General features: G+C 43.5%; 3 protein-coding genes and 1 non-coding gene across 4 annotated transcripts; 3 read left to right on the top strand and 1 right to left on the bottom strand.

The window, feature by feature from the left end:
• The first annotated feature begins 9,965 nt into the window (after positions 1 to 9,965).
• LOC121270065 lies at positions 9,966 to 10,101 on the top strand. Its single transcript, XR_005941465.1, has one exon. It is a non-coding gene; the product is annotated as a U4 spliceosomal RNA (small nuclear RNA).
• Positions 10,102 to 27,241: 17,140 nt separating this feature from the next.
• Positions 27,242 to 29,986, top strand: LOC121269951 (bcl-2-related protein A1-like). Its single transcript, XM_041175122.1, has 2 exons — positions 27,242 to 27,798; positions 29,637 to 29,986. Exons 1-2 carry the CDS (start codon positions 27,373 to 27,375, stop codon positions 29,781 to 29,783), a joined length of 573 nt encoding a protein of 190 aa, XP_041031056.1. The 5' UTR covers positions 27,242 to 27,372; the 3' UTR covers positions 29,784 to 29,986.
• Positions 29,987 to 44,261: 14,275 nt separating this feature from the next.
• mthfs (5,10-methenyltetrahydrofolate synthetase (5-formyltetrahydrofolate cyclo-ligase)) lies at positions 44,262 to 95,809 on the top strand. Its single transcript, XM_041174720.1, has 3 exons — positions 44,262 to 44,471; positions 46,339 to 46,600; positions 95,245 to 95,809. Exons 1-3 carry the CDS (start codon positions 44,319 to 44,321, stop codon positions 95,466 to 95,468), a joined length of 639 nt encoding a protein of 212 aa, XP_041030654.1. The 5' UTR covers positions 44,262 to 44,318; the 3' UTR covers positions 95,469 to 95,809.
• On the bottom strand, positions 63,404 to 70,667 carry LOC121269792 (complement C1q tumor necrosis factor-related protein 1-like). Its single transcript, XM_041174721.1, has 4 exons — positions 70,456 to 70,667; positions 70,295 to 70,372; positions 65,484 to 65,577; positions 63,404 to 64,106 (listed from the first exon to the last, which is right to left on the bottom strand). Exons 1-4 carry the CDS (start codon positions 70,471 to 70,473, stop codon positions 63,706 to 63,708), a joined length of 591 nt encoding a protein of 196 aa, XP_041030655.1. The 5' UTR covers positions 70,474 to 70,667; the 3' UTR covers positions 63,404 to 63,705.
• Positions 95,810 to 144,179: the final 48,370 nt, after the last annotated feature.

Raw genomic sequence — 144,179 nt, 5'->3', positions numbered from 1 at the left:
CCTGTAAGGATCCATGAATGTCAGATAGAAACCTAAGGATCATGTGTTCATCCATGTTGGAGGCAGCTCAAGAAGTCACTCGCTCTCTCCTCTCTCACTTACAGGCCCCAGCAGAGAGAAGGGAAGGGAAGAAGAGGAAGCCCTGTCCAGTAGTTCATCCAGCCCACAGAGGACCGAGGACATTGAGGAGGAGGAAGAAAATGCACCTGTAGAGGCGTCAAGCAGTTACTTGCACCCTCCACCAGCCCATAGACACACACTTCGATGGGTACAAAATATAGTTCAGGCTGTGTCTCATATTTTGGTGGTCACCGCACAGACACGTGTAAGCAGCAGGAAGAGGCAGGGTCAACCAAGCTCACCGGCACTCTGAGGACTGCTGGAAAGAGGCACCTGCAACATTCAAGTCAGATGACGAGCCTCTGGGATGGACCCTGCATGAAATGCTGACGAAGATGCAAGAGGCATGGGAACATCAGGCAGACGTGTCAGAGGCCCTCAACAGAATGGCACGTGAGGTGGAGGAGTCCACACGCCTGCTGACTGATGAAGTGATGCTGACATATGCATGCATTGAGACCTCCATGGGGAGAGTGGCAGATGCCATGGAGAACCTGGTCCAGCAGAATGCCCAGTTTTTGCCGGAGATGTGCACAGACCTGCACCCCATCAGTGTAGCCATGGGTGAGCTTTTACAGTGGCTACTACACGGGAGGGGGAACAGTGCACCTCGACCTCCCTCCAGATGCATCTTCTCCTCAAGGAGTCAAGCAGCGGCGCTCTGGCACTCAAAGAAAGAAGGAGGAAGCGGCTGTTGGACACCCTGGGACCTCCACTCAGGAAACTTTGAGAAGTTAAGTTTTGATTTTGCATGTGTTTGCACTATGATTGTTAATTTAATGACACTTTTATAAATAGAGTACACTTGCACTTTAATGAGGTCTGATGTGGTTTATTTGTGATTCATAGTCCTGAAACCTGTGCATGCCCCACGCCCCCACCCCACGCACTACCTTCAGAGGGACACTCTAGGCTGGGGCTATGTCCCCCGCAATCATGCATGTGCAAAAAGTCTCTTGCGCATATTGAGCCTTTGTCCCCTACATGCTCATCTGTTCCAGCGCCCTAGCATTGTAAATATTACATGCTGGGGTTTCCTTTCAGTTGTCAGTTGAGATGACGTGCTGCTCCGTCCACCCCCTGATGACCCAACTTCCATGCAGCATCTTGGGACTTCGACCACGAGGCTCTTCATAGTTGTGAACAGCCATGACTCGGGTAACATTCAATGTCCAGTCCAATACCTTTACCTGTCCCCCGAGACCCACACCCTTTCTCTCATAACTATTGACACCCAGGTGTAACATTTGACCTTCCCACATTTACCTTTCAACCTGCCCCCATCACCCTCCATCCTGTGCAGGTGAATATCCACACCTGCCATCCTCCCCAGGAGCCCACCCCTGTTACAAAAGACCTGCACCCACCTCCCCCATCATGCCTACCCCCAGAATCCGCTTCTACTTCCGTGTTTCCTCCAACAATCCTCAGCACTCCTTCACCCATCAATGCTGAACCCTCACCCTCCCACTCTACCGGCTCCCACTGCCCCCTTTAACCCTTATTAACCCTTCCTATCACCAGTTCCATCAGTATGCCCCCCAGGACTCATCAACTGACACCACAGACCCATCCCTCTGAACCCCTTTCCCCTCTTCCCCCTTGCCCATTCACACCTGCACAACACCCCTGCCGTCTGCACTCCAGCAGGGCCCGTCCCACCCTCCCACTCCATACTAGCTCACCCATTCCACAGCATCTCTCTCTTTCAACTACCACCCCCAACCTCCCACATCCCCATCCAGGCCTCCACACCCGCCCTAACTCTCCATTCCTCTCCTTCCTGTCTAATACCCCCCGCCAACACAGACTAACGCGGCCCAACAGTACCTCATGTTGCCGCCCACCTGCAGCTAGAAGATCCACCCCAAGGAAGCTCCTGAGACGAGAAGATCCACATGGTTGATGCTCCACCCGCCCACTGCTGCACGTGGTGTTCCAGGATCCACGGTTGCTGGAGGCCTCCATCTTCCTATCTCCATAGGCTGCCCCAGTCTGATGTGTTCCAGACCGGCATGATATCCTGCTGGCAGTGTGGATAATTGGATGGGGGTGGGGGATTTCTGGTCGGGCCTTCACCTGCATCCCATTAACGGCATGCAAAACAGTTTCACGCTGGCCTCTGACCCAACACTGTTTTTACATGGCTTTTTGGCATGTCAGAAAGGCCTTGGGTGCAAAATTCACACGCACCTCTTCCCAGGTCAGGGTCCTCATTCTGAGGGTCGCAGGAAAATTATATTTCCTCCCACATTCTATTTTCATGTGCTGGTGTGGGATTTGTCAACCTGAAAAAACGCACCTGCTTGGAGAGTTTGTGACCACTCGGGGAAACTTGCCGAAGAGTCGGGAACATAGGAAATACGAACAGGAGTAGGCAATTTGGCCTATTGAGCTTGCTCCACCATTCAAACAGATCATAGCTGATCATCTATCTCAAAGTCATTTTCCCCCACTATCCCCATATCCCTTGATGTCATTAGTATCCAGAAATCTGTCAAATTTCTGTCTTGAACATGCTTAATGATTGAGCTTCCACATTCCTCTGGGATGGGGAATTACAGAGATTCACCACCCTCTGGGTGAAGAAAATCCCCCTCATCATAGTCTTAAATGGCTACCCCTTAGGAAACTGTGTCCCCTGGTTCTAGACTCACCAGCCAGGGAAAACATTCTATCTGCATCTACCGTGTCACATTGCAACAAGATCACCTCTCATTCTTCGAAAATCTAGAGAATACAGGCCCAGTTCCCTCAATCTCTCCTCATAAGACAATCCCGCTGTCCTAGGGATTAGTTTGATGAACGTCTTTTACACTCCCTCTATGGCAAGTATATCTATTCTTAGATAAAGAAACTGTACACAATACTCCAGGCGCGTCATTCTGATAGGTAAGTGTTAAATGTTTTGATACCTTCAAACTATTAGATGATGTATTGTAATGTAGATGTGTTTTTAATGCAGTGATTCATCAGAAGGATCTGTCCTGCAAAGGTAAATTGACCCTTACTTTGACTGGCATTGTATATATGTTGTCATGTATTACAATACTTTTCCAATTGTCATAACTGCCATAATGTATCAAAAATGTAAATAAAATGACCTGTCAGTCGCTGTTATATTTTGTGCTGGGATTTCAATCAACTGACAGCTTTGACTGTTAAAGAAAACTGCTTTTGAAAGTTGAAAAAATCTTTCACCTGTTCCTCTCCATTGATTGACAGGCACTCTGCTTTGAAATGGAAATAAACCACTATTCTGTTCTGTCCATTTCAGGCAATGTAGCTGGAAGCTTTTGTTATGACAGCTATGGTAATTATGAATGCTTGGCTGTGTTTCAAAATAACAATATGCTTTTGATGTGGTTTCTCGTTTGTTTACGAATCTAATAAGCACTTAATGAGTTACAATGTTTTTGTGCTGGAATATTTTTCCCAGTGATAGTTTTTCCCCAGTAATAATGATAGTGCGCTTGAATTCAGGGTTTTATTAAACTGCTAGAGGTTTTTTTTCAAATGATTTCAAAATAATTCCCATTGCTAGTGCATGGCTGCTGAGGACATAGTGCACACTGGGTGAGTGGCTATGGAGGATACATGGGAAGCAAGGAGCTGGCATGGGTGACCTGAGATGGCATGGGGTGGCATGAGCGATCTCAGGGGGTATGGGGTGGCAACGGGGTGGGTGGAGAGTGAGGTTTTGGGGTCGTTTAAATGATGTTGAGAGCTGGGCTGCTGTGTTAGATAACCGAGGTGGGCCTTTTAACTAGCCTGCCTTTACACTCACATTTCTCACGCACTCCATTGTGGCTCCCAGAATGCACTGTCAACATGACCTTATGTGGAAAGACAAAAGTCCTGGGTAAAGTCAAACTGGATCAGGTATGCGTTTCAGAAGATGCAAGAGTGCAGAGGTTGGGTTTTCTGAGCACACACAGAAATCAGGCCAAAATATTTCTCTGTATTTGCTCATTCCCATAATAATTTCTCCTGTTTCTGCCTCTAAGGAACCAAAGTTTACTTTAGCTACCCTCATTTTTATATACTTGCAAAAGCTCTTAAAATCTGTTTTTATATTTCTGTCTAGTTTATTCTCATATTTTATTTCTTTCCAGTTTTATCAACTTTTTGGTCGCCCTTTGCTGGTTTCTAAAACTCTCCCAATCTTTAAACCTACTACTATTCTTTGCAACATTATAAGCCTCGTCTTTAAATCTAATGCTATCCTTAACACCCTTAGTAAACTACAAGTGAATAATTCTCACTGGGCTTTTGTTCTTTAATGGAATGTATTTTTGTTGAACATTTTGAAGTTCTTTTTAAATGTTTCCCACTATTTATTTATTGCCATAGCTTTTAGTTTATTTACCAATCAACCTTAGCCAGCTCCTCCCTCATACCTATGTAATTGACTTTGTTTAAGATTAAGATTCTTTTTTGGGACTCGAATAAGTCACTCTCAAACTTAATATGGAATTCTGTTGCATTATGATCAATTTTTCAAATGTCAAGGAACTATCATATTTTTCCTAATATTATTGTGGGATACTTTAAAGCTGGCTTATGTGTGTACGTGTATGGTTCTGTGTGTGTGTGTGGCTACTTTAATTAAACTAGAGAGGATTAGACCGCAAGGTTTAACTTATCAAAGAAGTGAGATGTAAAACAGGCATTTGAAATGGAGATAAGTAGAGCTAGGGTGAGGTCAGCTGATAAGGTGTGAGTGAAGTTTGCATTTTTAGATAAGTGGAGAAGTGTTTGATTTTCATAGGGACATGGATGATGTTTACAACTGGCAAGATAAATAAGGCAAGGTTATTACATTGATTTTTCACAAAAGTGCTAGCCGTAATGAGAACATGAAAGTTTTTCATATTCTGGGAAAAGTAACTTCTAAATACAAGTGGAAACAATGAGATTTACAAATCAAAATGGATAAAATATATTTAAAGAAGGATGGAAGGCTGTGTGAGGTTTGGCCGTGTGAGATCTTGAAAGATGACTGTGTGAAACAGACTTGGGGAAAAAGCCTCTAGCCACCCTGAAGAAATTTGCTGTTCCAGTAACCAAAATTATGTTAAAAGCCTTTGGAAGGCCATTTTCCAGTGAGTGCTTCTGGTAATATTGCTGGATGACTTTATCAATTTGGAATTTATTTGAACTTTTGCCTTAAAGGGGGTGTATAGTTGGGAGTCTGGTTAAGTAGAAATTTTGGGAACTGTTATAACTGTGTAACTGTAACTTTGTGTGTGTTTAAGTTTTTTTTCTTCTTTTGTTAATAAATGTTTTAATTTAATCTTTAAGATCTCTAAAAGTGGTAATGGACTCATTACTTCAGATCTCAGTGCACAAGCCTTCTTGTAATAAATACAAATTGCAAAATCATTGTGATAGTGTGGCCAAGTTTCCCTTGTGGATTTGGTCAGCTGGGAAAATACCACCTGCCACATCATAACACAAATCTCAACTAGGCACCTGCAGACCTTTCAATGTAACATCATAATATCCAATAAGCTAATGGAATTGGTCACCAGTGTTACTTGTATATTAATTTTATTTAATTGTACGCAGAGGTTGGGCATGAACTGGGGATTCATTTGCACCTATGTAAAGAGGAAGAGACTGCAACTGGTTGTTGGGTGAGAAGGTACGTGTGCAATCTGTATCTTTGTAAATAAGTGCTTATAAAAGTAAAAGTTGGCTCCAGTGCTATCCTTTGCCACTTGCTTTTCTGGAAAATAACAGCCCAGGGTGAACCTACTGAGGCCTTCACGAAGATAATCTAATAAATAACAATCAGTGTAGCTGTAAAAATCTGTCTGAGTGACTTCACTGTCTTGAGAAAGCTGTCAGTGGTGGATTTTATAAGGCTGTTATTAGAACTGAAAGCAGTGGGAGAAACTAGTATGTGGATAAGGAAGTGGTTGAAGAAAAGATAGCTTGGTCAGGGAATCGTGCTACCAAGTGAGTGTCCCAGGGAATGGTGACGAAACCTCTTCTGTTTTCGATCTGTGCTCATGAAACCAATGCAAACTGGTTAAGTCTACAGATGATACTAAACCAGGAAGAGCAGTGGAGGTGGAGGAAGCACACAGAGATTGACAACAAGAGTTTGGTAAAATCTTCACTTGAGTATTACACTAACAGATTAAATTCAATCTAGACATATACAAGGTACTACACAACAGGGTGGGGCGAAGGTGTGGAGGTTGGGGGGGGGTGGGGTGGGAAGGGACAGCTAAAAACAAATTCCAGAAGAATGCCATAGGTGAGCTAGACAGATACCTTATGGTGAAGAGGAAAGGGATCTGATTTTCGTAGTAGTTTGGTTCTGTAACCCATTAAAACACTATAGGGCAGATATTTCGTTTGGAAAAGGCTGATCTCAGTGCCATTTTTTTTCACTGGTGGTAACACCAAAGGCTAAATTTTTAGTCCCCATTGGGTATGGGCATGGAATTTTGCACAATCGGCTGATGTGCCAGTTTCCCAGCTCCATCCTGTTCCCAGGCCATTAACTCAAGGGGCGGGCGGGGTGGGGGTGCATAAGGGCTACCTGCCTGCAAGTGGCAGGTAACCAATTCATTGTCACAACAAATGCATCAGGAAATGCAATTGGAGCTTGGAGCTGTACTCTCACAGTACATTGAAGGATGAGAACAATCAATCACTTGTGCATTACGCCCTTTGTTGGAAACTGAGCACAAATGCTCTACTAGAGAGTGGGAAGCACCTCCTGCACCTACACTTGTGAAGATTGTGAACATTGACACATCTATCTCTGCGGTTGAAAGTTCACTGTTAGAGGCCCACTGGTATTTTCCAGTTGACCTCCAGGTCCCTGCAGGCGGCTGGGGGACAGTGCAGCTGCCTGAGGCAGCCTCTCGGTTGCAGAATAGGGGACCAGCGCTCCAAAGCAGGCTTAGTGCCCCTCCCTGCCTTCCTGATTTAGCGTTCAATTGTTCTGTGTTTGGTTATGTGAGTCTGTTTACTATTTATGCTCACTGTGTCTGATGAAGCCTGGGTTTGGACTGAGAGAAAAAGTAAATAAAGTTTAGAAAGAGCTGGAAGCCAAAGCTAGAAGCATGGAGTAGACATTTTAAAGCACTGTGAATAAAGCCCGTTACATACATAGAAACTATTGCCAATTCTGCATTGCTCTAGGAGATATAAAATATACAACAAATTGATACTGAGAATGGTTGAGAAAAATAACATTTTACTAGCCCCAGTGATTTTTTTTTTCACCAGGTGATGCACCCATGCCATGGGATCAACAGATTTTGAGGTTCAAGACCTAGCTGCTTGCTACAGAGATGATCGTCCGGATGTGGCAGTGATCCACAACAAGGTGATACTCATACATGGTCTCTGAGCATAAGGCCAGCAAATATTTGAGCAGCTTACAGAATATAAATCTACATTTGATAACAGCGGTAAGTGCACTCCAAAAATACTCAGGCCAAAGAAGAGGGTAATAATTTAATGGCATACATTCCACCAGAGATGTCAGGGAAATGGTGAGCCTATTAAACAATACATGTGTTCAACAATTGGCTTCTACATGTAAATTTGGCACACTAACCAACAAACTAATTTATGACTAATTAATTGAAAAGACTTCAAATCCACAAATTAGGGAATGTCTATTCATGGAGAACGATGATTTAACCTTGGAAAAAGCTATGACCTTGGCAGTCCAAATCTAATTTACAATGTTAGATTCAAAGAGATTACACAGCAACGCACCTTCAGACTTGGAGTTGTAGACACAGCTTTCCCACCCAGCTCAAGTGCAAGAATTGTGGACTAAGAGACCTCAGCAATCTCATCAGCACGTGCCCTATCAAGGCCAGATACCCTCAAAATCGTGCATAAACTATGCAGTGCTCACTGATTCACAAGCCATGCCCAGCTTGAGGAGTAACTCATGCTTAAAGTGTGTAGGTCAAAGAAGAGGACTCCATTGGTTTAACAAGTGGAGGAGTGTCTTCCTGAGAGTGAGGTACATCGTGTGTAAATTATCCGTGTTACTTCTTATTGATGCTGGTGTAAAAGTTTCTAATTTGAGCTACAAACTTTACCATCGGTACTTTTTGCATCTTTCACTCCTAGACAGACAGTCTAAAAACTTATGACGACTCTAGTATTCTGGTTTGGGGATGATCACAGTTCCAGTACTCTAAAAAAACATTAGCCTAGAAATGTCCATGTTATATGTAGCTAAAGGCCAAAGCCTTATGGCAGTAAACTTTTTTGATGGGCTGGCATCAAACTTGAAGATCCCACTGAGCACACAATAATATGATGCAGACTATACTTGGTGGTAAAAACAAAAAACTGCGGATGCTGGAAATCCAAAACAAAAACAGAATTACCTGGAAAAACTCAGCAGGTCTGGCAGCATTGGCGGAGAAGAAAAGAGTTGACGTTTCGAGTCCTCATGACCCTTTAACAGAACTGATTTTTCTTTACAATGAGAGGGGTGAAATATAAGCTGGTTTAAGGTGGGGGGGTGTGGTGGAGAGAAGTGGAGGGGGGGTTGTTGTAGGGACAAGCAAGCAGTGATAGGAGCAGATCATCAAAAGATGTCACAGACAAAGGAACAAAAGAACACAGAGATGTTGAAGTTGGTGATATTATCTAAACGAATGTGCTAATTAAGAATGGATGGTAGGGCACTCAAGGTATAGCTCTAGTGGGGGTGGGGGGGGCATAAAAGATTTAAAAATAATGGAAATAGTTGGGAAAAGAAAAAACTATATAAATTATTGGAAAAAAAACAAAAGGAAGGGGGAAGGAACAGAAAGGGGGTGGGGATGGAGGAGGGAGCTCAAAATTTAAAGTTGTTGAATTCAATATTCAGTCCGGAAGGCTGTAAAGTGCCTAGTCGGAAGATGAGGTGCTGTTCCTCCAGTTTGCGTTGGGCTTCACTGGAACAATGTAGCAGGCCAAGGACAGACATGTGGGCAAGAGAGCAGGGTGGAGTGTTAAAATGGCAAGCGACAGGGAGGTTTGGGTCATTCTTGCGGACAGACCGCAGGTGTTCTGCAGAGCGGTCGTCCAGTTTACGTTTGGTCTCTCCAATGTAGAGGAGACCGCATTGGGAGCAACGAATGCTGTAGACTAAGTTGGTGGAAATGCAAGTGAAATGCTGCTTCACTTGAAAGGAGTGTTTAGGCCCTTGGACGGTGAGGAGAGAGGAAGTGAAGGGGCAGGTGTTACATCTTTTGCGTGGGCATGGGGAGGTGCTATAGGTGGGGGTTGAGGAGTAGGGGGGTGATGGAGGAGTGGACCAGGGTGTCCCGGAGGGAATGATCCCTACGGAATGCCGACACGGGGGCTGAAGGGAAGATGTGTTTGGTGGTGGCATCTTGCTGGAGTTGGCGGAAATGGCGGAGGATGATCCTTTGAATGCGGAGGCCGGTGGGGTGATAAATGAGGACAAGGGGGACCCTATCATGTTTCTGGGAGGGAGGAGAAGGCGTGAGGGCGGATGCGCGGGAGATGGGCCGGACACGGTTGAGGGCCCTGTCAACGACCGTGGGTGGAAAACCTCGGTTAAGGAAGAAGGAGGACACGTCAGAGGATCTGTTTTTGAAGGTAGCATCATCGGAATAGATGCGACGGAGGCGAAGGAACTGAGAGAATGGGATGGAGTCCTTACAGGAAGCGGGGTGTGAGGAGCTGTAGTCGAGGTAGCTGTGGGAGTCAGTAGGCTTGTAATATTGGTGGACAGTCTATCACCAGAGATTGAGACAGAGAGGTCAAGGAAGGGAAGGGAAGTGTCAGAGATGGACCACGTGAAAATGATGGAGGGGTGGAGATTGGAAGCAAAAGGGAAAAATTTAGTGGCAGTATTATAGCCGATGAGGTTTAACCGAGGCGTGATTATTGCTTATTGAAAACTTTTCCCAATACCCCGCTTTGACAACTTGAAATATAGTCGGCAATGGCAATTTTTGAACATCTCTGTGGAAAAAAAAGCTGCACACAGAATTTGAGATGTGGTCTCACCAATGCCCTATTTAACTGAAGAATTACATTATTTTTATGTTCAATAGCGTTCTATTAGCTTTCTTAATTTCCTGCTGTACCTACACACTAACTTTTTGTGATTCATGCATTAGAACACCTAGATCACTCTGCATTCAAATTCTGCAGTCATTCTCCATTTAAGTAACACTCTGCTTTTTTAATCGTCCTGCCAAAGTGAACAGCTTCACATTTTCCCACATTATACTCCATCTGCCAGATTTTTGCCCACTCACTCAACCTATCTATATAACATCTCAAAAAGTCTTCTGTATCATTAACTCAAGAACCGGACTCCATACCCCATTTGGAGAGAGTACTGGGAAGGCTGACTATGCTTAGGGTCATTATGTCACCTGCTTTGGTTGCTAAGGAAAGTGGGAGTGAAGATAGTGGAAGGAGTTGCCAGACTCTTCCAATCTTCCCTAGATACAGGGGAAGTAACCAGAGGATTGGAGAGTGGCAAATGTGACATTCTGGCAACTACAGGCCAGTCAGTTTAGCACATTGGTGTATAGGGTTTTAGAAACAATAATCAGGGAAAAAATGAATAAGCACTTGGTGAGCTTTGGGCTAATTAAGGAAAGCCAGCATAGATTGGTAATAGGTAGTCCATGATGGATTTATCTAATTGAATTTTTTGATGAAGTAACAGAGAAGGGGATGCAGGTGTGTTGTCTATATAGATTTTAAGAAAGTGGTTGACAAAATACCACATAAATGCTGGTTAACAAAATTGAGGGTCATAGAATAGGAGGGTCTGTGCCAGCTTGGGTAAAGTTTGGTTTAAGCACAGAAAACAGCGAGTTGTGGTAAATGTATTTTTCAGACTGTAGGATAGTAGACAATGGTGTTTCCCAAGTATAAGTGCTAGTACCAGTATTTTTTAAAATATGTATAAATGACTTGGATATTGGAGTATTGAGTAAACTTTCAAAATATTGCGATGATACCAAACTTGGAGATGTGGCAAACAGTGAGGATGATACCAATTGACTGTAGACTGAAGATTAATTCTAATCTGCCACGTCTACATTCAGTAATTCTAATATTTCATTAATCCCAGGTTTCCCACATATTTTCCTGCAGTTTATGTTGCAAGAGAGTCCATTGGGAAAGACAATCTTAATTTAGCTCCAAGTACTGCTCTTAATTTGAGAGCCTAGAATCTTGTAAGCAAGCATGTCATTCTGTGTTGGAGAATTGTGAGTTTGTTGGATCAGATCCCAGAGTGAAACCTGACTTGATAGATCCAAACCTTTTCTCGAAACCATGGAGAAAAGTCAGAAAACTGAACAAATTCACAGGCATTTACGAACGAACTTTTAACATAAAGAATAAAACATTTATTAAACAAGGGAAAAAAAGAGCAATATTACCCGAGTCAAAAAAGTTGGTAAAATCTCAATACAGACACCTGAAATTGATTCAAACTCACACTATTCCTTTTATCCCAGCAATACTCTTACAGGCACAAAACTCCAGTGAAGATTTATCACTACCTTAACACCAAGGCTTCTTGCTTGGACTGGCCCAGTTGCAAATGGTTTTCTTCCAGTGGATTTCTGAGTCTTCACTAGATGCTTTTTTCCCAGCTGGTATCTCTCCCTAAGGCACTGAAAACTGCACTCTACCCTCACTATTACTTCAACTGCAGAGCAAACACGAGTTCCCTGAACTCAAACCCCAGCAGCCTTGCAGTATTTCTTATGAGAGCTTAGAACTCTTGCCTTCCCTCTCTGACATACACACTCAGAACTTCTTTTCTGCCTTTCCCTATCTCTCTCTGTGTCATTGGACCCCTGTCACTAGGCAACAGCACAGTTTTTTCTGCTTTGTGTCTTTCCTCAAAATCACTAAACTACTAACCCCTTGGTAACCTGTCTCTTCACTTTAAGGCTCGTAAAATCTCATTAAAAATCTATGTATACAAACAAACCCAAAATACAAGTCTTTTTGCCAGGAGGCCCTTCAGACTTCCCAGCACCAAGCTCACAAAAAACTAAATGAAACTGAAACCATGTTCCACCTTTCTTAATACACTTTTGATCCTGGGGAAGGCCTGTTGCCTGGATTAAATGTCGCCTCATGACTCTATGAAACTAGTATTGAATTAGAGACAGGGACACACTATAATTAATATAAGCAACAGTACTGAAGAAAATAATGGCCCAGATCTTCCAATCAGTGGCAATGCCATGATTAAAACCGCAACCTTACGTTTTTCTGATGGAACTGCCCAGACTTGCTATCCTGTGAGCCATCAGGGCAAGGAGCCTTGAGGGATTGTCAATGCCATGTTCCCTTTTGATGTCAGCAGTTGAAGGAACACCCCTTGAAGTCAATCAGGTTTGCAGTGATGTAGTGAGTTTTTAAAAGCATTTTTTACACTTTTTAAAACTATTTTTATTCATTCAGTGATTTTAAATTGTTTTATGGGTTCTGAGTGCATTGATATTATTACTGTTTACACAATGTATTAAAAGTGGCTCTAAAGTTATTAGACCTCTGAATGCTTGGATTTTTTTTATTACTGGTTGCACAATAAATTCATTAGAATCGGACACAGCTGCTCTAAAGATATTAGAATTCTGAATGTGATGCCAAATTTTATGATTGTTTATACAGCTGCTCCAAAGTATTAGACCCCTGACTGTATTGACATTAGGGCCAACAGGAGGCTTGGTCTAAAGCATCTGCAAAGTAGCCTGGGCAGTGTAATTCTGTCCATTGGAAGGTTGAAATTCAAGGGTAAGCACTGTGCATGTGCATATGTCAAGACTGTCTCAGAGTTCCAGCATGCAACAGCAGCAAACGCCTGATCATTCGTTGCTGTTGCCATCGGAAGATCTGGGCCAATGGTGTGTTGGGAACTAGAGACAATTTAAGTAAGTTATATTGTATTTATGGGTGTTAGGAATGAATTTTAGCTTTAAAGTTTAAGTTTGATCTGTATTTCTGTATTTGTGTGTTAGGAAAAGGTCAAGTTGGGTTTTAGTTTCACTTTAAAAGGTGTCTGCATTTCTAATAAGTTTTACGACTCTAAGAGAAGTTAAGCAAACACAAGGGTAGAAGAAATTGTGCTATTGCCTAGCAACAGGGGTCCTGAGAGGCAGGCCCCCACCCACACACACAGAAAGAAACAGCAGTTTTGAGTTCATTTCGTTTGAAGACAGCTGCCAAGCAGAAGCAACCTAGAAGAGACAGATAGCCAGTTCCAAGCTAAAATTGGTCAAAAGTAGCTATTAGAGAGAGACTGGAGCAAAAGGGACACATAGCATGTCTCAAGCTAAAGAAGAAAGTCCCCAAATCTAGGGGAGTGGAATGGGAGAAAGTTCAAGTCAAAGGAAAGATAAGAACCTGGAAAAGGTCTTGTTAAGTGCAGTTAAGAGCGAGGAGCAGAGAAAGATTTCAAGCTTAAAGAGTTAAAGGTTTGGGAAAAGTGAGAATGTCAGAAGAGACAACTGAAGGTCTGTAACTCTTTGCTGTGGGCTTGTGAAGCAGTGGTGTACAGTTGACAGCTGAGTCAGTGAGAGAGAGTGTGTGGAAGAAAGCTTGAATGTGCGTTGTGACCCAGGGGAGAGGAACATCGGAAGGAGAATTTGAAACCCTGGAGATGAATCCTTGTGGAAGGCATCAAGAGAAAGTCAGTTTGGAAGAAGACTCCAAAGCGAGGTTTTGGAGAGTGGAGCTTGGAAACCCTCGTGTAAAAGACAGAGTTCACTGAGATTGGTTGGTTCATGGTGTAACAAGCATCTAGGGGGAGTTGGGGAGCGATCATTAGTATCTGGTTGAGGTGGCATCTGTCACTTGGTTTCAGAGTGTGGTGTGCCTGACCACAAGTGACCACAAGTACATGGACTGTGTACTTACTGTGAACATTGGAGTATAAGAATTTTTGTATCTTACATTATCCTTACAAATCTGTATATATCTGTCAAGGTGTAGTTGTGGGTGAAAGAGTATTGTAATATAGTTCATCTCTTCTTAATAAATGTTTCATTCTTTTGTTAAAAGTTCATCAGCTGACTCTGGTGAATCTGTTCAGTAGCCACTCTCCACGTATCTAAACAAACAAATAAAAGTTAGGATCTATCAACTTGGGTTCCACCCTGGGACCAGGCTTGACCAGTGGTAACCTCAGCTGGGATCATAACAGGTGACAACGTTAGAAATGCAGGTCCCTTTTAGAGTAGATCAGGACAAGCTTTAGAGTGAATTGAGAGCAGGTGATGCTCATTGAAGCCTGTACTTAAGAGCTGGGTTTTCCCCAGCAAGAGAGTTTTTGCTTCTAGACAAGGAGAGGATAAAGAAGGAAAGAGTGGAGGCTGATATTGTTAGTGAGCTATAGTTTAACAATAAAACAGTTGTGATTCACAGGATGTCTTCTGTTGCCTGATTCAGTAAATGGATATTCACCTATTAAACAAATGGCACTAAATTTTATATATACCCAGGACCAGACAGTTTCCATCCCAGGGTTTTAAAGGAAGTAATTGAATACATTGCAGATGCCCTAAATATAATCCTCAAGACCTGTCAATTCAGAAACCATACCTTTAGATTGGAAAGTTGTACCCATCACTCTGTAGTGAAGTAAACTGAGAGAGACAAACAAGGGAATTATAGGTCAGGCATCTGTTGTTGGGATTTACCAGTGTTTATAATTAAGGACATGGTGGCAGAACACCTTGAAAATTTGCAGCTGATCAGAAAGAGCCAACATAGATTGAAAAAAGTTAGGTCATGCCTAACGAATCTGACAACTTTTTGAATTGGTAACTAAAGTAGTGGACAGGGGAATATATCTATGGATATTATTTGCATTGATTTTTGGAAGACATTTGATAATGTCCCTCATAAGAGACAGTTAGCTAAAGTTGAAGCACCTAGATTGAAGCTAAATTACTGACCTGTTTAGGAAATGGTGGAGCAGTAGGTGATTGAGTAGAGCTAATCAGCAAGTGCTCTGATTAGCAGGATGTGACTAGTGATGCCTTGCAAGGGTCTGTATTGGGGCCTCACTGATTCACAATATTTATTAATACTTAGTTGATGGAATAGAAAGCCACAGATCCAAATTTGCCAATAGCAAAGACAGGTGGTGGTGTAAGAAGGTAAATAGAAGCATAAGATTACAATGGGATATTGATAAATTAAGTGAATGGGCAAAACTGTGACAAACATGTAGGCAAATTCAGATCATCCACTTTGGACCTAAAAAGGAATGAGCAGTGCACTTTCTAAATGGTGAGAAGCTAAAAAGTGTGCTGGTCCAAAGAGATTTGGGGGTCCAGGTACATAGATCATTAAAATATTGTGAACAGGTACAGAAAATAATCAAAAAGCTTAATGGAATACTAGAATACAAGGGGGTAGAAGTCATGCTTCAGCTACACAAAACCTTAGTTAGATCACACCTGTGAGTTACTGTGAGCAGTTCTGGACACCACACCTTAGGAAGGATATAATTGACCATGAAGGGAGCACAGTGTAGATTGAGTAAAGTGATAATGGGAGCCCAAAGGTTAAATTACAGGGGGAGGTTATACAAACTCACATGTGTTCCCTGGAATTTGGAACATTAGGGGGTGATTTGAACAAATGTTTCAAGATATTAGGGGAAACATATGGCAGATAGAACTATTTCTGATGTTTGGGAAGTCTTAGACTGGGGCGCCAGACCTAACAAATGCCACAAAATGGCTGTTGATTCTAGATCAGTTGTTAAGTTTTTAAATCTAAATTTTTTGTTAACCAATGGTATTAAGGGAGTTAGATTGCAGATCAGCCATGATCTTGTTGAATGGTGGAATAGGCTTGAGGGGAGAAATGGCCTTCCTCTGTTCTTACATTCTTAATGACAGCAAAAACTAACAGTTCACTATCAAAAACCCTGACCTTTCCAGGCTATGATAATCGAGGCCATATTACTGATAATGATACAGATTTATGGTATCCTTGGAAAGTTGGACAGAATTGTGGAATTCAACCCAAATACACTGGTAAAACTGCCCGAGATTAGCATTTGCCTGATATTAAACAATCTGTTATTGTGTATGGGGAAATGTAGAAAACTAGCTGATTTGCATTGAAATTACCTAAGATACAGTGCTTTACATTTCTAACATATCTGAATACACAATACTTTAAAACAAAACATTGAAAAATAACTCTTTTAAAAAAGAAACCTTTCTGTGGAAAACTAATCAAATGCAAACTATGACATCAGTATTTTTCTAGCTAGATCGCAGGAGTCTTAAAGGGACAGATCAGTTTAGCAATTAAACATTGCAAATGTGATCCTGAACCCAAAGTACGGAGCCAGTAGTGGTGGTCCAGATAGGAGCTTAGTAACAAAGGGAGGAATCATAATGTGGTGAACAGATACATACATCCAAAACACCCCAAAACTTTACAGCAGGGGCTGTAAGGGGTTGTGAAGGGTAGAACTGTTGATTAGGAAGGAAATTATTCATTCAGTATAATATGTAATCAAATTCTGGCCAACTGGTGTAATAATGATTATAATAATGGAAATGCTATTTTCTGAGGTAACGGGCATTATAAATCAACTGGTTTAGAAAAGTCACCTTGTGCCTTAACAGGGCAGGAAGGCAGGGACGAGTGAGGAACATAGAGGTAGCCATTGAAAAATAATTATACCAGACGGTGGTAGAATGTAACACCACAAAAAGCTAAGTGGATCTTAAATGAGATGAATATAGTATTGGAGGATAGCCAGCAGGAATTCATTGGATTAGAGAGAAGAAGAAAAAAACATGCATTTACATAGCACCTTGTATAACCTCAGAACATTCATATGGCCAATGAGCTCTTTTGAAGTGTAGTCACTTTTGTACTATTTGGAAAAGTAGCAGTCAATTTGAGCAAAGCTAAGATAATAGGGTTTGCCCCAACATGGCTTCTCCCAGTGGTTAGGGATACAACATGGTGGCAAGGGTGGGGTGAAAGAGAAGGTGCAGAATGCTCAGGAAAGATAGAATAGATAGAGAAATGGGAGGAATGGTGTCGTTTCATACGTCATCATTGCAAGGTGGTAAAGGAAGTAGATCCTATTAGGAGGGGGAAATGCCAAGTTTGGTTTTCTAATGCAAAGAGAAAAAAATAACCCTTAGGGTTTGTTACTGACCATCAGCTTCCACTTCAAGAAAGGACAGAGTACTGTCTCAAGTGATAAAAGAGGATATATGAAAGCAAGAAGACAGTATTAATTGGGCATTACAATCAACCAAGTGTAAACCAGGAAGTGGTTTAGAGTCAGAATTAGCAAAGCATGAAATCTCATGATCCATCTGTCAACAACAACAGGGAAAGTACAGGGAAAATTACAGAAAAGGACATCTCACATACATTGCTGAAGCTAAACTTTAAATCAAAATAGCAGAGTGCAAATGATTCATTGAGCAAATCAGAAGTGAAATGAGGAAGAAAAATTGGTGCCAAAAACCCTGCAGGAAGAAGGAAGTGGGGGAGCGGGCTCTTGGTTGATGGAAATTTCAGAAGCACTTCAAAAGTTTCATTAAAGAGAACTGGAAATGAATAAAGCTGTAGATGCTAAACATAACAGCAAGAAATTCCTCCTCTAATATAAGATTATGAAGGTAGGCATGGAAGGGATGAAAACCTTAAAGGATGCCGATAAAAAGCAAATATTTGTACACTCTGTAGAAACCATAGAAAAGTTACAGCACAGAAGGAGGCCATTTGGCCCATCTTGTCAATGCCAGCCTGAGGACACCCAGGTGCCCTTTCTAATCCCACCTTCCCGCACTTGGCCCATAGCCCTGGAGCTTACAGCACTTAAGCTGCAGATCCAGGTACTTTTTAAAAGAGTTTAGAGTTTCTGCCTCTACCACCAACTTGGGCAGCGAATTCCAGACACCCACTACCCTCTGCATAAAAAAGTTCTTCCTCATGTCCCCCCTACATCTTCTGCCATTTATCTTGAATCTATGTCCCCTGGTTCTAGGATTCTCCACCAAGGGAGACAATTTTATCCTGCCCATTCCATCTATTCCCCTCATAATTTTGTACACCTCAATCAAGTCACCTCTCAGCCTTCTTGGTTCTAAGGAAAATAACCCCAACCTATCCAATCTCTGCTCATAGCTACACTTTTCTAACCCTGGAAACATTCTTGTAAACGTCCTCTGCACTCTCTCCAGAGCTATTACATCCTTCCTGTAATGTGGTGACCAGAACTGCACCCAATACTCCAGTTGTGGCCTCACCAGTGTTTTATACAATTCCAACATTATATCCTTACTTTTATATTCTATACCTCTGCCAATGAAGGAGAGCATTCCATATGCCTTCTTTACAACCTTGTCTACTTGAACTGCTGCCTTCAGGGACCTGTGTACTTGTACGCCAAGATCTCTCATTTCATCTATCCCTCTTAGTATATTCCCATTTATTGTGTAATCCCTGTAACTGTTTGACCTCCCTAAATGTATGACCTCACACTTCCGTATGTTAAAATCCATCTGCCACTTTACCGCCCACTCCACCAACCCATCTATATCGTTTTGGAGATTATGGCTATCCTCTACACTATCCACTACTTGGCCAATCTTTGTGTCATCTGCAAATTTCCCTATCGTGCCCCCCACATTCACGTCCAAATCGTTAATATATAACACAAACAAGCAAGGGTCCCAACATGGAGCCCTGTAGAACATCACTTGAGACAACTTTCCATTTGCAAGGGCATCCATCGACCATTACCCGGTGTTTCTTGTTATAAACCTAACCTTTTATCCAGTTTGCCACATTACCCTGAATCCCATGGGCTTTTACTTTGACCAATTTGCCATGTGGGACCTTGTCAACATCCACTGCTAAAATCCATGTACACAACATCCACTGCACTACCTTCATCAACCCTTCTTGTCACTTCCTCAAAGAATTCAATCAAATTTGTGAGGCAAGACCTTCCTTTAACAAATCCATGCTGACCATCCCTGGCCATGCCTTTCCACATGACAGTTAATCCTATCTCTCAGGATTGATTCTACTAATTTGCTCACCACTGATGTAAGACTAACTGGCCTATAATTGGTTGGCATTTTCTTTGATCCCTTTTTAAACAATGGAACTACGTTTGCATTTCTCCAGTCCTCCGGTACCTCCCCTGTATCTAGTGAAGATTGGAAAATCATCCTCAGAGCATCTGCTATCTCCTCCCTGACTTCCTTCAGCAGCCTCGGAAACAATTCATCTGGCCCTGGTGACTTATCAACTTTCAAGGATTTCAACCCTTCGAATACTTCCTCTCTCTTTATGACTATCCCGTCCAATATCTCGCAGTGTTCCTCCTGGACTACTATATCTACATCCTCCCTTTCCTTTGTAAACACGGAGACAAAATATTCATTCAAAACCCTTCTCACAGCCTCCGCATCTACACACAAGTTTCCGTCATCATCTCTGATAGGTCCCACATTTTCCTTAACTAACTTTTTAGCATTAATGTATTGGTAAAATATCTTTGGGTTATCCTTAACTTTACTTACTAATCTTTTTTCATGCCCTCTCTTTGATTTCCTTATTTCCTTTTTTATTTCGTCCCTACACTTCCTATATTCATCTAGGCTATCTGCAGTGCTTAGTTCTATTTGTGCCTATCGTATGCTTTCTTTTTCTGTTTGATCTTCCCCTGTATTCCTCTAGACAACAAGGGGGGTCTAGATTTGGCAGTACCACTCTTACTTTTGTAGAGGACATGTCTACTTTGTACAATTAGGATCTTGCTTTTTAGTGCTTCCCACTGGTTTTCCACTGTTTTATCCTCCAGCAGTGCTGTCCAGTCCACCTCAGCCAAAATTCTGCAAAATTTGCCTTCACCCAGTTCAAGACTTTTACTCCTACCTCATCTCTATCCTTTTCCATGGTCATGCTAAATCTAACTGAATTGTGATCACTGTCCCTGATATGGTCGCCAACTGTCACTTCACCCACTTGCCCTTCTTCGTTCCCCAAGACTAGGTCTGGAATTGCATCTCCTCTCGTTGGGTTTGTCACTAACCCTTGGTTGAAAAAATTTCCCTGGACACACTGCATGAATTTTTCTCCCTCAGTGCCCTATATTGTTTGAATTCCAGTTGATATTAGGATAGTTGAAGTCTCCTACTATTATTGCTGTCTTGTTCTTACAAGCAGAAATTTGCCTACATATTTGTTCTTCTATCTCCCTTTCACTATTTGGGGGTCTGTAGTATTTTCCCAGTAGTGTGACTGCCCCTTTTTTATTTCTAAGCTGAATCCATAAAGCCTCGTTTGTTGACCCATTTAGTATATCATCCCTTCTCACAACTGGAATTGAATCTTTAACCATTAGTGCTACCCCCCACACCCCCCTCCTTTTTTATCTCCTACTCCATCATGTCTGAAGACTATAACCAGGGATATTAAGCTGCCAGTTTTGTCCCTCCTTTAGCCAGGTCTCCGTTATAGCAATGAAATCCTGTTGCCATGTGTCTACCTGTGCCCTTAACTCATCTACCTTATTTGTAATACTCCTTGCATTGAAGTATAAAGTTTAACCCCATCAATTTCCCTTGCTGGACACTTTGTAAACTTTGCTTCTCCTGTAACTCCATGTCTATCACAATGTCCCTAGCTAATGTTCGACCTCCATTTTTCTGATCTGAATCTGACCTCTCTGATCGTACTCCTGGGATCCCATCCCCCTGCCACACTAGTTTAAATACTCCCCAACAGAACTAGCAAAAGCCCCTGCAAGGAGACTGGTCCTGGCTCTGCCTGGGTGCAGCCTGTATGATTTGTACAGGTCCCACCTTCCCCAGAACCGGTCCCAGTGCCTCAAGAATCTGAATCCCTCCCGGCTACACCATCTCTCCGGTCACATGTTCATTTGGTCTATCCTTTTATTCCTGCTCTCACTAGCATGTGGAACTGGGAGTAATCCTGAGATTACTACATTTGAGGTCCTGCATTTTAATTTATCTCCTAACTTCCTGTACTGAGCTTGCAGGTCCTCATCCTTTAGTTTTCCTACATCATTGATACCAATGTGTACCACGACCACTGGCTATTTACCGTCCCTCCTCAGAATGTCCTGCAGCCGCTCCGTGACATCCTGGACCCTGGCACCAGGGAGACAACATACTATCCTTGATTCACGTTTGCGGCTACAGAAGCGTCTGTCTGTGCCCCTAACTATTGAATCCCCTATCACTATAGCCCTGCCGCTTGTTTTCCTCCCGCCCCTCAGAGCAGCAGAGCCACCCATGGTGCCATGAACTTGGCTGTTAGCTGAGAGGCCATCCCCCCAACAGTATCCAAAGTGGTATATCTATTAAAGAGGAGGATGACCACAGGGGACTCCTGCACTACCTTCCTGAGTCTTTTACTGTACCTGATGGTCACCCATTCTCTTTCTGCCTGTGTAATCTTCACCTGCGTTGTGACCACCTCGCTAAACGTGCTATCCACGACTTGCTCGGCATCGCGGATGCTCCACAATGAGTCCACCCGCAGCTCCAGCTCTGAAATCCGGTTAGCTAGAAGCTGCATTTGGACACACCTTCCGCACACATGGTCACCAGGGACACTGGAAGCATGCCTCATTTCCCACATCCAGCAGGAGGAGCATATCATGGGTCTGAGTTCTCCTGCCATGACATCCCTCTTGATTAAGCTAATTACTCCCTTAAAAAATACGCTAGCTCGGGACCTTATTTATGTTAGCTAGGAACCTTGTTTCTTGATTAATTATACTTGTACAGTACTATTCTATACATTTTTTTAGCTCCTACCTCAGTATTAAGCAATGAAAAACATTAACATATTGAAAAAAAAACTCACCAGGATTTATTCACCAATCAGCTGCTTTTTAAAAAATTCCACTTTCAGAATAGTGTCCGTCGCAGGTACTCCTGAAGGTACTGCCTCTCTCTCTCTCTCTTGGTTTGAGGAGGGAGGGAGGGATGGATGGAAACACTACAGCAATGTAATGTTTGGGGCTATTCTGTTCTTTGACAGTGGGTCCTCCTCGATCCCCTTCTGAGTTGCGGTGACTGCGCTGACTTCTCCCAGAATGCTGCTCAGTCACTTCTCACTACCACCCTCTATTGGATGCTCTTCCTCCTGTGGAGTGCAAGAGTCCTTCTCCTTGATCGCCTTCTGAGTTGTGGTGACTGCGCTGACTTCTCCCAGAATGCTTTTCAGTTACTTCTCCATCTCCATTTCTGACCTTATGATGGAAGGTCATTAATGAAACAGCTGAAGATGGTTGGGCCTAGGGAACTACCTTGAGGAACTCCTGCACTACCCTGTGGAACTCCTGCAGTGATGTCCTGGAGCTGAAATGACTGACTTCCAACAACCACAACCATCTTCCTTTGTGCTAGGTATTATTCCATTCAGTGGAGAGCTTTCCCTGTGATTACCATTGACTCTAATTTTGCTAAGGCTCCTTGATGCCACACTTGGTCAATGCTGCCTTGATGTCAAGGGCAGTCCCTCTCGCCTCACCTCCTGTGATGAGAGTGATCAACACAGGCCTCATTAAAAGACCTCATTATCAACCATACGAATGTTCTAGCCAGACTTACAGGGCTCAGAACAACTAAATCCCCAACCCCAAGAGATTAAGGGAGACATGTGATAACATTTGTGAAGAGCTAAAGTCAGTCAAGTGGAGGAAATTCCACTTGTATGAAAGCAAGCTAACATAGTCTGAACATGAAAATGAACAAATCTCAACCAGGGAACTACAGACACATCAGTGTAACTTCACAATGCTAAACTAGTGGAATCAATCACCAGGAGTGAATCAAATAAATAATAGTTAGCATGGCTGTAAAAGGGGAAAATTCTGTCTGACTGAACTGGACTTCCTCGAGAAAGTTGTCAGTGTGGATGGGGTTTATCAGGCTGTTACTGAAACTGCAAGCAGAGGCGAAAACTGGTGTATGGATAAGCAAGTAGCTGTAGGAATGGTGCTAGAACTCTGCTGTTTTCAATCTGTGCTCATGAAACCAATGCAAGCTGATCAAGGCCACATATGATACTAAACTAGGAAGAGCTGTGGAGATAGTTGAAGGGACTGATAATGTGAGTTAGATAAGATTTGTAATTGGGAATGTTATTAACAGATGAAATTCAATCAAGACAACTACAAGGTATTACACAGAGGCAGGAAGGGGAACAAATGTAACAAGAATACCATGGATGGGATAGAGATATGGATCGTAGTGAATGGAAAGGGATTTGGGTGTTATGGTAGTTCTGTCATGTAGCCCATCAAAGGACGGTGGGGCAGCTATAAATAACACAAGCAGAATGTTGACTTATGATGCTACATCAGTTGAGTGTAACCTAAAAGATGTCATGCTTAAAAATGATAACTTACACAGAGAGGGAAAAGGTATTCCTGCAAAGAGCAAAACTGAACTTCTAATCCCATAATTTCTCCATTACAAAGAGTAAAAGTACCTTTCCCTCGATAGCATCACCTTTCTGTACCCCGGCCTCTGTCTATATTTTGCTGAAACCTCCAGGATAGATTCTTTCAATGCTCTGCTCCCATCCCCCAGCCTCCATAAACTTCAATTCATCCAAAACTCTGCTGCTTGTATCCTATCCTGCTCCAAGTTCCACTCGCCCATCTCCCATCCTCAGTGGCTAGATTGGCACCTCAGCGTTAAAATTCTCCTCCTTGTGTTTAATTCACAGCATTGGTTTTATTTCAGTAAACTTTTTAAACCTTTCAACTCTCTCTGAGAACTCAGCGTGTTTTGAACTCTGGCCTCTTCTTCACCACTCGCTCCCATCGCCCCACTTTGGAAATTTGTGGTGATTCGTACCTGTAACCATGCTGCTTCTTTGCCAAAGATTTCTGGGTTTTTTCTACTTTAATTACAGCATGGGCATTAAACTCACCATTATTTTCCCAGCAGCAAATTTTGGTTGATAGAACATTAAAGTACAAAAAGCTATTTGCTGTTTTTTTTTTCTGCTTGAATTTCATAATATGGAAAGGGCTGATCTTAGTGCTGTTCTCTCTTAGGTGGGAAAATCCCATACCAGATCACCAAGATCAGTTAGGAATGCCTGAATTTGTGCAAATTATGGGGAATATTGTTATTATGGCACATCAGGCTTGGTGGTCTGTGCACTTAAATAATGGAGACTAGAAACTTTTTATATAGACAGAAAATGTTCACCACAAAATTCTCTACTGTGTTGGTAAAAATGTTAAATGTTAAAATTAAGGATGTCTCACACTCATGTCGCTGACCTATAAAGGATCAGATTGCTGACACCTTGGTAGCATAGGGTACAGGTGTGTCCTGACCTGAAGAGCACAGGTTTAACTCTACAATTTACCGGATAGTCTTAGCTTCATCTACCGAAAGCAATAACGTGCTTTCCCAAAGTACAAGAGGCCAAGTCATCTCACGGGCTTATTTATTTTTAAATTTATTTTGAGCTTATTTTAATTCCAGATACAGTAAGTGGGTTATGGAAATGATTCTGTGTGAGAATGTACTAAGTGCGTGGGCTGAGCAGTTCTAATGCTGTCGGTTCTGACCTTTTCAATTATCGTAATTGATGTGTTTAAAATCTGAACCATGATGAAATTCTTGTACATAAATAACCTGTTTTTGGCACAGAAGATTATTTTTATTGAAATATTATGCCCAGTGTATACTTGCGCCAATTTTCAAAGCTACTACATGATGGACAGTGAAAAAGTAGAAATGGTCATTCATGTTGATGGTTAAAAGAGAAAGTTTGCATTTAAATAATGCCTGTGACAGCCTCAGAATATATCAAAGCACTCACTGTACGTTCATGAATTATTTTAATTGCAGCCACTGTTGGAAAATATAGCAATCAATTTGTGCACAGCAAGCTCCCACAAGCAGCACTCAGATAATTGAGCAGATAACCTGTTTTGGTGATATTGGTTGTGGGATAAATATTGTTTAGAACACCAAGACAATTCCCTGTCTGATTTTCAAAAGGTGACCTCTGAACTGGTAGATTAAGCAATAATCCTGCACCAAGGGGTATCAGCTTAGATTTGGCGTTGACCAAGATTTTGGATGGGAAATTAAACCAGACCTCATTTGCCCTCTCAAGTGGAGGTCAAAGGTCCCATGTTATTGTTCAAAGAATGGGAGAAGTCATCCCTTATAGCCTCGTCAATAATAATCCCTTGACAAACATCACTAAATAGATTATCTGGTCATTATCACGTCGCTGTTTGTGGGATCTTCCTGTGCTCAAATTAGCAGACCCCTTTCCTACATTGCAACAGTGACTGCACTTCAAGGGTCCTTAACTGGCTAAGCCTTTGGGATGTCGTGTGATTGTGAAAGTTGCTTCCAATTGCTTCTAATTTCCACCCCTCCATCATTTTTACATGGTCCATCTCTGACACTTCTCTTCCCTTCCATGACCTCTCTGTCTCAATTTCTGGTGACAGACTGTCCACCAATGTTCATTACAAGCCTACCGACTCCCACAGCTACCTTGACTACAGATCCTCACACCCCGCTCCCTGTAAGGACTCCATCCCATTCTCTCAGTTCCTTCGCCTCTGTCGCATCTGTTCTGATGATGCCACTTTCAAAAACAGTTCCTCTGACCTGTCTTCCTTATTCCTTAACCGAGGTTTTCCACCCACCGTGGTTGACAGGACCCTCAACTGTGTCCGGCCCATCTCCCGCGCATCCACCCTCACACCTTCCTCTCCCTCCGAGAACAATGGTAGGGTCCCCCTTCTCCTCACTCATCACCCCATCAGCCTCTGCATTCAAAGGATCATCCTCCGCCATTTCTGCCAACTCCAGCATGATGCCACCACCAAACACATTTTCCCTTCACCCAACCCCGGCAGCATTCTGCAGGGATCGTTCCCTCCGGGATACCCAGGTCCACTCCTCCATAACCCCGTACGCCTCAACCCCCTCCCACGGCATCTTCCTATGCAACCGCAGAAGGTGTAACACCTGTCCCTTTACTTCCCCTCTCCTCACCGTCCAAGGGCCCAAACACTCCTTTCAAGTGAAGCAGCATTTCACTTGCACTTCCCTCAATTTAGTCTACTGCATTCGCTGCTCCCAATGCAGTTTCCTCTACATTGGAGAGACCAAACGCAGACTGGGTGACCGCTTTGCGGAACACCTTTGGTCTGTCCGCAAGCATGACCCAGACTTCCCTGTCGCTTGCCATTTCAACACCCCACCCTGCTTTCATGCCCACATGTCCATCCTTGGCCTGCTGCAATGTTCCAATGAAGCTCAATGCAAACTCATCTTCCGACTAGGCACTTTACAGCCTTCCGGACTGAATATTGAATTCAACAACTTTAGATCATGAACTCTCTGCTGCAACCCCACCCCCTTTACGACCCCCCTTTTTCCAATAATTTATATAGATTTTTCTTTTCCCATCTATTTCCATTATTTTTAAATGTATTTCCATCAATTGTTTTATCTCTGCCTTTTAGCCTATTTCGATCCGTTCCCCCCCCACCCCAGCCCCACTAGGGCTATCTGTACCTTGCTCGTCCTGCTTTCTACCTTTAATGTCACCTATTAGCACATTAATTAGCTAATATCACCACCGTCAATACCTCTTTGTCCTTTTGTCTGTGACATCTTTTGGCAATCTCCACCTATCACTGGCCCTCTATCCAGCTCATCCTGTCCCACCGCCCCCTCTTAAACCAGCTTATATTTCACCTCTTTTCTATTTTTCCTTAGTTCTGTTGAAGAGTCATACGGACTCGAAACGTTAACTGTGTCCCTCTCCGCAGATGCTGTCAGACCTGCTGAGTGTTTCCTGGTATTTTTATTTTTGTTTTGGATTTCCAGCATGGGCAGTTTTTTTGCTTTTATGCTGTGACGATTCCATGATTGAATGGCGGAGCAGACTCGATGGGCCGAAAGGCCTAATTTCTGCTCCTATGTCTTATGGTCTCTTAGGATTCCACGGGTTAAAGTTTCCATCTGGTGGACTGAGAATGGAGGGTAGAAGTGGGCGGTCCTGAATGACATGGGCAGAATTGTCAAAATGGAAAATCCGAGGTTATTCAAAACCATTGGTTCCTCCTTTCGGTTTTGATGCGTAATTGGGTTTTTGAAAAACACGTCGCTGGTTTATAAATTGAAGCAGTCCTGAGTCGGCGGAAGCAGTACGAGACCAGGACTCACTATGGGCCATGAAGGTCCAGACTCCAAGGGGTTCGTCTACTTTTTAATAAAGGATTATTTAACGTTTGCGCTGGAAGGATCCCAGTCGGCTCCTGCAACGAACAGCGTGGCGAAAACTCTGCGCAAGGCTGCCACCTTCTTACAGGGAATTAAGAAGCAGGAATTCGAACTCTGCATCAACAAACTCAACGTCGGCTCAATAGAGGCGGCGAAGCGAGCGCTCCCCGTTCTGCTGAGGGAGGTTTACTCAGATGGGACTGATAACTGGGGCAGGCTTGTGGCTTTGTACGTTTTTTGTGGAGTGTTAGTCAGGCACTTGAGAAGGAACGACATTCCAGAGGAAGAACTGGTTGAGGAAATAGCTGAGTGCGTGGCCCAATACACCTGGACTCACAAAGCTGCCTGGATCAAGGAGAACGGTGGCTGGGTAGGAAAAATTTAAACTTCATCAACAACTAACCTGTCAGGTTTACTTTCTTATTCCCATTCTTTGCAGGGCATGAAAGTTTGTCGATGAACCAATCGGCGGGTGATCCTTGATGAGTTATTTGCTCACATGTTATTATACAGTTAGTATATTTTGTTGAGGATATTCACTCAACAACGAAGGCACTACTTTCACCCCAGGCATTAACTTCTGTGCCAAGTGAGCAAGCAGCTCGACAGCGTTCGCAAGAAATGTCCAAATAGCGAGGCAATTTGCTCTCCCTTGGTTCACTCTTCCAGAAACAAATCCTGTTCTCCCATCACCTCAGCTAATCACACCTTGAATGAATGTAAAGTTTTTACTACCCATCATTGAAAATGGTCACTTTTTGTGTGACAAAGTCCTTTCTGATATCTGCTTCTTACCAGTTTCAGCTTATGCTCCCTTGTCCTCAAGTCTTGTCTTAGCTTGAAGTAGCGCCCAGCTCCGAACACATCTATTGTACACCTCCACAAGATTCCCTCTTTACTTTCCTTTCAAGGTGTAAGAATTAGTTTTTCTAGTATTTCTTCACACTGTAATCCTATGTCTCCAATGATTTCCCTAGTGGCTCTTCTCTGCACCACTGCAGGGCTTCAATCTTTTATTGATGCCATAGTGGCCAAAAGGAAGTACAGCTGAGATCTGATCTCTGACATGGCATCATCTGACTTGTACTCATCTAATCTGGCACCATATTCAGTGTGCTTTTAGTTTTGTTTATTCATTACTTTCATATGTTAAGTAACACATCTTCTAGATCCTTGTGTCATCCATAATATTTTTACAATACTCACTTTCTGTTCCAGTGGATAGTGCTTTGCACTTGACTGTGTAATAAATTTCATCTACCACTCTGTTGCCCATCTATAGATTCGTTTTACACTCCCTAGTTTTGTCAGTTCCTCATTGGCCTGATGCTGGAAGCCATGACAGCACACCATTTAAATGTACTTCCTTCCTGTAGAGAAATGCCAATGTCTATTATGTCCAACTCAGGTTAGTAGTTGAACAGAAGCTGTGTTTCTCCCCTTCTTGGTTGTGTGTGCCTCAAATGGCAGACCCGTGCCCCTTCTCCTTTCTCAGTTCCTCTCCTTGGAACAAACTACTTCATGGAGTAATCTCTTAGAAACAAAACTGAGAAAAGATAATGGAGATATTTATTAGAAGTTGGGAGAAATTCTCTAGCTAAAAAAACTCCTTGCAATGATACAGTAAAAGTCTCAATATAAACCTTTTTTAAACCAAACTCAAGATTTGTCACATCTCTTACTGATTTATTTTTTTCTTTATGCATCAGTAGCAAAGTAGAATTATGAAGAAATTAAGACTAAACTAAGAAATATGGCCTTGTAATTTCTTTCTGTCTGCATTGCTCTGTTCACATTAATCACTGCATACAGAAAAGCAAACCGAAAATTATATACATAACATGTTTAGTGGAAAAAAAGTAATTTAATTTTTAATTGAAAATCAATTTAGTGCATCCAACATAGAGTTACACTCAACAGGCTCACATGTCAGAAATGTGGCTGCATTGATCTCTCACACGCAAATTATTCACGGCTGCGTGACTTTCCACCCAATAAAGTAATGGCAGGGAATTCATGGCCTGCAAATCATTTGTGTGTTTAGCCTCCATGCTCAAATTCTCAACATATGCGTCCATCATGTTAAACTGACCAGGAGAACTCAATTACAAAACTGACCTGACTGTGCACATATAATAACATCTTGAAAACAGGTGCAAACATCAATGATGCCTCATTCACTAATGAATTTTACTTTTTTTTAAATAGGAGAAAGGGTTTGTGGAATACTTCCAGCACGACAACCCCGGGTTTGTGAAATACTTCCAGCAAAAAAGCCCCCTATTGTCTTATGCAAAGCTAGCTGCTATCACAGGGATCGTTGCTGCATTTTCCTTTGTGATCTACCAGCACTGAAAACAGTGAGAAACACCAAAAACTCTACATGTGGGAAGCCAGAACAGCACACGAACATTGAGCCTTGAAGTGAGAACCTTGTACTGGACTTGGTCTAATTGATCTTTTGTTGAGCTTTTTGAATCAAAGCAAATACAAAAAGTTGAGATATAGAAAACCCTGAATTATATTATAATAAATAGAATGCACATTATTAATTTAAATAAATGTTTCAGTAAGAATGACTTTCATTTATATAGAGTATTTTACAATCTTAGGATGTCTCAAAACACATACGGTGAATGCTGTACTTTTGATGTGTACTCACTTTTTAATGTAGGAAATTTCCACAAACAGTGTGATAATAGCCAGATAATCTGTTTTAGTAATATTGGTTGAGGAATAATTCTTGGCTTGGACACCCAGGTCAAAATAGAGCTGTGGGATCTTTTATATCTGCACGAGAGGACAGCCAAGGCCTCAATTTAAACTCATCCAAAATACTGGGAGAGACGAATAACACAAGGGTAGAAAATAGGAAGTTCTTCTTTATTCTTTCATGGGATACTAGTGTTGTTTGCAATAACACCACCCTTTGTTGCACATCCTGAATTGTCCTTGAGAAGGTGGTGGTGAACTACTGCTTTGAAGTGCTTCAGTTCATCTGGTGCAGATATATCCATGGTGCTGTTAGGCAAGGAGTTCCAGGAATTTGAATAAATAGTGATAGAGTTTCAAGTCAGGATGATGAGTGGCTTGGAGGGGAACTTGCAGGTGGTGGCATATACATCTATCTGCTGCCCTTGTCCTTCTAGGTGGTAGAGGTCATGAATTTCGAAGGTGTCTTGGTGAGTTTCTGCAGTGCATCTTGCAGATGGTACACACTGCTGCTACTGAGTGTCAGTGGTGGAGGGAGTGAATGTTTAAGGTGGTAGATGGGGTGCTGATCAAGTGGATTGCTTTGTCCTGGATTGTGCTTGAGAGTGTTTGGAGTCACACTCACCCAGGCAAGTGGAGAGTATTCTATCATACTCCTGACCTGCGCCTTGTAGATGGTGGTCAGGAGATGAGTTACGTGCCACAGAATTCCCAGCCTCCGATTTGCCCTTGTAGCCACAATATTTATGTGGCCACTCCAGTTCAGTTTCTGGTCTATGGTAGTAGGGAATTCAGTGATGCTAATGCCATCAGTAAAGTGATGGAAAGGGTCATTAACAATACTGTCAAGCGGCACTGCTTAGCAATAACTGCTCACTGATGCTCAGTTTGGTTTCTGCCAGGACTACTCAGCTCCTGACCTCCATTACAGCCTTGGTTGAAACATGGACAAAAGAGCTGAACTCCACAGGTGAGATGAGAGTGACTGCCCTTGACATCAAGGCAGCATTTGACTGAGTGTGGCATCAAGGAGCCCTAGCAAAACTGGAGTCAGTGGGAATTGGAGGGTTGGGGGGGTGTGGGGGAGCGGGGTGTGGGGGGTGGTGGATGGAATCTCTCCGCTGGTTCAAGTCATACCAAGCAAAAAGGAAGATGGTTGTGGTTGTTGGAGGTCAATCATCTCAGTTCCAGGACATCACTGCAGGAGTTCACCAAGATAGTGTCCTCGGCCCAACCATCTTCAGCTGCTTCATCAATAATCTTCCTTCAATCATAAGGTCAGAAGTTGGGATGTCTATTGATGATTGCACAATATTAGGCACCATTCGTGACTCCTCAGATTCTGAAGCAGTCCATGTCCAAATGCAGCAAGACCTGGACAATATCCAGGCTTGGGCTGACAAGTGGCAAGTACCATTTGTACCACACAAGTGCCAGGCAATGATCATCTCCAACAAGAGAGAAACTAACCATCGCCCCTTGACATTCAATGGCATTACCATTGCAGAATCCCCTGCTATTAACATCCTGGGGGTTACCATTGACCAGAAACTGAACTGGACTAGCCATATTAATACTGTGGCTACAAGAGCAGGACAGAGGCTAGGAATCCTGCAGCGAGTAACCCACCTCCTGACTCCCCAAGCCTGTCTACTGTCTACAAGGCACAAGTCAGGAGTGTGATGGAATGCTCTCTACTTGCCTGGATGAGTGCAGTCCAACAACACTCGAGAAGCTTGACACCATCCAGCACAAAGCAGCCCACTTAATTGGCACCCCACCTGCAAACATTCACTCCCTCCACCACCGACACACAGTAGCAGCAGTGTGTACCATCTACAAGATGCACTGCAGAAACTCACCAAGACTCCTTAGACAGCACCTTGCAAATCCATGACCACTACCATCTAGAAGGACAAAGGCAGCAGACTCATGGGAACACCACCACCTGGAAGTTCCTCTCCAAGCCACTCACCATCCTGAATTGGAAATATATCGCTGTTCCTTCACTGTCGCTGGGTCAAAATCTTGGAACTCCCTCCCTAACAGCACTGTGGGTGTACCTACACCACATGGACTGCAGCGGTTCAAGAAGGTAGCTCACCACCTTCTCAAGGACAATTAAGGATGGGTAATAAATGCTGGTCCAGCCAGCAGTGCCCAAATCACATGAAAATAGTTTTGAAAAAAATTGAATGTCAATGGATAATGGTTAGCTTCTCCCTTGTTGAAGATGGCCATTGCCAGGTACTTGTGTGGCATGAATGTAACTTGCCCTTATCCACCATGCCTTAATATTGACCAGGTCTTCCTGTAGATGGACATGGACTGCTTCAATATCTGAGGTGTTGTGAATGGTGCTGAACACTAATTTTCAACGAACATTCCCACTTCTGACCTTATGAAGGAGGGAAGGTCATTGATGAAGCAGCTGAAGATGATTGGGCCTAGGACACTATTGTTAGGAACTCTTGCAACAATGTCCTTGGTCTGAGATGATTGACCTCCACCAACCACAACCATCTTCCTTTGCGCTAGATATCAAACTAACCAGTGGAGACTTTTCCCCTTGACTCCAGTTTTGCTAGGGCTCCTTGATGCCACACTTGGTCAAATGCTGCCTTAATGTCAAGGGCAGTCACTCTCACCTCACCTTCTTAGTTTAGCTCTTTTGTCCATGTATGGACTAAGGCTGTGATGAGGGACAGTGGCCTGGGCAGAATCCAAACTGATCATCAGTGAGCAGTTTATTGCTGCATAAGTGCTGCTTGATCGCACTGTCAATGACCCCTCCTGCCGCTTTGATAATCGAGAATAGGCTGGTGGGGCAGTAATTGGCTGGGTTGAATTTGTCCTGCTTTTTTGCTGACAGGATGTACCTGGAGAATTTTCCACATTGCTGGGTAGGTGTCAGTGTTGTAGCTGTACTGGAACAGCTTGGCTAGGGGCACGGCAAGTTCTGGAGCACAAATCTGCTGGAATGTTGTCGGGGCCCATAGCGTTTGCAGCATCCAGTGCGTCCAGCTGTTTCTTGATATCATGTGGAGTGAATTGAACTGGCTGAAGACTGACATCTCTTACTCTGGAGACCTCAGGAGGAGGTGGAGAAGGATCATCCACTTGGCACTTCTGGCTGAAGATGGTTGCAAGTGCTTCAGTCTTGTCTTTTGCACTGACCTGCTGGGCTGCCCTATCATTGACGAAGGGGATATTTGTGGAACCTGCTCTTCCTGTTAGTTTTATAATTGTCCACCACTATTCACGACTGGATGTGGCAGGACTTCAGAGCTTAGGTACAATCTTTTGGTTGTGGGATCATTCAGCTCTGTCTATCGCTTGCTGCTTATGCTGTTTGACATTCAAGTAGTCCTGTGTTGTAGCTTCACACCTCATTTTTAGGTATGCCTGGTGCTGCTCCTGGCATGCCCTCCTGCACACTTCATTGAACCAGGGTTGGTCCCCCAGCTTGCTGGTAATGATGGAGTGAGGGAATACGACAAGCCATGAGGTTACAGATTGTGTTCAAGTACAATTCTGTTGCTGCTGATGGCCCACAGTATCTCATGGATGCCCAGTCTTGAGTTGCCAGATCTGTTCGAAATCTATTCCATTTAGCACAGTGGTAGTGCCACACAACTTGATGGAGGGTATCCTTAATGTGAAGGCGAGACTTCATCTCTACAAGGACCGTGTGGTGGTCACTCCTATCAATACTGTCACGGACAGATGCAGCTGCGACAGGTAGTTTGTGAGGACGAGATCAAGTAGATTTTTCCCTCTCGTTGGTTCCCTCCCCACTTGCCACAGACCTAGATTAGCAGCTTTAGGACTCTGGTAGCTCGGTCAGTAGTGGTGCTACAGAGCCGCTCTTGGTGATGGACAGTGAATTACCCCACCCAGAGTACATTCTGTGCCCTTGCCACCCTTAGTGCTTCTTCCAATTGGTATTCAACATGATCTATAACTGGGGGAGTGGTGGGGTGCTGGGGCGCAGTCAGTAGGCCGTAATCAGCAGGAAGTTTCCTTGCCCATATTTGACCTGATGCCATGAAACTTCATAGGGTCCAGAGTAAATGTTCGGAAATCCTAGGGCAACTCCCTCCTGACTGAATATCACTGTGGTGCCATCTCTGCTGGGTCTGTCCTGCTGGTGGGACAGGACATTCTCAAGGATAATGATGGTGGTGTCTGTGACATTATCTGTAAGGTAAGATACGATGGGTATGACTATGTTAGGCTGTTGCCTGACTAGTCTGTGAGATAGCTCTTCCAATGTTGGCACAAGCCCACAGATGTTTGTAAGGAGGACTTTGCAGTGTTGACAGGGCTGTGTTTGCCGTTATTTCTTCCAGTGCCTAGGCGGTCCGTCCTGTTTCATTCCTTTTAGGCTTTGCAGAGGTTTGATATGACTGAGTGGCTTGCTAGGCTGTTTCATAGGGTGTTTACGAGTCAACCACATTGCTGTGGATCTGGACTCACATGCAGGCCAGACCAGGCAAGGACAGATGATTTCCTTCCCTAAAGGATATTAGTGACTAGCTTTTAATTCTAGAGTTATTATTTGAATTTAAATTCCATCAGCAGCCATGATGGGATTTGAACTGGTGTTCCCAGGGCATTAGCCTGGGCCTCTGGATTCTAGACCAGTGACATTACCACTATGCCATTGGGTCTTTCCCCTTCCCCTTCCCCTTCATTTAACCCTCCTCGCGGTGAATGGTTAGGATCTGGAATGCACTGCCTGAAAATTTGGTGGAAGCATATTCAGTCAGGGCATTCAAAAGGGAATTGGATAATTAACTGAAGATAAATGGATTTACAGGGCTACGAGATCAAGACCAGGGAGTGAGACTAGGTGAGTTTCTCTTGCGTAGAGCTGGCATATGATGGGAAAATGGTTTTCCTCTGTGCTGTAACTATTTCTATGATTCCATAAAGGTGGCCCTCCTGACAGTGCAGCACCCCTTTAGTAACAATGCTGAAGTGTCATCTAAATTTTGTACTGGGGTGGGACCTGAACTCCCAATCTTCTAACTCAGAGGTGAAAATGCTACCACTAGAGCAATGGCTGGCAAGAAGGACAAGGCCAGTTGATGTATTATTACCTTAATGTCACCGTTCTATATACAGCATTAAGTAGTAATTCTTTGTATGTCACAGCTGAAAATTAACTAACATTTTATAATACGTCTCAAGTGATTATTCATTGAGATTTGGTCTTTATTCAAACAGAGTCTGTGGTAAACTCTGAGTGAAACTACTGTTTTGCAGAGTCATTCTTTCATTACCCTCTGTGAATAGTTCAGATTTGCAGCTTTTCCATTTTGAAGTAGGAAGATCTGTAAAAGGTTACACCTTTCAAATACCTTCAACATTTTTGATAATTTTTACACCATCGTAATTAATCAAAATTAAGTGCATTTTACTCTATCAAAAATTAAGATTAATTAAACCAAGACACCAAAGGAGGAACAATAATATTTGATCGAGTACCAGTGTAAAGCAGCATCAGAAATAGATGCTAAATAGAGTGGGACAGTTTCATACCCTTGACAGAAATTTGCCTGTAACTAAGGCAAGATTGTGAACTAAATATTCCCAACTAAACCATTTTCAGAAGATAGATTAGAAAAGGGGAAGAGGGCTAGCTTTAATGAAGAAGGCTGAAATTATAAATCATAGTTTTTCTTGAATATGCTCAGTTGGAGGTCTGGGTTGTGTTAAATATTAAAGGATTTGTTACAATATTGGGATTACATTATAGGGCTGGGTCTATGAGAAGAGGCTGCCATTTGCAGTTACCATGGAAATAAGCCAGATGAAGGACCATGGAATTGATCCTTTTATTAATGCAACTAGCAGGGATTTAAACCAACAGGTGGGAAAGAGGCAGCACTAGCATTCCAGTTGGTCTATCAGTGGACTCGTCTTAACTTCAATCAAAATGTTTATTTCACACAACGCCAAAAAAATGTGGCCGGAAGACTGAAAAGTTTTCTTCACTCTGCCCCACCTCCCAATTAATAAACCCGTCCAATAAAACTAGATTCAGTGGCACTTGCATTGACTAATGGGCCCAAAACCTAGGGGGAATACTGTGGTGTAATGGTAATGTCAATAGACTAATAATCCAGAGACCTACTGAATGGCCAGGGAACAAGGGTTAAAATCCCACCATGGCAGCTGGTGGAATTTAATTTCAATTAATAAAACCTGGAATGGAAAGCTAGGGTGGGATTTTCTGACCCCGCCCACTGACTGGATCGTCCGGTCCCACCGAAAGTCAATGGATTTTTGGCTGGGCCACCAAATCTCCTACGGTGGGTCCTGCCCACAATGGGGCCAGAAAATCCTGGCCCTAGTCTTCGTAATGATGGCTGTGAAACTATCATCGATTGTCATAAAATCCCATCAGGTTCACTAATGTCCTTTAGGTAAGGAAATGTGCCATTCTTAGCCGGTCTGGCCTACATGTGACTTCAGACCCAAAGCAATGTGGTTGACTCTTAACTGTCCCCTGAAATGGTTAAGCAAGCCAGTCAGTCCAAGTGGAATTAGGAATAGGGAACAAATGCTGGCCTTCCCAATGACGCCCACATCCCATGAAAGAATAAGGTGAAAACCAGATTGAAAAATCCCATCAATTCTCCTGCTGGGAACTCTCAGTGGACCCCTGGGTACTTTACAGGTTTATAGAATCATAAATACAGCACCAAAAATTTAAAAGAAACAATTAGCAACATGATCTGAGTAATTCGTTTGCTCAGTGTTTGAGTTTCTAATTCTTTTCTCCAAAGCAGCGGAACAATTGAGGCTTAAAAAAAAATTGCTTTGAAGAAATCTCAGAGACTTAATGAGTTTTATGAACTGTGCAACCTGGTGTGAGGAGGTGGTTGGGATTTGAACAACACATTATTTTTTATAATGGAACCTTGCAATTGAAAATCTGGACTCCTCCCCTACTCCTGTTAACCATGTATGAGCTCTTTGAAAAAAAAATAGAGTGGAAGATACAGCCCCTAATGGATTGTGTAGGATGTTGTCTTAGAGTAACTGTTGGAGTTACCCCAACCCACCTTGTATCATGTCACCTATGCAAAGTAATATGCCTTGTCAAAGCTATTTGTATCATCATTCATAGAATCAAATCGAGGCCATTTGGTTTATCCTGCCAAGGCAGGTATGCAAAAAGAGCTACACAATTAATTCCAATACCTTGCTCTTTCTATATAGCCCTGCATTTTTTCATTTTCAAGTATATATCCGACCTTCTCTTGAATTTTACTATTGAATTTGCTTCAACCATCTTTTCAGCCAGTGCATTTTAAATCATAAGAACCTGCTGTGTAAAATAGATTCTCCTCCTCTCCCTGATTCTTAAATCAATCACCTTAATTGTGTCCTCTGGTCACCTTACTGTCTCTCCTGGAAACAGTTTCTCTCCATCTGCTTTATCAAGTATCCCCCATCATTTTGAACACCTCTATTAAATTTTATTTTAACCTTCTCTGCTCTAAGGAGAACAATCCTAGCCTTTTCTAGTACTGAAATCCCTCCTCCCTGATATGATTCTAGTAAATCTCCTCTGTACTTATTCACAGCTTTTACTCTTAGAGAACTTGAATTTGCCCTGGTGCTGTGACTATGTCTTGGCTTCACTGGTAAAGTGGTTGGATTAATCTTGCTGTTGGTAATGGCAGATGCTTAGGCTAGTGAAGCATTATTACTTGGATTAGGATTCCAGTTAGTGCAAAGGTAAAAATTGTTTAGGATAGAGTTAGGCTTAGGACTTATGTACGCACTAAATTTAGAGTTATGTCACAAGACCAGTAACGTTTTTCTATATAGGTCATCAAACTCAGTCACAAAGTCCATCAAAACTCTGTCTTCCTTATGAAGAATGTCAGCACCTCTCTTTCTAGGATGTAGTCTGATCGCTAATCGACAGCAAAGCACAACCAACCAGAGTTCTACAGGCATGGCCTTCACCACAAATAGCACACATTTACAGAACCTCCTCAACTTGGTCTGGATAGTGTAGATCCAGCAATCTTCAAGTAACATAAATAGCTGCAGCAACTTATTCTTAGCCTCTGGGCTCTGCCTTCTGCAGTTTGCCCGTACTGCACCACTGAACTCATCAACTACTAATACCGTGCTTGGGTGGCTCTGTGTCACTTTATATAGCCTTAACCAGTTTTGGTCTGCCCGGAAATTTTGGTTTCCAAACCTTAGTTTCAGCTTTCATTTCCTTAGAAACCAGGAGGGTCAGAATTCTTTCTCATTCCTTTTTACTTTCTCTTATCAGTTTCTGTTTTCAGGTTAGGGTCTGCTTCAACAAACTTGGCAACCACAGATTCCATGACAGTTATCACTAGTGTTGCTGGAACCAAATGTTAATGTTGGAACCAAAGTAAGTGAAAAACATATTTTGGGTTTTGATTAGGGTTAAAGTTACTAGTTTGTCAGTGAGAAGCTATAGGCTATACTCTTTTAATTTGAACAAAATCCTTGGGTTGCCTAAGTTTCCTTGTAGAGAGATATAACTAATCAAACCAAAATAAAAAAGACAAAAGGAATCTCATCCAGTTAATTTGAATGTTATTTCCTGTATCTGCTGCAAACTCCAGACCCTGTGATGCCCACTGGTTGTAGAAGGCCTGAAGCATACTGGTAGACATTTTGGGTCGATGGTTAGATTTAAGGTTGAAGCAATAATGAGGAAGAACAGCACTGACACAAGATAATCTCGGGTTAGACCCAGTAATGGGCTCGTGTTTGAAAGCATTGAGAGAAATGGAGCAGTTGCCAAGAAGAACATAAGCAAAAGGTGCTTGAGACATGACAAAACATTTTCACTTTTTAGTAGTGAGCTGTGAAACATCCACTAGTATATTAGTGTAAAATTGAATGGTTAAGGTATTGGTCTCACAATTTAGAGGTCGTGGGCAGAATTTTATGACAGTGGGATTTTACATTCCCGCTGTCGTCAATGGGATTTATAACGGTCCTATCCCCACCGAAACAGGGCCGTAAAATTCTGCCCCATGAGTTTAAATTCCACCATAGCATAGTAGAGCTTGATTTAATAAATCTGGTCATTTGTGAAGCTGCAAAAATTCATCAGCCTCACTAAATATCTTCAAGGGAAGTGTTGTGGAGTGGCTGAGCTGTACTATTAGTGATAGAGTTGATCTGCAGACACTTCTTGGGTGGAAACTAAATTTATTTACAAAATACTCAAAGCAACCATACATATGCATCCAACTCAAATTCCATACTGACTGCTGAGGTAGCCTGCTCTACTCTCCTATTGGTTACTACAGATCATGTGATCTTCTTTAATGTATTATTCTTAAAGGTACATTATACACTAAATAAAACCATAATTACTATATTCCTCCCCCTTTAACTCGGCTATACATACCATATTTTCAAGTACATTATTTTTCAAGGCAACATAATATCTACACCAGGAAAGGAATTTACAAGTTCAGTCTTTCAGGTGCTTTCCTGGTACATGTGGAACGTCACAGCTCCACAACTTCAGATTCTTTGTCAGGAACCTCCTCTTCCACAGTTGTTTGAAAATCAGGTGCTTCGGTGGGCACTTGCAGTTCTGTATCCTCAACTCTTACAGGAACATCAGACATATCTGTCCTGGGTTGAGTATCCTCAACTGGAAATGCAAACCCAGTCATGGTCACTGGTGGAACCAAATCTTGGTGATTTGTCTCTTTCTTCCTTAAATGGTCCACATGTTTATGGATGATCCAGCCTTCCACCTCCACGTGGTAAGATAGAGGTCCTGTCATCGCACTTATTTCACCTGGTAACCACTTTGGTCCTTCCCTGAAATTTTTCACGTATACCAGCTCTCCCATGGTAAATTTCCTCTCATGACAATGTCAGTCATGTCTAGTTTTCTGGCTTCCCTGACTCCTTTCCACCTTCCCCTCTAATTTCTCATTATTATGCTCAATCTTGTCCTGCGACAACGTTTCAACAATAACTCCGCAGGTGTAACACCTGTTGCTGTGTGAGGTGTAGTCTTGTAATGAAAAAGAAAGCGTGCTAGCTTGGTTGCCAAGGAATTGTCAGTTAGTTTTTCATGCCTATCTTGAACGTTTGAACTGCCCTTTCGGTCAGTCCGTTTGATGGAGGGTGGTACAGTGCAGTTTTCAAATGAGTGATACTGTTGAGGTTGATAAACCATTGAAACTCAGCACTCATAAATGCTGTGACATTATCAGAAATGACTATTTCTGGTCGTCCATGCATGGCAAAACTGACGTATTTTCTCAATTGTTGTGGCTGACAGAAATGACTTTTCAATGGGCATCGACAATGAGCAGAAACATTGTTTCCAGGAAATGTCCAACACAGTCAATGTGTAACCACACCCAGGGTCTACCCGGCCACTCCCATGGGTGTAATGGAGCTGCCACTAGCAATTGTTGTAGTTGCTGACATTGCAACCAGTGTTTTACTAAACTCTATTTCACCATCCATCCCAGGCCACTAAAGGTAGCTGTGTGCCATGGTCTTCATTCAGCAAATTCCTGGATGGGCACTGTGTAGTTCAATTAAAAGAGGCTCCCTTCCCTTTGGAGAAACTATCACTCGTGCTCCCCACAATAAGATGCCACCCTGGCTGGTTATTTCATGTCTTCTGTTGAAGTACAGTTTCATTTCATCAGATACGGGCTCCTGTGACCAACCATGTAGCACTTGTTCTCATACTTGAGATAGGACTGAGTCCTGACTTGTCCAGTCTCTGATCTGTCGAGCACAGACCAGCGACGAATCTAAGAAATTTAACAGTAAAACATGTTCCTGTAGAACTGGGACATGCTCATCATTTTCTTGTAAAGGCAAATGACAGGGCATCAGCATTTGCGATTTGATTGCCAGGCCTATGTATGAAAGTGTATTCGTCTGCTGCCAGAATTAAAGACTATTGTTGTATTCTTGCTGAGGCTTTGGGTGGTATAGCCTTGTCCTCACTAAACAATCCTAGCAGTGGGTTTGTGATATGAAACGATTGTAAAATGGCGGCTGTTGTACGTCCTGGTGAAATTTCTTGAGACCCAAAGATGATGGACTGGCCTTCTTTCTCTATCTGCTGTGGGGAGCATTCTTGATATGTAACCTACAGGCCGTTCTGTGCCGTCATCCATCCGATGAGAGAGCTCTGCTCCCATTCCGCAGGGAGATGCGTCACATGTCAGCACCAACTCTTTCGTTTGGTTATAATGCACTAATAGATTGGGCGAGTGCAACAATTGTTCCACCTTTATGAAAGCTTCTGTCTGGGGCACCTCCCAAGACCAACGTTGGTTCTTTTTGAGTAGAGAATGCAGCGGGGCAGCACTGTAGACAAATTGGGTAAGAACCACCCATAATAGTTGATCATTCCTTGGAATGATTTGAACTCTGAGGCATTCTTTGGTGCAGGTGCCTCTCTTATGGCTCTCTCCTCAACCGGGTGGAGGCCCTGTGAATCTACCCAGTGACCCAAATAGATTACCTCCCTCACTTGGAAAGTGCTCTTTTTTCTTAAATGCAGTCCAGTTTGCAAGAAATGTTTTAAGACTTCTATTAAGTTTGCCAAGTGCTCTAAATAGATTACAACCTGGAGCAGTCCCTTCAGTAAGTTTTCTATTGTTCTCTGAAAGATGTCATAAGCGGAGAAGACACCAAAAGGCAATCGGTTATAATGGTACAGCCTTTTGTGGGTATTGATTGTGACACAGTAACCCACTTGCTCTCAACTGCAAAATTTCAGCCCATTCTAACTTAACCTCCTTTTACCAGTTTCACCCCAGGAGGCTTGGCCCTTCCCCTGATACCACCATCAAGGGCAGCTTTGCCGATAGGCTTCCATAATGAGCAGTTACTTTGCTTATGCCTTTTACTTGAATGTCTTCACCCGTATATGTTTTTAGCTTGATGGCTGTTTCTTCTAAACTTAATTGATGTTCACCATTATTCAAATATCCGAAGGTATGTTCCCCAGTTACTGTAGTGGAACCTCTTATGTCCACTTCCATTCCAACAGGTTTGCCCTTTACTTTCACTGTGACAAATATTGATCCTGTCTTTTGAACTTTCAGATTAAACAACAAGTAAATGTTTGAATTTGTTGTTTTAGGCTCTTCTACATTGTAGATTTCATTAAGCTGCTTCTTTTGTTTACAAACCTGCTTAAATCTTTCCTTGCACTGCCTCATCATATGTCCATTTCTGTGACAATAGTAGCATTCGATTTTTTTTAAACTTCCAATTGCTAAAAGACTGATTGTTTCCACCTCTATTAAAACTATTCTTCAATTTCGCTGCTAAGTTACTTTTCTTTATTCTTTGGCTGGCGGGGGCTGTTTCCCGCTTCTCGCTGGAGTCTCGCTTTTTTGCGCCTCTTTCGGCTGTGGCTTCCCACCCGATGTGGAGGACGGCGCCATATTGCGCACCCTGTAATGCTTTTGAATCTCTTACTGCGCTTTCCATGGCCAGCGTTATCTCTAGCGCTTTCTTGAAATCCAGATTCACTTTGGACAATAATCTTTTCTGAATAGAGTCCTCTTTCATACCACACACTAAATGATCTCTGAGCATGTCGTTCAGAGTCATACCGATCTCACAATGTTCAATTAGCTGCTTCAAATTTTCCACGAAGTATGCAATTGTCTCACACAGGGCTCTGTTTCACAAATTAAACCTGAACCTCTGCATCGTGACTGAGGGCTTGAGTTGAAAGTGACCCTTCATGAGGTCCACCAATTCATCGAAATTCTTTGAATCTGGGGCACTGGGTGTAGTCAAACTTTGAATCAAACTGTAGGTTTTGCTCCCACAAGTACTCAAGAGGGTTACTTGCCTCTTCCCTTCCCCTGTAATCTTGTTCACTTGAAAAAGCAATATGAGGCACTCTACGTATTGAAACCAATTGTCTGTGGCTGGTTTAAAAGGATCAATTCTCCCAGAATTTGGTATTTTGAGAGTGGGTAACTTTTCAATTCTAACAGAGCTTGCTACTTACAATCACTAGGCGAGGTACAGTGCCGATTTATTTTTAACTTGATTTCTTCTGTTCAATCCTGTTTTATTGTCGTCGCCAGTTTGTTGTATGGTGGACCGAGTTGTACTATTAATGATATGGTTGATCTGCAGACACTTCATGAGTAGAAACTGTAAGTTTATTTACAAAATATTCAGCAGCAGTTACATGTGTGCCTTAAAACCCAACTCTCAACTGACTGCTGAGGTAGCCCATAGTATCTCCTATTGGTTACTACAGATCATGTGATCTTCCTTAACACGCATTATTCTTAAAGGTACATTACACCCTAAATAAAACCATAATTACTACAGGAAGGAACTTGTCACCTGGGTCTAGCCAACATAGGATTTGACTTGAAGTTCTGTCGAAGGGTCATAAGGACTCGAAACATCGGCTCTTTTCTTCTCCGCCGATGCTGCCAGACCTGCTGAGTTTTTCCAGGTAATTCTGTTCTTGTTTTGGATTTCCAGCATCCGCAGTTTTTTTTGTTTTTATAGGATTTGACTCAATGCAATAGATGCTGTGTTGATGGTGTCTCCACCGTAACATGAAAATAAATAAAGGTCATAAGATCATAAGAAACTAATGTATTAATATAAAGTTGTGTTAATTATGGAAACTGTCAATTTGGTTATTTATTAATTGTGCCTTTGGTTATTGTCAGGGTTGCGTTTGGATTAAGGTTACTACAGGATTAGGGTCAGGAATACATTCAGCCCGGGTCAGGGTTAAGGTAGGACCCGAGCAGGATAAATTCGACGAAGGATTGGAGCATGGAGCAGGATTAAGATGAGGGGCTCAGGGCACTTCTGGTTTAGATTGTGTTGCTGTCAGTCGCAGTGACACAGTGATGGGCGGGGCCAGTCACGAGGGGCGGGGCCAGTGATGGGCAGGGCCAGTCACGAGGGGCGGGGTCCCAGTGATGGGCAGGGCCAGTCACGAGGGGCGGGGTCCCAGTGATGGGCAGGGCCAGTCACGAGGGGCGGGGTCCCAGTGATGGGCAGGGCCAGTCACGAGGGGCGGGGCCAGAGTGATGGGCGGGGCCAGGTCCAGGGGGCGGGGTTGCAAAGGTCAGGGTGCACTCGGGGCCCGTGGCAACACGCGCGTTCCCACCACTGATGAAAGCCGACAACGCGCCGCCTGCTCCCAGCCCGGGGAACATGGCCGCGCTGAGCGCCGCTAAGAAGGTGCTTCGCCTGGAAATGAAGCGGAGGGTAGCGGCTCTGAGTGACGCCGAGAAACGGAGACAGACAGAGGCCGTGAGCCGGCGGGTGAGTGAGAGCAGAGCCAGGCCAGGCCAGGCCATCGCCGTAACCCGCTACTCAGGTCGTTCACCCCGTCACTCTGGAAGGTTTCCAGCTGCTCCCATCAAACCAACCTCGTCACCGCAAACCATCCAATAGACTATGGCCTACAGACCCCTCCTCCTCAGGCCCCCCCATCACATGCTCCTCCCCTCACACACCCCGCCCATCACAGGCCCCGCCCATCACATGCTCTTCCCCTCACAAACCCCGCCCATCACAGGCCCCACCCCCTTACAGGCTCCTCCTTCAGATCCCTCCCAGTCCTCCCAGTCACATTGACCACAGATACCCACCATCCCCACTCCTTCAAGGTAGTCCCCCCCACCCCCACCTGCTCCTGGATCTGTCCTCATCCAACCCCCCTCCTCCCGAACGGGAAGATTGAAGCCTAGAATAGTGCAATACAGGCATGGACATGTAAGACTTGAGTTTGTGCTCAAGTCTCTAAATTAGGGCTTCAATCCATCACCTTCAGGTGAGGGTGGTAGTGCTCTCCGATTTAGCCCAGCACTCTTTATCACTACTGCTCCTTGCCCATGCTCTCACTTCACAGGTTTTTTCCCGTCTAATCCTCTATAGTTCACCAACCAGCCTGTGTTCAGTATGACCACTTGATACATTTCACTTATGGTGCAGTCCATATGTCTGAACAGTCACATCACTTTCTCTCTCATCCTGTTGGTTTCAGCTTACTTCTCGCCTTCTTTACATTTTCTGCCCCACTCCACTATCATGGAATTACAGGCAAACGAATGACCTGGTTAGGAAATTGGCTGACCGGAAGGAGACAGTAGATAGGGACAGTGAACAGGTACTGTCATTGACTACTGGTGTCCTGCAAGGATTTGTCCTGGAACTTCAATTATTCACTGTGTTTATTACCAACTTAAATGATGAAATAGAAGTCAATATATCAACGTTTGTAGATGAGACAAAGATAGGCGACATTGCCAAGAGATATTGATAGATTAAGCAAATAGGCAAAACTGTGACAGATGGTTTCCAATGTAGGTAAATGTGAGTTCATCCACTTTGGACCTAAAAAAAAAAACAGAATACTTTCTAAATGGTGAAACGCTAGATAAAGTAAAGTAAAGTAAAATAAAAGCAAAATACTAGATAAAGTAGAGGCGGAGGCCCATACATAGATTGTCAAAATTTCATGAGCATGTAACTTAAAAACTCAAAAGGCAAATGGAATTCTGGGCTTTATATCCAAAGGATTAGAATATCAAAGGTGTAGAAGTCATGCTTCAGCTATACAAAGCTTTGGTTAGACCACACCTGTAGCATTGTGAACAGTTCTAGGCACCACATCTTCGGAAGCATACACTAGTCTTGGAGAAAGTGTAGCATAGACTTACCTGGATTTCAAGATTTAAGTTACGAGTTTTATTCTTTGGAATCTAGAAAGTTGAGGAGTGATTTTATTGATGTTTTCAATATATTAAGGAGAACAGATAGGATAGGTTGAGAGAAACAGTTTCTGCTTGTTCTGGAGTCTAGGACTGGGGGTGTTGTCTAAACATTAAAACCAGACCTGTCTGGAGCTAACTTAGGAAACTCTTCTACGCATGGAGGGTGGTCAAAGTTTGCAATTCCCTTCCTTAAAGTGTATCTGCTGGTAGGTCAGTTGTTAGTTTTAACTCAAAGATTGATAGATTATTATTAACTAAAGCTTTTAAGAGAAAAGGGGAAATAATGGGTACATGGAGTTAGGTCACAGCTATGATCTCATTAACTGGCAGAACAGCCTCAAATGTCTAAATAGCCTCCTCCAGTTCATATGTTCTTATGACTCCTACTGACTACATCTGTAATTCTCTTTCAGTTAATAGCTCACCCCAAGTACCAGAATTGCCAAAGAATTGCTGTCTTTTTGAGCATGTCTGATGAAATTCAGACAGAAGACATAATAAAAGATGTTTTCCAGCGTGGAAAGGAGTGCTTCATTCCCCGATACAAATCTCGAAGCAACCACATGGACATGGTGAAACTGGCTTCAGCTGAAGAAATCCACCACCTTCCTCTCACGTCTTGGAACATTCGCCAGCCTGCTGAAGATGGTTTGCTGGAAGAGGCTTTAACCTCAGGTTGGTAGCGAATATTGAATTTATAGGGCTAGGATTTGAAACTGTTCACAATCTTTGGTGTCCTATTTGAGCCGGAGCTAACTTTTCAATATCCCCTACCTCTCTAACATTTCCCACTCTACCCCTGATTAGCTCATCTGCTGCTAAAACCCATATCCATGCCTTCATTACATCCAAATTTGATATTTCACTGCTTCCCACCCTCCATAAACTCATGCTGATCCAAAACTCTGCTGCCTGTATCCGAACTCGCACTGAGTCCCTTTCACTCCTCAGCCCTGCACTTGCTGATTTACGTTGACTCCTAGTCCATCAGTGCTTCAGTTTTCTAATTCTTATCCTTGTGTTTAAATTGCTCTGTCCTAACTTTGTGACCTCCTCCAACCATCTGAAAACTCTTATGTTCCTCCAGCTCAGACAGTAGTAGTGAGTTTTGCTATGAAAGCATAGAGACTAAAAGTATGTGACTTTCTCTCATCACTTACCTCATCGGCTGTGGGAAAATGTGGTTTCATAAAAATATCATGTAAAGAAATTTAAAGAAAACAAATAACATGGTTTTTAACTTTAGCCCTTTTGAAAGTGTACCTGCTGGAAACCTGCAGTGTGTTTTGAGGCAGTAGGTTGAACATTACCTCAGCTCAGTTATATTTTCGCTAAGCTCAGTGTGGTTTGGCTTTTGGTTGGCTTGCCAAATTGGTAACTAAAAACTTCTTGTGTGCAGCATTAACACTATCTTAGGATCCTAATAAACGTCAGCATTATTGTATTGAAATGTATTAATTCTGACCATGTTTACAATAGCACCCTGATTCCGTTTGAGGGAAGGGCAAACAGGATTGCAAGCTGGATTGTTGATGCTGTTTTGCGTTTAGTCAGAGGGAGTTGCTTTTTTTAAACTACGTTTTCCCCTTCCAACATGAGGGCTCTGGCTCTATGATATTTGCTTTAGTGGTCTGAACCCGCAACAAAACTGAACACTGAGTGTATGCTGATGCTGTATGCTGACTCCGCCTGTAAACCACACAGTCAGACATGGGTTTATTGACCGCTATGCCAATAATTTGCTTTTAAAAGCTACAAGAAGGCTTAGCGAAGGCTAAATATCAATTTGATTGAAATCAACTTTGTTTTTACAGAATGATTAAATGAACAAATTCCATTAAACCTCAGTGTATGTATTCTTCATCTTTAAAAGTATTAGGTGAAGCGAATTCACGGAAATTCAAAAAATTTATGTATAAAGCTGGGTGAAATTTATGACTTTGTGGATCGAAGAGCCACATATTAGTCTTCAATGTGTCAGCTAAAATGGAAAATACATAGAATATTATACTGAATCTAAATGGTGCCAATTTATTGGTTCATTTCAGGGTTTAGCTTGACGATCGCTCCAACTGCCAAAGGCAGGGAATCTCATTGACTGCAACAACTGGAGGGGCATAATACTGCTGTCAGTGCCCGGCAAGGTTAATACTGCTGTCAGTGCCCGGCAAGGTTAATACTCCTGTCAGTGCCCGGCAAGGTTAATACTCCTGTCAGTGCCCGGCAAGGTTAAGACTGCTGTCAGTGCCCGGCAAGGTTAAGACTGATGTCCGTGCCTGGCAAGGTTAAGACTGCTGTCAGTGCCTGGCAAGGTTAAAACTGCTGTCAGTGCCCGGCAAGGTTAATACTGCTGTCAGTGCCCGGCAAGGTTAATACTGCTGTCAGTGCCCGGCAAGGTTAACACTGCTGTCAGTGCCTGGCAAGGTTAATACTCCTGTCAGTGCCCGGCAAGGTTAATACTCCTGTCAGTGCCCGGCAAGGTTAATACTGCTTTCAGTGCCCGGCAAGGTTAATACTGCTGTCAGTGCCTGGCAAGGTTAATACTGCTGTCAGTGCCCGGCAAGGTTAATACTGCTGTCAGGTCAGTGCCCGGCAAGGTTAATACTTCTGTCAGTGCCTGGCAAGGTTAATACTCCTGTCAGTGCCCGGCAAGGTTAAGACTGCTGTCAGTGCCCGGCAAGGTTAAGACTGATGTCCGTGCCTGGCAAGGTTAAGACTGCTGTCAGTGCCTGGCAAGGTTAAAACTGCTGTCAGTGCCCGGCAAGGTTAATACTGCTGTCAGTGCCCGGCAAGGTTAATACTGCTGTCAGTGCCCGGCAAGGTTAACACTGCTGTCAGTGCCTGGCAAGGTTAATACTCCTGTCAGTGCCCGGCAAGGTTAATACTCCTGTCAGTGCCCGGCAAGGTTAATACTGCTGTCAGTGCCCGGCAAGGTTAATACTGCTGTCAGTGCCTGGCAAGGTTAATACTGCTGTCAGGTCAGTGCCCGGCAAGGTTAATACTGCTGTCAGGTCAGTGCCCGGCAAGGTTAATACTTCTGTCAGTGCCTGGCAAGGTTAATACTCCTGTCAGTGCCTGGCAAGGTTAATACTGCTGTCAGTGCCCGGCAAGGTTAATACTGCTGTCAGTGCCTGGCAAGGTGTTCGGCATGGCGCTCCTCAGACAGATTTATAACAGAAGAAGATTGTACCCTTCATGAAAAATAGGCAGGTTTCTGGGGTGGCAGATTTTGCTGAGCAGATCTTTACACTCAGCAACATCATAAAGCAGAGCCTAGAGTATCAGAAGCCATTTGTTATCAACTTAATTGATTTCAAGAAGGCTTTTGATAGCATCCATTGATAGTCAGTCTGGTATATCACAATACAGTTTGGCATCCTGGAACGGCATATTAACATCTTCAAAGCCTTATACCGCGATTCCAGCAGCTGTGTCAAGGCTCCTCCAACATCATCACAGGAGTACGGCAAGGCTGCACACTCTCCCCATTCCTTTTCCTCTAGGTTGTCGATTTCATCATGAGGAAAGCGATGGTGGGTGCAGATTTTGCATCACGTGGTAACATCACTGGTTGATGGACCTGGATTTTACAGATGGCATTGCTTTGCTGGCTGAAGAATTGTGCGTGGTCTAAGACATGATCACCAGTCTTGAAAGTAGTGGCGCCAAGGTTGGTCTACATATCAGTTGCGGGAAGACCAAGACAATGATGATTGGAAGGCAACAAGGCCGTTCCATCACCATTGGACAGAACATCAAGGACATCAACCTCTTCCCCTACCTAGGAAGTAGCATCCCCAGGGAGGGTGATGTAGAGATTAGCATCCACACAAGAATCAGCAAAACAGCACCAATCTTCCAGTGGCTCCACAGGGTTTCAGCATCCAACACCATCAACACTGCCATGAAGCTGCGATTCTACATGTCCATAGTAGAACCACCTGCAATCTTTGCCAGTGAGGCATGGAAGAGAACAGCAAAGGTGTCATGTAAGTTGAACGTCTTTCCCCAGCACGGCCCACATAAGACCCTGAGCATCACATGGAGAAACAACATCACCAAGGAAGAAATATTACAGAGAACTGGTCAGAAACACCTCCAGGATATCATGACAGAGAGATGACTGAAACTGACTGGACATGTATTTTGTCTCCCAGACATACCCCCTGCCAGAGTTTCAGTAGAATGGACATCACCAGATGGAAAAAGAAGATGGGGCCCGTCAAAGACGACCTGGCATGGTACATTTAAGGAGGACCTTCAAGAGCGGGACAGCATCTAGGCTGGATTTAAAGAAATTGTGATAGACCAGAGCCAGTGAGAAGAGACTTGCTGCTGATTGTCCTGCATAGAACCAGAGGAATTAAGTCTAAATAAGTAAACCTGGGTCTAGTGCCAACTGTAACAATGAAATTTTCCACAGTTTGGAAGGGAACTGCCTTCTTAAAAATACTCTGCTGGTAACAGTTTGTTTTCACTTTTACTTACTTTTAAAATACATTTCAGCTGTGTCCCTATGGACAAAATATAATAAATTGGGCCAGATTTTCACAGAGCTGGGACAATTCTGTGGACCTTTAAAAATGGCGGGTGGCAGTTCTGCCCTCATTTCTGACAAATCCAATTTTTCCTGGTAGGGGAAAGGAGGAGGGCGTGAATCACACAGGAGGGAAACACAAACACAGCGGGGTCATTTGTACCTAGTGCTGAGTACAAAAAGACCTCATTTTGGCTGTTGCAACCTGCAGTGAGGGACTCACGAATTGATGGAGTAGATGTAAACACTCTTTAAGGATTGAAAAGGTCTGTCGAAGTGTCATGACCTAAAGATTTTTAAATCATCTGTGTTATGACCCTTGGCCAGACCCCGGGATGTGGAGGGGAGATCCGGTTAGGGACCAATAACATTTTATTTAATATAGAGAAAGGTTGAGATTCAAGACAACTGTTTTTGGAATAAAGCCAAGAGATTCCACAGGTTTTGAACAAACAAAAACAAAGTTACTATCCCAAGTTCGGAAAGATAAAACAATTTACAATATATATCGTATACTCTAACATTCAGGGTAAGTACAAGAGACATGTGAGTTAACAGATAAACTGTGGTCGAACATGCCTCAGTACAGAGTAAATGACAGATGCAACCAAGGCAGAGTCCATAGATTTCTCATGAAATCACCCAGACGTGGCTCCACTGTGAGTCAATGGCTGAAACTTCGCCATTCTCATGAGGATTTCCAATCTCTAGCTTTGAAGATCCTGCCTTGGAATTCTCTCAAAGTTGTTCCCACTCAGATGGCTTTAACAATGACCCACCTCGCATGGTTTCAATTTCTCCTTCTGGGACTCCTTCTCCCTGAATTCCTGAGTGACTCAATACTAGCTTATGAGAAAATTTTCAGATCTGTGGCGGTGTCAAGGACAATACCACTTCTCCAAAGGGATACCTTTGCCCCAATGGCCCACAGTACTTAAAGTCCTATCCCTGCAGCCCTTTCTTTAGCTTAAGCTAACTGGGATCTATTTCTGCCCTTTTCTGCCTCTCCCAGGCTGACAGACTACCTCAAACTGACAGAAGAAGAGTTGTTCATAGGCCCTTAAATTGATATGTAGGATCTATCAACACACTCTTAGAGGCTCCCACCTTTGTTACTAGGCAGGAAACAAGATAACAGCATTGGAGCCCCTGTACCATAAAAGTTACAATATTCATAGACTGCGCACTTATATAGCACACACATACATCATGAATTGAATTCATAGCAACTGTTCCTTAAATATGAAGAAACCAGGCTTTAGTTGTCAGCGAGAGTTTAAAAAAAACTCTTCAACTGCTTTGATTGATAGACTATTTAGCGTAGGTTAGAAAAAAAATTCCCATCTGGTCGTGCAGTTTCAATATAGGCTTTGTTGAAGTTTTGCAAGGTCTTTTATTATGTTATTATGAATGCTTGGTTGAGTTTCAAAAGCTACAATTATCCCAGGAGTTCGCAGCTCATAGTTTGATTGGCAGTTTAAAGAGGCTATTAAAAGATTAACTACCTTTGATGTGGGGCCTGATTAGAAGTTTGATTGCTTTTATAAGAAATTAACCATTTAAGGAGATTTAAAAGCTTTGATTGGGGGTCTTGAATTGTAGTTTTATCACTAGCAAGTGTTTATGAGTGATAGCCATGTTAGATTGTTAGAAGTTTGTTTTTTACCATCTCCACATCGTTCCGAGATCTGCAAATGATAGATACTAAATAAGTGGCTATGAGGTGGCATGCGAAGTATGAGGGGGCAGGGGTGGATGGAGGGCATGAGGTGACATGGAGGTGAATGATTGGCCATGGGAGTGTAGTAGGGGTTGATGGGGTGTTGAGGGTGACGGCTAGAGGGCCTGACTCAATCCCAACTGGTTAGTGTTTAACCAGCCAGCCTCGCCTGTTCCTGTGCTGCCCAAGATTTGCTTCCGGGATCAGTGAATCTGACGCAATCCCATGCTTCCTCTCTGCACTGTACATTGAGTCTAATGGGGCTCCTTAAACAGAGGCTTGTTTGACGAGTTCAGAAATTTCCTGATACGAGCTTCCCCACTCAGTAGCGCAACTCCAGCCCATACTGCCTGTCTCTTTACACTCTCTCACTGTTATTCATTCTGTATCTTTTTCTCTCTCTCTGTGTCTCTCTCTCTCTCTCTTTCTGTTTTTCCACTTGTTTTTCAGGTGTTACATAGAATCAGGGAATGTTCCAGCGCAAAATGAGACCATTTGATCCGCCCTGTTTATGTGGGCATTTTGCTTCATGTGAGTACCCAATCTGATCCTGCTCTCCTTCTCAGCCCCCTTGCGGTTTGATCTCCCACCTAGCCTAAACTCCCTCTCCTGTTCCTTCCCCACACTCTTTAATACACTTTTTTTTACACAAACAATTCCCCTTTAAGCAAGGAAATGGGGCCTGATTTTAACTCCGTGGTAAGTGAATGGGATTTGAATCATTTAAATCCTTGCCCCATGGATTCTGCTTCAATAGATGTATGAATGTTCTTTTGGATCAAAACCGACCTTTCCATTTTCCCTTCTTATCTACTCAGTACTGTCACTTTAAACAGCTCACTTGTCTACAAACCAAAGTCCCTCTGCTCCTATTCTGCCTTAGAAATGTTACCTGTGAAAACATGTTTACTTTCTCTGGCCTTACCTCCTAACTGTATTACTTCAAAGTTATTCACGTTGTGGCACATTTGCCTGTCCAGCTGGCCTATCGGGGCTCCTGTGGTTTTTCACAATCCCGCATTGCAATTTGCCACCTACACACCCCACTCAATATCACCAATATCATCAAAAAATTTAAATATTGTTCCTTTAATTCTTCGGTTCAGATAAGAGCAGTACAACAATGTAATCTGCATTGTTTTAAACCCTCAACATACAAATTTTTCAGACCTTTTATTTAGTATTTGTATTTCATCATACCAGGCAATACCCTGGTGAAGCTGTGCTGTACCCTTTCTAAAGTCTCACTATACTATGTGGAATCTAATCCTATGCACGGTACTCTAACTGGAGTTTTGAAAGTGTTTTATGGTCTTATCATTATTTCTTGGCTTTTATGTTCTCTACTTTTTGATAAAAGCTAGAATTGCATTTTGTTTAGTTCTGTCAGCCTGGGGTGCTCCTTTTATTGTCCTTTGAGCCTGTTCCCCTAATCCCTCTGCTCTTTCACAGTACCGAACCTGCTTCCATTCAGAGTATAATTACTGCCATAATTTTTTTGATTAAAATGCATCACCTCACATTACCTAACATTGAATGCCAACTTCCATTTTAGCTCATTCACACATCCTGTATCCCTTTGCAGCTTCTATTTTGGTAGCGTTTGCAAATTCCGACACCATTGGGAGCATCCTTCTTAATTAAAGACTCTAAATTTACCCCTGGCACAGATGTTAAACTAACTGACCTGTAATTACCGAGATCAGTTCTGTCTCCTTTTTTTAAAAAAAGCAGAGTACTTTGGCAAACCTCCAGTTGCCGGATCACACCCACATTGAATGGAGTCCTGAAATACAATTTCTAGAGTGTCAGCAATCTTTTTCTTTCATCTCCCTTTGGTTTCCTCCACCACTTCACATCCGCAATCTCATTCCTTATCATTTGAAAATTTGCCCCAGTCCAATCTGATGATCTTTTTTTGTACTGATTTTTTCCTTTTCCTAGTGAGACCATCTTAGCTTTTTAACCTCTTCCAGTAACTCCCAACCCTCTGAAATCTAGACTGTACTCCTTGAATTCTGGCCTTTTGAGGACCTGATTTTAATTTCTCCACCGCTAGTGGTTGTGCCTTCAGCTGCTTAGGCCCTAAGCTCTGGAAGTTTTTGATGCCCCTCATTCATATCTGACCACAGTTTTCCTCTTCAATTTCATTTACACAATTTAGTGCTCTGTCATTCACAAGAAGCCCTTGTGTTGTCCTTCAATTCCCTACACGTTGACTCTGTCTGTATTCCATCCTCTGTCCAGAATGGATTCCCTATTTTACTAACTTTACCACTCTGTTTCCTTTTTAATCTTTGTCCCCTAAGCACATGATATCCTGATACGTTTATTTTCTATTCTTGTTTGGTTTGCAGCCAGGTTTCTGTTAATGTGACTAAATCTAGGTATTCCTGTAAAGTAGTTGTCAGTCATTGCTCAGCTGACAGCACTCTCACCTCTCAGCCAGAAGGTCGTGGGTTCAAGTCCCCCGCCAGGATTTGAGCATATAAGCTAGGCTGACATTTCAGGGCAGGACTCTGTCAGTCAGCACTGCTGTCTATGGACCAAGAGTTAGAACCAAGGCCCTGTCTTCCCTTGAGTGGCTGTAAAAGATACCATGGCACTCTTTCAGAGAAGAGCACAGGATTTCTCTCTGGTGCCCTGGCCAATAACTAACCCTCAACTGAGAACAATAAAACAGGTTATCTGGCCATTATTACATTGCTGTTTGTAGGAGCTTGATGTGTGCAAATTGGGACACCCTGAGGTTGTGAAAGAGGCTATATAAATGCAAGTGTTTCTTTTAGATCCCTGGGTTTATTTCCAAGTACTGGCCCCCCCAGGGAGAGCAGGGAGACCCCTCCAGGATTAGGGCTGTTGAGGGGGAGAGGAATTGAAGAACCAAATAGAAGTATATAATTCCAAATTAGAGGGGCCGTTTCAGTGTCAGTGAGAGGGAGAATGGGCTCTTTGTAGAAGTGGAATGACAGAAGCTGAATGAATGGAGAGAAACAGTGTTTCCTGTAATCAGAGAGCAAGGAGCCCCAAATGACAAAGGACACATCTTGGTGGAAGGAAAGCAAGCACCTCCACCTGACACCAGGACCCTCATGGTTGATCCTGGATGTTCAGCCAGGGTGTAGAGGGTGGATGCTGGTGGTAGAGCAAGGAGACATTTGTGTTTTCAGCCCATGCAGGGATACCTGACTATCTAGGATCCTCCCAATATGATGTATGCTGGTGTGGGTTTTTTTTCTTCCACTAGAAGCATGGACTGAATTACAGCAGGAAGCTCTTTACCATCAAACTGCAGTGAATCTCTGCTTCCCTGCTCTGGCTATCAGTCTTTAACCATGATGCAAGTCTAGACCTTAGTTGCTTTTGGCAGTGGCTCCATCACGACAGAGGCAGCAGGGCTGAAGATGGAGCAGCTCCTCAATAATCCCCAACCCTGCATTGGCTTAGGTGACAAACAAGTAACGGGAAAGAACTGGGTGTGGAGGTAACCAATGTCAGGAATGTACTGGGTGACAGTGGAGTAAGGTGGATATTGACAGCGGTGTTAGCTGCTGGAGTGTCCTGGCATTACGTCCAACCTATGGATAGAACTATCCAAGAACTGAAGTCAACATGCAACCATCAGTGGCGTATCAAGTGTACTGAGGAGATTTGTGAACATGTGAAGCAGCTTGTATGATTTCACCACTTTTTGAATTCAGCTGTTCACTGGGATCTCAAAACCCCTTCAGGGAAAGAGATCTTTCCAACAAGAGAAAATCTAACCGTCTTCCCTTAACTGTCAACAACATTGAGACCATCCAATCAGCTGCTTCTGCCACGTCCCCCTTTTCCATTAGGCTGCCAGGTCAAACTTCATCTAAAGTTCCTTCTTGTCCTAGCTCCTGAACTCACATTTTTCTTTAATTTCTCTCCACTCCTATCACCCTCCCCCCACCCCAGCCCCATGCCATCTTCAAATTCATTTTGTCCACGAGATCCAACTCCAGTTCCCTTGAACCTATTCCTACTAAACTGCTGACTACCCAACTTCCCTTCCTGGTCTCCATGTTAACCAATATTGTTACTAGTTCTCTCTCTTCAGGTGTTGTCCCTTTCTCCTTAAAATCTGTTCTCCCCCCCTCTGTCTGTTCTTAAATCTGCCGTTATTATCATTCTCCTCAAAAAACAACCCATGACTTCATCACCCTTGTAAATTACCCAATCTCCAACCTCCCTTTCCTCTCCAATGTCTTCCAACCTGCTGTCATCTTCTAAATTGGTGCCCACCTCTCCTGGAACTCCATGTTTGGATCCCTGCAGTCAGATTTATGTCTCTGCCACAGTATCAAAGTGCTCTCATCAAAGTCATGTTGTTTTGACAGAGAAAAGACTTGCATTTATTTGGTGCTTTTCGCAACCGTCAGATGTCTGAAAGAAGTGTAGTCTCTATTGTAATTCTGGAAATGCCGCAGCTAATTTGTGCACAGCACACTCCCACAAAAAACAATGTGATAATGACCAGATAATCTTTTTTTGTGTGATATTGATTGAGGGGTAAATACTGGCTAGGATACCATAACTGTGGCAAAGGTAAATTATCCCTCATTTTCTTTCTTGACCTGTCCTTGCAGCCTTTGACATGGTTGACCCACACCATCCCCTTCTATTCCCTCTAGACTGTTGTCCAGCTGGGTGGGACTGCTCTCAGCAGGTTTCATTCTTATATATCTAATCATAACCAGACTGTCACATGCAGTGGCTTTTCTTCTGTTTCCTGCACTGTTACCTCTGATGTCCCTCAAGGATCTAGCCTTGGCACCCCTCCTATTTCTCATCTACATGCTGCCCCTTGGCAACATCATCTGAAAGCATAATGACAGTTTTCACATGTACGCTGATGACACTTGGTTCTACCTCACTATCATCTATTTCGACCCTTCCACTGTTGCTAAATTATCAGCCCACTTATCTGACATTCAGTATAGGATGAGCAGAATTTTCCCCACAATTAAATATTGATTAAAGCTAAAGCTGTTAATTTTGGTCCCTGCTCCAAATTCTGTTCCAAACAACCCATTTTGTTTTATGATGCTCCTGTGAAGTTCCTAGGGATATGTTATTCTGTTCAAGGTGCTATTGTTATGAACAGGTGAGGACAGATGTCAGGACTTGCCCTTTCTTTCCTAGTCCTTGATTGATCATAATATAATTTATAAGAATGAAGGTGTCAATTTAGTGTCTGTACTTAACCGTTTATGTGCTGATTGTTTTAAAAAAAACTCGATCCAACAGGCTTTCTTGAGTTCAAACACAAAAGGGTTAGTTTTTATTGAGCTAAAAACCCACCAAGGTAAAGAAGTAAATATTTATAAAGGTAAACACACATCCCGGCCTTTGCAACACACATACACTCGCGTGCACGTGCACACATACACACACACACACATACACACACACACACACACACACACACACACATCTATATGCAAAATTACAAGTTGTACAGTAGAGGAGGTTAACTTTTGGCCAAATTAAGATTCAATAATAAAAGACAAAAAATTGAGTTCACTGTTTATGATCCCTTCGCTGTTGTTCATGGCTGATGCTGCTTTTTTTAACAGTGGTCCTGATTTTTTTTCCTTGGAAAGGCTACTTTGAGAATTTGAAGTGTCCTCTGGAACTTCTCTATCTGTTGATCCCAGAATGACATAAGCAGACAGAGTTCCTTTTGAAATTCTCCATCTCTGTGATGTATTCCAAACTATAAGAGAGATAGGACCCTGAACTTGAGACAGCTGGGAGACAGATAACACTACTAGTCCATTTCCAGACTTTTCTTCTTCAGACCACTAGAAACAACCAGAGTGTTTTAATAAAGGACATTTCAAAATGGTGATTCTGATCACATAACCTCTCTCCCCGTAATGTTTTGAGTATTCCACAGAAGGTAATTGATTAGCTCATATCTGGACAGACCTTGGCTATTGTATTTTGGCCTAGGTGGTTAGTTTTTTTTTAATGTCTTAACCATCGCTTCTGAATGGACTATTCTTCTCTGCGATGAGCTAGGAAAAACATATTAACACATTCTATATGGCCATGGTCCCGTAGACTATCTGTCTCTACCTGATGGCTCTACCTGGTGTGCAATTCCATAGGAGGTTTGCCTTGGCATGCCCTAATTGGGATCCATATTGGAAACTTCAAGACTTGATCGACTTATAATTGCAGATGTGTCAGGTGACCTGTAGCAGCTTTCTTAAGTTTAAAAGAAGTTGAATGTATATCTGGCCAGCCAATTAAATTAAAGATTAATATTACACATGCACATGTCACATTGTCTTGACACCAGATAAATATAAGTTGATGTTATCACCACTGACTCCTCCACTATCAACATCCTGTGGGTTACCATTGACTAGAAACTGAACTGGACCAGCCATATAAATACTGTAGCTACAAGAGCAGGTCAGAGGCTAGGAATCCTGCAGAGTGTAACTCACCTCCTGCCCCTCCCCACCCCCAACCCCCTCCCAATGCCTATCCAAAATCTACAAGGCACAAATCAGGAATGTGATGGAATTCTCCCCACTTACCTGGATCAGTGCAGCTCCAGCAACCCTCAAGAAGCTTGACACCATCCAGAACAAAGCAGCCCACTTGACTGGCACCCCATCCACAAACATTCACTCCCTCCACCACTGATGCACAGTGGCAGCAGCGTGTGCCATCTACAAGATGCACTGCAGTAACTTGTCATGGTTCCTTTCACAGCACCTTCAAACCCGTGACCTCTACCACCAAGAAGGACAAAGGAAGCATATGCATGGGAACACCATCACCTGCAAGATCCTTTTGGAGTCACATACGATTCCTGACTTGGAACTATATTGCCATTTCTTTACTGTTGCTAGGTCAAAATCTTGGAACTCTCTCCCTAACAGCACTGTGGGTGTACGACACCACATGTCCTGCAACGGTTCAAGAAAGTGGCTGGGCCCCACCTTCTCAAGGGCAATTAAAAATGGTTAGTAAATGATGGCTTTGCCAGTGATGTATACATCCCATGAACAAATAAACGATCCCAATAAAGGACCTTTCACCCCGCCCCATGTACAAGGCCCCCAAACCTGAGACCCCCATCTCAGCACATTTTCCTCCATTATTGATAACTTTATGAGTATGTATTAAATATGTATTTGTTCAAGTTTATTTTGCCTCCTTATAATTGTAATTATTTAGACCTGTCATAGTCATTAGAAATGACTAATTTTCCCACCAGATGGCAGTGTATTACAAATTAAAGCAAGTTGGCAATGTGGAGTTGGTGGGATTAGTGTTATTCTAACAAAATGGGTACTGCACAAACAGCAGAAAATTTAAAGAGAAAGTAATTGGCAGCGCGAGGACATTAACGCGCAATGAGTTACTACACTCTCATCCATCAGTCCCTCAAAGGATATCTTGCTGCAGTTAAAGAAAGCCATGTGTAAACTTCAGGAATCTGGAACTAATTGGAACAATTAATTTTATGGGTATGAATCTTGTCACAGACCAGGGAAAATAAAGAGGTGAATTCCATACTCCACTTTAGAATCTTGCAATATTTTCACATATGGATGAATCTAAGTTCCACTTGGTGGCGAGGAATTTTGTTGGAGCTGCAATGCTCTGTCACTGTAATTCTGCCAAGGCCTCAGTCACGCTCCCAGGGAAGGTACAGTGATGGTACAGGAGCAGCTCTGAAGAAATTCCTGGTCAAACTGTGAGTGTAACACAATGGCGCTCCAAGGCACTTTGCAAAGATGGGCACAAACGGTGTAGGGCACAGAAAGAAACAACTTGCATTTAAATGGCACTGTTCATGACTTCAGGGCATTCCAAAAAGCTTTACAGCCAATTAGGCACTTTGAATATGTAGTCACTGTTGCAATGTAAGAAACATGGCAGCCAATTTGCACACGGCAAGCTTTCACAAACAGCAATGTGATAATAACCAGATTATCTATTCTCGTGATGTTGACTGAGGGATAAATATTGACCATGATACCCACTCCTCTGCATTTCAAAGTAACACCATGCGATCTTTCACATCCAGCTCACCAGGGCCCTCAGTTTAACATTTCAACTAAAAGATGGCACCTCTAACAGTGTAGCATTGCCTAAGTACTGCACTGGAGTATCAGCCTAGGTTATGAAGTAGGGCTTGAACAACAAAAACAAGGAGTGCTGCCACTGAGCCATGTCTGACAGTGAGAGGAATTAGATTCTCTTTCATAGAACTTACACAGGCATGAAAGTCTGTATGGCCTCTTTCTGTGCTGCAAGATGCTATGAGCAGTACTTTATGGGGCCTGTAAAAATGGGAAATATGGTGGGTTGGGTGACTTAATTAGATGGGAGCCAACATTTTGGTTTCCTGACAGCGGGTTGAGATGTAGAGACTAAGTCAGCAAGCGTGGCTGTGGCAGGTCGGACATCACACCGTCCTTTGGTGGGTTCTTTACTTGTAATACATTTGCACGCCGTGAATACTCATTATATTAAAACTTCTTGTAATACCGTCCTACCTTCAAAAGTAAGTCAGCAACGAGCAGGAATCTCCCGGTACTCGGTTCACATTTTGTTTAAAGGTGGCGAATCACAGGCTGCCACACGCAAGTGCATAAAGAAGGTGACTAACCGCCCTCTTCCGTCATACGATTGAGTTCATCCATTACTCCACAGCTGAGGGCAGCCAGATGTGACAAGGATATTCGGCTTCAGGGCCATTGCTCAATTCGCTAGAGTGCAAGGGGTCATCGATTGCACTCATGTGGCCATTGGAGCACTCTAGGACCAACCAGTGGAATTTGCGAACTGATCTGTGACTGCAGGCAAAGAATCATGCATGTGTATGCTTGTTTCCAGGGGAGATCTCACGACACTCATGCATTTTGCATAACTTGCAGTTCCCAAAACTTTTTGAGGACCCAGCCCAGGTTGATGACAGGATCTGCTAATGAATGCACCCACTTCTGGTTCCACTGTTGGCAACAGTGTGCCATAGATAAAATAACAGCCTACAATTCTTCGCTAGCAGAGGTGTTCAATTTCAGTTTTGGTTGGTACAAGAGCATTTTGTGTCCGTGAGGGGGAAGGTCCAGATGTGGAATTATTTAGATGGTGGCCTTCTACATTCTGGAGTCCATCTTGACCATTTGACTACCTGACTCTATATCCATCCTTAAAAATATCAAACCCCATTCCCAATTGGATGTTTGACCATTTTTTTTTAAAGAAATTATTCATCAGAGCCTTAATTTGTAGCACATCCAGTACTTAGGGAAATAAACATTCTAACCTTTATTCCCAGTTAAGACAGATCAGAGATCCATCCTGTTTGGGGGGTGGGGGGGTGTGGGTCGCCGGAATCTCTTACATCGAATTTTTGGTAGGCTATTGTAGCTCTTTCACTCCTTTGGCAATTTGAAAAATGTCTTCTATGAGACTTTTTCTGGAGGTTAGGCCACAGCTGGAATTTTGTGTGCAGTTCTGGTCACCACATTACAGGAAGGACATGTTTGCTCTGGAGAGAGTGCAGAGGAGATTTACAAGAATGTTGCCAAGGCTTGAAAATTGCAGCTATTAGGAAAGATTGGATAGGCTACAGTTGTTTTCCTTAGAATAGGGAAGGCTAAGGAGTGAACTAATTGCACAAAACTATGAGGGGCCTCAATAGGGTAGACAGGAATGACTTGTTTCCTCCAGCTGAGGGGTCAGTTACCAGGGGACATAGATTTAAGGAGGGGACATGAGGAAATTCCTTTTGACCCAGAGGGTGGTGGGTGTCTGGAATTCACTGCCTAAGTTGGTGGTTGAGGCTGAAACGCTCAATTCATTTAAAAGGTACCTGGATCTGCATCTGAAGTGCTGTAACCTGCAAGGCTATGGACCAGGTGCTGGAAAGTGGGATTAAAATGAGAGGCTAGTTTCTTTTTTTTCTTTTTGGCTGGCACAGATGCAGTGGGCTGAATGGCCTCTTTCTGCACTGTAACTTTTCTAAGGCTCTAATTGAATTCACATTGCTGTTGTTGGAATTCGGGGTAAAGGTGTCAATTAACTCTTCATCCCATTTTCCCAAATTCCAAAATGATTCAGAGTTATAACCCTTATTGGTAGCAGTGGTTATGTTTTATTCAGTCTAAGTAAAATTGATGCATACTAATTTCTGAGCAGTGGTAGCAAAGTGCACCAACATTACTATTGCACTGTGATCTCCACATAATCACTCCTGATTGTGCCAGTTAATGTGGCACGTACACATGTGACCCCTCAGGCAGCTCCTTCTCTTGTGAGAATCCAACTGCGGGATGGTCCCAAACCTCCTCTGGCTAAATATGTCTCTCCCCCTACCCAGAGAATCCTTTTAATGCTTCCTTTTCACAGCAAAGTGTATGGAACACAATGTAATCCAATCATTATCTCGCTATATCTCACCAAGACCCATTTCTTTGCCCTCTACATTATCACCAGCCTCAGCCCCTACCTCTCTCCTCTTTGCTGCCAAAAGTGTAATCTGTATGATTATCAGCTTGTGTCGACACTTCTCTAATATCCTATTTCCTTGTCTCCCTACTGCTACTATTTCTAAGCTACAAAGGATACGCTGTGCTGGATCCATGGTCACATCTATACTAAGATCCGCATCAGTACCCCCTTCCCCCTCTCTTTCCTCATTATTTTTTTAACCCCTGCCACCACCTCCTCCATGTTTCACCCTCCCATTCCTGGTCTTGCTCTCTCCTCTCCTTCCTCCTCTTGACTTGAAGTTTGCACTTGTTCTTGGTTCCCTGCGTACAACAGCACAGGAGATTTATTGGTGCGCTATAAAGTTCTATGGTGACCATTGGTGCAGGATTCAGATTGTGTGCTGTCCAGCAGAGTGTCAGTGGATAGTAAGCAGTAGCTGCAACCCCGGCTGATTTCTTTACTCCCTCATTAATCCAGTGACACAGCTGTAGCCCCAATACCCAGTACATGAGTGGAGCTGTGCTAATTCAGCACAAGCTAGCGATGGAACCTGGGCCTTTCATGCATGTTGTGGGTCAGCATGACACCATTTACCCACTGACCCTCTTGGGGCATGTTTTATTTATTTAAAGAGTTCAACTTTACTCTGACTCCTCTGTGCTATAATTTTAATCAACTATTGCCTGAATTCCAGTCCTGAAATAATGAAATGCTTGGAGACAGAAAGGAGCAGTAAGCTGAAAGCTTTATTGAAAAATCTGAAGCATACAGGTGCTTGTGCTGATTATAAATTGTTCTGTGTTCATTCCCCACAAGCTCTCTTGAAACCACCTGTGATTCCCAGAGACAAACAGGATAGGTTTTTCTCTTTAGTGGTGGGGCACATGAGCTTGGTGTGACACAAGTTCTTATCGTAAAGGTGGGCACGATTGTTCATTTCATTGGTCAGAAAATATTGAGCAATTTATGATAAAGGCTCCTGGCCCACCAGCACAGAAGAGAAAATTCTACCCTAACCTTTCCAGCCCATTATCTAACTCTACTAGTTAGCTGAAATCCTTGGAAGCTGAGTGATCCAGCCCGGCTCCAGAGATTCCCTGTAACCAGCTTTACCCACACTTTGTCTCCCTTGTGGAGACTCAGGATCGTGATTTTGATTGAGAGCTGGGAACTGTTTGCTGGCAGGAAGCTATGGATCAGACTGACTTTCTCTTTATTCTTTACCAGGGCCACATCTGTCTGCAGCCCCCTGCCTGGCAGAGAGGAATAACTGAAAAAGTAGGTCCCGCACATGGGGCATGTAAATATTCCAGTCGTGCTGTTGTACGCCCCTCCAAAATTCACATTGACTGTGTCGTAAACAATGGGATCCACAGAAGTCAGCACATGATTCATTGTGGAGCGCTGCACGTCAAAAATCACATCCGATTCTGACAAAATAGAAAAAGTAGATTTAAGACAATAACTACATAAACAGTTTCATTTTTTCTCCAAATTGAGAGAGTTCATTATTACAATGTAGGGATGCACAAGCACACTAAAGAGATGAGGTCTAGCATGTTATTGTGCTGAGGTGATTTGTTGTGAGATTTTTCCACATTAGTGTTATAGGAAGCCATTTTGAAAGCCATTTTTCTTCATTTTGAAGGCTAGGATGCCTTTGAGTTGTTCTAAAGCTTTCACAATTTCTGAGTTTTAGAAAGTTCTCAGTTTTCCCTCATTTCTCCTGAAGGTGCAGTACCTTGCCCCCACCCAATTCGTTGAGCCTTACTGAAGTACTTGGATTGGGAAATGAAATAGTTCCTCTTTCAGGCACCCAGAATCAGCTCAAAGCAGTTCCAGATCATGCACAACATAATCTGATGCAGAATTACCTGGAAAAACTCAGCAGGTCTGGCAGCATCGGCGGAGAAGAAAAGAGTTGACGTTTCGAGTCCTCATGACCCTTCGACAGAACTGTCGAAGGGTCATGAGGTCTCGAAACGTCAACTCTTTTCTTCTCCGCCGATGCTGTCAGACCTGCTGAGTTTTTCCAGGTAATTCTATTTTTGTTTTGGATTTCCAGCATCTGCAGTTTTTTTGTTTTTATTTTTGTTTTTATAATCTGATGCAGAGTTCATCTTCCCAGGCCCCTCCCCTCCCCTCCCCTCGACCAACTCGATTACAACAAAAAGCCTCTTCCCCCAGTCTCTCAGTGTCATCCCCTTTACTTACTTTAGTGTTAAATTTCTTTCATCACCAACCACCCTTAGCTCTGTTTGATATTATTAGTTTTGTGCTGTAGGCTCATGCTGTTTAGAACTGACTGAAACTAATCAAACTTATTTCACAGCCCAGCAGACACAGGAGACTTCCATCCCATATGGCTGGGCTACATTTAAACTCAGAAGTTAAAGGCCAATGTCTCCCCCATTTCACAGTCTAGTTCCCTATTCAGGTGGGTGTGGATTCTCAATTATGGGTGGAAGGAACAGCAAGTCCTGAATGTGTCCTCACTCGCCATCTGCATTTTCAGTAGGTGTCGGTTGCTGGTGATCTGAGATGGGAACCTTGGCTGATTTTCTTTCCTCCCATCCCAACCTAGAGATCCCTAGGTAATTTTAGCATCCCGGCCTGCATGTTGCAGCACTTCCCTAGGTTGTACATGTAGCCATTGAGCTACTCAGACTTCACGGCAAGGGACAATTTGTTATTGCCTTTACACAACCATCCTTTTTCTTTCTAATGTTTTCAGTTGAAACAGTTAATGCTGGTTGTCTAGTCTATCTGGTAAAAATTCTGCTTTTAGAAGTGTTGCCTTGACTCACTCTTGTTCCAAGCACAAGCAGCTCCCAGCTTGGCTTTTGCCTCTATGATCAATTTCAGTGGATTACTTGGTCTCATTTCTTCATTAGCTGTTCCCTGGAAACAATTGAAAACATGGAGTAAATGCTTCACATTTGTTTGTTCAGGTATGGTCTCTGATATGACATAGCAAAAGGTCAAGGTTTGCAGGATGTTACACTAGGAGGCATTACACAAAGGAATAGGATAGAGCAGATGGGAAAGAAAAAGCCTCCAGCCTTTTCACACACCAAGTACAATCTACCCTACAGTGGACACCACCAACGCCGTAAATATTTCACAAACAATGTGTTGTGGTTTTCCCCACTCTTTGCCTTCCATATCATTAACCACCTATTCTGTAATGGTCCCAACATCTCCAGCCCAAAGAGCCAAATGATCCTTTTTCATATTTCGTTAAGAAAAAAAAAGCTCAAACTTAAAATGATCAGTGCTCCTGAGAAGATTCCTCTCATCCTCCTTGCGCTCTCTTGCTGCAATCTTCCACCTTCATCCTCAGCACATTGATGCAAGATCCATGTTATCATCTCCTAAATGAACCCATTTTTTATCGGAACATTCAAACTCATTCCTCCTCACCTCCCTCATTCTTTCATTCCGCTCGCAATTTACAGGTTTTTAAAACCTAAGCTTCATCTCAAGTAATCAATTCTTCTTCAGTTAAACCATTTTCCCTCACTCTTTCCAGCCTTTGATGGTGTCTGAACTGGGATTATTGCCTTTCACCTGGATCTCTCAATTCAATAGAAAGATCTAAACTGTTTTGTCATGGAGGCTGTCTAAACCATCTCATATCCTGAGGGAATGTTCTGTGAATTATCTCCCATCCACCAAAAGATAAACTATCTAAAACCCGAAGCGATTTTTATCTAGCCAACTGTCCTACATTATATAGATTTAGCCAGCTGCAGGCTTCATGTTGCTTCCTCGGTAGCATCAATTCAAAAGCCCTTGAGCAAGGTTTTTCTCTTGAGTTTTTGAGCGAAAAACTTTGCACAGGGGAGGGATGGGAGTAGTTGGGGTGGATGTTCATGTGGCAAAATTGGGTGTAAATGATTGTACATCCAAAACACAGCACACCCAAGTTTATATCCATTGAATTAAATGGACAGTAAAATGGGGTTGGGCCTATATTCATTGAAGTTTTGAGGAATGAGAGGTTCAAGAAGACAGCTCACCACCACCTTCTCAAGGGCAATTAGGGATGGGCAATAAATGCTGGCCCAGCCAGCAAAGCCTGCATCCCATGAATGAATATAAAAAAAATTCTGATGGCGCTTGACAGGGTAGATGCTGAGAGGATGTTTTCTCTAGTGGGGGAATCTAGAACTAGGGAGCAGAGTTTGAAAAAAGGAGGTCTCCCATTTAAGACAGAGATAAGGAGGAATTTCTTCTCTCAGAGGGTTGCTAGTGTTTAGAATCCTCTTCCCCAGAGAGCAGTGGAGGCTGGGTCATAGAATATATTCAAGGCTGAGTTAGACAGATTTTTGATTGACAAGGGAGGCAAGGGCCATGGGGGCTAACAGGAGAGTGGAGTTAAGGCCACTATCAGATCAGCCGTAATCTTATTCAAGATGGAGCAGGTTCGAGGGACTCCTGCTCCTATTCCTTATGCTTTTGTGGGGAGGAAGTGTCATAGGCATCTGCCCCACCCTGCCTGATTTTCAGATATGTTATCTACCTGTGCGAAACATTACACCCAAACAACTCAAGAACCTATCTACCCCATCATGTTCGACGCAGCATTCAATTACTTCTTGTACTTAATCTTCTAACTTTCAGTCCCATTACTAACCAGATATTCAGCTGTTTCATAAAGATATTAATTAATAAAAAACACCACCAGTGCTGCTCCACCTACCCTCTTGGATGGAGGAGGAAATTTGTTTTCTTTCTTAAAGCTTAATATTACTCCCACAAAGCTTCACACAGTTCATGCTGATACTTCTGCTTTGCTTCTGTGATAAATCATAAATTTTATGCTGGAGGAGATTACAGGGTGAGGAAGGGATTTGGCCATGCAAGGATTGAAATTCAGTGATGAGAATTTTAAATTGGAGATGTTTTGGGAACTAGGAGCCGAAATAGGTGAGTTTAGGACTGTTTGGTCCTAAGATTGGTGGTTGAGTTGGACTTTCTGATGGGGGTGGGAGGAGGCTGCACTGGAGCACAAACCAGTTGGACCAAATGGTCTGTAAATTCTATGTAAATATTTTTTGACTCAATTGACCCTTCACAAAAATGAAGCAAGCAACAAAGGTTCCATTTAGCATATTAACATATGAACCATTCCTTTTCACCCAAGCCAGTTTGGGTTTCCTGGTGCTCCTAAGAGAAGGTCAAAGTGATCACCCTGTTCTTAGATTTCAAAGTAAAAGACCCGTTTTCTTATGATAGGAAATGCGGTGCAAGTGCCCATTTGCCACAAGGGCTATCTGGGCAGGGATTAAGGAGGGCCAAATGATCAGCTAGCTCTCTGACTTTGAGAAATGTAGGTTTATGGACAATTGGTAAGAACATGATCGGCTTAGCTCTGATGGCCTAACACTTGTTTCCTGAGCTCACCCACAGGTGAGTCCCAGGGGACTGTCGTTATTATGTCAGCATCCAGAAACTTTAGGACAGGTAATTTCAAATTTAATTGGACATTTTCCTTGCACACATCATGGGTGCACATCAGGAAATTCTGGTGGCGTTCATTCGTTTAATTTTACTGTATAGGAAATCCTATGAGGACACTTGCAGGAGAACGGAAGAGAAGGATGGAAAACAAATGGAAGGTAGGGAGGAGACAGGTGGAAGAGGAAAAAGGAAGAGGAAGATAGGGAGGGAGGCACTAAAGGGAGCAAGAGACAGAGAGGGAGAGAAAGGACATAGAAACAAGAGAGGAAGAGATACAAAGAGAAAGAAATTTAGAGATTCAGAGAAACAGCAAGAGAGAAAGAAGGAAGCAGAGAGATATAGTAAAGAGTGAGACAGAATAATAGTGAAAGGCAGAAAACAGTGATGTTCGAATCATATCTCTTTAAACTGGATATTTTTTAAAAAATATATGGAAGGACATTGCAGTATTTGGGCAATAGGAGGCTGTCTGAGAGTCTTTTTGAAAGGGTCATAAGTTCACCTTGGAACTGTCAACAAACAGGCCTCTTCCAAGCAATCACCTGAGCTATGTGGTACTTGAGAAGAAGTTGTTTGTTTGTTTGGAACTGCAAATAATTAATGAAAAGCTGAAAGACAAAAAGACAACATGGCAGAAAAACAAACCTTAAGTTTAAACCTGTGGTTTTGCTTTCAATCTTGTTGGGGAAATGGCTACCCTGACTAGCTCTCTCTCCCTCTCTGCAATGTGGAACTGTGTGTAGCTACCCTGACTAGCTCTCTCTCCCTCTCTGCAATGTGGAACTGTGTGTGGCTACCCTGACTAGCTCTCTCTCCCTCTCTGCAATGTGGAACTGTGTGTGGCTACCCTGACTAGCTCTCTCTCCCTCTCTGCAATGTGGAACTGTGTGTGGCTACCCTGACTAGCTCTCTCTCCCTCTCTGCATTGTGGAACCGTGTGTGGCTACCCTGACTAACTCTCTCTCCCTCTCTGCAATGTGGAACTGTGTGTGGCTACCCTGACTAGCTCTCTCTCCCTCTCTGCAATGTGGAACTGTGTGTGGCTACCCTGACTAGCTCTCTCTCCCTCTCTGCAATGTGGAACTGTGTGTGGCTACCCTGACTAGCTCTCTCTCCCTCTCTGCAATGTGGAACTGTGTGTGTCTACCCTGACTAGCTCTCTCTCCCTCTCTGCAATGTGGAACTGTGTGTAGCTACCCTGACTAGCTCTCTCTCCCTCTCTGCAATGTGGAACTGTGTGTGGCTACCCTGACTAGCTCTCTCTCCCTCTCTGCAATGTGGAACCGTGTGTGGCTACCCTGACTAGCTCTCTCTCCCTCTCTGCAATGTGGAACCGTGTGTGGCTACCCTGACTAGCTCTCTCTCCCCCTCTGCAATGTGGAACTGTGTGTGGCTACACTGACTAGCTCTCTCTCCCCCTCTGCAATGTGGAACTGTGTGGCTACCCTGACTAGCTCTCTCTCCCTCTCTGCAATGTGGAACCGTGTGTGGCTACTCTGACTAGCCCTCTCTCCCTCTCTGCAATGTGGAACTGTGTTTGTCTACCCTGACTAGCTCTCTCTCCCTCTCTGCAATGTGGAACCGTGTGTGTTTCTTGACATGTAGCTGGATAATCCTCATCCGAGTGTAGTTTGCATAATTTTGGCCTTGCAAGCTGAGACAGGAAGATTTGGTCCAGCCACTCTGGCAAGTGACATTTGTGCCACACAAGTGCCAGGCAATGACCATCAAGAGAGAATCAAACCGCCACCCCTTGACATTCAGTGGCATTACCATCACTGAATCCCTCGCTATCAGAATCCTGGGGGTTACCATTGCACAGAAACTGAACTAGACTAGCCATATAACTACTGTGGCTACAAGAGGAGGTGGCACAGTGGTGGGATTTGAATCCTGGGCTGCAGAGCATTACACTGGGTCTGTTGATTACTAGTCAAGTGACAATACCACTACGCCATCGCCTCCCCGCATTGCCATTGTATTGCTATGTAGACCAAGGATAAAGTGCGAAACAGATCAGGAGAATGTGACAGGCAGGGAGAGACAGAAACTGAGAAAAAAATAGAGAGAAATAAACAGTTTCTGCAAGGCAAAGGGAGAATTTTCAAAGTATAGGAAGGACTGACAGGTACAGTAAATTTTCTATGCTTACCAGTAAATCTTTCGGTACATTCCCCAAGGCACCAGACTGATGGATACAGTGAAGCAGGATTAAGCACAACAAATTCCTCTGTAATGACATAGAACAAGCTCCTTTAAATTAGATAGAAGGAACCATGTGTGTAAACCATTGACACAATCATTGCTACTTGCCAATCCAAAGGAATCCATTCCTCAAGTCTTCAGAATTACAATGCCTCCTCTTCAATTTCTTTCTGAACTTGATGTTGTTGACCCTGTGCAAGATGTCCACGTCTTATGGCTCTTAGCTCTGTCTTCTGGTATTTATTTTCTCAATTGTGTCAGAAAGGGGCTGCACCCAATTCTGCAAGTTCTTGCCTGCTCCTTCAAACTTAAATAATGCCACTCTAGCAGCAAACCACTGCCCAATGTCTTTCAAGGTCTTGATAAACACATAGGTGTGAAAACCAAAATGTGCTATTTGCTTGCTGTACAAGCTGCAACACCTCAAGGTGCTGTCTCCTGTAGCAACCAAGTGTCATTCAGTCATCCGGGAAAGAATGAAACATATTTAAAAACAAAAAAAACTGCGGATGCTGGAAATCCAAAACAAAAAAATAAAAAATACCTGGAAAAACTCAGCAGGTCTGGCAGCATCGGCAGAGAAGAATACAGTTGACATTTCGAGTCCTCATGACCTCGCTCCTATTTTTACTTAGTTCTGTTGAAGGGTCATGAGGACTCGAAACGTCAACTGTATCCCTCTCCGCTGATGCTGCCAGAGCTGCTGAGTTTTTCCAGGTATTTTTTATTTTTTGTAATGAAACATATTTACCTCACACATGCTGGGAACATCACTGCATCGTAATCACTCTTATCATCCTCATCCTGATCCTTCTCTCAACTAAAGCATCCAATTTCTTTGTAGCAGCCATTTTTGTCGTTTCATTAATTTTTTTTAATGCTACTCTGGGCTTTGCTGCTCTGAAGACCCTGAACAAGGAGCTCTGGTAAAATTGAAATTAATTAGAATCTGAGGAAAACTCCCCACTGGTTGGAGCCATATCTGGGACAAAGAAAGGTGGTTGTGGGAGTCCAGTCATTTCAGCCCAAGGACATTCCTGTCAGAGCTCCTTAGGGTAGTGTCGTAGGCCTAACCATCTTCAGCTGTTTCACCAAGATCTACCTTTCACCATAAGGTTGGAAGTGAGGATGTTTGTAAATGATTGCAGTGTGTTGTTCCATTCACAATTCCTTTTATACTGAAGCATTGAATGTCCATATGCAGCAAGACCTGGACAACATTCTGGTTTTGGCAGATAAGTGGCAAGTATTATTCGTGCCACACAAGTACCTGTCAGTGACCACTTCCAACCAGAGAGAATCTAACTATCTCCCCTTGACATTTAATGGCATTATGATTGCAGAATCCCCCACTATCAACATCCTAGAGATCACCATTGATCAGATACGTAATTTGACCAGCCACATAAATACTTTGGCTACAAGAGCAGGTCAGAGGCTGAGAATTCTGTGGCAAGCATCTCATCTTGTGACTCCCTAAAGCCTATCCACTATCTACAACTGAAGCTTGAGATCATAAAGCTTGTCAAGGTGCCAATATGTGAGCTGTATTCACCAGACACATTGCATAATTCCTAACTTCCATTAAACCACCACTAACCATCCCTCTTATCAACCGGTCTGATATTTTGAGGCGTTCCACCAGAACAAGGCCCTCCAATCTCGTCACTACCAGTACTCCTGGATGAGCAGGGCTCCAGTAGGGCTAGTACTTGCTCCTCATAAGGAGTCAGGACTTCCAGATTGGGTAGACCCCTGCTCTCTTAAGGGCATTGTGGGCTTACTGCCCCTGACAAAGAGATTTCATCAAAAATGTCAAGTTATCATATAGTTTGCATCCAACCCATTATCAGCTCAGCATTTGCCAACCTGAAGCCTATGCTCATGCGTCAGAAAGTGATCCTGCCAACCACTCCCCGTATGAATAAACCAAAGCTTGAAATGCACAATGGCATGGTTTAGGACAGTTATGTCCTTGTGGAATCATGCTACTTTTGATGAGCAGTTAACCTCAATTAACTCCTGCATTCGCTAGTGAGACCTGTATCGCACTGGACCAAGATTGCTCATACTGATGCCGTAGTCACCCTGGCTGACTTCATGAGGTCATTGAGCATTTTGTGGCACTGGGACCAAGTTCTTCTCACCATACTAACATTCTTGATCTCTTCAGCCACCTCTTCCCATGCAGCAAAAGTCTGGCTGGGCTTCCTTCTCTTGCCACATCAATCCTATACTGCAAGCAGAAGGGCACCAAAGGTGGCCTCACTGAACCTGGTGGCAGCTTTGCCCTTTCTAAAATGCCTGTCCCCTCGATTCAACAGCGTAGACATCTACGGAAATATGTAATAAATAAACAACTCCTCAGTGCCAAAAGGTGGGATACTTGATGATTTTATAAATTTCTGCCACCTATAAAGATTAACATGGCTTGCACACATTAGCTAAAATTTAAATTCACTTACCTAGCCCAACTGGAAAATGCGGAAACCTTCTCTGTGTATTGTAGATTCACTCGATTGATCACCTGATGGGTCACCTGACACTGTCCCATGCTAGGGGGCCCTTTAAAGTGCTGGCTGTGAACCTGTTCCAAGTTGCAGCCTACCACCTCAGAGAACTGACATCCCGCCCTTCAGTACTTATTGGCCGGGATAACGATCTATAACCTGCCCTTGCCACTAATTGATGGCAATTAACGTATTATCAGGCCTGAAGTCGGAACATCGACAACTTCTGGGCGTGAAACCCACCATCAACAAGTGAATGTATTATTCAGCTCATTGTTGTGTCTTACATAATCATTTACATTCAGTGCAGTTACTGGTGTGCAAGCAAAATATCAGACATCTTGTACACAGCATAAACCTCACAAATATCAAAAGAGATGAATAACCAATCAACAAAAATGGTAAAAAGGCAAAATTAATGGCTCTTTACTAATACATAGTATTAATGGCACAGATAGAGGTTAATGGGTATGATCTTAAAGCCATTACGGAGACATGGTTACAAGGAGATCAAAGCTGGGAACTAAATATTCAGGGGTCTGTGACTTTTTGAAAGGACAGGCAGGAAGGAAAGGGTGGTGGGGTAGCTTTGTTAGTACAAGATGGAATAAGTACAATAACAAGAAATGATCTTGGATCTGAAGGTGTAGAATTCATATAGGTGGAGGTAAGAAATAACTAGGGGAAGAAGACAGTGGTGGGAATAATCTTAGCCCCCTCCCCCTAACAGTAGCTATACTGCAGGAGAGAGAATAAATCAGGTGATAATGAGGGCATGTAAAAATGGCAGCACATTAATCATGGGTGACTAATCTTCATGTAGATTGGAAAAAGCAAATTGTCAGAGGTAACCACGAGCAAGAACTCATAGAATGTATTTGGGACAGTTTCCTGGAACAATATGTTGTGGATCCAATCAGGGAACAGGTTGTTTTGGATCTGGTAATGTGTAATGAGGCAGGTTTAACAAAAGATGACCAAAAAAATAATAAAGAGGGAGTTAATAAACTTGAGGGTAAACTAGCAAGTAATATAAAAGTGGACAGTAAGATCTTCTTTAAATATATAAAAAGGAAGAGAGAGGCCAAAGTTAACATAGGCCCCTTAGAGCATGAGGCCAGGGAAATAATAATGGGGAACCAGGAAATGGCAGAGGAGTTGAAAAGTACTTTGCATCAGTCTTCACGGTGGAAGAAACCAATAGCATTCCAAAAATACTAAATGATTAAGGGGCAAAAGATTGGAGAGGTGATAAATACACTAACTATCATTAGAGAAAAAATACTAGGGAAACTAAAGGGGCTAAAGGCCAATAAGTCCCCTGGACCTGATAAGTTGCACTCTAAGATATTAAAGGAAGTAGCGACACAGATAGTGGATGCACTGGTAGCAATCTTCCAAGAGTCCTTAGGTTCTGGAAAAGTCCCAGAGGATTGGAAAACGGCCAATGTAACACCCTTATTCAAAAAGGGAGTGGGACAAAAACAGGTGCCTATAGGCCAGTAGGCTTAATATTCGTCATTGGGAAATGTTAAAGAGTCTATTATAAAGGATGTAATAGCAGAGCATTTAGAAATGCATGATATAATCAAGTAGAGTCAGTGTGGATTCATGAAAGGGAAATTATGCCTAATGAATTTATTAGAATTCTTTGAAGAACTAACAAGCAGGATAGGTAAAGGGGAAACTGTGGATGTAATATATTTGGATTTCCAAAAGGCATTCGATAAGGTACTGCACGTAAGGCTACTTAATAAGATAAGAGCCCATGGTGTTGGGGGTAGTATATTAGCATGGATTGGGGATTGGCTAACTAATAGAAGACAGAGAGTTGGGATAAGCGGGGGCATTTTCAGGATGGAAACCTGTAACCCTGTGGAGTGCCACAGGGATCAGTGCTGGGGCCACAATTATTTACAATATATATGAATGACTTGGATGAGGGATGTACTATCACCAAGTTTGCGGATGACACAAAAATAGGTGGGAAGGCAAGTGATAGGGATAACACAAGAATCTACAGAGGGATATAGACAGATTAAGTGAGTGGTCAAAAACTTGGCACATGGAATATAATGTGGGAAAATATGAGGTTATGCACTTTGGCAGGAAGAATAGAGGAGCAGAGTATTATTTAAATGCAGAAAGACTGCAGAAAGCTGCAGCACAGAGGGATTTAGGAGTCCTCATGCATGAATCACAAAGATCTAGCATACACGTTCAGCAGGTAATAGGGAAGGCAAATGGAATGTTGGCCTTTATTTCAAAGGGAATGGAGCATAAAAATAGGGAAGTCTTGCTAAAACTATATAAGGCACTAATTAGACCACATCTAGAATACTGTGAACAGTTTTAGTCCCCTTATCTAAGGAAAGATATACTGGCATTGGAGGCAGTCCAGAGTAGGTTCACTAGATTGATCCTGGGTATGGAGGGATTTTCTTATGAGGAGAGGTTGAGTAGGTTGGGCCTGTACTCATTGGAGTTTAGAAGAATGAGAGGCGACCTTATCGAAACATGTAAGATTCTTAGGGGGCTTGACAAGGTAGATGTTGAGAGGTTGTTTCCTCTTGTGGGCGAGTCTAGGACCAGGGGGCATAATCTCAGAGTCAGGGGTCGCCCATTTAAGACAGAGATGAGGAGGAATTTCTTCTCTCAGTGGGTAGTGAATCTGTGGAGCTCTTTACTGCAGAGGGCTATAGAGGCTGGGTCGTTAAGTTTATTCAAGGCTGAGATAGACAGATTTTTAATCAGTAAGGGAATCAAGGGTTATGGGGACTAGGCAGGAAAGTGAAGTTGAGGATGACCAGATCAGCCATGATCTCATTGAATGGTGGAGCAGACTTGATGGGCCGAATAACCCACTTGTGCCCCTATGTCTTATGGTGATTCATATCTAGTTCCAGCCAGAGTGCCTCTCTAACCTTCACTTGCAGCAGTTGACCTGAATATTTTGGTTTTCACGCCCAATGTGTACTTTTAGAAAGTGTGAATCTGCACCGTGGGGTGTTTGGGCCATGCGTGGAAGATATTTATCTGATTCCTCATAGATAACAGCAGCAGCAAAGCACAGGAATTGCCACACCAGTTTTAAGCGGGTTTTTGCATCACACCAAACTCAGCATTATGAACTGCTATCAAACACCAATAAATGATCAAAAATAGACAGACTTACTAACTGTTGGATATTTCAGACTATTTCAGCATTTTGATGGACTTTATCAGTCCTCTGTGCCCAACAATGTGAGGGATGACAGGACAGGGGATTTGCCACCCAAGTCAACATCATACAATCCTGAGTTAGGGTCAGATACAGAATAAAGCTGTCTATCAAACACCCTAGATCAGATGCAGGATAGTTAGATACAGAGTAAAGCTCCTTCTGTCTTGCCCCAACAAACATCCCAGGTCAGGGCCAGATATAGAGTAAAACTGTTTTTCAGACAAATGAATTAGATATATAGCCAGTTGTGTTCTGCACTAGCCCAGAGTAACAACAACAACAACTTGCATTTATATAGCACAGGGTGGTGAGACCATGGAAGTATGTGTAACCAGGGACTGGAAGTTTAACATCAAGGCATTAATAGCCAGAGAGCAAATGTAGGTAAACGAAAATGCTGGTTATAGATAAAGAGGACTTGGTGTGGGATTAGGATACAGGAGGCAAAGTTTGGCATGAGCTCATATTTACATAGGGTGCAAGTTGGAGACCGGCCAGGAAACTATTGGAATCATCAAGTCTGGGGTAGCAAAAGCATGGATCAGAGTTCCAGCAGCAGATGAGCTCAGGCAAGGAAAGTTACTGATGTGTAAATAGGCAGGTTTGGTGATAGAGAAGATTATTTGGTCAGATAAAATTTGCAAACCCTTTAGTTTAGACTCATACAGTCACCAAGGAGGGGGCTGGAGTCGATATTCAGGTGTGCAGTTTGTGGTGAGGACCCAAGACAATGGCTTTGGTCTTCTGAATATTTGACTGGAGGAAGTATCTGCTTATCCAGGACTGGATGTCAGGCAAGCAGCTTGACAAACCAGAGGCACTGGCATGGCAGTGGTGATGTCGAGCTGGATGTCACCAGAGTACATATGAAACCTATACAGTTCAGTACTGGTTAGATTCTGAGCTTAGCTCCCTCTGTGCCAACGCATCAAATACTCCCAAGGTAGTAGAAAATGGGTTGGATATAAAATAAAAGTCCCTTTGAACTGCCCCATTGAACATGCACAGATCTGAAGATTACTTTCCCTGTTTGTATCACACACAGCAGCTGAGTCTGAAGGCGGAATCGTCCCAGTTTGGCACCGAGTGCAGTAGCGAGTGGGAAAAAAGGTCATTTCTCTCACCAGCCTCAATGGCGGCTTTTCATTCCGTATCGTCCCAATCCTGCCTCATTAATAATGCATTCCCAGAAAACGCACATTTCAATGGCAGGTGGGCTTATTCGCCCGCCACACCATCACCTCGCAGCTTTCTATCACACCGGACGCCATATTTAAAGTGCAGCCATGTGTCCACCTCTTAGTTCTTCTAGAAAAGGACTGCTGCAAACGGAACATGGTCCAAAAAGGCAAGAAGACTGCAGCCGCCACCCCCAGTTTAATGACGCTTCCCTCGAGCACCTTTTGAATGCAGTGGACTCCTGCTGTGTTGGAGGGCAAGAACATCACCAATCCAGCATGGGAGGCGATGGCAGCAGGGTCAGCGCCAACGCCCTACATAATAGAGGACAGCCACCCAGTGCCGAAAAAGGATGAATGATCTCCTCCGTTCCGCCAGGGTAAGTCACTCTCCGCTTCACTCTTAACTCACACACTAACAAAGCCATCACACATCCACAGGGATCTCATTCACTGCCGGTTCAAGGGACATCACCATTCACTCTCTCACACTCACCTTCATTGTCCGCATCCTATCCATGGCACCACTCACCATCCACACATGCCAGGCATACTTATCATCTGGCCTGGCAGGCATCCTGCTTACACTCTCTCCATCTCTATTCATGCAGGATAAGCTGGCACACGACAAGAGGTAGAGGTCACAGACTGGTGGAGGAATGCCTGAAATCAAGGTCCTCATGGACCTTGAAAACAGAGCCACCCAGCTGGCCAGCAATGATCTGGACCATTCCTGTGCTGACGGTGAGGCTGGTGGTGCTCAACCAAGTGAGGATCCAGCAGTGCAACATCCATCAGACAACCATGCTGTGAGTGATGTGTCCTGTTCCACAGTCCTCTGCCATGCACTAATTATCTCTCTTTGCTTTCACAGGCACATCTGGGAAACAGCCGACAGAGTCCATGATCCAGGACCTCCAATCAAGCCCTGAAGAAAACTTTGAAGAGGAATCTTCAGTGTCCACAGTGGAGGTGGAGGTAGCCTGCCGACTGCTACACCCTGTCTGTGATGACTTTTATGGTCGTCCTATGGCAGGCAGACACCTGGAGGGCCCCAGCCTGCTTTCGGGGTCCTGCTGTGTGGCAATGGCACCCTCCTCGGCCTGTGGAGCTGGAGCTGCTGGGGTTACCAGAAGAGGAGATTCGGATGGGCCAGGCACCAGACACTCTTGGGTGGATAGCCCCAGGGTGAGCATCTGCTGATCCTCCTCCATATGAGTGCCTGAGGGCCCTTTATTGAAGACACATCACAGCGCTCACCCACACCCTCCCACATCTCAGAGCCACACACCTTGGTGGGACCTAGCTTTAGAGTAGTCTTGGGAACACAATCTGATGAGCATATTGCACTGTCTGATGCACAACAGGCTGCGACAGGGACTTCCCAGGTCTCTGGCACTCGGAAGACTGCTGGAGGCCAGAAACCTGCTGAGTCTGAGTCTGATGACAAGCCTCTGGACTCGGTCATACCTTAGTTGCTGGACCTGCAAAGGCAAGCTCAGGAACATCAGGGAGGGATGTCCGCTGCACCCCTCAGATTGCAAGGCACGATGAAGGAGTCTGTTCTCCTTCAGGCTGAGGTGACATTGCCGGCATGTCAACGCACCAAGGTCAACACTGGCAGGATGCTGGCCGCCATGGAGGTGGTCTAGGATAAAAACAAAAAAACTGAGTTCTGTCGAAGGGTCATGAGGACTCGAAACGTCAACTCTTTTCTTCTCCGCCGATGCTGCTAGACCTGCTGAGTTTTTCCAGGTAATTCTGTTTTTGTTTTGGATTTCCAGCATCCGCAGTTTTTTTGTTTTTATCCTAGACCACCTCCATGGCGGCCAGCATCCTGCCAGTGTTGACCTTGGTGCGTTGACAGAACTGAGTTCTGTCGAAGGGTCATGAGGACTCAAAACGTCAACTCTTTTCTTCTCCGCCGATGCTGCCAGACCTGCTGAGTTTTTCCAGGTAATTCTGTTTTTGAGGTGGTCTAGGACCTTGGTCCTGCACTGCTGTGCAGGCTGAACTCCATCACTGATGTCATAGTTGGTCTCCAATAGTCGTACGCGAGAGGGGTGCGGGCAGTTTGATATCATTCCCGCTACCCCTTCTCCTCAAGGAGTCTGCCAGGGGCCCTCAGGCACTCATATGGAGGAGGATCAGCAGATGCTCACCCTGGGGCTATCCACCCAAGAGTGTCTGGTGCCTGGCCCATCCGAATCTCCTCTTCTGGTAACCCCAGCAGCTCCAGCTCCACAGGCCGAGGAGGGTGCCATTGCCACACAGCAGGACCCCGAAAGCAGGCTGGGGCCCTCCAGGTGTCTGCCTGCCATAGGACGACCGTAAAAGTCATCACAGACAGGGTGTAGCAGTCGGCAGGCTACCTCCACCTCCACTGTGGACTTTGGGGGAGCACAAAGATGTAGCGGCAGGGTTAGGAAGGTGAAGAATATGTAGTTGCACAGCCTGGGCATGGGTGTTAATCACTTGTACATAATATTGACTATTGTAAATAAACTTCCAAGAATGTCTCCCTGCTTATGGCTCCTTGTTCTGATGAACAGTGTTCATGTCGCTCAGATGTGAAGCCTTGGTTTTTGCACAAGATAAAGGCTAGTGTCTGAGTCCGCGGCCTCTTCCCTATGCAGTGTGTAATCTTCAGACCAAAGTGATGCTCCGGCTCACACTCAGTGGACACATTACTGATGCCTGCACCTCAATGATGCTTATCATTGCTGCTGAAATGCCATGGGCAGGTGTCACAGAATTCCCTCATTCTCTCTGTGTGGCTCTCAGTGCCTTAAAGATAGGGCTGGCCCCCACCTCTTCAGCATCTGTGACCAGTGATGCTGTGCTCCTGAAGGGAACAGGTGCTGAAGGCTGACAAAGGATCAGGTGCAATTAAATTTTTATGGCTGAATCTGCATGATATGACGCTGATTACAGAGCGCAAGCGAGCTCCCTCAGCCAGACAGGAGTCAGATATTCACAGACACTATGTGAAGATCTGTGGAGTGTCCTCACTGCTTGTCATCATCATCCTCCTGCAATCGAGCCACTATTAGGGCCTCAGCTGCATCTCCATGACAGGAGCTTTATCACAGAGGGTATTTGCGCTGCCACCAGCCATAGAGGAATCTAACATTCACAGATGCGATGTGAGGATCTATGGTATCTCGGTTGTCATCATCCTCCACAGATCTAGCAGCTATGAGGGCCTCCCGAGCGCTTCTCTGACCAGCGCGATAGCTTTATCGTAGCCTTCACCCTTATCCCCATCAACGTGCTCTTCATCAGAAGAGACATCCAGCTCCTCCATCTCCTCAGCCAGCTCCTCTCCCTGTTGCAGCGCCAGGTTGTAAGAGGTGCAGTAGGCAATGACGATATGTGACACCCTCTGTGGACTGTATTGCAGGGCTCCACCAGACCAGTCCAGGCACCGGAATCTCATTTTCAGCATCCCGATGATCTGCTCCACCAAGTTGCGAGTTGCAGCATGAGCCTCATTATACCTTTGCTCTGCTGCAGTCTGAGGCCACCACACGGGTGAAATCAGCTAAGTCTTCTGTGGGTAGCCCTTGTCCCCAAGGAGCCAACCCTGCAGCCTCTGTGGACCTTGGAAGACTTCAGGGATCTGAGATCGACTGTGAATGTAGGAATCGTGAACTCCCTGGGAACTGTGTGCAGACCTGCAGGATGCATTTGTGGTGGTTGCACACCAGCTGAACATTCAGCGAACAGAAGCACTTACAGTTGATATAGTTAACTGCTTGTTGCAGTGGAAATCTGAGTGCCACGTCAGTGCAGTCAATGGCACCCTGCACCTGTGGGAAACCTGAGATCTGGGCAAATCCCATCGCTCTTGCACCCTGGTATTCTTGGTCCCGGGCGAAATGCACAAAATTATGTGCCTTTGTGAAGATGGCATCCGTGACCTCATGGATGCATTTGTGCATGGAGACTTGCAATATTCCACAGAGGTCACCTGGGAGTTCTGAAAGGAGCCACTGGTGAAAAAATTGAGTGCCGTGATCACTTTCTCGGCCACTGGCAGTGGATGCCCTTCATGTCCCCGTGGTGCCAAATCCTGCAGCAGCTGGCAGATGTGACCGATCAATTCCCTACACATGCGCAGTCTTTGGCGACACAGGTTGTCAGTCATCTGCAGGAATGAAAGGTGGTGTCTGTAGACCCTGGGTCTAGCTAGGTCCTGAATAGCGACTGCTCGCTGTAGCTCTTCAGAAGCATGTGTGGGAGCCCCAGCCACCCCTTCTTCCTGAGGGTGCTGCTCCTTCCTCTCTCCAGCCAGTCAGTTCTGTCTCTCTCTTCTCCTTGGTCTTCACACTCTGTACGCCTCGAGGCACACAGCTAGGTCACCAGGCTCCATGCTCCTTAAATGCTCATTAACTTGCAATCTGTGCCTGAGGGGTGAAAAGCTCTGGAGCATTTGGTGGCACTTTCATGCCTCTGTGTTGCTTGAGTGGGCAGATAAGCTAGAGGCCCAACTCCACGCATGTCACTGTGGCTGCATCTGAACTGTCTCAGCTGTGGATAATGGTCACTTTATGCAAGCGTGGCCGCTTCGCTCCCCTCAGCCCGCCAGATGCTTTTGCACTACCGTCAACCGCAGTGCAGCCCATGCCACCCCTGAACTCACCTCAATTTCAGGGCAGCCCTCGCCCCGGCATTGCACTGTCAGCCAACCTGGTAAAAGCAACTTGCCTGTGCCGTCATCTGAATATGCAGTGCCTCAACCTCAAAGCCCAATAGGTGATCCTCGCGAGGTCTGCGCAATGTTACTGTGCACTGACCTCCGAGTTCCCCTCGAAGTGCAGCTCACCAGGTGCAAGCTTTATATATGCTGTTGTGAAACATGTTTGGATGACCGAGCGTGGGTGGGGATGATTCCAGCAGGCTGGGCTTATAATGATATGTTGATGCATTACAATGAGGCTCCTGACGTCTAATAGCGGGAAACGTGGCCCGCCATTGACGGCAGAACGGACAATTGCAAACTGGTTTCAAAATACCGTGAACCTGATTTTTGGCCTTCTCGCCATATTGTCCGCTCACCAGAGGGCACAGAATATTTCGCCTGAGATGCACTTGAGCTATACAGTATCAGACTGGAGGAAAATCATTCCCTTTTGCTTGGAATATACATTATGTGTACAGGGGCTGCAGAAAATAGAAACACTAAATCTCTCAACACTCTATATATAAAAACCATTTGTGTACAGTTTCTCTGTACAAGATCATATTTATGCAAGTTTTGCTCTCTCACTTTCTTGGCAAATTTCTTTGTTGATTATAAATTCTTATGTTCACATGTATGATGAAAACTGCTTATGAAAACATATTATGCTGTACACTCCCCAGCCAAGTGTGATGCTGTAACACCTTGGTTTTACAGCTTCTAGCTCCTCAGTCCGGGGTGCAGAGAAACTCTCTGCTCCAGAGAACTTAACTTCTCTGCTTTCCAAATCACCCAAAGTATTGCTACTTATTGATGTGAGTAATAACATTACATCACAGTACTGCATAAGAATGCACTCAGAATGCATAAGCTTAAAATGAAAACTGAATTACATCTGTATGCCTTAGCCCTCTAACCCAGTTTACCTGAAGATTAGACTTGATTAAAGGCTTTGGAAGATCTACGAGTGTATTATTAAAAATACTGTCCATCCTCCTTATATCATGATTTTTGGTCATTTTTTTACATCAACATTTAACTCTATGAATATTTGGAATGAGAATCCTATATCAAAACAGTTTTCACAACAAGTTAATTATTCCCTCCAATCGTGAGTAAATCTTTCAAAAGTACTTCATTGGCTGTAAACCTCTTTGGAATATCCTAAGACTATGCAAAATGCTATATAAATGCCGGTTGTTTTTTTTCTATTTGCAAGTTTTGGGTATAGGTGATGCTGTGTAGCAAATTTCTGATATCACATTTCCAACCTCCTTGTATAATGGAAAAATCTTCTGGTCTAACCTGACTGTGGGTAATGATACAGGCAGCATTTTAATATGTTATTCCAGAGCTGGGAGGCCTGTAACTACACCAGATAGCCTGCTTCCATTATTTTTGACAAACTTTAAATAGCAATTTCCATTAAAAATACGAATAAAGGGTTACTCGAATCATGCCGACAGGAAATAGCGTTTTTAGCCCTGTGACCACCAGATTTAAATCTTTGTGAATAAAGACTGGTAAAACAAAATTGCTTGTTAAATCCTAAGAGCTGCTTCCTTGCTGTCTGGCTGAGTGAAGCTGCAAAGTCATTTCTCTCTATTTGTAAGTAACGGAAGAGAGAAACGGCACAGCAGGCCATTCAATGAGAGAGACTGGCAGCTCTGAAGGGAGAGGAGTGTGCTTCAATTGGAATTGTCTGCCAAATCATAATTGATGGCAGTTGTTATGTGATAAGGGAAAAGTCTTTGAAAAAGTGATGAATGGAAGCAGCTATTTAAGGTTCAGCAAAAAGTAGGAATGTCTTTTCAAGTGCATGTGTTGAAATAATTCTGAAGAAATAGTTCTTCAGTTGCAGTTAGATATACACAGGACAGAATCATTGTGTATATCAGTCCGAGGAGGCATAGAGAGACCTGTTTGTCTAGTCTGCACACCAGCAGATCAACTCTGCAGGGAAACACCACAAATATCTAACACAACTGCAGCAAACAGACCAGACAATTTGCACAAAACAAGATCCTACAAATAGTAATCCTATATAATGATAATGCCCATATTATTTGTCCTAACATTATTGGTTGAAAGATAAATAAATATTGGTCCAAGGACACTGGGGAGAACTATCGTGATCTTCTTTTACGTTATCTTTTCTGTTCACCTGAGAGGTCAGGTGGAGTCTCAGCTTAATATCTCATCAAAAGATGTCATTTCCAGCAGTGCAGCACCCCCTCAGTACTGCACTGGAGTGTCAGCCTAGATTTCATGTTCAAATCAGTGGAGCAGAGCTTATATCCACAATCTTATGAGTCGGGCGAAAGTGCCACCACAGAGGCATGGCAGACAACGAGTCAATAGGAAGCTTGTGCAAATCTAAAAGGTGGGAAAAGGTAGTGTTTTGTGCGCACACTTGCAGCATTATTAGGAACAACACCTGTGGCCCCACATCTTGCATTCAACAAGGAATGGTGTCACTGTTTCAATGGTTGTTGCACATTGACATTCAGTGTATTCATTCTAATAATCAGTGCCATTGCTCCCTGCCTCTGTGTCCTCTGATTATTTATTTGTTGAGTAGCCCAGGGTACACAGCGAAAAGCTGAGACCAAGGGTAGTATTTCATGCTCTCCACTGTGGTAAGTTTGGAGGTGGGGGGGCATTTCATTGGTGGGGTGGTGCCAGGTGCAGACCCCGCTGCCTTTCCACCTCCTCCTCAATTAAATCCATGCTGGGAAGAGCCGTGGACAGCCTTCCCACCCGCTGCCAATTGAGGCCCTTAAGAGGGCAATTAATGCCCATAAGGGCCTCATCCTACTGTGGCTGGTCGCCATGCTTGATGAGAGAGATAAGTAAAACTGTGTGGGGTTACTTGTGGCCTCCCAGGGGGATCCCTCATTCAGAGGCATTCAGTGCCTGTTCAAGGGACCTGACATTGGGAAGATGGGGTGGAGGGCTGAGAAACTCCTCCTGCCATCACTTACCTGAGTCCAAGGATCCAACAGCAATCCAGCTTTTGGGTGGGTGTCTTTCCTCACAACAACCATTGCCTCTCCAGTTGCACTGCTGAGCAAAAGAACTGCTGGCCTCTGATTGGCTGGCTGTACTCAGTGGGCAGGACTTCTGCTTCCATGGTCCTTGACCCCAGTGAAAGGCTCGCTGGTGACCTCTCAACTATCTGATTGGCATGTTATACCTGCAGACCTTCCCTGGAAGAGGGTGCCAGAAGGAGCCCAGGAGATGGGGAAGCAGCAAATGGTAGTGGCAGAAAGGGAGACAGAGACCTATTGTTATGAAGAGTGTGAGTGGGAGAGACAGAGGAGGAGCAAAGTGAAAAAGAGAGAGGGGAAGGGGAGGAGAGTGAAATAGGGAAGGGCTAGAGAGCAGTGTGTGGGAGGGAGAGATAGAGGGGAGCAGAGTGAGAAAGAGAGGGGTCTGGGGAGCAGGGTGTTGAACGGAGGGAGGTGGAAGCAAGATGTGGATGGAATGGGGCTATTTCTGTCAGAAATGAACGGTGAATTTAAGACGCTACAACTGGCAACTTTGTAAACATCTAGTTTCTAATCTGAGAGCTGTCACTTTACAATTATTTTCAAATTTGCACAGTTTTGCACCAAAGGATGGAGCTGATTGGCCTAAGACTCTTTTACTTTAAAATTTGACTCCATACCTTAAAGGGCAACAGCATATCTTTAGCAGCAGAATAATACATTGTGCAATAACCCATGGACATCTGGCCAGCTCAGTACTTTGCTTTCCATCTGCAAGTAATTGTGCTACGTGCGTGAGGCACAGAATCTTCAATACATGCAACTTATGTACTAGTAGGTCTTCTGTCCTGCTGCTTACACTGTGTGAGGATTCACCACAATGGAACAGCAAAATTGAGACTGCAAAAATGTGAGAAAGAGTGAATTTGTAGCAATTGCAATCCTTTTGACAAATATAAGTAAATGTACATTTATATATGAGCAGATCTTCAGCGACATTGCTCAGTTATTATAAATATTGTTACCACACAAAAGGAGGCTATTCGGCCCAACAAGTCCATGCTGAGTCTTTATACAGCAATCCACTCAGTCCCATTACCCCACTCTATCCACGTAGCCCTGCAAGTTTATTTCCCTCAAGTGCCCACCCAATTTCCTTTTGATATTGTTATGATCACTTTGACAAATGGACCACAGGAGTCTCAGATACAGGTCACAATCGTTTATTCGAGATTGCAAGGGGAGAACCATCTCAATGCAGCTTGAGATAGCACTCTACTAAACTACAAATGTTCATCATATTTATACATTATTGGTCACATGCAAGAACAGTTTCCAAATTTCGATCTTGTCAACATATAGGTTTACATTAAACTGACAAGTCTGGTGACAAGTACATGCATTGTATGTCCCTATTTGTTTCTCACCCAGGCAGAGACCCTCCCTCTTACCTAAACTAGGACCATCTGTTCTTTCCCTATCTGCTGTAAACAGGCTCAATCTTAGTTGTTTTCCAGCCTAAGGCTCCAGTCTAACTCCCAAAGCACCCAATCTAGCAAGTGCAGTATGTCAAGTACATTAGATACGTAATCAATATTAACTGAAGTATGACTAGGGCATGGGAGATAATCCGAATCCAGGGGTGTATCTGTACGTTCGAGCCCCAATTCCACAGGTCCTCCCATCATGTAGAAGAATCTATTTGTTCGATATCCTCCTTTAACGCTCTAATCTGTTGCTGCAGTGTAAGTAAGTTCTATATATCCCCTGAGCCTGTCCCCGGATCACGGTGAGGTGCTCTGGTAATAGGGGAATTTCATAGGAGAACTCGTTCAAATACGGTGTCAGGTTATCCTTAAGGCTTTCCTTGACCTGAATAGTAGTCGTTCCTCTCTTGTATATTTCGACCAGTTCCACTTTCCCTACACTTGCTGGCACTTGTGAGTGTAGGCACACCGAATGATTGTGGATAGGGCATATCTGGTTACCCCCATACTGGATTCTTTCCTGCCACGTGGTGATACAATATCTCCCATTCCCTGTATATGCAACATGGGTCAGTTCTTTTGCAGCCCATATAGTTTCCATTGAACAGTTTGCTGCTTTAAATCGGCACTTAGCTTCATCTGTCTCATATATCGGATGTGCACCTACTACTGCGGTGGTCTCTATACTACACCCTTCTAACGTGGTGCTAACTATACTCCTTTCTATGTCCACTGCATATGGCGGAATATCGTAGTACTTAATATAGTAATCCCCCCGTGTAACCCCAATATTTTCTACTCTGTATAATGTCCTGCTGGGTGTTGACATAGGTATGACAGGTATTACTAATACAATGCCTATTAGCATGTTACTATTCACTATACATTCAACATTCATTCTATATATGTGTGTTAAACCTCTGAGCTGGCAACCGGTCAAGTCATGATCCTTGTGTTGCGAAAGATTAAATAAATGCTCATTTGTTACCCATAAAGGAACTACCCCTTCATTAATCTGTCTTAAATTCTCTCGGGCTTGTTCCAGTGCCCAAGAGCCATAGGTGCTGCAAATATAATTTCTGCTTGCTTCATCTGAAATATTTTTTCTCACAAATCAGTTTATTGATGGTCCCCGCATGACTTTCGAGCCCTGTAGCCAGGCTTTGGATTAACCGTGTCATGTCCTGGTCTGTATCTAATTGGGTTTATGAATTCCCTGTCCCCGCTCCTTAAGCTTAAAGCTCAGGGTATGGACCTTCTGGTCAACAGTTGCCACTGATGTCCCCATATTGAATATCGTAGCGGCATCATTTATCAGGCTGTGCTTAACGCGGTTCCCTCCCAAGCCAAGACTGAGATGCTTCAGTCACAGCTGTCCCATTCAAGCTGTATATAGTGCTCGAATATGGGTTGAGCACTACTGGAGCAGGGCAGTTCCGAATATGTTCAAGACTACAGGTACCAGCTTGTGGTGTACATTATTATACAAAACTTCTGTTTAACCAGTACCAAACCATTTGTCGGTCCTGGATGTATAGTTGGACAAGATGGGTCAGTCAGTGTGGTTTGAAGGGCTTCAATTCTTTCTACTCAGACTGTGGGAGTAGATATGGAAGGTGGCTGGATAGTGGTGGACCTCCCATGCCCGATCTGAAGCAAACCCTTACTACAATTTGAAAGCACTTGTTCTCCTACTGTTACATTTATCATTCCCCATTGCGTGTCGCATTCGGCACTGTCCGTGCTGTACCAAAGCTCCTCCTGTGGTGCTGGATGAGCAGTGATGGTCCCCGACCTTGTTGCCAGTACTGATACGCCCACGACCAGGATCGTAGATCTGCGGAGACATTAACATTGGCTCCCGTTCTCCGGGTTACCGCTTGGTCAGTTGTTATGTATCTTTAACTGCATGTGATGCCTCCATTTACTTCCTGTTCTCATATCTACAAGTGCGCATGTATCATCTGTCATCATTACCTCGTATGGTCCATGCCTGTTCGCTGTGGGCTCACCTTGACCATCGCCTTATTCCCCACTTGGTCCATTGTTACTCTTTGGATTTGCCTGTTTCCATATCCTTAATCATCTGTCGGTCTCTGACTTCCTTCCTTAACTCATGCAATTGCTTTCTCATTTCCCTCACATAGTCTTGCATCCTTCCTTTTAGTAGTCCTACATCTCCCACTCCTACTATGATTCTCTCGGGTAACTGCATTGCTCTCCTTGTCGTTATTTCAAATGGGGTGAACCTGGTGATCCAGCTTGTAGTAGCCCTAAGGCACATTAGAATATTGGACTATTCCCTGTTTCTTGAATTGGTGATTGATGCTTTTTTTTTAAGTTCAGTTCATCTTTACTGCTATCCCCGAGCTCTGTGGCTGGTAGGGAATGTGGAATTTCTGTTTATATTTAAATTTATACATTTCTTTAATGACTCTTCCTGTGAAATGAGTTCCCTGATCTGAATCCATCTGGATAAGCACCCTCCACTCCTTCCAATCTACTGTCTCCTTCTGCTGTCCCACATTGGACCTCAATTCCTTAAACTGCCTCCACAACTCTACAATGCACCTTCTTATCCTATCTTTCAATGGTTCAGTATCTTCACTTCCAGTGACGGTTCTCTCTGGGAGCTGCTTAACTCTGTCTGTCATCATAGTGTTAATCCTGTGGCCTTACTTTTTGTACCTCTCAGGCACATTAATAGAATCAGTAATACATCTATTTAGCCTTTTTCCAGCTTTCCCTTTACCTGTATCCATCTTGTGGTAAATTATTGTTAAGTATTATTTCTCCTTACATTTCAATTCCTGAACTACAGATTCCACATAGTTTTATCTCTTAAGTTTTTTTTCCCTGACCATGATCATCCTAAGATTCTCTCGAGGCCAGTTTCTCTTTTGAACGTTTATAATGTTTCCTTGCTCTTTAGGCCATATTAACTATTCCATGTCAATGAGGATCTCTGTCTCTAGATCCTTGCTATCTCCCCCTGTGCGTTTCCAATGTCTCAGTTGATGGCCAGATTATCAAATTCACTTCCCTTAAAAAAGTTTGTATATTGTGTCCCCTTTCCCTAGCTCTTTCTCCTGTTTGCCTCATAACATTTTACACATGCAACAGCTACCATCTTATCTTGTTCAGGTTACCTGGAGAGACTTTAAAATAAATAAAATATAACAGTTTTAAAAACAGAAATCAGGCATTGCCATGTTTTGCTTCCTTATCTTCTTCTCAAACAACATTTTATTGTCTCAAAAGTAACCCACTAAATTGTGTCTGACCCGTTTCTTTTAGAATTATCCCAGATTCATTAACTCGGCCAAAAATTGGATTTCTGCCAAACTTTGTCAAGGTCTTGAGCTTAGCTTCATATTTTGGGAACAGACTTACAAGTACAAAAGCCTGCAGCATTTGAATTTGTGCCAATTGTTGTCAAACCTTTTAAAATGAAAATTCCCTTTTGAGAAATTATCAGGAACCAAACCTCAAATTTTAAACTTTGTAAGAAATGTAATTTACGCTATCAAAATTAAAACAACCTCTTTCTTATGTGTATTGATTTGTATCCAAGTTATAATTCCCATATGTTTATCAACACATTCATTATCTTAGAAAGCAGCCTAGTGATTCAAAAGTAACCTGTTAAATTACACTGCACTTTACATGTTAAGATTGTCCCAAATTCAAATTACAGTGCTGTTGGGATGCAGATTTCCTTTCATATTTAATTCATCTCTTCAAAAGAAACCCCTTTTTATCCATTGGAACCACTTAGACCATGTGTTTATGCCTTTTGGTTTTCCTAGAATCCCTTGAACTTCAGGTAATTTTTTTCCTCAGAATTTTAGGATACTAACTCGTATGAATTAATGTAACTCGTATGTAGCTCGGAAGCTGGTGATACTAGTCTGCAAGGGGGTGGTACAGAGGTTGGTTCATCTAACCCTGTTTAATGACTTAAAACTCTCATATTCTAAACAAAACTTCAAATAGCAGTGGGGGAAATAAAGGGATCTTGAAGGCTCCACCTATAGGGGCAATCAAACTAACGAAATCAAACTGCCAGCTCCTGCCTGTTGGTGCTTATTAAGTCCCGAGGAGTACCCCCCTTTTCTCTCTTTCTCTCTCTCTCTCCCTCTTCAGCACAAGCAGCTCTTGTAACTTAGATCAATTCATTTTTTTAAGTTACAGAAAATTCAGTAGCGGACCTTTCGGCTCCCAATCATCCTTCCACATTTTCAGGAAAATCTCGTCATCCCACACGGGACATTATATACCCCCAATTCGTTTCTCCCTCCCCCCAAGGCTTCCTTAACTGCCTCCTCAAAGTCCCCGTGCAGAGGCCTTCTCCCGATCTGGGATGTCCCCAGGTTTTGTCCAGTCTCCACTTCTAGACTGCAGGGGTAATCTTCCCCAGATATCCCCTGGGCATTTAGCCTTCACCAGTATGTGGACATCAAGGGGTGCATTGCATGGAAATCTTGCATTTCCCGCAGTTTGGTCCAAAAATCTGGGTAATCTATGCCAAGTTTTAAGTCTCAGCAGTTCTTTAAGCAAAACCTGCTTCTCCCCCAGGCTGAATGGTGCGTGCTTAACTTTCTCCATAACCCTCTCAATCTCTTCATCCTCCCCCTATTCCTCAGCCCCACTTTCTCCCTTCGGTTTTTAATTCACCTTTCCTGACTTTACTTTTCCTAACAGTTACTGCCATAGGGGCCATGGGATTCAATGGGCACAATGGGGTGGTCTCAACTCCCTCATAGGTTTCTCCTTCAGAGCTCTCCTCTTGATCAGTGTCACTACAGGCTGCTGCTGCCACCACTGTTCTGATCTACCCTGAATCTGACTTTGTTTCTCTCTCTCTAATCGACTGGAATTTAGTATTTCTGCATAACTGTAGGTGCAGTGTGATAGTAACCAACACCTCTTTCTTTTCCTTATCCTTTTTCTGCTCTATTCACCACTGTTTTTGTTCTCCGGGGGTTCCCTGTGGATTCCACCCTCCTTCTGCATTTTTAGTGATTAGTTTTGACTGTTGTTCCGCTATGAACCACGTAATGGAGTCCGCGGTTCCCCAGTCGAGTTCCATAGCACTATTCCGTTTCCCTGACGACACTCTGTTCTTATTCCTGTCAATCTTTGCGCAGTACGTTCGCACGGTCCTAACAACTTAGTTTCTTGCGGCATGTGCGGTTTCACTGAGACCTGGCCTCCCTGCGTGGCTTCGGCCAAGGTTATATTTCAAACCCTAACCACGCCAGCACGGCTCCGCCCTCCTCTCTCTGGTAACGTCCGGCCCTCCCTGAGCAGCTTTGGCTCCGCTAGCCCGCCTGCACGGCTCTGCCTCTTACCCCTGGTGCCTCCTATCTCCTGTCCTGAGTCCTCCTCCTGATTCTTTAATACTTGACCGGACCGTTCTCGGGTAGGTTTACTGCACTAACTACGGGTGGTAAATAAATATACTCACCCACTTTGCAGAACCGTCCCGAGGATCTGATCCAAGTATCCTGCCAACTATGCCAAATTGTTGTGCTTACTTTGACAAATGGACCACAGGAGTCTCAGGTACAGGTCAGGATCGTTTATTCGAGCAATTGCAAGGGGAGAACCATCTCAATGCAGCTTGAGATAGCACTCTGCTAAATTACAAGTGTTCATCATATTTATACATTATTGGTCACATACAAGAACAGTTTCCAGATTTCAATCTTGTCAACATACAGGTTTACATTAAACTGACAAGTACATGCATTGTATGTCCCTATTTGGTTCTCACCCAGGCAGAGACCCTCCCTCTTACCTAAACTAGGACCATCTATTCTTTCCCTACCTGCTATAAACAGGTCCAATCCTAGTTGTTTTCCAGCCTAATGCTCCAGTCTAACTCCCAAAACACCCATTGTAACAATTGCATTCTTCTTCGTCCAATATGGCCTTGCTGATACTCGCAAGTCCTGAGAATGTGCAAGGTTTAGATTTCTCTCTGTCCAGTGTGGTCTTTAACTGTTAACTGCTTACGTAGACAGATTTTGCCTGCTTGGATATTTTAAGTATTGATTCCCTTCAATAAGTTCTTACTGTATCCCTATACTGTATCCCTTTATTTCCCCCTAACAATATCATTGATCATCTCTGCTTCCACCACCCTCATAGGCAGGAAGTTCCAGGTCATTATCTCTTGCTGCATACAAAAATGTCCTTCCTCAGGTTGCCCCTGCACCCCTTGCCCAAAATATTAAACATATGTCCTCTGGTCCTTGTGTCATCAGCTTTTCTTTGTCTACCTTATCTAAACCTGTCATAATCTTGTACACTCCTGTCAAATCTCCCCTTAATCTCCCTTGTTCCAAGGAGAATAACCTATTTGTCCAACTTAACCCCATAATTCTTCATTTCTGGAACCATTCTTGTAAACCTCCTGTGCAGCCTCTCAGGGACCCTCACATCCTTCCTAAAGTGTGGTGACCAGTTGTTCTGGCTGTTCCCAGTTCATGCCGGTTATTCTGGTTAGAGGCCTGTTAGAAAAATAGCAGCCTTTGCTTGGATTCAACTGATTTTCCCTTCTGGCAATTAAAATCCTATTTATTAGTTTAAATAGTTAAGCTGTAAATTAAATACAGTACCTTATGGGGTTTGTAGTATTTTATCGTACTTTATGCCAATGGCAGGTGGTAAGATTGGGAACGATTCCTGGTCAGCCATGCGTTGGAAAATAAATAGGAGCCTTTCCCATCATTACTAATAGCTCCAGACTTATAACATGTATGTAAAAGTGTGTGTTGCCACAGAAACTTGGACCCCTTGGGGGGTGCAGGTTGCTCAGTTGGCTGTTCAGTGAGAGTGGATCAGATTGGTGTCAACAGCACGGAGGTTCGATCGCTGTTCTGGCTGCAGTGGATTTGGGATCTGTTTTGCCCTACCCGTTGTGGAGATAATAGCGCTGTGGGTCAGACCTGCCTTTGGGCAGAGAACTCAAGAAGAAGACTTTATAGTTTCCTGGTTCTGGTTTAAACTATTGCCTTTGTTTCAAAATAAAACCTAAAATTCATCAAACAATCACCCACTTGTTGCCCTCTGATGTCACCTGTTGCTTTTTTGGATTAACATTGATCAGCCCTATGCCATTGCCCCACCCTATCTCTTTTATTTCCCTGTTGCTAGTGCTGGTTTCTCCGATCAGGTCCACATATACCCCTACTTTCTCTCTCTCTCTCTCTCTCTTTTTCTTTTCTGCTTTGCTGCTGCTGCTGAAGTCTTCAATCAGGTCCATAGTCAAGCACAGGAGTGTTACACCATGTATTAGTCAATGTACTGAGAGAGTAGGAAAAGGTATGTTTAAGCCAAATGGAGAGAGGGCAGAAAGATTTAGCAAGTGACAGAGAATGGGAAATAGAGAAATTTCTGCTTCTAGTTTTGTCCCTGATCAATGCCTTGGGAGCCCAACTTGTATCTTATAAATTATAAAGTAGTAATTTACAGTTCTAACATACATGACCTCATTCAAACCTGCAATGACCTTTTACCCAGAACCTGTATAGTAAGTAAAATTTGTAATTTTTTAAAATGCCTGTGGAATCTGTAATTGTTTTTATGAATGTTTGAAAGACTCTTTTAAGGGTTTGTATTAATAGTAAAGGGAGCAGTTGTACTTTTCTTGGATAATAAAAATACTGATCTATGTGACCAGGCAACCCTTGGCCTGGAAGAAGTGCCAACGAGAAGGAAGTTAAGATGTGGATGCCAGGTGGCTAGACACAAAGGAAAATGGCAGACACAAAGAGAAAGCAGACAGACGCAGAAAGAGGAACACAACAAATTCTTGTGAAGAAAATAAATAAATCGCTCTCAGGAAGAGGTCAGTTTTTGTGTTTGGCAGAAAAGGAGACAGTAGCTCTTGGAGGCAATGTGCCAGAAAAGTCTAAAAATAGAAACCTGTGTAAATAGCTCAGAGACACTAAAGAACTAAGTGTTTCCCAGAAGTGGCCAAGCCGTGAACCGGGATGTTATTTGTTGGCCCGTTGAAAAGGAACACTGCAAAACGACATCATTAGGACTGTCGTGACCTAAGGGAGAGAGGTTACATAGAAGTGTGCCTTGCCGATGATAATTGTACCTGTGAAACTCAAAGGCGAAAGCTGTTGTTGGTTAGGACTCCTGACCTCCCTATGTTAATAAAGAACAGCCTATTGTGGAACAGTGCAGCTATGTAATGCCATACATGCTGAAGGGGAATGCTTGTGGTTATGTAAGATATATCTTTGTTATATTGACTATTTGAAGTGAAATTTACCTTTTTATTTGAAGTACCATTTGTCTGTTAATTCATGTTTAATTTGTGTTGATTCTGATTTGAGTTGAAGTAAAAGCCACAAGAAGTGGAACCTTGTTGGCAATTTCTTCATTTGGGAGTCGTTTGGTAAATTTGGTTTCCGGTTCTCCCATGGGGATCATACCAAAATCCGAGATTACTATCCAAAAGCTCTGTAATATATTTCTATTATTTTGTCTTAGGAATAAGCTACACAAACATAATGCAAACAGAGATTAGACAGCTGCCCAAAAAGCACTTGAAAGAGAAAGCTAGGATATGTTTGGCTATTATCCATTACTACCCCTTTAATCATGGTTTAATTTGAGTTTTGTAAGTTTCCTTCAAGATTTTGTTTTTTTGCAGTATCGCTTTAAGGGTCTGCCTTTTAATTTGTCCCTTGATTTGTTAATTTACTTTAATTGGTTGCTCAAAAGAATATAATCTGTTACTGCAAAGTCTTTTAAATTTTTTTTTAGCTTAATGAATCTAACATTGTTTCTGTTTCAAACAGGAGGCCTTGATCTGATCCTGATGCCTGGCCTGGGATTTGACAAACATGGTAACAGACTGGGCAGAGGGAAGGGTTACTATGACACTTACCTGGAGCGTTGCTTGCAGCACTCAAGGGGCAGACCCTACACCATTGCCCTGGCCTTCAAGGAGCAGATCTGTGACCAGGTCCCAGTGACTGAGACTGATAAGCAAATCGATGAGGTATTGTATGAGGTCCCATAGGTAGGTTCACCTGAAGCACAGAGGACCGGAGCTGACATTTGTTCTAATCAAGGACAGCATTTACCCTAAAAAAATGAAGACAATTACGTACCAACTCCTGTTGAAGAGGAAAATAGTTTATTTTTAACAGGAAGGAATCTAATTTTTCTGATAATTGTCTGCTGTGACAAATATTAATAACAAGTAAAACAGATGAACAGATGTTGCACCTTAGATTGCTTCAGAAAGCAGTCAAAGACAGGTCTTGATTTATATATTTTATGCAATTACAGTATTGTAACCCATCTTTAATTCATTACATAATTTAATAAAAAGACCACTTTGTGTGGGTACCTGTCACACAGCGCAGGAACTTGTGTAATTATTTTTGGCTCTGGAAATCACATTTTTGAATAGTGATAAAAACAAAAAACTGCGGATGCTGGAAATCCAAAACAAAAACAGAATTACCTGGAAAAACTCAGCAGGTCTGGCAGCATCGGCGGAGAAGAAAAGAGTTGACGTTTCGAGTCCTCATGACCCTTCAACAGAACTAGGTGCATCCAAGGAGAGGGGTGAAATATAAGTTGGTTTAAGGTGGGGTGGGGGGGTTGGGTGGGGCGAGAGAAGTGGAGGGGGCTGGTGTGGTTATAGGGACAAGCAAGCAGTGATAGGAGCAGATAATCAAAAGATGTCACAGACAAAAGAACAAAAGAACATAGAGGTGTTGAAGTTGGTGATATCTAAAAGAATGTGCTAATTAAGAATGGATGGTAGGGCACTCAAGGTACAGCTCTAGTGGGGGTGGGGTGGAAAGGCTAGCAGGGCATAAAAGATTTAAAAATAATGGAAATAGGTGGGAAAAGAAAAATCTATATAAATTATTGGAAAAAACAAAAGGAAGGGGGAAGAAACGGAAAGGGGGTGGTGATGGAGGAGGGAGCTCAAGATCTAAAGTTGTTGAATTCAATATTCAGTCCGGAAGGCTGTAAAGTGCCTAGTCGGAAGATGAGGTGCTGTTCCTCCAGTTTGCGTTGGGCTTCACTGGAACAATGCAGCAAGCCAAGGACAGACATGTGGGCAAGAGAGCAGGGTGGAGTGTTAAAATGGCAAGCGACAGGGAGGTTTGGGTCATTCTTGCGGACAGACTGCAGGTGTTCTGCAAAGCAGTCGCCCAGTTTATGTTTGGTCTCTCCAATGTAGAGGAGACCGCATTGGGAGCAACGAATGCAGTAGACTAAGTTGGGGGAAATGCCAGTGAAATGTTGCTTCACTTGAAAGGAGTGTTTAGGCCCTTGGACGGTGAGGAGAGAGGAAGTGAAGGGGCAGGTGTTACATCTTTTGCGTGGGCATGAGGTGATGCCATAGGTCGGGGTTGAGGAGTAGCGGGTGATGGAGGAGTGGACCAGGGTGTCCCGGAGGGAACGATCCCTACGGAATGCCGCCGGGGGGGGTGAAGGGAAGATGTGTTTGGTGGTGGCATCATGCTGAAGTTGGCGGAAATGGCGGAGGATGATCGTTTGAATGCAGAGTCCGGTGGGGTGATAAGTGAGGACAAGGGGGACCCTATCATGTTTCTGGGAGGGAGGAGAAGGCGTGAGGGGGAATGCGTGGGAGATGGGCCGGACACGGTTGAGGGCCCTGTCAACGACCGTGGGTGGAAAACCTCGGTTAAGGAAGAAGGAGGATATGTCAGAGGAACCGTTTTTGAAGGTAGCATCATCAGAACAGATGCAACGGAGGCAAAGGAACTGAGAGAATGGGATGGAGTCCTTACAAGAAGCGGGGTGTGAGGAGCTGTAGTCGAGGTAGCTGTGGGAGTCGGTAGGCTTGTAATGGATATTGGTGGACAGTCTATCACCAGAGATTGAGACAGAGAGGTCAAGGAAGGGAAGGGAAGTGTCAGAGATGAACCACGTGAAAATGATGGAGGGGTGGAGATTGGAAGCAAAATTAATAAATTTTTCCAAGTCCCGACGAGAGCATGAAGCAGCACCGAAATAATCATTGATGTACCGGAGAAAGAGTTGTGGAAGGGGGCCGGAGTAGGACTGGAACAAGGAATGTTCCACATACCCCATAAAGAGACAGGCATAGCTGGGGCCCATGCGGGTACCCATAGCCACAGCTTTTATTTACATCAACAACTTCCAGTTCCCTGGCCCCAACCGCTTCCTCTTCACCATGGACGTCCAATCCCTCTACACCTCCATCCCTCACCAGGATGGTCTGAGGGTCCTTAGCTTCTTCCTCGAACAGAGGCCCGAACAATCCCTATCCACCACTACTCTCAGTCTGGCTGAACTTGTTCTCACACTGAACAATTTCTCCTTCAACTCCTCTCACTTCCTCCAAATAAAAGGTGTTTTGGGGAAGACGGGATCTTTATGGGTTGCACCTCAACAGAACTGGGACAAGTGTCCTTGTGTGCTGGTTTGCTCGTGCTTTTGAGAAGGATCCAATGTAACTTAGCAGGGAAATAGGAATCAGGATATAGCACTAGAAAGGAGGAACAAAGGCGAACAAAGGTTGGTTGAGATAGATAACCTTAGAATAAGAAATGGCAGGGTATTAGATAGATAGGGTCAGACTAAGGGAATGCAGTAAGGTCTGAATTAGATTTACAATGCACGAACGTAAACATAATGGGGTTAAAAAGGTTGGTAAGCTGCAGGTGCAGATAACCACATGGAATATGATGTGGCGATTATGGACTCATGGCTCAAAGAAGGACAGGACTGGGTGCTCAGTGTTCCTTGACTCAAGGTGTTCAGGGAAGGTTGGGAAAAAAGAAAGGAGAGTGGCAATATTTATTAAGAATATTATATTACAGTGCTCAAAGGGATGTAATTGAGGGGTCAAGGCCATAGTCTATTTGGGGAGCATTACAAGACAATAGATCTACCATTACAGTACTGAATGTATGCTACAGACAACCAGATAATGGGAAAGATATAGAGGATTAAGTTTGCAGGGAGATAACAGAGCCTAAACTAAAGGGAAGTAATAATAGGGGACATTAATTATCTTAACATAAACTTTAATTATCTTAATTATCCTAACATAACAATTGTGTAAAGACCAGTGGGAGAAGAGTTTCTAAAGTGTGTTCAGCAGAATTTTCTACATCAGCATGTTTCCAGTCCAAAGAATAAGGAGGCATTGTTGGATCTGATTCTAGGGAATGAGGTGGGTCAAGTGGATCAAGTATCAGAAGGGGAACATTTAGGGAAATGTGATCATAATATAAGGGTAAGGTTAGCCATGGAAAAGGACAAGTAGCAATCTAGAGTGAAAATACTCAATTGGGACAGGGTCAATTTCCGTGGGGTGAGAACAGATATGTGCCAGAAGATAGAAAGTCCAGGGATAAACCCAGTAACTGCAGGCCAATCAGTTTAACTTGGTGGTGGGAAAGCTTTTAGGAATGATAATCCGGGGACAAAGTAGCAGTCACTTGGACACGTGTGAATAAATTAAAGAAAGCATGGATTTGTTAAGGGAAATCATGTTTAACTAACTTGATTGAATTTTTGATGAAGTAAGAGAGAGGGTTGATGAGGGTAATGCGATTGATGTGGTGTATATGGACTTTCAAAAGGCATTTGATAAAGTGCCACAAAATAGGCTTGCCAGAAAAGTTGAAACCCAGGGAATAAAAGAAACACTGGCAGAATGGATATGATGTTGGTTGAGTGATAGGGAATAGAGGGTAGTAGATGATGGATTTTTTTTGGACTGGAAGAAGTGGGGTTCCCCAGGGATTGACATAAGGACACTACTTTTAAATTTCAATCAATATGTATCAATTACCAATTAAGAATATTTGCTTCTATAGTGCAGAATTTGCAGATCATACAAAACTTGGAAGTATTGTGCACTGTGAGGAGGATGGTGATAGACTTCACAAGGACATAGACTGGTGGAATGGGCGGCCATGCAGCCGATGAAATTTAATGCACAGAAGTGTGAAGTAATGCATTTGTTCGTAAGAATATGGAGAGACAATATAAAATAAAGGTACGATTCTATAGAGGTACAGGAACAGAGAGACCTGGTGTATATGTGTACAAGTCAACAAAAGTGGCAGGACAGATTGGGAAAGTGGTTAAAAAGGCATTTAGGATCCTGGACTTCATAAATAAAGCAAATAGGTTGTGATGAATCTTCATAAAACATTGGTTCAGCCTTAAGTGGGATATTGTGTCCCGTTCAGGCACCAAATTTTACAAAGGATGTGAAGACATTAGAAAAGGCACAGAAACTATTTACAAGAATAGTTCCATGATTGAGGGACTTCAGTACATGGGTATATTTGGGGAGATGGTGGCATAGTGGTATTGTCACTGGACTAGTATTCTAGGGGTCCAGGGTAATGCTCTGGGGACCTGGGTTTGAATCCCACCATGACAGACAGTGAAATTTGAATTCAATAAAAATCCAGAATTAAAAGGGTCTAATAATGACCATTTGTCAATTTTTGTAAAAAAAAACCCCATCTGTTCACTAATGCCTTTTGAGGAAGGAAATCTACTGTCCTTACCTGGTCTGGCCTACATGTGGCTCTGAACCCACAATAATGTGGTTGACTGTTAAAAATGCCCTCTGAATGAGGGCAATTAGCGATGGGCAATAAATGCTGGCCTAGCCAGTGATGCTCACATCCCATGAATGAATAAAAGAAAAATGGGAAAAGTTGGAGTTGTTCTGCTCATTGAAAAGAAAGTTCAGAGGAGACTTGAGAGAAGTGTTCAAAACCACAATGGATCTGGACAGAGTAGACAGGGAGTGACTGTTCCCATTGGCAGAAGGGTCAAGAAGCAGAGGACAATGATTTAAGGTGATTGGCAAATGAACCAATAGCGTCATGAGGAAATCTTTTTTTCTGCAGCAAGTGGTTTGGATCTGGAATGCACTGTGTGAGCGTGCGGTGGAAGCAGATTCATTTGTGGTTTTCAAAAAGGAAGTTAGAAATTACCTGAAGAGAGAATATTTGCAGGGCTGGCAGAAGGGATGGGGTGTGAGAGTAGCTGAGTTGCTCTTGCAAAGAGCTAGCAAGGACAAGATGGGCCAAATGGCCTCCTTCTGCGCTTAACCATTCTACAATTCTTTCTTGTAATCTTTCAAGCCTGTCAGTCTCTGTGGGGCAGTCTATTTGTGGATGTTTTTCAACACATCATGACACCAAAACAAACACCAATAAAACTATCAGACAGATCTCAGTTAATCATCCAACCCTCAACATGAACATCAGCAGCAAAACGGGAGTTGTGATCCACCCATCAGCAGCCATTTAATCTAGTCTGGAAGTGGTGAAGCTATCACCTGATCTACAATTGGCCCCATTGATGTAGCAGGCACCATCTCTTGAGCAGTGAACAATGGGCGAGAAAAAGTCCAAGTAAATCGCTGTCTCAGAAGGAGTGTTTGAGGCCTGGACAGTATTGTGGGAGGAGATGAATAGAGGTTACATTGCCTGTGATCATAGGATAGGTGCCAGTGAAGCAGAGAAGGTATTGGAGGTGTACAAAGAATAAACTGAGAGCATCAGTGGAAACAGTCTTCAGGGTGATGAAAGGGGATTGGAGGAGAAGATGTGCTTGCTGGAATCCTCTGAAGCGGTTGAAATGGTGGGTGAGCTGATATACAAAGGTTGGTAGTGTGAAAGGGGAAGACAAAGGGGGACCCTATCATGGTTCTGGCAAAGGACTGAGGATAGGAGTACAAGTAATAAAATGGATTCAGTCAAAGGTCCCATCTATCACAATGGAGGGAAACCTTTGGTTGAGGAAATATGGGATAAACAGAGTTTCTGCTACACTTCCAATGAAACTTCAGTGGTAGATTGGGAACAGCTTCAAGGAAATTTCTTGCATCAGGTTTTCTTTAAACAAAGCAACTTTGCTAGTCTAAATGTTTGCAACATGTTTAATATTTTATATACTCATATTATAAAACTATACTTCCATTTTTTGAAAATGTAAATGTGTGGCCAGTAATTCAACACAATCATGAGACTGGACCTTACAGTTGGTCAGTAACAGCCACATTTCCCACCATGTTACTTATACTGGAGGAGATGATGGTCCAATGGTAATGTCACTAGACTTGCAATCTAGAAGCCCAAGATAATTCTCTGGTTCAAACCCCACCACGGCAGCTAGTGGAATTTAAATTCAATTAATAAAAAACTGGAATTAAAAGCCAGTCTCAGCAATGGCCATGAAATGATTGTTGTAAAAACTCATCTGGTTCACTGATGTGTCTAGGGGGAAGGAAACCTGCTGTCCCTACTTCTTCTGGTCTACATGTGACCCCAGACCCACAGCAATAGGGTTGATTCTTAACTTCTGTCTGAAGCTACGAATCTAGCAAGCCACTCAGCTCAAGGGCAGTTAGGGATGGACAACAAATGCCATCATCCCCAGCAATGTCCACACCCCATGAAAGAATAAAACAAATTGTAGTTTCAAAATAAACATATCACCCTGGCATCAAATTCAGAGCGGCTAATTAACTTTCAATATAACAAAAACAACACATTTTTATAACACCTTCAATGTAAAAAAAAACGAGCTATTTCTCACCAGAGCAAATAAACAGAAGAAATAATAGGAGGGGTTAATTAAATTTTGGTAAAAGAGGTAGCTTTTAAGGAAGGTCGTAAGTAGGAGAGGCTGAGCCAAGAAATTCGAGTTTAAGGTCCAGACAGCTGGGGAATCTGCTGCCAATGGTGGGCTCTTAGCTCAGCTAAATCTCTGTTGTCCAAAATCTGAATCACACCAAGTCCCACTGACCTCATGCTTTACTGACCTATGCTGGATCTCATCCTTGTGTTCAAATCCTTTCACGTCCTCACTCCTCCCTATCTCTGTAACGACCTCCAATCCTATAACCCTCCAAGAATTCAGCATTTTCTCAACTCTGGACCTTTATGTGCATCCCCCTTCATGCCACCATTAGCAACCTTGACTTCAGCTGCCTAAACACTAAGGTTTGGAATTCCTTCCCTAAGTCTCTCGATCTCTTGTCTCCTCCTTAAAGCCTTTCAACTAATATCTTCTTCTTTGGTTTGGTGTCAATTCTTGTCTGGTTTTGCTCATGTCAAGAGACTTGGCATGTTTTACAATTTTAAATATGCAAGAATTAAATGCAAGTTGTTTTTGAGTTGAATGAAGGGGTAAAGTAATTTCAATATTGCTTAGGTACACCCTCAGCCTCTCTGTTTTTCCAATGCTCGTAACCCTGCCTGGGCTTGTGACGTCTCATAAGAACATAAGAAATAGGAGCAGGAGTAGGCTAGACTGCCCTTTGGGCCTTTTCCGTCATTCGATAAGATCATGACTGATCCTCGACCTCAGGTCTACTTTCTCACCTGATCCCCATAACCCTTAATTCCGCTGGAGTCCAAAAATCTCTCGATGTCAGTCTTGAATATACTCAACACCTGATCCACAGTCCTCTAGAGTAGGGAATTCCAAAGATCTGTAACCCTCTGAGTGAAGAAGTTGTTCCTCATATCAGACTGAGACATATTTCAAAATTATGCACCCCAGTTCTGGACTCTCAGCTTGTACCCTGTCAAGCTTTCTCAGAATATTATGTCCCGGCCTTCTTGCACTATAAGTATAATGATATTGGGTTACCAATATCATTATACATGGGTCACTTGGATCACATTCCTCTCCCTGGTTGTATGAACCTCCTTGTCCTGAAAAAACATGAGGACAAATAAGGAGTGTGAGTTGAGACTAAAAGGTCCTTGGTAGTGGGTAGTGGGTGGTGGGATGGTGTGGTGTGGTGGGATGTTGTGGTGGTGTGGTGGTATGGTGGTGTGGTGTGGTGGTGGGATGGTGTGGTGGTGTGGTGGTGGGATGGTGTGGTGGTGTGGTGGTGGGATGGTGTGGTGGGATGGTGTGGTGGTGTGGTGGTGGGATGGTGTGGTGGGGGGATGGTGTGGTGGTGTGGTGGTGGGATGGTGTGGTGGTGTGCTGGTGTGGTGTGGTGGTGGGATGGTGTGGTGGTGTGGTGGTGGGATGGTGTGGTGGTGTGGTGGTGGGATGGTGTGGTGTGGTGGTGGGATGGTGTGGTGGTGTGGTGGTGGGATGGTGTGGTGGTGTGGTGGTGGGATGGTGTGGTGGTGTGGTGGTGGGATGGTGTGGTGATGTGGTGGTGGGATGGTGTGGTGGTGTGGTGGTGGGATGGTGTGGTGGTGTGGTGGTGGGATGGTGTGGTGGGGGGATGGTTTGGTGGTGTGGTGGTGGGATGGTGTGGTGGTGTGGTGGTGTGGTGGTGGGATGGTGTGGTGGTGTGGTGGTGTGGTGGTGGGATGGTGTGGTGTGGTGGTGGGATGGTGTGGTGGTGTGGTGGTGGGATGTTGTGGTGGTGTGGTGGTGGGATGGTGTGGTGGGGGGATGGTGTGGTGGTGTGGTGGGATGGTGTGGTGGTGGGATGGTGTGGTGGTGTGGTGGGATGGTGTGGTGGTGTGGTGGAATGGTGTGGTGGTGTGGTGGTGTGGTGGGATGGTGTGGTGGTGTGCTGTGGTGGTGTGGTGTGGTGGTGGGATGGTGTGGTGGTGTGGTGGTGGGATGGTGTGGTGGTGTGGTGGTGGGATGGTGTGGTGGTGTGGTGGTGTGGTGGGATGGTGTGGTGGTGTGGTGGAATGGTGTGGTGGTGTGGTGGTGTGGTGGTGTGGTGGTGTGGTGGGATGGTGTGGTGGTGTGGTGTGGTGGTGTGTTGTGGTGGTGGGATTGTGTGGTGGTGGGATGGTGTGGTGGTGTGGTGGTGGGATGGTGTGGTGGTGGGATGGTGTGGTGGTGTGGTGGGATGGTGTGGTGGTGTGGTGGAATGGTGTGGTGTGGTGGTGTGGTAGGATGGTGTGGTGTGGTGTGGTGGTGTGGTGTGGTGGTGGGATGGTGTGGTGGTGTGGTGGTGGGATGGTGTGGTGGTGTGGTGGTGGGATTGTGTGGTGGTGTGGTGGTGTGGTGGGATGGTGTGGTGGTGTGGTGGAATGGTGTGGTGGTGTGGTGGCGTGGTGGTGGGATGGTGTGGTGGTGTGGTGGGATGGTGTGGTGGTGTGGTGGTGTGGTGGGATGGTGTGGTGGTGTGGTGGTGTGGTGGCATGATGGTGGGATGGTGTGGTGGTGTGGTGGGATGGTGTGGTGGTGTGGTGGTGTGGTGGTGGGATGGTGTGGTGGTGTGGTGGTGTGGTAGGATGGTGTGGTGGTATGGTGGTGTGGTGGTATGGTGGTGTGGTGGGATGGTGTGGTGGTGTGGTGGTGTGGTGGTGGGATGGTGTGGTGGTGTGGTGGTGTGATGGTGTGGTGGTGTTGTGGGATGGTGTGGTGGTGGGATGGTGTGGTGGTGGGATGGTGTGGTGGTGTGGTGGTGGGATGGTGTGGTGGTGTGGTGGTGTTGTGGGATGGTGTGGTGGTGTGGTGGAATGGTGTGGTGGTGTGGTGGGATGGTTTGGTGGTGTGGTGGTGGGATGGTGTGGTGGTGTTGTGGGATGGTGGGATGGTGTGGTGGAATGGTGTGGTGGTGTGGTGGTGTGGTGGGATGGTGTGGTGGTGTGGTGGTGGGATAGTGTGGTGGTGTGGTGGGATGGTGTGGTGGTGTGGTGGTGTGGTGCTGGGATGGTGTGGTGGTGTGGTGGGATGGTGTGGTGGTGTGGTGGGATGGTGTGGTGGTGGGATGGTGTGGTGGTGTGGTGGTGTGGTGGTGTGGTGGTGGGATGGTGTGGTGGGGTGGTGGTGTGGTGGTGTGGTGGGATGGGATGGCGTGGTGGTGTGGTGGGATGGGATGGTGTGGTGGTGTGGTGGGATGGTGTGGTGGTGTGGTGGTGGGATGGTGTGGTGGTGTGGTGGTGGGATGGTGTGGTGGTGTGGTGGCAGAGTTGCTTGTAGATAAGTTGTCTTCCAGAATTGTTCATGAAAGATGTAAGCAGGAGAGGCAACATTGCTAAAAGAAGTCCATCCTGGGAAATGTGCTAGAAATAGTGCCAGGTCTTATGGGTGAGTTGGCCAATTCTGCCCTTCAATTGCTTATGAGGCTCGGGAGTTAAAATAGTCAGGGCCTAACAGCAACAACATCAAGAAGACTTATCACCAAGGCTGCGATGAAAAATATATGGCAGGGGAAGGGAATACAAAGGATTTCACCTAATATTGGCCTGACATTCTTTTTAAAAGGCTAGTGGACCTGCCCTGCACTTTCTGTTTTCAGGTTTCTAGCATTTCTGTTTTAAAGTTCTGCAGTTCATAACAAAAGTGGTTTAAACAGCAGTTTAAATGGAGCTGCCAGTGGACTAGAAAGTGAAATGTTATACCAGTGTGAGACTGTAAGTGTGAGATGACTCACAAACACTCAGCATTTCAGATTGATGATAACAGGAACCCAATTTGAACGTTACTTTAGATTCATTGGTGTGCAGGTTCAAGCTGGAATTGAGGTTTAACTGGATGAAAAGATGGCACATCACTTACAAAAGGGAATTACAATAGAACCTTCCACTCAGCTTGCTCTGAAATGAATCTACCATTTCCATGATACACAAGATATCTACTCAGTGTGGTACCAATATTATAGAATGACTTGTATTTCTATAGTACATTTCACAACCACAGAATATTCCCAAAGCTAATGAAATACTTTAGAAATTTGAAATGTAGTCACTGTCGTAGGAAAACGCAGTAGCCAAGATCCCGCAAACAGCAATGAGATGAATGATTAGATAATCAATTTTTAGTTATGAAGAGCTCCATTGCTTAAGTTCCAACAGTGCCAGGGAATCTTTTACATTCATCTAATAGCAGATTAGCCTTTGTTTAATGTCTCATCCAAAAAATGGCAGCCCCAATAGTTCAGCATTCTCAGTACTGCACAGAATCAGCCTAGATTAGGTGCTCACATCTCTGGAATGGAGTTTGAACTCACAGCCTAATGTTTCTGAGTTCATAGTGCAACCACTGAAACAAGGCTAACAGTTAAATTGCTATTTGTTTTCTTTAATTATGAGCTGGGACATGGCTCTTGTCTTAATGAGGCATTGTCATCATTAAGCTGACCATTTTTCAACCAGGATCTAAATGAATGGTGGAGCAGTCTCAAGGGGTTGTATGGCCTATTCCTGCTCCTGTTCGTGCACTGGGTATCTCAGTGCTCAGGGTAAATGGGACCAGAGCAAGTACCGAATTCAGACAGAATTAAACTCACGTGCAGTCGAAGGCAATTCTGGGAAGCTCTTAGGAGGCTTGACAGTGGCTTCATGACGTTTATCATTCTCACCCTCACCTTCCTGCTCTGTCAGTTTTGTGGGCTCTGCTCTTATGCTGAAGTCTCTTTGCAGAATAGAACTGGGAGGCATGATCATTCTTATGACTGTGAGGGTGATAACACCAAAGATCCCACCCTACTTCATGACCCCATAAATTGTTCTTTTCCATGGCTAACCTAAACCTTACATAACTATAATCATTCTTCCATAAGGGTTCCCCTATTAATACTTGATCACTCCTATGGTTGGAGGTGCTCATTGTACCGGTGTCCTGTGTATAGTTAAACACAGGAACAGGAGGAGGCCATTTAGTTCTTCAAGCATGTTTTGTCATTCAATGAGATCATGGCTGACTTGTGACCTAAATCCATATACCTACCTTTGCCTCATATCCTTAGTTATCCTGGGTAACAGGAATCTATCAATTTCAGGCCTTAAATTGATAATTGATGTATTATCACTTGCCATTTATGGAAGAGTTCCAAAATTCGACTGCCCTCTGTGTGCTCTAATTTCACTCCTGAAAGGTGGGGCTGTAATTTTTAGAACATGCCCCCTAGTCCTAGTCTCCCCAAGCAGCAGAAATAGTTTCTGTCAATCTACCTTAATTCCCCTTACTATCTTGAAAACTTTGATAAAATTGCCCCTTAACCTTCTAAATACAACCCTAGTTTTTGTAACTATTTAATCCTTGGAGATGGGCGTCATTCTGGGTGAACATCCACTGGGATATGGTAACACAGGTAGTGGATGATTCACCCAAATGCTTGGACAAGTGATCCCAGGACTTGTGTTCAAATCCCACCACGGTAGCTGGGGAATTTAAATTCATTGACTTAAATAAATGTGAAATAAAAAGTGATGTCATTAATGGTGGCCGTGAAACTACTGGATTACCATAAAACCCATATGGTTCACTAATGTCCATCATAGAAGGAAATCTGCCCTCCTTACCCAGTCTGGCCTATATATGACTCCAGACCCACACCAATATAGTTGACACCTAACCACCCTCTGAAATGGCCTAAAAACTCACTCAGCTAAGGGCAATTAGGGATGAACAATAGATGCTGGCCTTACCCATATCCCACGAATTAAAAACATTACTTCATCTGAGGCCAATAATGTCTATAATGCTTCAGTTTTTCTTTATTCATTCATGGGATGTGGGTTTCACTGGCTGGGCCAGCACTTATTGCCCATCCCTAATTGCCTTTGGGAAGGTGGTGGTGAGCTGCCTTCTTAAGCCGCTGCAGTCCATGTGGTGTAGGTACACCCACAGTGCTGTTAGGGAGGGAGTTCCAGGATTTTGACCCTGTGACAGTGAAGGAACAGCAATATATTTCCAAGTCAGGATGGTGAGTTACCTGGAGGGGAACTTCCAGGTGATGGTGTTCCCATCTATCGGCTTCCCTTGTCCTTCTAGCTGGTAGTGGTCGTGGGTTTGGAAAGTGCTGTCTAAGAAGCCTTGGTGAATTCCTGCAGTGCACACTGCTGCTACTGTGCGTCGGTGGTGGAGGGAGTGAATGTTTGTGGATGTGGTGCCAATTAAATGGGATGCTTTGTCCTGGACATTGTCAATCTTCTTGAGTGTTGTGGGAGCTGCACTCATCCAGGCAAGTGGGGAATATTCCATCACACTCCTGAATTGTGCCTTGGACAGGGTTTGGGGAATCAGGAAGTGAGTTACGTCACAGGATTCCTATTCTCTGACCTGCTTTTGTAGCCACAGTATTTGTATGGCTAGTCCAGGTCTAACCAGGGACTCATGCAGCTGTAGCATAACTTCTACTGCCTTTTATTCTTGTTCTATGGATATAAATATTTTACACACAGTATTAGCCCCTTGCCAGAGCCAGATATTTACTGGTACAGAGGGAGATAACATCTTAAGTGCACATCAACATTCCTGAAATGAAATTTACTGATAGGGTCAATGCTGCTTCCACAACTCATCTATTTGACCAGTTCTAATGGATAATCTATGTTGTATACTTCCATTTCTTTTATCACATTTGTTTCCAATGTATTGTAGCATTTACCTCTCTCTTTTTCTCAATCTAACCGAATGTCAACCCTTTTATTCATTATTAAGGTGACTGCATATGGGTGAAGCTATGCTGCAATTATGAAATAAACTGTTAGAGGAGAACTATATTCTCGGCAACACAAAAATCCAGTTAGTAAACAATCTGCCTTACATTTTTTTTCTATACTTCCTGTAGGTTTGGAGGTATCAAACACAATTGGGGGGTATTTGGCAGAAGAGGCACAGAAATTATGCAGAAATGGCATAAATGTATTTAAAGAAAGAACTTCCATTCTTATATTGTCTTTTATGACCTCAGGATGACAAAGCATTTCAAGCCAACTTTTTAAAAAAACTCTTTCACTGGATGTGGCCGTTGCTGGCTAGGCCAGCATTTATTCGCCATCCCTAATTGCCCTTGGGAAGGTGGTGATGAGCTGCCTTCTTGAACTGCTGCAGTCCATGTGGTGTAGGTGTACCCACAGTGCTATTAGGGAGGGAGCTGCGGGATTTTGACCCAGTGACAGTGAAGGAATGGCGAAATATTTCCAAGTCAAGATGGTGTGTCTCTTGGAGGGGAACTTCCAGGTGGTGGTGTTCCCATGTATCTGCTGCCCTTGTCCTTCTATACAGTAGATGTCGCAGGTTTGGAAGGTGCTGTCGAAGGATCCTTGGTGAGGTATTGCAGTGCATCAGCTCTGAAGTGTAATCACTATTGTAATGTAGGAAATGTAGCAACCAATTTGTGTTCATCAAGGTGTCACAAACAGCAATATGATAATGGTCAGATAATTTATGTTTAGGTCTTTGTTGAGGGATAAATATTGGCCATGATTTGGGGAAGTACTCCCTTGCTCTTCTAGGAATATTGCCACGGAATCTTTCACATCTAAATGAGAAGGTAAATAAGGACTCGGTTTAATGTCTCATCCAAGAGACTTCCAGCCATGTATGTCTTCCTAATTATTGCTTTGAAGTATCAGTGTAGATTTTTGTGCTTAAGTCTCTGGGGTGAGTCTTGAGCCTGCATGCCTCTGACTCAGAAGTGTGAATGCCGCCAATGGGCCACTGCTGGCAGCTGCCAATTTTATTATCTAAGAGTTCAGGTAACTCAAACTTACAGGCCACCAAAATGCCATGTAATATCTGTGTTTAAAGTGGAACCGTTGTACTCCAATAATGAATTAATAGGTTAATTTTAGGATTTTAAAATATCATGGAAAGATGAGCTGCAAATAAGCCTGAAACACAACCTAAATGATAAAATGAATAGCCTCAACACATGGATTTTTTTTTCTAAATTGACAATGTACATGTTTTGGGAAAGACAGATGTTCTGATAATGCATAAAGGCACCATAGTTCCATTTCAGGATGGTGTGCGGCTTGGAGGGGAACTTGCAGATGATGGTGTTCCCATGTATCTGCTGCCCCTGTCCTTCTAGATGGTAGAGGTCATGAGTTTGGAAGCTGCTATTGAAGGAGCCTTGGTAAGTTGCTGCAGTGCATCTTGTAGATGATACACACTGATGTTGAATGGTGTGTTGATCAAGTGGGCTGCTTTGTCCTGGATGGTGTCAAGCTTCTTGAGTGTTGTTGGAGTTACATTATTTCATCACACTCCTGACTTGTGTCTTGTAAATGGTGGACAGGCTTTGGGGAGTCAGAAGTTGAGTTACTTGCCTCACAGCCTTTGACCTGCTCTTGTAATCACTGTATTTATATGTCTGGTACAGTTAAATTCCTATTTAATCGTAATACCCAGGCTGTTGATAGAGGGGGATTCAATGATGGGAAGGTCACTGAAATTCAAGAGGAGATGGTTGGGTTCCCTCTTGTTGGAGATGGTCATTACCTGGCACTTGTGTGGCGCAAGTGTTACTTGCATTGCACACGTGCCAGGCAATATCCAGGCTTGGGCTGACAAGTGACAAATAACATTCACGCCATGCAAGTGCCAGGCAATGACCATCTCCAACAAGAGAGAATATAACCATCGCCCCTTGACATTCACTGGCATTACCATCGCTGAATCCCCATTATCAACACGGTGGGGTTACCATTGAGCAGAAACTGAACTGAACCAGCTATATAAATGCTGTGGCTACAAGAGCGGTTTAGAGGCTGGAAATCCTCCAGCGAGTAACTCACCTCCTGGCTCCCCAAAGCCTGTCCACCGTCTACTAGTCAGGAGTGTGATTGAATGCTCTTCACTTGCCTGGATGAGTGCAGCTCGGTCAACACTCCAGAAGCTTGAAACCATCCAGAACGAAGCAGCCGGCTTGATTGGCACCACATCCACCACCTCCAACACCCATTGCCTCCACCACCAATGCACAGTGGCAGCAGTGTGTACCATCTACAAGATGCATTGCAGGAATTCACCAAGGCTCCTTAGGCAGCACCTTCCAAATTCACAGCCACTGAAACCTCGAAGGACAAGGGCAGCAGATAGATGGAAACACCACCACCTGGAAGTTCCCCTCAAAGTCACTCACCATCCTGACTTGGAAATATATCGCCGTTCCTTCACTGTCGCTGGGTCAAAATCCTGGAACTTTCTTCCTAACAGCACTGTGGGTGTACCTACACCACATGGACTGCAGCAGTTCAAGAAGGCAGCTCACCACCACCTTCTCAAAGGCAATTAGGATGGACAATAAATGCTGGCCCAGCCAGCGAAGCCCACATTCCATGAAAAAAAAAATGTTACTTGCCACTTGTCAGCCCAAACCTGAATGTTGTCCAGGCCTTGCTGCATTTGGACATGGGCTGCTTCAGTATCTGAAGAGTTCCGAATGATGCTAAACATTGTGCAATCTTCAGCGAACATCTCCACTTATGATACCTTATGATGGAAGGAAGGTCCTTGATGAAGCAGCTGAAGATGGTTGGGTCGAGGACACTACCCTGAGGAACTCCTACTCTGATGTCCTGGAACTGAGATGATTGACCTCCAACAACCACGACCATCTTCCTGTGTGCTACGTATGACTCAAACCAGTAGAGAGTTTTTTCCCCTGATTCCCATTGGCTTCAATTTTACTAGTGCTCCTAATGCCACACTCAGTCAAATGCGGTCTTGATGTCAAGGGCAGTCACTCACCTCTTGAGTTCAGCTCTTTTGTCCATGTTTGGATTTAGGCTGCAATGAGCTCAGGAGATGAGTGGCCCTGGCAGAACCTAAACTGAATGTCAGCAAGTAGGTTATTACTTGATAGCACTGTTAATCACACCTTCCATCACTTTGTTGATGATCGAGAGTAGACGGATGGGATGGTAATTGGCCGGGTTGGATCTTTCCTGCTTTTTGTGGACAGGACATATCTGGGCAATTTTCCACAGTGTCAAGCTGATGCCAGTTTTATAGCTGTACTGGATCAGCTTGGCTAGGGGTGTAGCAAGTTCTGGAGCATAAGCCTTCAGCACTATTGCTGGAATATTTTCAGGGTCCATAGCTAATCCAGTGGTGCGTCAACCATTTCTAGGTATCATGTAGAGTGAATCAAATTGGCTGAAGACTGGCATCTGTGATGCTGGGGACCTCAGGAAGATTCTAAGATGGATCATCCACACCGCACTTCTGGCTGAAGCTGGCTTCAGCCTTATCTTTCACACTGATGTGCTGGGCTCCCCAATCATTGAGGATGGGGATATTTGTGGACCCTCCTTCTTCAGTTAGTTGTTTAACTGTCCACCAACATTTACAACTGGATGTGGCAGGACTGCAGATCTTTGATCTGATCTATTGGTTGTGGAATCGCTTAGCTCCGTCTATCGCATGCTGTTTCACACGCATGTAGTCCTGAACTGTAGCTTCACCAGGTTGACACCTCATTTTTAGCTATGCCTGTTGCTGGTCTTCTGCACTCTTCAATGAGCCACAGTAGATGCTCCAGCTTGATGGGAATGGTAGGGTGAGGGATATGCTGTGCTGTGCCATGAGGTTACGGATCGTGCTTGATTTCAGTTCTGTTGCTGCTGATGGCCCACAGCATCTTATGGTTTTTCAGTTTTGAGTCACTTGATCTGTTCTGAATCTATCCCATTTAGCACAGTGGTAGTGCTGCACAACATGATGGAGGGAATTTTCGTTTTTTCCTCCCAATTATTCATGCAACGTGGGCATCATTGGATAGGCCAGCATTTATTATCCTTATTCAGAGGGTATTTTTGAGTCAGCCACTTTACTGTGGTCTGGAGTCACATATAGGTCAGACCAGGTAAGGACAGCAGATTTCCTTCCCTAAATGACATTAGTGAACCAGATGGGTTTTTACCACAATTTACAAGGGTTTCATTATCATCATTAGACTTTCAATTCCAGATTTTTATTGAATTCAAATTCCAATATCTGCTGTGGTGGGATTCGAACTCAGGTCCCCAGAGGATTACCCTGGGTCTCTGGATTACTAGTCCAGTGACAATACCACTATGTCATCACCTCCCCCAATGTGATACTCAACTGGGTATCCCCGATGTGAAGATGGGACTTTGTCTCCATGAGGACTGTGCAGTGGTCACTCCTATCAACACTGTTATGGACGGATGCATCTGTAACAGGTAGATTGGTGAGGACAAGGTCAATTAGGTTTTCCCCCTTGTTGGTCCTCTTACCATCTGTTGCTGATGCTGTCTAGCAATCTTGTCCTTCAGGATTTGGTGAGCTCAGTCAGTGGTGGTACTACCGAGCCACTCTTGGTGATGGACATTGAGGTCCCTCACCCAGAGTACATTTTGTGCTTGAACTATCTTCAGTGCTTCTTCCAAGTGGTGTTCAGCCATGGAGGTGTACTGATTCATTACTGGGGCGGAGGAGAGTGGCGGCAAGTGATAATCAGAAAGAGGTTTCCTTGCCCGTGTCATGAGACTTCATGAGGTCCAGCGTCAATGTTGAAGACTCCCAGGGCCACTTCCTCACAACTGTATAACAGTGTGCAATCATTATTGTTGGGTCTAGCTTGCCGGTGGCTTAGGGCACACCCAGGGGTGGTTGTGATGGTAGCTGGAACATTGTCTGTAAAGCTTTACTAATCTATGGGACAACTCTCACAATTTTGGCATAAGCCCCCAGATGTTAAAAAGGAGGGCTTTGCATGGTTAACAGGACCGGGTATGCTGTTGCCATTTCTGGTGCCCAGATCGATGCCGGTTGGTCTACCCAGTTTCATTCCTTTTTGGCTTTCCCATAGCAGTTTAGTAGAACTGAGTAGCTCACTAGGCCAGTTTAGAGGCAGTTAAGAGTCAGCCACATTGCTGAGTAGTCCAGACCAGGATGGCAGATTTCCTTCCCTAAAGGGCATTAGTGAACCAGATGGTTTTTCATCAATGGTCACCACCACTGAGTCTGGCTTTTTTCCAGATTTATTAATTAAATTTAAATTCCACATTGGAACCTGTGTCCCTATAGAATTAGCCTGGGCCTCTGTTTACCAGTTCATTACCACTACATGTCCGCCCCCCCATATGTGGAACCACCAGTACAGAAATTTTGAGACAATTGGTCTGTTTCCATGCTGGAATGTTCTATGATTCTATTGAAGCAATATCAGGTTCCAAAAATCCATTTATAGAATTAAGTCCCTGAACTAGAAAGTGTATTTATGCAAAGTAGTTTTAGTTGCTAATGCAGCAGTATGTCAATTTTAAACTTAGGTTTGGTCTGTGCTTGCCAGCTGGACCCACTCCACCCTTTGAAGTGTTTTGGGACACCCTGGGGCCATGGGTGAGTTCATCTGATCCCTTCATTTCTCTTTCATTTCAGGAGGATGAAATGGATTATTCATGACCTTCGGTCTTTGAAGGGAGCTGGCACTTTGTATCTGTGCAGCTGGTGGGTTCGGTTGACAGGCTGGCTCTCCTGCACCGTCTCCTGGTGCTGAGGGTTGGTTAACCTGCTTACAATGCAGAGTCAGCAGATGATCCAGGCGCAACAATGAGCCCAGACTATTTGGTAACAGTATCTTGCTGAGCACATGATATTGTTAGGGTGCAATGGAAAATATATCAGTTTCCCAGCCTAAACGTTAAAGAGAATTGGAAAAGTTGAAGCAAAATACTTTGATAAGACTGACTTTATGTAGCATTTGGAAACCAATTTACCGGGAGGCCACACTTAGAATTACTTAGGGCAGAATTTTGCCCTTGGTGTGAGGGCTCAGCAGGGGCAGGCAGGGGTGGTTGTGAAGCTGGACTGCCACCCGCGATTGTGCCCGGAAGGCAATTTCAGGCTGGCAGGCCAATTAAGGCTCCCGCAGCAGGAAACACGAGCGGCAGCGCTCAGCGTGGTCTGTGCGGGGCGGGGGGAGTGTGAGCTGGGCGAATGCGGCCTTCACGCATGCGCGCGAGTGTGCGCTACATAGTGCCCCTGAGGCAGCTCTCTGCCTCAAGGAGATGAAGGTATATGAAAAAAAAAATGAAAGAAATAAAAATGTAATGAAACATGTTCCCCCATGTGACTCCGTCACATGAGCAGGGACATGTTATCAATGAAAAATTAAAATTTTTATTTCATTTTTATTTGCTTTTGTAAACCCCATTCCGCCTGTGGATGAGGTTCCCAAAAAAGTGCAAAGGCTGCTTGGCTTTATCGCCTGCCCGCCGACTGTAAGGTTGGACGGTAGTGAGAAGTTTATTTTTAATTACTTTTTAATGACCTTAATAGTCCTTTTAATTGTTGGCGGGTGCGTTGCCAACTCCGGTGCATGCCTGCCAGCCGAAATATCGTGCAAGTGCGTGGTGACGTTGGGACGCTCGCCCAATGTCACCGCGGGTCATTTTCCGCTCAGTCAGGTTGGGCATGCACCTGCCTGCCGAGCAAAAAATTTTACACATAGAATCTATAGAACAGAAACAAGCCACTCAGCCCAACCAGTCTGTGCCACTATTTGTGCTTCATTCATGTCTCCTTCCATCCTTCCTCATCTTAACTGTGTCAACATAACGTTTATTCCCTTCTCCCTTATGCACTTGTCTAGCTTCCCTTTAAATGCATTTATACTAATTGCCCCAATCATTCCCTGTGGTAGTGAGTTCATGTTCTGACCGCCCTGGTAAGAAGCCTCTTCTGAAATCCTTTGATTTCTTGGTGACTATCCTGTATCGATGGCTTCTAGTTCAGCTCATTGTCACAAGTGGGAATATTCTCTCTGTGTCTCAAATGATCATTTACTGTGAGTCTGTACTCATCTGCAAGTTCCTGCACATACTGGGAGCACACCGATTTACATTTGGAGAATATTGTATATAGGAACTTAAGGGGAGGTGGTGGCATAGTGGTAATGTTACTGGATTAGTAACCCAGAAGCCTAGGCTAATGTTCTGGTGATAAGACTTCAAATCTCACAATGGCAGTAGGTGGAAATGAAAGCTAGCATCAGTAATGGTGACCATGAAGCCATTGTGGATTGTTGTAAAAACCCATCTGGTTCATTAATGCCCTTTAAGAAAGGAGATCCGCCTAATGTGACTCTAGGCCCACAGAAATATGCTTGACTCATAATTATCCTATGAAATTGTGTGGCAAGCCACTTGGTTAAAGGGCAGTTAGGGATGGGCAATGAATTCTAGCCCACATTCCATGAAAGGATAAAAAATAAATAGGAGTAGACCACATAGCCCATTAAGCCTGCTCCACCATTCAGTATGACCATGGCTGATCTTGGGCTTCAACTCCATTTTCCTGCCTGCTCTACATATCCCTTAATTCCCTGAAGTCTATCCCAGCCGTAAATGTATCCAATAATGGAGCATCCACAACCCTCAGGGGTAGAGAATTCCTAAGACTCACAACCTTTTGAGTGAAGTAATTCCTCCCCATCTCAGTTCTAAAGATTGGCCCCTTTTCCTGAGACTGTGCCTCCATGTTTTAGATTTCCCGACCAATGGAAACAATCTCTCAGCGTTCACCCTATCAATATGCTTCAGAACTTTGTAGGTTCCAATGAGATCGCCTTCCATTCATCTAAGCTCCAGAGAATAAAAGCCCAATTTACTCAGTCTCTCATCATAGGGCAATCCCCTCACCCCAGGGACCAATTTAGTGAACATTCACTCTTCCGCCTCCAATGCAAGTATATACTTTCTTAAATCTGGAGGCCAAAACTGTACACGATGTGGTCTCACCAAAATCCTTTATTATTATCACAAGACTTCTTTATTCTTGTACTCTAATCCCCTTGCAATAAAGGCTGACATGCTATTTGCCTCCCTAACTGCTTGCCGTACTTACATGCTAACTTCTGTGTTCCTTGTACAAGCACACCCAAGTCTCTTTGGACATCAACACCTACAAGTTTCTCACCTTTTAAAAAATGTTCTGCTTTTTTATTTTGTGATCCAAGTGAATAATTTCACACTTCCCTGCATTATACTCCACCTGCCATCTTGTTGCCCACTTCCTAACCTGTCTATATATCATTGCATGTTCTTGTGACCCTCTCACAGCTTACCTTCCCACCTAGCTTGGTATCATAAGCAAACTTAGATACATTACTCTCTGCCTCTTCACCTAAGTCATTAATATAGATGGTAAATAGCTGAAGCCCAAGAACTGATCTTTGCGGCACCCCAGTATTCACTGCCAGCCAACTTGAAAAAACACCTTTATGCCACTCTCCATTTTCTACCTGTTAACCAACCCTCAATTCATGCTAATATATTATGCCCCAATTTCATGAGCCCTTATCTTGACTATTAACCTTTTGTGCAGCACCTTATCAAATGTCCTTGGAAATCTTGGTCTACTACATCTACTGGTCCGCCTTTACCTACCCTACCAGTTACATCTTTACAAACTCTAATAAATTTTTCAAACTGGATTTCCTTTTAGAAAAACCATGTTGACTAGTTTCAATCATACTATGCTTTTCTAAGTAGACTTCCTTGATAATAGATTCCGGCATTTTCCCAACAGCTGATGTTAGACTAACTGGGCTGTAGTTCACTGTTTTCTCTCTCCCTCCTTTCTTGAAAAGCGATGTAACATTTGCCAATTTCCATTCTAGTGGGGCTGTTCCTGACTCCACGGAATTTTGGAAAATGATAACCAGCACATTCACTATTTCTGCAGCTATCTCTTTCAGAAGCCTCGGGTATAGGCCATCAGGTCCTGGGGATTTGTTGGATTTTAGTCCCTTAAGTTTCTCCAATACTTTATCTCTACTAATATTAATCTCCTTAGCTTCCTCACTTTTCAGCCCTGAGGTTACTGTCTATTTCTGGTATGAAACTTGTATCTTCTACTGTGAAGACAGACATAAAACATTTGTACAATGCCTCTGCCACTTCCTCATTCCCCAGGATAAACTCTGTCTCTGCTTCCAAGGGATCACTGTTTATTTTAGCTACTCTCTTCCTTTTTATATACTGAAAAAAAGCTCTTACATTCTGTTTTTATATTCCTGGCTAGTTTATTCTCATATTCTATCTTTTCTCTTTTTCTCAACCTTTTTGGTGGCCAAAACATTCCCAATCCTCAGGCTTACTACTGTTTTTTGCAACATTGTAAACCTCTTCTTTTAACCAATCACTATCCGTAACTTCCTGAGTGAGCCATGGATGGGTCCTTCTTGCTGAATTTTTATTCTTCAGTGGAATGTGTTTTTGTTAAACATTTTGAATAGTTAATTTAAATGTTTCTCACTGTTCTTTTACATCCACATCTTTCAGTCTATTTACCCAATTAACCTTAGCTAGTTCCCCCCTCATGCCTATGTAATTAGCTTTGTTTAAGTTTAAGATTTTTGTTTGCAATGTCAAACAGCATAAGCAGGAAGCGATAGACAGAGCTAAGTGATCCCACAGATAATAGATCAGATCTAAGTTCTGCAGTCTTGCCACATCCAGTCGTGAATGGTGGTGGACAATTAAACAACTCACTGGAGGTGGAAGGTCCACAGATATCCCCATCCTCAGTGATGGAGGAGCCCAGCATATCAATGCAAAAGATAAGGCTGAAGCATTTGCTACAATGTTCAGCCAGAAGTGCCGAGTGATGATCCATCTCGGCCTCCTCTGGAGGTCCCCAGCATCACAGCTGCCAGTTTTCAGCTAATTTGATTCACTCCACGTGGTATCAAGAAATGGCTGAAGGCACTGGATACTGCAAAGTCTATGGGCCCTGACAATATTCCGGCAATAGTACTGAAGACTTGTGCTCCAGAACTTGCCGTGCCCCCAGCCAAGCTGTTCCAGTACAGCTACAACACTGGTATCTACCCGACTATGTCCTGTACACAAAAAGTAATACAAATCAAACCCGGCCAATTACCGCTCCATGACTCTACTCTCGATCATCAGTAAAGTGATGGAAGGGATCGTTGACAATACTATCGAGCTGCACTTGTGTAACAATAACCTGCTCACTGACACTCAGTTTGGGTTCTGCCATGGCCACTCAGCTCTTGAACTGATTACAGACTTGGTTCAAACATGGACGAAAGAGCAGACTCTGGAGGTGAGGTGAGAGTGACTGCCCTTAACATCAAAGCTGCATTTGACAGAGTGTGGAATCAAGCAAAACTGGAGTCAATGGAAATCAGGGGGAAGACTCTCCACTGGTTGGAGTCATACCCAGCACAAAGGAAAATAGTTGTGGTTGTTGGAGGTCAATTACCTCAGCTCCAGGACATCACTGCAGGAGTTCCTCAGGGTAGTGTCCTCGGCCCAACCAGCTTCAGCTGCTTTAACAATGACCTTCCTTCCATCATAAGGTCAGAAATGGGGATGTCTGCTGATGATTGAACAATGTTCAGCACCATTCTCGACTCCTTGGATACTGAAGCAGTCTATATCAAAATGCAGCAAGACCTGGACAATATCCAGGCTTGGGCTGACAAGCTGCATGTTACATTCATGCCACATAAGTGCCGGGCAATGACCATCTCCAACAAGAGAGAATCTAACTATTGACCTTTGACTTTCACTGGCATTACCATCACTGAATCCCCCACTATCAACATCCGTGGGGTTACCATTGACCAGAATCTGAACTGGATCATCCATGTAAATACTGTGGCTACAAGAGCAGGTCAGAGGCTGCAAATTCTGAAGCAAGTAACTCACCTGCTGACTCCCCAGAGCCTGTCCACCATCTACAAGGCACCAGTGTAATGGAACACTTAACTGGATGAGTGCAGCTCCAGCAACACTCAAGAAGCTTGACACCATCCAGGACAAAGCAGCCCGCTTGATTGGCACCCCATCCACAAACATTCACTCTTTTTCTCCATTGACGCACAGCGGCAACAGTGTGTACCATCTACAAGACGCACTGCAGAAACTCACCAAGGCTCCTTAGACACGACCGCTACTATCCAGATGCAAAGCAGATATATCGGAACACCACCACCTGGGAGTTCCCCTCCAAGTTACTCGCCATCCTGACTTGGAAATGTATCGCTATTTCTTTGCTGTCACTGGGTCAAAATCCTGGAACTCCCTCCCTAACAGCATTGTGGGTGTGCCTAGACCACATGGACTGCAACGGTTCAAGAAGGGAGCTCACCACCATCTTCTCAAGGGCAACTAGGGATGGGCAATAAATGCTGGCCCAGCCAGCGTCACCCACATCCCATGAATGAATAAAACATATCCTTAATTCTACCTTAATATAGAGGGAGAATAATTTTCTATCTTATGAAGAAAGACAAGCTCATTCTGACCATTACGTCCCAGTCACTCTTTAATATTGCAGAATCTCATAATCTCTCCTCTGGGAGCTTCCTCTAGGCACCAGTTATAAAGCATAAAACTTGGTAAAAGACATGAACATTCCTGTTAGATGGAATTGCCAACCACAGCCCAGACTGGCAGGAGTGCCGAATAACAATCTGCCACAGATTGGAGCAGTGACTGAGAATGTGGTTATTCACTCATCTTCAGAGGCTCACAGACAGAGGGAGGCCTGTATGCAAAAGGTGAAATTTATCATCCAACTTTTAGACAGCCCATCATTAAAGAGTTGCCAGCCCTGGTTGGACGTATAATATATTATCACGTGGCCTCTAACCACCAACTGCCCTGCTCAGTAAAACAGTCTAATTAAAAAGAAGCTAATATTTTTATTACTAATGAACAAAAGTGTTTGAAGGAAATGACAAATTTTGTTTCTCACAGCAATATCCTGGAAAAACTGTTTCAAAGACACGATGAAACTCTCTTTGAAGCTCGGCAGCATTGATTTTAATGACTGGAGGAGTTTGCTACCAGCCGTTCAAAGTGGCAACAATTGTGCATCCATGAACCGCATCACGCTTTGAGTACTAATGCCTCAATGATGAGGCAGAGCAGCGGCAAAGGTGGAATGAAAAGGAAGAAAATCCTGCTCTCCATATCCCAATACCCATGGATCATCCTGTCCTGTTATGACATAGCAGTAGGTAAAGACTGAGTTGTTTAAATCCCAAAGGGAAACTTGAACAACTGTCATAGCCTATATTTGTAATTGGTATGTTTGAGCTGCAGCACTGAATTCAGGAATAAGACCATCAAACCTCAAGGGTTTTTTTTATATAAAACTAAAGTAAACATTTATGAATTTAACAACAAATTAAGCACATACACATGTCTAAAAATTACTACCATAATTAACTTTTATACCCAAATTAATCACTCCCAGGTAAATCTTCACCAAGGCAACAGTAACTCATTGAATTTAAACAGGCACCATGGGCAGAATTTTCCGTTTGTTGGGCGGGCGCGGAGCTGATTGCCACCAGTGACCGGGACCGCACTGCCATTTCACGTGGGCGGGACAATTAAGCCGCCCAGCATGACGTCTGCCGGCAAGCGCTATGGGGGGGGGGGGGGATCCCTAAAATCAAGAGTGTGCTCTTTTGCACATGCGCATGAAAGAGCGCACTCATCTCCCTGAGGCTAAGTGCGGCCTCAGGGAGATTGCCTCGACTTTTAAAAAAATTAAATAGAGAAAAGAAAAACCCCTTACATATCCCCTCATGTGACAATGTCACATGAGTTGGGACTTATTCATAATTTTCACAGCAACTTTATTACAATTTTTAAAACCCTACATGAAACCTCATCCCGCTGCTGGATCAGGCTTCATTATTTTTATAGTTGCCGCCGGGGCTGCTAGCCGACCCGCCAACCTTAAGGTTGGATGGGCAGGTCTTTTAATTGCTTAATTGATCCTATCAATGGCCTCAAGTGGCCATTGACAGGTCAGTGAGCCCGCAGCTGATTTTGCTGCGCCCCCGCCTTCCTGAAAATTTAAATGGGGCGGGCTGGCGTTGGGGATTCCGGTGTCATCCCGGGTCATTTTATGCGTCAGAGAGCAGGCCCTGAACCCCACTCACCGACGGTAAAATTCTGCCCCATGTAAAGCACATTTGACTTTATGAGTTCAAAATGAGGTTCCTTGCAATTTGGTTTCTTTGCAGACACAGTTGTAGGCTTACAGGCTGTTGAGATCTTAAATGCCTCTGTCTTGCACACACAAATTTCTTTCTGTTTATACCTAGCTTTTCCTTTGAATATAAATTTTCCAAGGTATCCGAGGCTTTTAACATCTTCTTCTAACAATAACATTTTCATCCCACTAATTTTATTAGCAATATAAACGCATTGCTTGGCATTTCCCTGCTAGGCGCAAGATTTTACTCCCATTCTTGAATGCTTTATTCAACAAAATGCAAATTTACACTTTACCTTCTATCCTCCTTACTGTTTACCCAATTAACATCTCAAACTACTATTCCGTCAAAGCACCCAGGCTAGCTGGCTTTAATCCAATTAAGACACACACAGACACATAGACACAGACCCCACTACCCTTCCAATTTAAAAATAATTTCCAATAACATTGTAGACATTAATGTCTCTTCACGACATCTCCCTCCCTATCAAAAAATGAACCATCATAATTGTAAAAGATGGATTCGTTTCTAATAACCCATCCTACACCATCTCCTATACTTATTACTCTATTACATTACAAGATGCATGCATTAAAATAACAATATATACACAAGTCTGTGGTCTCAATAGAAATCAATCCAGTGTCCAGGTTTTTAAAAATGTCCAATTTCCCCTTTAAGCTTCAAACTCTTGATAACGCATAAGCGAACAGATTTTTTCTACCAGCAACATGTATAATCCGTAGATTAATTGGATGTAATAATAGACTCTACCTGAAAGGTCTTGTGCTTTTGCTTCAAAATTTGTCCAAAAACATAAAAGGATTATGGTCTGTATAAACAATTGTTCCTGATGAATTGTTTGCAACATAAATTTCAAAATCCTGCGATGCTAACACCAAACTCAAGGTCTTTTTTCCCATCATTGAGTATCTTCCCTGTTGTACATTCAGTTTCTGTGAAAAATACCCTATTGATTTTTTAATTCCAGTATTGTCATCTTGTAACAGTGCTGCCCCAGTGCCTATATCACTCGTGTCAACAGCCAACTTAAATTGCTTGGCATAATTGGCTACTGCCAAAACTGGTGTTGTAGTTAATACAATTTTGAAACTATCAAATGCCTTCTGACACTCTACTACCCATTGAAACTTCTTGTCTTTTTTTAAAAGTTCAATCAATGGAGAAACCACTTGGCTAAAATTGGGTACAAATTTCCAGTAAAACCCACTCATGCCCAGAAATCACAAAACTTCTTATTCTGTTGTAGGCTCTGGGAAATCCATAGCCTTGACTTTTGCATCTCTCGAGCCACTTTACCATATCCAATGATATGGCCTAGATGTGTAACCTGCACTTCTGCAAATTCACTTTTAGCCAATTTCATTACCAAATTAGCTTCTTGTAATCAAGAAAGCATTTTTCCAGATGCTGTAAATGTTCTTCCCATGACTGACTGAAAACTATCAGATCATCGATATAAACAGCACAATTGCTTAGACCTGTAATTACTTTGTTTGTCAGTTTTTGAAATGACGCAGGTGAATTCTTCATACCGAATGGCATGACTTTAAACTGGTAGAGTCCATTTGGTGTCACAAAAACTGATATCTCCTCGGCTCTTTCTGACAATGGTGTCTTTCAATATCCTTTTAGCAAGTCAATCTTTGTAATAAATTTCGATTGTCTCACTTATTCAATGCAATCTTCCAACCATGGTATAAAATAGGAATCCTCTTTCATCACCCCATTCGCTTTTCGATAGTCCATGCACAATCTTTGTGTTCCATCTGGTTTTGGTACCAGGGCAACAGGTGAACTCCAGTTACTGCAACTAGACTCAATGATATCATTTTGAAGCATGAAGTCAATTTCTTTTTGTAGTTGTGATAACTTTGTCAGAGTTAATCTATAAGGATGTTGCCTTATTGAAGCTGAAACCTGTACAGACACATTATGTATAGCTAAGTATGTTTTCCCCAACTTATTCCCGCAAATAGATTTTTGTGACTGCAATAGCTTTTCCAAATCACTTTGACACTTGTTTGGAAGGTGACTCAATGTTTCATTTAAATATTCAAGCAACCCCTCATTATCCAATCTGATTAGAGGAAGATCAATTTCAGAGTCCTGCACTTCTACCTCTTTCTCATCATCCACCATCACAAATATCTCTTTTGTTCCTCTTCCTTGTCAAAGTACTTTTTAAGCATATTTACATGACACAACGTCTTCTTCTATTTGGAGTGTTTATTAAATAATTTGCTTAACTCAATTTCTTTTCAACCTCACGTGTCCATTAAACCTTGCATTTAATGAATTACCTAGTTCTGGTAACAAAACTAACACTTTCTCTCCTAGAACAAAGCTGTGAGCTGTCACTTTCTTGTCTGCCTTCAATTTCATTGCTTACTTTGACATCTTTAAATGTCCCCTAGCCAACTCACATGCTCTGTTAAATCTTTCCCTGAAATTTGCTATGTAACCCAGGGGAGTAGTTTCTGAATTTTGACCAGCCAATTTCTCATGAATCAATTTCAGTGGTCCCCTTGCCTCATGACCATAAACTAGTTCAAAAGGGCTAAAACCAGTCGATGTATTTGGAGCATCTCTAATAGCAAATAACAAGAATGGAATTCCCCATCCCAACCCTGTGGATAATCTTAACAGTATGCTCTCATCATAGTTTTTAAAGTTTGATGCCATCTTTCCAAAGCACATTGTGAGTCCGAGTGGTAAGCTGTTGACTTAAACTGTTTTATCCCCAAATTGTTCATTACTTCCTTAAACAACTATGACATGACATTTGACCCCGATCTGATTATATTTCCTTAAATAAACCATATCTTATAAATAATTTAGTTAACTCTTCCACATTCTCCTTGGTTGTAATATTTGTTAAAGGTATTGCTTCAGGAAACCTGGTAGACATATCCATTATTGTCAGTAAGTACTGATTTCCACTTTTAGTCTTAGGGAGAGGTCCTACACAATCAATCATGACCCTAATAAAAGGTTGTTCAAATGCTGTAATGGGAATTAAAGATGGTGGCTTAATCACTGTTGTGGTCTCCCTATTACCTGACATGTGTGACATGGTCTACAGAATTTGACTACATCCCTGCAATCCTGGCCAAAATAAACACCTCTGTATCTTTTCCTGTGTTTTCCTAATTCCTAAGTGTCCCCCATTGGAATTTCATGAGCAATCCTCAGCATCTCATTTCTAAATCCAACTGGGATAACAATCTGATGCACCTCCCTCCAGCTTGCTGAGACATGGTGCGGCCTCCATTTTCTTGTTAAAATATCATCCTTAAGGTAATAACATACTGGAATACATTTTGCTTCTGTTTCTGAGTAAGCTGCCTGATAGAACTGTTTTAATTGCAAATCATTTTTCTGTAACTCCACTAACCTCCTTGAGTTAAACACTTCAGCTGAATTGTACAGTAGTCTTTCCTCCTGAATAATGTTTCAAACATAGTACCAGCTAATTGGGTTTCAACACCTCCTTCTTGCCTTTGAATTGCCTGTCCTTCTTGTTGTTCTTGTTTCAACCTATGAGCCTGTGATCTAATTACCACAAAATCTGGAAACAATCCAGGATGCTCTCTCTGTAACACTTTTGTTGGAGCCACTTTTATGGGCTGTTTAACTACAATAGGCATCACCCAAATCTGTGATCCAGCTATATCATTACTCAAAATAAATTGAACCCCTGAAATGGGTAATTTTTCCACTACACCAACAATAACTTCACCTGTTTTCCGCTTGCCTTTTAAACCTATCTTCCACAAGGGGATAGGCTTAACATCTCCATGAACCCCATTTATTATCACCTGCCCCTGCAATACTACCTCTGAACAACAAATGTCACTACCCCACCTCTAAGGATTGACTAACCTCTGTGTCTCTTAAAATTTTAACATTTTTACCTGCTTTACCCTGTAAAAATGGAAAGACTTTCCCTTCACACACAAAGCCTTTAAACATTTCTGCAACTTGCCCTCAGAGTTCTCTTGGGTAAATTGTAATACATTCCCACTTCTTTATCTATCACTGATTCTTCCTGTTTTATCTGCACACAGACTTTATTTTTCCTGTGCCTGAACCTCAGAACCCGCAGTACTTTTACTTCCAGAACTTTTCTGCACCCCTATAATTCCAACAAAAATTCCCAGTAATTTCCAACATACTGACTTCGTATGCCCCACTTTATTACAATGAAAACACCTCAATTTCCGAATGTCACTCCTTTTTATTCCGTGAAAAAACTTCCTGAGAATTTCCAGCTACTCCTTCTCTTCCCTGACTACCCATCTTCCTTTCACCTTCCCGCTTTCCATCCTTTTCAGATTTAAAAGGGTGACAGAAGAAGGGTTTAACTCTAAGCACTCAACTCATAATCATCAGCAATCTCTGCTGCTTGTGTTAACATTTGAACCGTCTGTTCCTCCACATGAGTTCTCACTGCTGAAGGAATGGATTTTTTAAATTCTTCCTTTCTAAGAGCTGCATATGTTGTCTCTATTTTTAATGCCCGTATCCACCGGTCAAAAGTACTTTCTATTACTCTCTCAAACTGAATGGGCGAAATTTTATGACCACGGGATTTTAAGTTCCCGCTGAAGCCAATGAGGTTTGGAATGTCTCGCCGCATTTTATGACCTCGTTCCCCATCAAAACGGGGCCTTAAAATTCTGCCCAATATATGTTTACCCAGGCTGGTTTCTCATAGTCCTAAGTTTCTGCCTGTATGCCTCAGGAACCAACTGATATGCACTCAAAATAACCTTTTTCACTACATCATAATTCATCGAGACCTCGTCGGATAGCGATACCTCATGTGCTCCACGCACCAACCTAGACTGTAACTATAATGTCTAGTACTCTTGTGGTCATTTCATCTTTTTAGCTATCTTCTCAAATGAAATAAAGAATGCTTCACCATCTCAATTATCCTCAAACTTTGGAAGTGCTTGTACAAATCTAATCATCTCACCACTGGGTTTTAGGTTAAAGTTTTTTTCATCATCAGAACTCTCCTCAGAATCCAAGATCTCTTTTTTAACTTCCAGCCTTTTAAGCAGGTATTCTCTTTCTCTCTCTTTCTCTCTTTCCCTTGCCTCTCTTTATTTATCCTTTTCTCTTGCCTGGAATTCCAGTTCCAGCTTCCTTTCTTTCTCCTGCCTTTCTGCTTTCTCCCTTTGAAATTCCACTTCTTCCTTTGCTCCTAATTCAAGTTTTTTTAGTTCCTTTGCTTGTTCAAATTCAAGTGTCTTCATTTGTAACTGAAGTCTCACTACCTCGAGCTGTGACTCACTAGTGTCAGGTAGCACTCCCAACTGTGGATGCTGTGCTGTACCTTCAATTCTATCTGCTTTCTTCACCCCTACATTAACCCTAATTTTAACTTATCTGCCAACTCTGTTAACCTATTCTTGCATAGGTTTTGTAACCCAATCAGTTATATCTTCTACTCCCAGACAGGTCTTAGCAATTGCCAAAGCCAACTTGCAGCCTCACCACTTATAAGAAACCTCACCAGCTCCTGAATTCAAAGTGCTTCTCGTACTTGTAACCTTAAGATTCACCAATTCTATAAAACAGTCAAGGCATTACAAATATTATCCCGCCAAAAGCCCCCAAAAATTATGACACAGCAGTTGGCAAAGGCTGAGTGGTTTAAATCCCAGAGGGAAATTTTAACAACTGTCATAACCTATATCTTCAAGTGGTATGTTTGAGATGCAGCTCTGAATTCAGGAATAAGACTATCGAACCTCAAGAGGTTTTTAATATAAAACTAAAGTAAACATTTATGAATTTATGAATATTCAAATTTGTAAATAATTTCCAATAACATTATAGACATTAATATCTCTTCATGACATGTCCCATGTGCCCAAAGATCTGCAGGTCGAGAATCGGCCTGTTCAGTCACATGAAGACCCATGGCAGAAACTCATGACTCCAAGTAGACGTCATTCTTGATTTGAGAGACAGCTGCTGATGACAACAATGATCCCGGAGATTAGTTTTGATTCCTGGATATTGTAGGGTGATCCAAGAGTGCTGAAGTGTTAGTGTTGCATAGAAACATAGGACTTACGAGGCCATTCAGCCCTTCAAAACTTTGATAGGATCATGGCTGATCTGGTTGTGGTCTCAAGTCCATCTTGTTGTCTGCCCCCATAACCTTTGACTCCCTTGCCTACCAAGAATCTAATTCTGCCTTGAATAAATTAAGTGACCCATCCTCAACTGCTTTCTGGGAAAGAGAATTCCACAGACTAATGAGCCTCTGAGACAAAAAACAATTATCAACATCTCAGTCTTAAAAGGGAAATCTCTTTTTTAAACTGTTAGAACCTTAGTTCTAGTCTCCCCCACTAGAGGAAACATCCTCCCAGTATCTACCCTGTCAAGTTCCCTCAGAATCTTATATGTTTCAATAAGATCACCTCCCATCCTTCTAGACTCTTATGGGTATAGGCCCAACCTGTTCAAGCTATCCTCTTAAGATAAGCCCTTTATTCCAAGAATGAATCGAATGAACATTTGCTGAACTGCTTCTAACGGAATTCTATCGTTTTTTTCAAATAAGGAGGCCAAAATTATAAAGAATATTCCAGATGTGACCTCACCAATGCTCTGTATAGCTGCGGTAAAACCTGCCTACTTATATATTCCATTCCTGTTGCAATAAACACCAACATTCCATTTGCCTTCCTAAGCACTTGCTGCAGCTGAATACTATTTTTTTGTGATTCATGTACCCAGATCCTTCTGTACCACGAAGTTCTGCAATCTCTCTCCATTTAAGTAAACTGCTTTTCTATTCTTCCTGCTAAAATGGACAAGTTCACATTTTGCCACTTTATACTTCATCTGCCAAATTTTTACCCATTCACTTAACCTGTATGATCCTTTGTAGACCCTTTACCTCCTCAAGACAACTTAAATTCCTACCTATCTTGGTGTCACCGGCAAATTTAGCTACCATAAATAGTTGAGGGCCCAGCACTGATCCACTACTAGTTACTGTTTGCCAACCTGAAAAAGACCCATTTATCCCTACTTGCTGCTTCCTGTTAGCTAACCAATCCTTTATCCATGATAGTATGTTACGTCCTACACCATGTTCTCTTAAATTGTATGGTAACCTTTGATGTGGCATCTAATAAATACCGTCCTGAAATCCAATCACATCTACAGGTTCCCCTCTATCCACTTTACTTGTTACTTCCTCAAAGAACTACAATAAGTTAGTTAAAAATGATTTCCCTTTCATAAATCCATGTTGACTCTGCCTAATCACATTGTGATTTTCTAAATACTCTGCTATAACCTCCTCATTAATGGATTCTAGCAATTTCCCTTTGACAGATGTTAGGCTGACTGGCTTATAGTTTCCTGTTTTCGGTCTCCCTCCTTTCTTGAATAAAAGAGTTCCATTTTGTTATTTTCCAATCAACTGGGACTCTTCCAAAATCTAAAGCATTTTGGAAGATTGTAACCAATGCCTCTGCCATCTCTGAAACCACATCTTTTAAAACCCTAAGCTGCAGGCTGTTTGGTCCTGGGGACTCATCAGACTTTAGGTCCAAAAGTTTGCCCAGCACCTTTTCCCTGGTGATGGTGATTGTTTTAAGTTCCTGCCTCCTGTTCATGTCTTGATTTTCAACTATCTTTGGAAAGTTTTTTTAAGTCTTCTACAGTGAAGACAGACACAAAATACCTGTTCAATGCCTCCACCATTTCCTTGTATTCCATGACCAATTCCACAGACTCATTCTCCAGAGGACAAACACTAGCTTTAGTTACTATTTTTCTTTTAAAATGCTTGTAGAAACGCTTACTCTCTGTTGTTATGTTACTAGCTAGCTTTCTTTCATACTCTACTTTCTCCCTCTTTCTTTTAGTCATTCTTTGCTGGTTATTAAAACCTGACCAACCTGGTGACTACCACTAATCTTTGCAGATTTGTGTAGTTGTTGTCAGGTCTGTGCTGTAAATGAAGTGAACTTTATATTGTGGAGCTGCTCCTCAATGTAGTTGTGCAGAAAAGGCTCAGGACTTGGTGCAGTAAAAATGGTTCTGTCTGTGTTAGTGTAAGGATTTCACAACTGTATTAGCAGCAGCACAGGCTTTGTTTTTAAATTGCCATTTGGTCGATTGCCATGGCTTTACTGGCAAGTGAAGTCACTTTACTTCCTGTACATGTAATGGAAACTCTCATGTTGCCCAACAATGCAATGTGGTTGACTCTTAACTGCCCCCTGAAATGGCCTAGCAAGCCATTCAGTTGCATCAAACCACTACAAAGTCTCAAGAAAAGAACGAAACCAGACGGACCACTCGGCACCAACCTAGGCATTGGAAACGACAACGGCAAACTCAGCCCTGTCCACCCTGTAAAGTCCTCCTTCCTAACATATGGGGGCTTGTGCCAAAATTAGGAGAGCTGTCTCACAACAGCCTGACATAGTCATCCTCATGGAATCATACCTTACGGATAATGTCCCAGACTCCACCATCACCATCCCTGGGTATGTCCTGTCCCACTGGCAGTACAAACCCAGTAGACGTTCTGGCACAGCGATATACACTCAGGAGGGAGTTGCCTTGGCAGTCTTCAACATTGACTCTGAACAACATGATGCCTCTTGGCATCAGGTCCAACATGTGCAAGGGAAACTCCTGTTGATTACCACGTACTGCCCTTCCTCAGCTGATGAATCAGTGCTGCTCCATGTTGAACATCACTTGGAGGGAGCACTGAGGGTAGCAAGGGTGCAGAATGTACTCTGGGTGGGGGGGCCTCAATGTCCATCACCAAGAGTGGCTTGGTAGCACCACGGCTGACTGAGCTGGCCGAGTCCTAAAGGATATAACTGCTAGACTGGGTCTGCGGCAGGCAGTGAGGGAACCAACCAGAGGGAAAAACATATTTGACCTCATCATCACCAACCTGCCTGCCACAGATGCATCTGTCCATGACAGTATCGGCAGGAGTGACCACCGCACTGTCCTTGTGGGGATGAAGTCCCGCCTTCACATTGAGGATACCCTCCATCGTGTTGTGTGGCACTACCACCGTGCTAAAAGGGATAGATTTCGAACAGATCTAACAACTCAACACTGGGTATCCATGAGGCGCTGTGGGCCATCAGCAGCAGCAGAATTGTACTTGAACACAATCTGTAACCTCATGGCCCAGCATATCCCCCACTCTACCATTACCAACAAGCCAGAGGATCAACCCTGGTTCAATGAAGATTGCAGGAGGGGCATGCCAGGAGCAGCATGGACATATCTAAAAATGAGGTCTCAACTTGGTGAAGCTATAACACAGGACTACTTGCGTGCCAAACAGCATAAGCAGGAAGTGACAGACAGAGCTAAGCGATCCCACAACCGATGGATCAGGACTAAGCTCTGCAGTCCTGTCACATCCAGTCATGAATGGTGGTGAACAATTAAACAGCTCACCTGGAGGAGGAGGAGGCTCCACAAATATCCCCACACTCAATGATGGAGGAACCCCCGTACATCAGTACAAAAGATAAAGCTGAAGCATTTGCTACAATCTTCAGTCCTAAGTGTTGAGTGGATGATCCATCTCGGCCTCCTCTGGAGGCCCCCAGCATCACAGATGCCAGTCTTCAGCCGATTTGATTCACTCCATCTGATATCAAGAATTGGCTGAAGGCACTGGATACTGCAAAAGCTATGGGCCCTGACAATATTCCAGTAATAGTACTGAAGACTCGTGCTCCAACTGCTGCGCCCCTAGCCAAGCTGTTCCAGTACAGCTATAACACTGGCATCTACCCGGTTATGTGGAAAATTGCCCAGGTATGTCCTGTACACAAAAAACAGGACAAATCCGACCTGGCCAATTACCTCCCCATCAGTCTACTCAACATCATCAGTAAAGTAATGGAAGGTGTCATCAACAGTGCTATCAAGCAGCACTTCCTTAGCAATGACCTGCTCACTGACACCCAGTTTGGGTTCCACCAGGGCTACTCAGCTCCTTATCTCATTACAGCCTTGGTGCAAACATGGAAAAAAGAGCTGAACTTATGAGGTGAGGTGAGAGTGTCTGCCCTTGACATCAAGACAGCATTTTACTCAGTGTGGCATCAAGGAGCTCTAGCAAAACTGGAGTCAATGGGAATCAGGGGGATAACTCTCCGTTGATTGGAGTCATGCCTAGCACAAAGGAAGATGGTTGTGGTTGTTGGAGGTCAGTCATCTCAGCTCCAAGACACCACCGCAGGAGTTCCTCAGGGTAGTGTCCTCGGCCCAACCACCTTCAGCTGCTTCATCAATGACCTTCCTTCTCTCATAAGGTCAGAGGTGGGGATGTCCGCTGATGATTGCACAATGTTCAGCACCATTTGCGAGTCCTCAGATACTGAAGCAGTCCATGTCCAAATGCAGCAAGACCTGGACAATATCCAGGCTTGGGCTGACAAGTGGCAAGTAATATTTGCGCCACACAAGTGCCAGGCAATGACCATCTCCAACAAGAGTGAATCCAGCCATTGCCCCTTGACATTCAATGGCATTACCATCGCTGAATCCCCCACTATCAACATCCTGGGGGTTACCATTGACCAGAAACTCTACTGTACTAGCCATATAAATACTGTGGCTACTAGAGCTGGTCAGAGGCTAGGAATTGTGCAATGAGTAACTCACCTCCTGACTCTCCAAAGCCTGTTCACCATCTACAAGGCACAAGTTAGGAGTCTGATGGAATACTCCTCTCTTGCCTGGATGAGTGCAGCACCTACAGCACTCAAAAAGCTTGACACCATCCAGGACAAAGCAGCCCACTTTATTGGCACCTCATCCACAAATGTTCATTCCCTCCACCACCAACACACAGTAGCAGCAGTGTGTACCATCTACAAGATGCATTGCAGGAATTCACCAAGGCTCCTTCGACAGCACCTTCCAAACCCACGACCACTACCTTCTAGAAGGACAAGGGCAGCAGACAGATGGGAACACCACCACCTGGAAGTTCCCCTCCAAGTCACTCACCATCCTGACTTAGAAATATATCGCTGATCCTTCACTGTCACTGGGCCAAAACCCTATAACACCCTCACTAACAGAACTGTGTTATTTTCACTAGTGTGGAGTTTTACTTGGAGCTGGTGTACCTAGTAATTGCCGTTATGCCCTCCGACACGGCATGCTTGGCCAGTTCCCCGGGCAGCAGCAGGCGCACGGTGGTCTGGATCTCCCGAGAGCTGATGGTGCTGCTCTTGTTGTAATGGGCCAGGCGGGAAGCCTCACCCGCAGTGAGCTCGAGAATGTCGTTGGTGAACGAGTTCATGATGCTCATGGCCTTGAAGAAGAGGACGGTGTCCCGGTGAAGCTGCTTCATCGTTTTGTAAGTGGGTGTACCTACACCACATGGATTGCAGCGGTTCAAGAAGGCAGCTCTTCACCACCTTCTCAAGGGCAATTAGGGATGGGCAATAAATGCTGGCCTAGCCAGCGAAGCCCACATCCTGTGAATGAATAAAAAAAAACAACCAAGAACCAAGGTCTCCTCAGCTACTGGCTGTGAATTCAGTGAGGTTGATGTGGGAGAGCAGAGTGCCAAGGTCTGGTGATGGAAGAACAGAGTGTCAAGGTCCGGCGGTGGGAGAGCAGAGTGTGAAGGCCTGGTGGTGGGAGTGAAGATTTCTGTGAGGCCTGGGAATGAGACACGCTGGAGCCCCAGGCCAGTGGAAGGGGGCTTGGGTGGGGCGGCTGACTGGCCTGTGTAGGAGATTGAGTGCGTGCGTGGGAGTGAGAGAGTGAGTGTGTGCGAATGAGAGAGTGAGTGTGAGAAAGTGAGTGTGGAGGAATGAGAGAGTGAGTGTATGGGAGTGATGGATTGAGTGTGAGAGTGAGTGTGTGGGAGTGAGAAATTGAGTGTGAAAGAGTGAGTGGCTGGGGGTGAGTGTGTGGGTGTGAGTGTGTGGGAGTGAGAGAGTGAGTGCATGGGAGTAAGAGAGTCAGTGTGTGGGAGTGAGAGATTGAGTGTGAATGAGTGAGTGTCTGGGAGTTTGTGTGTGGGAGTGAGAGAGTGAGTGTGAGAGAGTGAGTGTATGGGAGTGAGTTTGTGGGAGTGAGAGATTGAGTGTGAGTGTCTGGGATTGAGTGTGTGGGAGTAAGAGAGTGAGTATGAGAGAGTGAATGTGTGTGGAAGTGAGGAAGTGAGAGAGTGAGTGTGTGTGTGTTGCAGGGGGTGATGAGAGAGTGATGGTGTGTCTGCCTTACTCCCAGTCTCAGGTTTCTCACTCACTCACTCTCACCAGCATGCACCAACACATACACACATCCACTCACAGTGGATGGGGGTGAGTGAGTGAGTGAGCACCCAGAGACTGTGAGTGACACACAGACTCTGACCCTCTCATACACTGGTCACTTTGATTAATTACCCCTTTTTGAACTTAACAATTTATTGCTATGACATTGCTTTAGTTTTGCTCAGCAATTGTTTCTTAATATTTTTTCGAAATGCATTTTTAATGTTCTGCCAAACTTTATCTTTCTGAAATTTGCTCATTGGTCCCTTCAGTGAGAAAAAAATGGAAATGTCACCCTCATGTGAAAAGATTGGACAAGCCTGCTGTAAATCCTCCTGGTACGATAGACAGTAAGAGTGGGAGAGTCTCCTGGCCAGCCATGCTCGGTGTGGAGTGGCACTGCCCAAGCTGTAGCCTCTTGTGACAGGCTGGTGACCGGGTTCAGGGAAGAGGTGTAAGCACATGCCTTGCCTGCTTCACGTGCCAATAGGTGCAGGAAAAGAAACCAAGAGGAAAAGAGAGGGTCAGAGGGAATGGAAAGCCCTGGTAGGAGATTAGGTTATCAGGGAAGACAGTTATAATCAAACTATCAAAGTTTATCACAGAGATAAAAACAAAAAAACTGCGGATGCTGGAAATCCAAAACAAGAACAAAAACAGAATTATCTGGAAAAACTCAGCAGGTCTGGCAGCATCGGCGGAGAAGAAAAGAGTTGACGTTTCGAGTCCTCATGACCCTTCGACAGAACTGTCGAAGGGTCATGAGGACTCGAAACGTCAACTCTTTTCTTCTCCGCCGATGCTGCCAGACCTGCTGAGTTTTTCCAGGTAATTCTGTTTTTGCTTTTGTTATCAAAGTTTATCCCTTGGGATTAATTAGAATTAATTACAAAATCTCAGACTCTGAGCAGCTGATGGAAGTAAATGACACACTTTTAATGAAGTGCTCATGTGATTTGTGGTGAAGGACCTAAGGAGCAGAATGGGGTAGATCAATGTTGGATCCTAGTCAGCAGTTTGTTGGACCCTGTTCGCACGCTTGTTGTAAGGAGTGGCTGGTTTGGTACTAATGATAGAGTTGAGGAGCAGACACTTCATAGGTAGAAACTCAGTGTTTATTTATAAAGGTACTCAGCAGCAAATAAACATGTACTAACATTTCAAACTCTATCTCTACACGACTGCTGCTACTAACTACTGAGGTAGACCACGCTATTCTGCTATTCAATACTAAGATCATGTGATCTTCCATTATAACATTCTTCTTAAAAGCATATTACACATCAGATTATCACATCCCTCCCGCTTTACTCAGAAATACATTTTATATTTACAATTACAAACTTCTCAAAATAGCAAAATGTTTACACTGATAAGTAATTTACAAATTCAGTCTTTCTGGGGGTTTCCTTATGCTGTGTAGAGCGTCTCAGCTCTACAACTTCAGATGCCTTGTCAGGAATCTCCTTTTCTGGAGTTGCCTGAACATCAGGTGCTTTGGTGGACTTCTGCAGATCTCTACCCTCCACTCCTGAAGGAATAACAGACGTGCCTGAGCTGGTTTCAGTTCTCTCAACAGGAAACGCTCACCCGGTCGTGAACACTTCTTGGTGCATAATTTCTCTCTTCCTTAGATGATCCACATGTCTCCACATGACTCAGCCTTCCACCTCCATGTGGTAAGGTAGAGGTCCAGTCACTGCACTTATTTCACCCGGTAACCACTTTGGTCCTTCTTCAAAGTTCTTCACATACACCATTTCTCCCACAGTAAATTTCCTCTCGTGACTATGCCAGTCGTGTGTAGTTTTCAACCTCCCTGACTCATTTCCACCTTCCCCCCTAAATTGGGAATTAATAAGCTCAATGTCAGCCTGAGACGACGTTTCATCAATAATTCCGCAGGTGTGACACCTGTTGTTGTGGGAGGGGTGGTCCTATAACGGAAAAGAAAGTGTGCTGGCTTGGTTGTTAAGGAATTGGCAGTTAATTTCTTCATGCTTGCATTGAATGTTTGAACCTCCCTTTTGACCAGCCCATTTGAGGAAGGATGGTACAGTAAAGATTTACACGAGTGATACCGATAAGGCGGATAAATCGCTGAAACTCAGCACTCGTAAATGCTGTGCCATTAGCAGAAACGATTACTTCTGGTAGTCCGTTAATGGCAAAACTTTGATGTGGATTCTTAATTGTGGCAGAGGACGTTGGTCATTTCACCTTATATATGTCCATCCATTTTGAGTGAGCATCAACAATGAGCAGAAACATTGTTGCCATGAAAGGTCCCAGGTAGTCAGTGTATAACCGCACCCTTTGTCCTCCTGACCATTCCCAAGGGTGTAATGGAGCTGTCACTGGCAACTTTTGCAGTTGCTGACATTGCACACTACTCTTCACTAAACTCTTTATTTCACCATTCATCCCAGAACACCATAGGTAGCTGCATGCTAAGGTCTTCATTTGGGATATTCCTGGATGGCTCTGTTTTCCAGGGAAAAGCAAAAAAATACAAGAAAGAGATGGAAGAGCTGAGTTGTAGTTCAATCAGCAATGGCTCTCTCTCCTTTGGAGGAACTATCACTTGTGCTCCCCACAATAAGATGCCACCCTGGCTGATTATTTCATACCTTCTGTTGAAGTACGGTTTCATTTTGCCAGATACAGGCTCCTGTGACCAACCATGAAGTATTTGTTCTCATACTTGTGATAGGATTGGGTCCCTACTTGTCCAGTCTCTAATCTGCCGAGTGCATACTGGTGATGAATCTAAGAAATGTAACAACAACATAAGTTCTTGTGGAACTGAAACTTCCACATCCTTTTTTTGGTAAAGGCAAATGACTTAGTGCATCGGCGTTTGCAATTTGACCACCAGACCGATGTATGAAAGTTTACTCATATGCTGCCAGGGTTAAAGCCTTATTTGTGATTCTGTGCCGTCTTCCGATGGGCTTTCTTCTTTCTGGCACTAACATTAGTCTCAGCCTTATTTTCAACTTTAATATTGGCCCGACTAATCTCAGGTGTAAGCTTGGCTTGAATGAACTCAGTGGTTGAGTCTCCCAAAATTTCATCATCTGTTTGCTTCTTAGAAAATTCTGTGACTTTTGCTTCCAAAGCCGTTTTGGCTTCTTGTGGCTGATTCTTCAGCTCTTCCATCTCTTTCTTGTATTTTTTTGCTGCCTCCTGGAAAATAAAGCATTGTTCTGTCTTCCCTGCCAACTCATCCTTCAGTTTGTTCAGAGAGGTGCTGAATTCTTTTGTTTCTCTTTATACTTTTCCAGAGATACAAACTTTGACCTGTATTTAGTACACAATGTTGGTACTGTGCATTCGTGGTGGAGGGAGTGAATGTTTAAAGTGGTGGCTGAACTGAAGCACATTTTGGAAAAGACAAAATTATCAGCATCCAGTGCCCACATCTGCATCCATTATTAGTCCCTTTTCTTATACAATAAGTTGCCTAACACTTGTTTGGGCCTTCCACTGCAAGATTAGTTAGCTCTAAGGCAGTCAGCTCTATTCCCTATATAACCCATTCTCCATATAACCGATTCCCTATATAACCCATTCCCTACATAACCCATTCTCCATTTAGCCCATTGTCCATAAAACCCATTCCCTATATAACCTTTTCTCTATACATCTCATTCTCTGTAGAGCTTATTCTCTACGTGAACAGAAAACTCAGTCTCTCTATAAAGAAATAACTGGGATTTTCATGACACCTTTCACAACCTCAGGACATGCCAAAGCAATTGACAGCCACTGAAATACTTCCTGAGTCTGTTGTAGGAAACACAGCAGCCAATTTGCACAGTGTATGTTCTATTCTCTGCTAAGCTAATCTCTATATAATGCAGGCTTGGTATAAATTAGTCTCTCTATAATTAATTATCTGTAAATTAAATTCTTTGCATATTCCATTCTGGAAAATATGACAATGTACAAAACAGTTCATTTATGCTTTTCTGAACTCTTTCTCTTGAGGCGTTTTGGAGGAAAGCTCTGCTTTCCAAATACTGTAGTAAAGAGCTGGCACAGGCACAATGGGTCAAATGTCCTCCTCCTGTGCTGCATCATTCTCTGGTACATCGAACAGTGCAAATGGTGTATGGTTTTATTTGTGACATGTCTGCAGTTGAGGTAAGCTAAGGGAGAGTGAGGCATTTTGCAATGTGAGTTTTATCAGGCATTTCTGCTGTGAATTAATTGATTGCAGGATGTCAACAGATTCACAGTTCCACATTGGATTATCAGTTTCACAATGAGGGATAGCTATTTGTGGTGCACTTAGTGCCATACTAGAAAATGAAGCTTTCCTCAGGGATTATAGGGATCAATTTGTATTATTGATTTGGCCCATCTAAACTCTTTTTTGAAGATTTAGAGTTAATAGGAAGCTGCTGTACAAGAAGTCGAATGGGGACTGATGCTCAATCCAATTATATTTGCTGCTGGTGTCACTGAAGGTGACCTCAATAACATTTTGCAGACATCAACAAAATAATTGTGCCCATCAGTCAACCCTGTCCCAATTAATCTCTCTCATCAGAATTGTACATCACAACAGTCAGGTTACTAAAATCCCTCTGGCAGCAGCAGAGACCAAAGATATTGATATTAATGATTTATCCAATATCTTTGGATCCATCTACTGTGTCCATTCAGAGGGTGCATGCATCAATTGTGTCTATCCTCCTACCCATGGTATTCAGCCACTATTTGCATCCTCTGTATCCACTCACTTTAAACATCCTATGTATCATACACTGTTTCCACCCACTGTATTATACTCTGTATCCACCCACTGTATCATACTCTGTATCCACCCACTGTATCATACTCTGTAACCACCCACTGTATACATCCTCTGTAACCACCTACTGTATACATCCTCTGTAACCACCCACTGTATACATCCTCTGTAACCACCCACTGTAGCATATTCTGTATCCACACACTGTCTATATCCTTTGTAAAGACCCACTGTATTCTACTCTGTATCCACCTACTGTATAAATCCTCTGTATCCACCCATTGTATACATCCTCTGCATCCACCCACTATATTCTACTTTGTATCCACCCACTATCATACTCCAAATCTACCCATTGTACACATCCTCTGTATCTACCCACTGTATCATACTCCGTATCCACCCACTGTATACCTCCTCTGTATCCATCCACTATATGCATCCTCTGTATCCACCCACTGTCTTCTACTTTGTATCCACCCACTGTATCATACTATGTATCCACCCACTGTACACATCCATTGTACCTACCCACTGCATCATACTCTGTACCCACCTACTGTATACATCCTCTATATTCACCCACTGTTTACATCTTCTGTATCCACCCACTGTATATGTACATCATATCTATGCACTGTATCCTACACTGTATCCACCCACTGTATAAATCCCCTGTACCCACCCACTGTATACATCCTCTTTATCCACCCACAGTATTCTACTTTATATCCACCCATGTATCTTACTATGTATCCATCCACTGTATACATCCACTATATCTACCCACTGTATCATACTCTGTATCAACCTACTGTATACATCCCCTGTATCCACCTACTGTATACATCCTCTGTATCCACCCACTGTATTCTACCTTGTATCCACTCACAGCATACATTCTCTTTATCCATGCACTCTATCATACTTTACATTTGCCCACTGACTACATCCTCTGCATCTACCACTGTATCATACATTGTATCCATCCACTGTACACATTGTTGGATCCTGGTCACCAGTTTGTTGGGACTTAGGGATCCAGGTTGCACGCTTGTTTTGGGATAGCCGAGTTGATACAATAGACAGAGTTGTTCAGCAGACAGTGCTTAAGTGGAACACATCCTGTTTATTTACAAAGGTACTCAGCAGCTACACTTGTGTGCTTTCAAACCAAACCATGTCCCCATACTTCTGACTGCTAACTCAGACCACTGACTACAGAGGTAGCCCATGCCACTCCACTATTATTACATAAGTTCATGTGATCTTCCTTTTTAACATACTTCTTAAAGGTATACTACACATTACATTAAACCATAATTACCGCATCCCTCCCCCTATACTTAGGAACAAATTTTACATTTACATGTACAATTTTCTCAAAATATCAAATTATTTACACAGCTAAGTAATTTACAAATTCAGTCTTTTTGGGGGTTTCCTTATGCATGTAGATAGTCTCAGCTCCACAGTTTCATATGCCTTATCAGGAACCTCCTTCTCTGGAGTTGCTTGAACATCAGGTTCTTCAGTGGGCACCTGAAAATCTGTTTCCTCAACTCTTGCAGGTACAACAGGCACACCTGTACTAGGTTGAGCTCTCTCAACAGGAAATGTTGACCTGGTCGTGAGCACTTGTGGAACCATTTCTTGGTGCATAGTTTCTCTCTTCCTTACATGATCTACATGTCTACATATGACTCGGCTTTACACCTTCACGTAGTAAGGTAGAGGTCCAGTCACTGCACTTATTTCACCCAGTAACCACTTTGGTCCTTCTCCAAAGCTTTTCACATATACCATCTCTCCCACAGTAAACTTCCTGTCATGACTATGCCAGTCGTGTCTATTTTTCTGACTTCCCTGATTCCTTTCCACCTTCCCCCACTAAATTCGGCATTATTAAGCTCAATCTCGTCCTGAGACAGCATTTCATCAATAACTCCGCAGATGTGACACCTTTTGTTGTGTGAGGGGCGGTCCTGTTATGAAAAAGAAAGTGTGCTAGCTTGGTTGCTATGAAATCTCCAATTAATTTCTTCATGCCTGATTTGAATATTTGAACCACACTTTTGGCCAGTACATTGGAGGAAGGGTGAAGTTTTTGCATGAGAGATAACATTGAGGCTGATAAACTGCTGAAACTCACACTCATAAATGCCGTGCTGTTATCTGATACAAGCACTTCTGGTAGTCCGTTATTGACAAAACTTTGAGATAGTTTCTCAATTGTAGCAGAGGAAGTTGGTGACTTCACCTCATATATGCCCATCCATTTTGAGTGAGCATCAACAATGAGCAGAAACATTTTTCCCATGAAAGGTCCAACATAGTCAATGTGTAATCATACCCATGGCCTCCCTGGCCAATCCCAAGGGTGTAACGGAGTTGTTGGAGGTAACTTTTGCAATTACTGACACTGCACAATTCTTCACCAAATTCTCTATTTCTCCATAGGTAGCCACCATAGGTAGCTGCGTGCTATGGCCTGAATTCGGGAAATTCCTGCATGTGCACTGTGTCGTTTAATCAACAAAGGCTTTCTTCTTTTTGGAGGAACAATCACTTGTGGTCCCCACAATAAGATACCTTCCTGACTAGTTATTTCATGTCTTCTGTAATGTTGTGTGAGGGGTGGTCCTGTAATGAAAAATAAAGCGTGCTAACTTGGTTGCTATGGAATCTCCAGATTCATTTCATCAGATACATGCTCTTGTGTCCAACCATGAAGTACTTGTTCCTGTACTTTGGATAAGATTGGGCCTTGACTTGTCCATTCCTTTGTGTTTAGCACTTACCGGAGATGGATCTAAGAAATTTAACAACAAAACTAGTTCTTGTGGGACTGGGACATCTTCATCTTTTTTTTCGTAAGGGTAAATGACTCAGTGCATCGGAGTTTGCAATTTGATTTCCAGGCCTATGAATGAAAGTATACTTGTATGCTGCCAGGATCAATGCACATCATTGTATTCTTGCTGAGGCTATGGGTGGTATAGCCTTGTTAGGGGAAATACAGTAAGAATTTATTGAAAGAGAATGAATTACTTAAAATCTCCAGGCAGCCAGCACATTAACAGGTAAAGGTTACCAAATGAACCTTGCACAGCCTTGGGGCCTGCAAGCAACAGAAAGGCCTTGGGAGCTGGACTGGAGTCAGAGGATGACAAATGTGCTCTTCAACAGATAAGGGAAGGACAGATGGCCCCTGCCTAGATAGGGTGGGAATGCTCTGCCCGGGTAAAAGATTGGGATCTGAGTAATGATCTTGTACGTGATCAGTGATGTATAAATAAGCTGTATACTCGCAATTTGGCAGAGTGCTACCTCAAGCTGCTTGAGGTGGATCTCTCCTTGCAATTGCTTGAATAAATGATTGTAACCTATACCTGAGCCTCCTGTGATCTGTTTGTCAAAGCTACCACAAGAGTTTTGTGTAGTTAGCAGGATACTCGGATCGGATCCTCGGGATGGCTTTACAAAGTGGGTGAGTATAGTTTATTTACCACCCGTAGTTAGCGCAGTAAGCCTACCCGAGAACGGTCTGGTTGAGTATCAAAAGAATCAGGAGGAGGACTCAGAACAGGAGGCGCTGGGGTAGGAGGTGGAGCCACGCTAGCGGGCTAACGGAGCCAAAGCCGGACAGAGGCTGGTCTGCTACTGTAAGAGGAGGTGGAGCCATGCTGGTGGGCTACGGTTTGAAATAAAACCATAGTTGAAGACACGCAGAGGCCAGACCCCTGGGAAACCACAAGTACACTGCAAGTAACTAAGTTGTCAGAGCCGCGTGAACTAATTGCACAGAGACAGACAGGAATAGAACAGAATACCGTCAGGAAAACAGGAAAATGCTATGGAACTCGAATGGGGAGCCACGGACTCCATCACGAGGTTCATAACGGAACAACAGTCAAACTTAACCAAGAAAATGCAGAAGGGTGGGTGGAATCCACAGGGAACTCCCATAGAGCAAAAACAGTGGTGGGTAGAGCAGACGAAGGACAAGGAAAAGAAGGGGGTGATGGTTATTTTACCTTGTATTTACAATTGCGTAGATGGATAAATATTAAGGTCCATCAGATTAGAGAAGGAAAGACAGATCCAGGAAAGACCAGATCAGTGGCAGCAGTTTGTATTGACAGCGACCAGGAATAGTGGAAAGCACAGGCAAGTGATAAAACCGACAAAGCTACAGTACTTATTTGAGTCTGTATCTGCAACAAACTAAACTAATACAGAAATATCTCAGTTGAGTTGCGTTGGTCACAGTGGCAGATTGATTTCTCCCAGGGGCCAACAACAGAGAATGGGAATATGTGGAAAGTTATAGGTTACAAGAGCTTTTTGCGCTGGAGAGAAAGAGAGAGAGAGAGAGAAAGGGAGGATACCTCTAGGGGCGGTAATGAGCAGTGACAGGCAGGAGCAGAGGAAATGTGAGCTTCAGTCAGTTTGATTGCCTCAAAGGTGGAGCATTCAAGGTCCCTTTATTCCTTCCACTTCATTTCAGTTAGAGTAAGAGACTTTTAAGTCGCTAAGTTCAATGTTATAGGAATATAAATACATACCTTTATATACGTTTGTTTGTGTCCAAAGAAGCATTTGTATGTGAGCTTTAATGTGTTTTCTTCCCTACATTGTCATTTGTGTGTGGAGTTTAGCACTTTAGTGTCAAAAGCCCCATATTAGATTAAAGGAAAAGTATACTCAAACATTCCAAAATTTTGAGTATAAGGTTCGAGTTGAGATTTCTGGCAAAAATCACAATTTTAAATAAAGCTGGATACAAATCAATACACGTGAGAAAGATATACAGTTCATACAGAGTTAAAAAAATGCAGTTTGGTTCCCAATAAAGCTCTCAAAAGTGAATTTTTATTTTGAAAGGTTTGACAACAACTGACACTAATTCAAATGCTGCAGGCTTTTGTATTTGTAAGTCTGTTCCCAAAATATGAAGCT

This window comes from Carcharodon carcharias, chromosome 26, assembly GCF_017639515.1.
Source record: "Carcharodon carcharias isolate sCarCar2 chromosome 26, sCarCar2.pri, whole genome shotgun sequence".
Lineage (NCBI taxonomy): Eukaryota > Metazoa > Chordata > Chondrichthyes > Lamniformes > Lamnidae > Carcharodon > Carcharodon carcharias.
Note: the sequence above shows the minus strand (reverse complement) of the source record. Positions and strands in the feature narration are given on the sequence as shown.

What these genes read in the sequence shown, in the direction of transcription:
- LOC121269951 (XM_041175122.1), top strand. Translation starts at nt 27,373, where the DNA reads ATGGGCCATGAAGGTCCAGACTCCAAGGGGTTCGTCTACTTTTTAATA. An exon ending in TCAAGGAGAACGGTGGCTGG is followed by an intron (nt 27,799 to 29,636) that starts GTAGGAAAAATT and finishes TTTTTTAAATAG; the next exon opens with GAGAAAGGGTTTGTGGAATA.
- mthfs (XM_041174720.1), top strand. Translation starts at nt 44,319, where the DNA reads ATGAAAGCCGACAACGCGCCGCCTGCTCCCAGCCCGGGGAACATGGCC. An exon ending in CAGAGGCCGTGAGCCGGCGG is followed by an intron (nt 44,472 to 46,338) that starts GTGAGTGAGAGC and finishes ATTCTCTTTCAG; the next exon opens with TTAATAGCTCACCCCAAGTA. An exon ending in GGAAGAGGCTTTAACCTCAG is followed by an intron (nt 46,601 to 95,244) that starts GTTGGTAGCGAA and finishes TGTTTCAAACAG; the next exon opens with GAGGCCTTGATCTGATCCTG.
- LOC121269792 (XM_041174721.1), bottom strand. An exon ending in ATGTACCGAAAGATTTACTG is followed by an intron (nt 65,578 to 70,294) that starts GTAAGCATAGAA and finishes AATTGTTTCCAG; the next exon opens with GGAACAGCTAATGAAGAAAT. An exon ending in TGCTTGTGCTTGGAACAAGA is followed by an intron (nt 64,107 to 65,483) that starts GTGAGTCAAGGC and finishes CTATTTTGTCAG; the next exon opens with AATCGGATGTGATTTTTGAC.